Raw genomic sequence first — 144,179 nt, 5'->3', positions numbered from 1 at the left:
TCCAAGGTATAGCTACCTTTCAATTATACAACCAAGTGACATAGTTCTTACTGCTCAAAGAGAACTCCGCGAGTTCAGAGACAAGTAGGTCTGTGTAATTGGCTCATCCAACCAGATCTACATCATTCCAATCATAGCTTTAACGTAAGCATAATTATCTTTCCCTAACCCAACACTAATATCTTGGTCAACATTTCCCTAATCTACATACTCCAGATATCCTTCCACTTATACACTTTTCCGCACTTAGGACTTTTAGCTTAAACCAACTACTATGCTTTATCTAGGTAATTTAAATAAAAGACAATTGTTCACTTGATTTTCAATTCGTTAATCTATTCAAAAATACGACACTAGGTTAACTTACACATTCTACATCTTAGAAAGTAAAAGTAAATTTAGGCCCGCATAATATAAATAAACAAAACCACTGTGTGCTACCCTTATTAACTGAATCTGACGTCCTGCGGCCTAACGACACCGCATGAATAAAACCATCTGTTTAGGCCACATCATAGTAGTAACGAGTTTTTTTGGCACCGCTGCCGAGGATCGAATATTTTGATTGAGAAAGATTTTAAATAGACAAAAGTATTGTTTGGTGGTGTCTAAGAAAGACAATTATACACGGACTTGGTTGTTGGATTTTCTGAACAGTCTCCAATTATATTGGAAACAAAAGGGTCCTCCCTCTCTGTAGTTGGCCTGGCCACCTAGATACAAGTAATCTGTAAGAAATCCTACCAGTTAAGATATCCAATAAGGTTAGCGATTGAATTTCAAGAATAATTGTTTTTATTAAATTATCGATCCTTTTAGTCAATTAATATTTTCTAAAAGTTACCTTTTTAAGTCTTTTTAAACAGAAAATCTAAAAATGGAACAACAAAATGCCCTTCCTTCTATGCATAAGTCATGCTTAGAGGGAAGAGTAGGACCAATCACCTTAGGAACCGAAGGAATTACTAAAATCAGTTCACACATGATTAAACTAGTCATTATGATTTGTAAATTTCAAGGATTACCGACTGACGATCCAAATTTCACTTAAACAAATTTATCAGTCTGGTTGACTCTTTTAAGAAGGAAGAAAATGAGAAAAACATTTTGAAACTTCATCTTTTTCAATATTCGCTTTCTACACACGCTTTGGCATGGTTTGACGAACTTAACCCGAATTCAATACATTCATGGGTGGAACTAGTCACCAAATTTCTAAACAAATTTTATCCACCCTCCCTACAAACATGTTTAAGAAATGACATCACAAACTTTTCTCAAAAAGAAAACGAGTCATTGTGTCTAGCATGGAATAGAATAAAGATGATGCTTAAAAGATGTCCGAATCATTCGCTAAGTCAGGCAGACATAATCTGTACGCTTTACAATGGTTTGACCAAGGATGATAAGTCTCTCCTAGACATGGCCTCGCAACGCAATTTCATGTCCCGGACAGCAGACGAATCATGGAATCTCTTGGACACGATAGCTGCACAACAGGAAGATTGGAGCAATGAAGCTGCTGAGAAGGATGACGTCTTCATTCATACGGTAAAAATGCTGAAAACCAGGTTACAAGATCTCACCCTCACTCTTCAAAGTTTGCCAACTCCTAAAAACTCCGATGCTACTAGAACCAATCTAAGGTACCCTTACCCTAGATGGGCACATAAACAGCAAAATAGCTCGGATCATAATATAATCTTCCCAGTACACAAACCTACTCTCCACTCTAAGGAAACTTTAGTTGAATTTATGAAAAAGCAATACATGATAAACCTTCAAGTCATAGAATGTCAAAATAAGTTCGACACTTTGATAAAGACTTTTGAAGAATTAATAACCAACTTTCAGCTTACGCTCAAACGTTTAACCGCTAAAATTGATATAGAGTGTAGTGAGTTTGATGCCCTATTAATCACTAGAGGTGGAAAGAAAACAACTGTTAATATACCCATACAAGATTTTTCCGATAAGGAACCTGTGCCAATTGACCAAGTTGTTATTCCACAGGAACCTATCTCTCCTAAGGCCCCGGAGATTATTTCGCGTGCCCGCATACCTTTCCCAGGTAGGCTTAGGAATGAAAAACAAGAAGCGCAATTCGCTAAGTATTGGGATATTATCAAAAATCTGCATTTGAATGTACGACTAGTAGATGCTTTAATAGAAATGCCAAATTGCGCTAAATTTTTCAAAGAACTACTTTCAAAAAAAGAGAAATTAAGAGAGATAGTTAGCTTGCCCTTAAGTGAAGAATGCTCATTAGTGTTACAACATGGTATTCCCCCTAAGTTATGAGATACATGAAGATTTACGGTAACTTACTACCTGCAAGATGTCCAAATTAGCAATGCGTTAGCAGACTTAGGAGCTAGTGTAAATCTAATGCTCTATTCATTATTCAAAAAGCTAGGATTAAATGATTTAAGGCCTACCAGAATGACTATCCAACTCGCGGATAGATCAGTTAAGATTCTTCGAGGAATAGCTGAAGATGCCCTAGTCAGAGTAGATAAGTTCGCATTTCCCGTTGATTTTCGTCATTATGGATATTGAGGAAGACACGAAGGTTCCACTCATTCTTGGCAGACCATTCCTGAATATTGCCAAGGCCGTAATTGATGTGCACTAGAAATCATTGAAATTATGAGTTAGAGGAGAAGGAATCACATTCAATGTTGACCGTCTCATGAACCATCCTCGCGAAGAAGATGTGAATCTATCTGATTCTTTTCAAGAACTCATCAACGAATACCTGGAAGAAACCATGGCTATATGTAATCAAGATCAAATTTCTAAGGATCTGTTCTTTACACCTCCTGAAGAAAATCTCGACAACCATTCATCCAAAAACCTTAGTCAACACAAATCTCCCCTCTCTGAAAGTAATTTCCTTGGCAAGACTATCCGAATAGGACCGCTAGGACAAGGCATTCCCCTACCTCTGTTAAGGAGAAGACCGAATGAAGAGACAGATTTCATTCCAGTATTTTAGGAACTCAAGTCAAAAGAGGACTGTGTTGAAATTCCTGAATCAACCTTCAAAACTAAGGATGACGTTTCTGAAGAGGAAGCATTAAGAAGGACAATTTCCAAAAATGAAGAACAGATAGCATCAGTGACCGCTACTGAAGAATCAGAATTCCAGGAGAGATATGACTCGTTATTCGGAAAGGAGATAGCTAGGATGAAGCCATCTATCGAGGAACCTCCGAAATTAGAACTAAAGAAGTTACCCGACAATCTAGAGTATGCATTCTTAAAAGGAGAATCGCAACTCCCCGTAATCATCTCAAAAGACCTCATGCCACAAGAGAAGGCAAAATTGATTCAAGTTTTGAAATCACATAAGAAGGCAATTAATTGGAAGATCTCCGACATAAAAGGAATCAGCCCCAACTATTGCACCCACAAGATCCTCATGGAAGATGATTTCAAACCATCGGTTTATAGGCAGAGAAGGGTCAACCCTATGATTCAAGAAGTCATCAAGAAAGAAGTAATCAAACTTCTGGACGTCGGTCTGATCTATCCCATTTCTGATTCACCATGGGTCAGTCCTGTTCAAGTAGCACCCAAGAAGGGAGGGACAACCGTAATTTAAAATGAAAATAATGAGCTTATTCTAACACGGGAGGTCACTGGTTGGATGGTCTGCATAGATTATCGTAAACTAAATGATGAAACCCGAAAAGATCATTTTCCATTACCTTTTATCGATCAAATGTTGGAACCTCTATCAAGAAATGAGTACTATTGTTTCCTTGACGGTTTTTCCAGCTACTTTCAGATTCCCCTCGATCTGAAGGACCAAGAGAAGATAACCTTCACATGTCCTTATGGAACATTTGCCTATCGACGCATGCCCTTTGGGTTATACAATGCACCAGCTACATTCCAGCGATGCATGGTAGCAATATTCCACGACATGATTGAACATTGTATGGAAGTCTTCATAGAAGACTTCTCAGTCTTTGGTAGTACCTTTGATTGGTGCCTTTCTAACCTTGACAAGATGCCCACCTGGTGTGAAGATTCAAATTTTGTTCTGAATTGGGAAAAATGTCACTTCATGGTTAAAGAAGGGATAGTTTAAGGACATAAGATTTCAAAAGCAGGAATAGAAGTTGATAAGGCTAATATTGAGACCATAACTAAACTTCTAGAACCTACCAAAGTAAAAGTGGTAAGGAGTTTCCTTGGATACGCCGGTTTTTATCGACGCTTCATCAAATATTTCTCAAAGGTCACGCGACCTATCACTCATCTCCTCAGAAAGAAAGTTCCGTTTGTCTTTGATGAAGAATGTATTAAAGCATTCAACTATCTGAAGAAACAGCTAACACATGCACCCATCATGATAGCTCCTGATTGGAGTTTACCATTCGAAATCATGTGTGATGCGAGTGACTTCACAGTTGGAGCTGTACTCGGACAACGAACAGATAAGTACTTTCATCCAATCTATTACGCCAGCAAAACCTTAACCAGAGCTCAAGAGAATTACACTACCACGGAAAAGGAGCTGCTAGCTATAGTATTCGCCTTCGACAAATTCCATTTGTATCTCATCCTGTCCAAAACTACGGTTTATACAGATCATTCAGCCTTTAAATATCTATTCACTAAGCAAGATGCTAAACCATGACTCCTACGATGGATCTTACTCCTTCAAGAATTCGATATTGAAATCAAAGATAAGAAAGGGGAAGAGAACGGCGCAGCAGACCATTTTATTCGTTTAGAGAACCCAGCGATGGAACAACTTGCTGAACAAGATATCAGAGATAAATTTCTAGAAGAACAGCTTATGAGTTTAGGACAAGCTCACATAGGATCACAATTCACTGATACTCCTTGGTATGCCGGCATAGACAACTACTCGAAGTCTAATGGGAAAGAATATGTCATCGTAGTAGTAGATTACGTCTCCAGATGGGTCGAAGGCCAAGCATTTCCAACAAATGATGCCAATGTCATCACCAAGTTCCTGAAGAGACTCTTCTGCTAATTTGGACCTCCCCGCGCTATAATAAGTGATAGAGGCACACACTTCTGCAATACCCAATTTATGAAGGTGATGGAACAATACGGAGTTACCCACAAAATGTCCACTACCTATCATCCGCAGACTAACCGACAAGAAAAGGCAACCAACAAAGCACTCAAGAGAATTCTAGAACACACCGTCGGCCATCATGGAAATAAATGGGCCGAGAAACTAGACGATGCTCTGTGGGCATTCCGAACTGCTTACAAGAATCCTCTAGGAACTACACCCTACCGCATGATCTATGGAAAAGCCTGTCACCTTCCGCTAGAACTCGAATATAAAGCTCTCTGGGCACTGAAGACCTGCAACCTCGACTCCTCAGTAACCACTTAGCATCGAAAGATGCAGATGAATGAACTCACTAAATTAAGAGACCAAGCGTACAAAACAGCATATATCTACAAGGAACGGACGAAGCTGACACCTGATGCGAAATTGATTCCTACAAAGTTCGCTCCTGGAGATAAAGTTCTGCTCTTTAATTCTTGATTCAAGAAGTTCGCAGAAAAATTTAGATCAAGATGGAGTGGGCCATACAAAGTTATACATGTTTTTCCACACGGAGCCGTGGAACTAGAAGGACCTACTGGCAACTTCAAAGTCAACGGCCACCGGCTAAAAGCTTATCTAGAAGACCACGATAAGGAAGAGTGCCTCTTCTCCTTTGATCCATTCTGAAGATCTGGCAAAGAAAAGTCGATCTGTAACGACTTGATAAACAAAGCGCTCTTGGGAGGCACCCCTTGCTTATCCTTTTTTATTTTCTTTATTTTTATTATTTTCAGTCTACAAAAATATTATCTCTGTGTACTAACAATTAAGCGCCATACTTGCGCTTAGTACTTACGAGTTTGTTGAATGTGTTCAGGTAAAATGCTAAGTTCATGAGCTTCAGTTTACATCCCAGTTCGTAGGAGGAGGACTCCTAGAGTTTACCTATCGGAAAGCAGCGCTGATCAGAATAGGCCATCAACAGGGCAATTAGGCCCAAGGCGATTGATATTGGAGAGTGTTGAGGAGGATATTAGTACAACACCACCAGCTCCTCCTGTTCGACGCTCCAGACGTTTACCTAAGAGACCTGCTGAGCATACACATCCACTAGAGACACATGAGCCACAGACGATGATACACTATGGAGCCACCTTGAATGACCCAGACGTTTCATGGGCATTACTCAGAGACCAGTAGATACTTTATCGAGCTCTTAGATCATACCTTCAATGCGAGGGGATGCCACGCAGTACTCTGGGCCCGTCGTCATTCAGGCTAGCGCGCCGTGTTCAGCTGACACGACAAGCTACCCTCAGGCATTCCACATCGGTCTCAGTTCACTCAGTCGCTTCAACTGCCATCCCAGTACATGCTACTCCCGCTCCCATCACGCCACCTGTCTTAGCCGTTTCACATGCTCTAGTCATCGAGGCAGTCCCAGTCACTGAACTACCTGAGTGTTGTCAACTAGTCACGATTCCTATATCAGTTTACCCACCCACGGCCTAGGCATTTGAGATTACCGGGAACATCCCTGATGAGGATCCTTTCCCGAGCCTATCACACCTGGAGTTGCCATCAGACCTTTGTCTGGATTCACTATTAGGCCTTGAGTTAGATGTAGGGCAACCACTTGAGTATTTTCCAAGACTAGAGGATGATGATGATCCCTTTGGACTTCATGGATACTTCGCAGACACGACTCAGCACATTGACCAGGATAGTATTCCGTAGACTACTTTACTTTATTTACTTTTAGTTTTATCTTTTTGAAGCATTGTTATAAAAAGTTATATATAGTGGAAATGCTACCTTTCTCTTTTTGTTCTTCATGCAGAAATTTTATCAAAAGAGACTGGTCCTTTCCAGCAATTAGGAGACCGACCGTAGGAAGGCCCAACACTAGGAAAGTAACCTGGCCATAGGGAAGTAATCCTTCCTCAAACCTATTTCAATTATTACGCACTAAAATCTCTAAGTGTGGGGTTACCCCGCAACCAACTTAGAAATTTTAGAAGACACTGTCCTTAATTTATAAAGTATTAAAATATTCTTTTTCAAAGAACATTAGAGACAATGTTCTTCTAAATGTGGGGTATTGGGTAAAGGTTTAAAGGACAAGTAGCCATAAAACGCCAAGGTTTAAAAAATTCTTTTATCTAAAAAGTAATTAAGCAATGGATATTGGGTGATTTCGAAAAATTGTTACCTTGTTTTACCCAAAAGTTCCAATAAAATTGCTAAAAATCGGTTTTCGGAACATTCATTAGAACGGAATGATTAAGCTGAAACTTATGTTTTGTGTCAAAATATTTCTTTTAAGAAAATATGTAAAAGGCTACGCATGACCAAGCACGACCCCTACTCCCAAAAAATGAGGACTCTTGGACCCAAAGTATCTGTACGACCCATAAAATCTACAGTACTTTGTCATTTCAATTGATGAGCGTGCCGGTGTACGGTTCAAGTTAGAACTTGGTTTTGACATACATTTCAAGGCCAGTGGTTAGTAAGCGCCATACATAGTGCAGGTGCGATACTCCTTCCGAAATCATTCTGAATAGAGAAGACAAAAAGCCATCCGTTTCCGTTTCCAATCCACGCAATTTAAACCGACCAACTCACATAAAGAGTTGATGAATCAAAAATATTCACCCCAAATTCACTCCCAAAAATACACTACCCATTCACCTTCATTCCCCTTTCCACTTATCAAAAGATCCAGAGATTAATGAAGAGATAGATCGATCAAATTCGCTTCAAAAGCACTTGTTAAAAGATTCCGAACCCCTGATTGTTTTTGATAGGTCAAAGACCTATTTTCAGGAGATTATCACTACCTCTCTGGGCACCAGGAAATGAAAGACAAAAGTTATCAAGAAAGGGTATGCCATAATATATATATATATATATATATATATATATATATATATATATATATATATATATATATATATATATATATATATATATATATATATATATATATATATATATATATATATATATATATATTGATGAAAGAGCAAAGTCTCTAGAAATAAAGGCAAATAAAAACCCGAGAAGTTACCCCAAAGAAGTATACCGGAGGAGCCAAAGAAAATTCTAGACAAAGACTTAGCAAAATCCGCCTCTTCCGAAGAAACGTTTTACGAATTCCAAGCGACTCTCTATCCAAAAGTGGATACTCTGAAAAATCAAAATCTATCAACTCTTCTTTAAATGAAAAAATCTGGATAACTTTCACCATTCATAAATTTCTAACAAAACCCTAAAACCCATCTTTCTCTTGAAAGAATGCCTAGGAAGAAGATCAGTGCAGTCCTTACTTAACCGGTGGAGATATCGATGCTTTACCAAGCCTGTGATGAGAACTGTTACACGACTGGCTTCTGAGCGACAATACAATTAGATTAGGGCACCGTAAACACTTGAGTGATATGAGTGATCCGCTAGTGAGGAGCCTGGTCATGTACACTCTACATCTAAGGGTTGGAAAGTACGCCTTTTTCACTATGGACGAAATTGAAATCTAGCGACCAAATTATCGAAGCTCGAAACTTTCTCTAATACTTTCGAAAGATGTGACGACTTCTGATGAAGGCATAATAAAAAGATCCACGGGTGGGCAAGGGAGAATCTATTAAAAAGAACCTTATGTTCCCACTTTTTGCTTGAGGACAAGCAAAGCTAAGTGTGGGATATTTGATATCAGCCAAAAAGTCACATTTTTACCCACAATATTAAGCTCTAAAACCATAAAGATTCAAACTTTGTCGGCAAAATTATCGCTTTTTCAGTTGATTTTGTATATTATGTAATTACGAAGGAGATGCCAAAAGAATCAAGTAAAACAGAGCTAAAACGAAGATTCTAGAGCGAAAATGGTGAAAGACAAGAAACCAAGTTACGATCCAGTGAATTACAGCTGACCAGGCAAACCAAACGGCTTTCCAAACGGCCTCCCAAACGGCTTGCCTGGCTTGCAAATGTCCTGCCACACGCCCAGATCAAACGACCACATTAAACGGGCTGGCCTGGCAAACGGCCCCTGCAAACGGCCTGCCAAACGGCCTGCTAGCCGTTTGCAGGCAAATTTCAAGTCTATTTAAATGGCTCTCTCAATCCATTTCAACACACACTTAATTTGTAATTCACTTTATATTATCAAGCCTTTAGTTAGTTTTTAGTAGTAGTTAGCTTAGCTTTTATTTTCTGGAGGATATCCCGGTGAGTCCCTGCGATCTCGGGCAGATTTCTTTAGCCTTTTCAGATTTTTATCCGAAACGCTTGTCTTTTGTATTAAACACGTGTTCTTACTTTTTATGTTTAATAATGTGTTCCGATATTACCATGATAGCTTAATTAATCTGTATGTTGCCAAGATAGAAGTTTGGATTAGCGTAATTATGTTAATTTAGTACGACTACTGTCGAAATACTGAACTAGTAAGTTTGATAGATTTGTATGCTAGCATCTTAAGGATTAACCAACCTAGGTTGTGATCAGGACTTGTACACCTATATGAACTTAGCTACTTCATAGGATTAAGACCCCTGGTAATACTGTATCTGAAGATTCTATGAACTCAGTATGGCCGGATTTCCCGAGAGGCATTTAATGCGCTTTTAGGACACAGAACTTAGGAATTGAGACATGAATGACCTAGTTTACCTATTAACTGTTCCAAAGAGACTTCTTAGGGGCTGTTAAGATCTAGTTAGTGCCTTCACTGTATGACCCAAGCCTATTACATGTTCTTGTTTGATTGTTGCCTTAGGACTAAGTCATATCAACTGTTTAGGTATTTATTAGGTTTCTATCTGCTTTACTTTCAGTATATCAACTATAATGCTGTATAATGCTTGAACTGTTATGATCTCATTAGTATGATAAAATGGTTGTTAGTTTTCATTTAAGGTTTTGCCAACCTAAACTGACGGACTCCTTCCGTTTGTGATTAGTGTTCAATCAACACGGCACGTTGTTATTTAGTTAACCAAACTGATAACGAGGGTTAGGATTAGAGCTCAACTCACTAATAAACCTAGTACTTTACTGAGGATAACCTCCAAGGTATAGCTACCTTTCAATTATACAACCAAGTGACATACTTCTCACTGCTCAAAGAGAACTCCACGAGTTCAGAGACAAGTAGGTCTGTGTAATTGGATCATCCAACCAGATCCACATCATTCCAAGCATAGCTTTAACATAAGCATAATTACCTTTCCCTAAACCAACACTAATATCTTGGAAAATATTTCCCTGATCTGCATACTCCGGATATCCTTTCACTTATTTACTTTTCTGCACTTAGGACTTTTAGCTTAAACTAACTACTATCCTTTATCTAGGTAATTTAAATAAAAGACAATTATCCACTTGATTTTCAATTCGTTAATCTATTCAAAAATACTACACTAGGTTAACTTACACCTTCTACATCTTAGAAAGTAAAAGTAAATTTAGGCCCCGCATAATATAAATAAACAAAACTACTGTGTGCTACCTTGATCAACTGAAACTGATGTCATGCGGCCTAACGACACAGCACGAATAAAACCGTCCGTTTCGGCCACATCAAAGTTGTTTGAAGTGGTGAAGGGTTTTGAGACCATTGTCCCGAAAGGAAGTGGTTTCGATGTTAGTGATGTTATGCGAGGTGTATATAAAATAGTTATTATTTTACTAGGAAAAACTATTAAATACGATACAATTTTACACAAGATATTTATTTATTTATAGAATGGATATACTTAAACCTTGCTACAACACTTATAGGCAGTGTACCTAATCGTACAGTAGTGTAGTTTTTAGTAAGTCCGGTTCGTTCCACAGGGAAATCTTTGAACAAAGCACAACGCTATATTAGTTTACTTTTATAAAAATACAAATATATATATAAGTAATATTATTGTTATAAAGGGGGGTTTTTACCGTTTAATGACCGGTTTGTCGATTTTAAAACTTTAGTCGCAGTTAAAACCTAATGTAAAATATAAATACAAGACTAAAATTAAAGCGTAAAGTAAATAACGATAATGAAATTGCGAATAATAAACTTGCGATAATTAAAAAGTACGATAATTAAAAGTGCGATTAAATAACAATAAATAAAAGTGCGATAATTAGAAGTGCAATTAAATATAAAATAAAGGAAATTAAATATGAAATAAAAGAATTATGCTTATTTAAAATTCCGTAATCATGATGTTTGACGTGTTGATTTTAGTTTTATGCCCATGGGTTAATTGTCCTTTGTCCTGGATTATTTAATATGTCCGTCTGGTTTTTGTCCATAACAGTCCATCAGTCATAAATATAAATTGCAAGTGTCCTTGTCAAATTATTATTATACCCAAAGTTAAATATTCCAACTAATTGGGGATTCGAATTGTAACAAGGTTTTAATACTTTGTTTAATGAATACACCAGGTTATCGACTGCGTGTAAACCAAGGTTTTACTACTTTGTTAACAATTACACCAATTACCCTTGAATGTAATTTCACCCCTGTTTTAATTATTCTAGTGGCTATTAATCCATTCCCGTGTCCGGTTAAATGAACGATTATTCGTACATATAAATACCCCGCCCATCGTGTCCGATCGAGTGTATATGGTAATTTATAGGGACGCCCAATTGTAAATCTTTATATTAACATTAACAAACTTTCATTTAGTTAAACAAATATAAAGCCCATTAATAGCCCATAGTCTAGTTTCCACAAGTGTCGTTCTTTTATCCAAACCCCAATTATGGTACAAAACCCAATTACCAAATTTTAGTAATTAGCCCAACATCATGATTACTTCGTTTTAAATAAGCATAATAATAACTTAGCTACGAGACATTAATGTAAAAAGGTTGAACATAACTTACAATGATTAAAAATAGCGTAGCGTTACACGGACAGAATTTCGACTTACACCCTTACAACATTCGCTAACATACCCTTATTATTAGAATTATAATTAAAATTAAAATATAAATTATAAATATAAATATATTTACGTATGAAGAGGAAGAAAAAAGATATGATATGAAGATTTGATCAGAATTCGGTTGGCTTTATAGCCAGAGTTGAAAATTGGGGCTCCGCGACTCGCGGCAAAATGCCCTTACAACTCCGCGAGTCGCGGAGAGGTATTTACAGCTCACACCCTTGGAGTTTCTTGCTGCCGACGGTTTTTATTATATATATATAATATATATATAATTAATATAATTAATTATATATTATATTATATTTATATACATAGTTAACTTGTAATTTTTAGTCCGTTGCGTCGAGCGTTAAGAGTTGACTCTAGTCCCGGTTCCGGATTTTCGAACGTCCTCGCGTACAATTTAATATCTTGTACTTTGCGTTTTGAATCTTGTACTCTTGTGATTTCGAGACGTTTCTTATCAATAATTGGAACCTTTTTGATTGTCTTTTGTACTTTTGAGCTTTTTGGTCGTTTGCGTCTTCAATTCGTCGAATCTGTCTTTTGTCTTCACCTTTTATTATTTAAACGAATATCTCTTGTAAATAGAACAATTGCAACTAAAAGCTTGTCTTTCTTGAGGAATAATGCTATGAAATATATGTTCGTTTTTAGCATTATCAAATATTCCCACACTTGAGCGTTGCTTGTCCTCAAGCAATATTGTCTTGAAATACTAGAATCACTTCTTTATTCTTCACACTTTGTACATCAGTGATTTCTATATGGCGGTATAAACAATGGTAGTAACGATATGGTTTACAGTCCCACATGACTATAAAAATTTAGATCCATTAAGGAAATTGGATCTTTATGAAAACATTTGATCTTTTGAAATCTAGTTTTTTTTACCCTAGATAAGTTTTCCGGAATAACCCTTTACCGGTGTTTGCAAAATATTTTTGTGGGTTTGGTGGGTTACAGATTTGAAAATTTTAGCTCAAAACTTGCGGTTTTGTGTCACCCACTTGCTAACCTTGTATTTGGAAAGCAACACGTCCAGTTTACTTGTCCCGTATATTACCTTTCGGCAAACTACCGTCCGGTTGTAAAGGAAAGCGTTGAACAAGCAACTGTTTAAGGCAATGTCCCGTGACATGCTTTTGATTATGGTCTATAACGTGTCGGACGCAATTACTATCCTTTGTAGGAGCAATAGTAAAGATCACCCTATAGTTTTTCGGTCTAGGCAAAAGGTCCTGTCTTCGACCATGCTATGCAACCACCGTTCTTACGGTTGACACCCGATTTAGTTCAGGTGACCTAATGAATTCCAGGTGAATTCCTAGGATTTTACGTTCAATGGTAATGAACGCATTGAAAATAGGGTTTTCAGAAAACAAATCGGTTTATAATTTTGATCAAAATATTTTCTCGTTTAAGCTCGAGTTTAGATATCATCGAATTCCATGAGTTTGTAATTCTCAATCTTTAAGGTCAATCTCTAGGATTGAGTAATATCAGTCTTAAAAGCTGATTTTTAATCTTTAAGGAGATTATCCTTTCTGGGGATCTGATTCATTAGTCTTATCCAGCTAATTTGCATGGTGCCCCCCCATTGTACGAGATAAATCCTTCTCATGGTTAGGATAAATCTGACCACTTGGCGACCCTGTTTGATGCTGAGGTCCGTGGATTTCCTGCTGATTTTAGTTATGACTTTTCTAGATTTTTCGTCAACCTACAGCTGGTCTGGACGACAACTTCATGACCTAAATCAAGAAGCGCGTGTCTTTTTCGGAAGACTTTACTTCCTTTTAATGATGGAATTGATTCATCGTGTAGATCCATCTCTTCTTTTCTTTCATCGGGTAAAACAGTTTAGTTTAGTCCAAAGCAAAAGTATTTTTAGTTATTTGTTACAGATATATGTGACATATGTTTAAAATAACTTGGTAAATTTTCCCACACTTGGCTTTTATTTTCCTTTTTATCGTCCTCTATTCCATTTTAAATGAATTTTAACATTTTAATTTGTTTCTCAATTTATGTCCTTTCCGAGGTAACAATAATTTCGGTGTTAAAACCTAGTTTTATCGTTCATAAATATGTATAAACATGATTTTGAATTCATTTAATTGAAAATTTTGAAAAATTTTACTAGAATTGGGTAGTCAGTATATAAGACCAGGGCTGTTCTTTATTATCAGAGAGCACTAGATTCTAATACAACTACTGCTTTACTAGTATTTTTAATGGTAACCAAGTGTTTAATATAAAAATTTTAAAATCCGAAAGAATTTAATCCCTTCCCACACTTAAGATCTTGCAATGCCCTCATTTGCAAGAAATCAGTAACAATTTAAATTATTGAGGGTGATTTGTGTGAAAATGATTAAATTTTTACCAAAGTTTCCAAATATATTGGCGTTTGTTTGCTGAATGATAAATGGTGCACATCATTTGTTCATTCCGTCTTGTTGTTATTTCACATATATTTTGCATCTTGTCGTCAAAATTAGTTGCTTTTGCTGAACTTAATGCCAGTCTTTGAAAATGCGTTGTTTTACCCTGTTGTGTACATAAGATAAACTGCAAACATATATACATATTTTTGAAGTTTGGTATATTACCCCACATTCAAAAATTATTAAAATCTAAGAATAAAAGTTAGATAATTATAAAAATGATTACAATATTAACAAAAATATTAAATGTATCAATAATTACAAATTACAAAATAATAAAATATAATAAGTAAACTAAGGATGATATTGGTACCAATAGGGGTTCCACGCATAACCATAAGTGCTATAGAATGCTTCGGCAGGGTCATACGTAGGATATGGTGGCTGCATCTCTATCGACCAAGGAGGGAAGACGGGTTTCGGTGTAGGAATATAGTTTCTACCTATATGTTGGCAATGCGCTATGATCTGGTTCTGATGAACTTGCCAATCTTCAAATGCTCTCTGTCTAGCATTTTCGTATTCCTGAGAAGCTATAAACCTATGCATTTCTTGCATCTCATTCCCCCCTCCTACATTACCTTGTTCCTGGTTTCTCTCTACCTGTGGATGTCTACCATTGTATCGTACTGCGGCGTTATTTCGCCGCTTCAAAACTTTTGCACCATGGTATACATTTAAACCTATAGTGTCGCGGGGTTCCGGCTCTTCTACTAATAATCCCCCCCGACTTATATCCACACCGAGATATTCACCAATCAAAGTAATAAAAATACCACCTCCTATTATGCTATGTGGACGCATCCCCCGAACCATAGCTGATAAATAATAACCCACACAATATGGTATACTTACAGCGCTGTGTGGGTCTCGAATACACATATGGTAAAACAAATCTTGTTCATTTACCTTTTCTTTGTTTTTACCCCTTTGTGTAATCGAATTAGCTAAAAACCTATGTATTACTCTTAATTCGGCTCTATCTATATCCAAATAAGAGTAGTTTCCCCCTTTGAAACGGTGATGGCTTGTCATTTGACTCCACACACCGTGTGTATCAAAATTCTCATCTATCTTTCTACCGTTTAGTATCAATCCTCTACAATCGGCAGACGCTAACTCCTCAGGCGTATATATACGTAAAGCCTGAGCCATGTCTAGTAAAGACATGTGGCGCATCGAACCGCCTAACAAAAATCTAATAAAAGAACGATCGGTTAAACTAGCTACCCGATCATTCAACTCTATACTACATAACAACTCTTCACACCATACTTTATATACAGGTCTGCGTATGGTGAATAAACATATCCAGTCATTAAAAGAAGAATTACCATACCTCTGTACCAGTAATTCTGTAATTGGCCCGGCCAATTCTACAGCTTCCAAGGGTCCCCATTCTATGACCCTCGGTACCTCAACAACCTTGGAATGAAGAGTATGCAAACCCCGTTGATATTTTGGATAATCTATCCAAAGTCTGTCAAATCGCAGGTTCGGGTGCAACTGTTCCAAGTGCATATCTGAAAAGGTCATGACTGGATGAGGTACATCCTGCTTGTAGTAGTTATCTACCTCCTGTTGTTCCAAGTTCTCAGCAGGAGCATGGCGGGCTTGGGATGAAGATTCACCCCTTTCATTCTGCAAAACACATCAAACACAAATTTTGTGCATCCAAATATGCATTAGTGTCAGCAAAATCATCAATCAAAATAATTACAATGACATTATTAATTTATATCAAACTTAAGCTTATTTTCACATTTTTATCAAATCTACACTTTTTCAAATAAGCATATACGAAAATTTTCACCAAGTTCATAAGCATTCAACTCAAATAACATGTCAAAATAATCATTACTAGCAAATAAACAAGTCTCAAATGGCATTATCTTTCAAAAATCAAGTTCATGAATTTTAGACTTGAGAAAGTCCACTTTAATTCTCAAAATCATGTTTAGGCTCAAAGTTTGGATCATTTAACTACCTAGACATGTTACACTACTCAATTTAGCAACAATTCATGACAAAAATCGGCCATAACCTGTTTATATCAAAAAGCCCCAAATTGCTCAAGAACACAAACCCTAGATTATTCAAAATTTGAAGTTTAAGGCTTCTAATCATGTTAAACAGCATCAATCTAGGTTATACAAGCATAATACATAAACAATTTAAGTCTAATTACACTAAAAAGCATCAAAATCAAATTGGGGAAAAATAGCTCAAGAACACTAAAATTCGAATTAAATGGTGTTTAGGTGTAGAAATTTACCGTTTTTCTTGAGTAGTTCTTAGATATCATCCTTCTCAACATGATTTTAGCAAAAAATTTGGTGATTAACGGTTAAAAATTGATATTTTTGGGGGTGATTTTCGGTGATTTTCGGGTGCAGTTTCGAGTGTTTATGCAGTGTGTTTGTGTGTGGGGGAGTGACTGATCGAGCAGCTCTTTTATTTTTTTTTTCTGAGTTTTGGACCCTCCGCGAGTCGCGGAGGTTTTGCCCTGCAAACTCCGCGAGTCGCGGAGTATACCCTTTTTTTTTTTTTTTTATAATCTTTAACTTATAAAACAATTAAGAAATTAATTTTAAAATTTTGTTTCCCTTGTTATTTAGGACGAGGTCGTTTCGGATCGATGTCCTAGTCCGTCCCTCGACAAAATTTTAAAATTTGTCTTTTTGTAGCGATTGTTTTAAAAGCTAAGATTTTTGGGTTTTTTAATGTTTTTGGCATACTTTAAATCAACAAGATTAAAAATATTGATAATAAAAGTTCTCGTCCCTCCCTCGGGTAAAGCAATTTCGGTTCAAAGACCTAGTCTTCAACTTACGACGAATTTTAAAAATCATATTTTTAACTTAATGAGATAAAGTAAATTTTTGTTTTTAAATTCACACAACATAAATATAAAATTCAAAATTAATATTAAAAATTCACACCAAACTCAAAATTTAAAATGCATAAAATTAAAAATTAATATTTTAAAAATTCACACCAAACTTAATTTAAAAATTTATAAATTCATACCAAACTTATATTAATTTTTCAAATATTTACAATTTTAAATATATTGTTTTTACAAAGTTTACAATATTAATTTAAGATTTAAATATTAAGATTAAAAACATAATAAAATTAAAAATCTTTTTTTTTCTTTTTATCCCACTTTAATCAATCAAATATTATCAAAAATATGCGCCCCTCTTTTCGGTAAAGTAATTTCGGTTCCAAGACCTAATTTAACTCATGACGAATTTTTGAAATATTTTGGGTTGATTGATTAAAGATATTTATACCTTAAGAATAAACGTTAAATTTCGCAGTGATGTAATAAATTGTTGAATGATATCAATAATTTCGGTCGCCAAACCTAATTTTATTTAATATCAATTTAATACTTTTTAGCGAACAAATTAGCGTTTATTATCAAAAGGTTAAAAATAAAAATAAAAATAAAAACTGTATAGACATACCTGTGAAATAGATTTCTTAGTTATATGATCTATTATATTCATAAGATAGTCGGTTTAATTGGTTTTCCATGGCTGCATAGGCGTAACCTCGAGCATTCATTGTGTTTTCTTCTAAACATATGAACGGTCCGTCTCTGCATAAAGTAACAAATTCGGTATTTGAATAGGTTTGATTATTTGAACATTTACCTCCATGTGACCATTTTCCGCATTTGTGACATCGTTCTAGGTGTCGTGCTCTTCTTTTCGCTGCGGATTTTGATTTTCCTTTACCAAATTGTGACTTATTATCTTCGCATCTGGATCCTTTTCTAACTCCGTCCATTCTTTCTCTGATTACTGATACTAATTCACTCGGTAGTATGTCATTATTACGTTTAGTGATCAAAGCGTGTAGCATTAGACCATGGTTTAATTCACAGGCAGTCTTCATTTTGTAAAAACCTAAAAAAAATAAAAATTCAGAATGGGGGGAGAAGACTAGTTCTTTAGGGTCTGCTAGGGAAAGACCATACGTGTTCCATTTTCGAGAACTACACGAAAACAGACAATCTAACTCTAACAGAAATACATATTATCCTTTAAAGACTTGATTCTCCCCACACTTAGTTAGCTGTGGTGTCGAAATTGTGATTAACTTCGTTGTCGACTTCCATCGGACCCTGTATGTAATGTTTAACTCTGTGACCATTAACTTTAAATTCAATCCCATTTGAATTCATCAATTCTATCGTTCCGTATGGGAAAACTCTTTTGACTATGAATGGTCCAGACCATCTTGATTTCAATTTTCCAGGAAATAGCTTGAATCGTGAATTGAAAAGAAGAACTCTGTCTCCTTCTTTGAATTCTTTTGAACTTCTGATTCTTTTATCATGCCATTTCTTCGTTCTTTCTTTATAGATTAACGAATTTTCGTATGCTTCATGTCTTAATTCTTCTAATTCGTTTAGTTGACTTAATCGTAGACGTCCGGCTTCATGTAAATCAAGATTACATGTTTTCAAAGCCCAAAATGCTTTGTGTTCAATTTCTACTGGAAGATGACATGCTTTTCCATAAACAAGTCTAAAAGGTGTGGTTCCAATTGGAGTTTTGTAGGCTGTTCTAAAAGCCCAGAGTGCATCCTCCAATTTAATGGACCATTCCTTTGGATTTGATCCTACGGTTTTCTCTAGAATACGTTTTAAAGCTCGGTTGGTATTTTCAACTTGTCCACTTGTTTGTGGATGATATGCGGTGGAGATTTTATGAGTTACTCCATATCTTTTAAGAACTTTCTCAAGTTGATTATTACAGAAATGAGTACCCCGATCACTTATTAAAGCTTTCGGTGTTCCAAACCTTGCAAAAAGACGTTTTAAAAAGTTGACTACAACTCGTGCATCGTTAGTTGGGAGAGCTTGTGCTTCCGCCCATTTAGATACATAATCAATGGCTACGAGTATATATAGATTATTATGAGATTTTGGAAATGGACCCATAAAGTCAATACCCCAAATGTCAAATACTTCACATACTTGGATGACATTTTGTGGCATTTCATCACGTTGACTTATTTTTCCGGCCCTTTGACATGCATCACAGGATTTGCAAAGAAGGTGTGCGTCTTTGTAAATTGTAGGCCAATAGAATCCAGCTTCATAAACTTTTCTTGCTGTTAGTTGAGGCCCATAATGCCCTCCTGCTGGTCCTGTGTGACAATGGTTTAAAATTTTACTAGCTTCATCTCCAAATACACATCGGCGTATTATTCCATCGGGACAACTTTTAAACAGATGTGGATCTTCCCAGAAATAGTGTTTTATATCACTGAAGAATTTCTTTCGTCTTTGGTATGATAATCCTTTTTCAAGGAATCCACAAACTAAGTAGTTTGCATAGTCTGCAAACCATGGGATTTCTTTATAATCTATCTTCAATAGATATTCATCAGGAAAGTTGTCTTGTATGGCCGATTCATTCAGAACTTCTAATTCGGGATTTTCAAGACGAGAAAGATGATCAGCGGCGAGATTTTCTGCTCCCTTTTTATCTCGGATTTCAATATCAAACTCTTGTAAGAGTAAGATCCAACGGATTAATCTTGGTTTAGCATCTTGTTTTGAAAATAGGTATCTAAGAGCAGAATGGTCGGTATAGACCACCGTTTTTGCTAGAACGAGATATGATCGAAATTTGTCAAAAGCAAAGACATTAGCAAGGAGTTCTTTTTCAGTAGTTGTATAGTTCGTTTGTGCTCCTTGTAACGTCTTACTAGCATAATATATAGGTTGAAATCGTTTTTCAATCCTTTGTCCTAAAACGGCTCCCATTGCAAAATCACTTGCATCGCACATTAGTTCAAATGGTAGATTCCAATTTGGTGTTATCATGATCGGTGCATTAGTGAGTTTCTCTTTAAGAATATTAAAAGATTTTATACATGCATCTGAAAAGATGAATGGCGCATCCTTTTCTAGGAGTTTATTCATAGGAGTGGCAATTTTAGAAAAATCTTTTATGAAACGTCGGTAAAAACCGGCATGCCCTAGAAAACTCCTAACTCCTTTAACATTGGTGGGATGTGGAAGTTTAGCAATTACATCTACTTTAGCTCTATCCACTTCAATTCCTTCTTTTGAAATTTTATGTCCAAGAACGATGCCTTCTTTAACCATGAAATGGCATTTCTCCCAATTAAGTACTAGATTTGATTTTTCGCATCTAATTAGCATTCGTTCCAGATTAACTAGACATGATTTAAATGTATCACCGAAGACTGAAAAGTCATCCATGAATACTTCCATGCATTCTTCTATCATGTCGTGAAAAATCGCCATCATACACCTTTGAAAGGTTGCAGGGGCGTTACAAAGTCCAAATGGCATGCGTTTGTAAGCAAAAGTACCATAAGGGCACGTGAATGTGGTTTTCTCTTGATCTTCGGGTGCTATTGGAATTTGAAAATATCCGGAAAATCCATCTAGAAAACAATAGTAACTATTTCCGGCTAATCTTTCCAACATTTGATCTATGAAAGGTAAGGGAAAGTGATCTTTTCTGGTGGCGTCATTTAATTTTCTATAATCAATACATACACGCCATCCTGTTACAGTCCTAGTAGGAATAAGCTCATTTTTCTCATTTGTGATGACAGTCATACCACCCTTCTTAGGCACGCATTGAACTGGGCTTACCCATGGACTATCAGAGATTGGATAAATTAAACCTGCATCTAGCAGTTTAATAATCTCTTTCTTAACTACATCTTGCATATTAGGATTTAGTCTTCTTTGGCGTTGCACATACGTTTTATGACCTTCTTCCATAAGGATTTTATGTGTGCAATACGAAGGACTTATTCCTTTAATATCATGAATCTTCCATGCAATGGCTGGTTTATGAGCTTTCAACACAGAAATGAGTTGTGATTTCTCATTTTTAGTAAGAGAAGACGATATTATTACAGGTAATTCAGATTCACCATGTAAATAAGCGTATTCCAAATGGTTTGGAAGTGGCTTTAACTCTAATTTCGGAGGTTCTTCTATCGATGATTTGTATCGATATCTGTCTTCTTCTTTTAGCATTTGAATTTCTTCTGTTGTTGGTTCATATCCATTAGCTATAAGTGTAGCTAACATTTCAGCTTCATCAATTGGTTCATTACCTTCTCCTAAAGAACATTCTCCTGTTCCTTGTAATTCTGGAAATTCTTCTAATAATTCTGCATGTGCATCTATAGTTTGAATATAATAACATGTATCATCTGCAGATTGTGGTTGTTGCATTGCTCTATCAACTGAAAAGGTAACACTCTCATCCTCTATACTTAGGGTCAGTTTCTTACCGAACACGTCTATCATTGCTTTAGCCGTGTTTAAGAATGGTCTTCCTAATATGAGAGGAACTTGAGAATCTTCTTCCATGTCTAAAACAACAAAATCTACTGGAAATACTAAAGTACCAACTTTAACTAGCATGTTCTCCATTATCCCTCTAGGATATTTTATTGATCTATCGGCTAGTTGTATGCTTATTCTGGTTGGTTTCAATTCTCCAAGGTCTAGTTTAGCGTATAGTGAATACGGCATTAGATTTATACTAGCACCTAAGTCTGCCAATGCTTCTATTGAACTAAGACTACCCAGAAAACATGGAATTGTGAAACTTCCTGGATCAGATAGTTTTTCTGGTATCTTATTTAACAGCACTGCTGAACAATTAGCATTCATAGTAACAGCCGAAAGTTCTTCCATTTTCTTTCTATTCGTGATTAGATCTTTCAAGAATTTAGCATATCTAGGCATTCCTGAAATTACATCAATGAAAGGAAGATTTACATTTATCTGTTTAAACATATCCAAGAATTTGGATTGCTCGGCTTCAAGTTTTTCCTTCTTCATTTTACTCGGATAAGGAAGTGGTGGTTGGTATGGTTTAACATAAGGTTTATCCTTAACTGTGTTATTTTCATTAACCTTTTCAACTACCGGTTCTTTTTCCTTATCTTGATCAGGTTGTGGTTCTTGTGGAGTAGGAATAGTTTCATCAGAAGTTACAGGTATTTCAGGTGGTTTAAGTGTTGTACCACTTCTTGTGGTAATAGCTTTAGCTGTTTCATTCCGGGGGTTAGCATTTGTATCGCTTGGTAGACTTCCCGGTTTTCTTTCACCTATTAACCTTGCTAGGTTACTTACTTCTTGTTCCAGATTTTGAATAGAAGCTTGTTGATTTCTAAATGCTTGAGCATTTTGTTCATTTGTTTGTTTTTGAGATGTGAAAAACTGCGTTTGAGTTTCAACTAGCTTCGTCATCATATCTTCTAAATTCGGCTTTTTATCATCGGTTTGTTGTGGTGGTTTGTTTTGAAAATTAGGTCTTTGCTGATTGTAAGTATTATTGGATACTTGTTGATTGCTAGGACCTTGTTGGTTGTTGTATGGAATATTTCGGTTATAATTCTGGTTTTGATTGTAAATCGGTCTTGGCGGTTGATAATTATTCTGATAATTATTTCCAGGCCTTTGGTTTATGTATGAAATATTCTCTCTTTGTTCCATTGTTAATTCAATACTGAGACAATCTTTTGTCAAATGTGGTCCTCCACACTGCTCACAACTAATTCGTATTGAGTGAATATCCTTAGTCATCTTTTCCATTCGTCTCTCGAAAGCATCTATCTTTGCTGAAATGGAATCTAAGTCATGGCTAGAATCGGCTCTAGCTGCTTTAGATGATCTAATGATGTCTTTTTCTTGGTGCCACTCATGTGAGTGGGAAGCAGTATTATCAATAATTTTGTAAGCATCAGTTTCGGTTTTCTTCATAATAGAACCACCAGCTGCTATATCTATGTCTTTTCTTGTAGTGATGTCGCATCCTCGGTAGAATATTTGTACTATTTGACAGGTGTCTAAACCATGTTGCGGACATCCTCTTAACAACTTTCCATATCTTGTCCACGCCTCATATAGAGTTTCATTTGGCTTCTGTGTGAACGTAACAATTTCTGCTTGAAGTCTTACGGCTTTAGATGCAGGAAAGAATTGTTTAAGAAATTTGTCAACTAAAACATCCCATGTATCGATCGCCCCTTCAGGTAACGATTCCAACCAATCTTTGGCTTCTCCCTTTAAAGTCCAGGGAAATAACATGAGATATATCTGTTCATCCTCCACTTCTCGGATTTTAAATAGTGTGCAGATCCTATTAAAGGTACGTAGATGTTCATTTGGATCTTCCTTCGGCGCACCACTAAATTGGCATTGATTAGTCACCATGTGTAGAATTTGTCCTTTGATTTCATAATCTGGCGCATTAATGTCTGGATGAGTAATTGCGTGACCTTGGCCAGTGCGTTTAGCTCTCATTCGGTCTTCCATACTTAAAGGTTCCAGATTCTCCATAATTGAATTTGTTGAATCGGTATCACTAGATGCTTCTGTTTTAATAGTTCGTTCCTCAACAATCTCTGTTTGAATGATTTGTGGTTCCGGAGGAAAGTTTAATGGTTCAGGATCTACGAACCGTTCCTGAATATTCTCTGGATTCTCAATTGTGAGGTTGGGTTCAAAAAATGGATTATCGGAAATTTGAACTGAAGTACTTGGTCTACTGGATGACGATTCTAAAGAAAAATCAACGGCGGTTATATTTGTTAAACGATGTCTTGATCGAGTTACAGGTGGTGAACGTACAAAAGGTGATGAACGTCTTGCTCGGTGCATTCACTGAATATCTTATTAGTTTTTAAAAGGAAAGAAAAATTATAATAAGTTATCCAATCAATAGACTTTTCTGATTTTGCCCACGTTTCGAATAGCCAAAAGATGCAGCAGAGGGGCAGGATTCGTTTGGTCTCAATATAATTGAGGACTGTTTGGCTCCAATAACCCGGTCCACGTACAAATCCAACTATTACTACGAACCAGAAAATTTTGATGTCTATTAATTTAACCACTTAAAATAAATTTTCGTAATTTTAAGAAATTTAGATAAGAAGTAGAAAAAATTCTAAGTCCTAAAAACTAGAATGGCGAGAAATAAGAAAGACAAAGAGTTCGTCGCAAAAGGTCGAAAAAGAAAAATGGTTGAAAAATAAAAGGTGACGGAAAAATAAAAGAAACTTATAAAAACTTAAAAATACTTAACTAATTTAACCTTATTACTACAACTAACTTAAAATTATAATCGCAAATTGATATTACTAATTGGAATGATAATTGATACATAGTAAAAGGTCTAAAAATATTAAAGCTTACAGGAAAAACTAAATCCCAAATGGAAATAACTTAAAAAGAAACTAAAACTTAAAAAGGCGTCGCAAAATTCTAAAGCACCTAAATCTTAGTCTAAAGAAAAAGCACTTAAGGAATTCTACGGCAAAGCCTAAAAATCTAGGAGTAAAAATAACTATAGCAAAAACTTAAGTTTAAAATTAAATATGAGCTAAAAAATACAAATATTACGCTACAACGATTAAAAAGGTACAAAATATAAAAATATACAAAAAGTTGTAAAAAGTACAATTTTTATAAAAATATTATTTTTATATTATTATTTTAATAAAACTACTAATTTTATAATTTAATAAAACTAATTTAACTAAAATAAATAAATAAAAAGTATAAGTAAAATTAAAACTAATAATAATAATAATAATAATTATAATTAGGTTAAATAATTAATAATAATTAAAAATAACCCGTAATCAATGCTTGATTAGGGTTTTGTCCGTGTGTCAGAAGGTCTCCGCGAGTTGCGGTGATTAATGAGGAAAACCCCGCGAGTCGCGGGGTTCAGAAATTCAGCTGACAGGGTTGAGTTTTTACGCGTTTTCTTTATTTTTTTTTTTTTTATTTTTTTTTATGTTTTCTGTTTTTTTATATAAATAGAAGATTTTAAAATAAACTTATATTTTTATAAACTAAAATAAAAATAAAGAAACTTATAAAACTTAAATATTTAACAAAATCTTAAAAATACTTATATTTTTGTTTTTCTTTTTATATTTTTGAATAATTAAAACGTATTTTTTCAAAAGCGAATTTTTAATAAAAGTAACTAAAAATCTTTTTTTTTTTATATTAGCGTTGCGCTTCCGGCGTTTAAGAGTTTTTCCCCGGCAGCGGCGCCAAAAATAACTTGATGTTATGCGAGGTGTATATAAAATAGTTATTATTTTACTAGGAAAAACTATTAAATACGATACAATTTTATACAAGATATTTATTTATTTATAGAATGGATATACTTAAACCTTGCTACAACACTTATAGGCAGTGTACCTAATCGTACAGTAGTGTAGTTTTTAGTAAGTCCGGTTCGTTCCACAGGGAAATCTTTGAACAAAGCTCAACGCTATATTAGTTTACTTTTATAAAAATACAAATATATATATAAGTAATATTATTGTTATAAAGGGGGGTTTTTACCGTTTAATGACCGGTTTGTCGATTTTAAAACTTTAGTCGCAGTTAAAACCTAATGTAAAATATAAATACAAGACTAAAATTAAAGCGTAAAGTAAATAACGATAATGAAATTGCGAATAATAAACTTGCGATAATTAAAAAGTACGATAATTAAAAGTGCGATTAAATAACAATAAATAAAAGTGCGATAATTAGAAGTGCAATTAAATATAAAATAAAGGAAATTAAATATGAAATAAAAGAATTATGCTTATTTAAAATTCCGTAATCATGATGTTTGACGTGTTGATTTTAGTTTTATGCCCATGGGTTAATTGTCCTTTGTCCTGGATTATTTAATATGTCCGTCTGGTTTTTGTCCATAACAGTCCATCAGTCATAAATATAAATTGCAAGTGTCCTTGTCAAATTATTATTATACCCGAAGTTAAATATTCCAACTAATTGGGGATTCGAATTGTAACAAGGTTTTAATACTTTGTTTAATGAATACACCAGGTTATCGACTGCGTGTAAACCAAGGTTTTACTACTTTGTTAACAATTACACCAATTACCCTTGAATGTAATTTCACCCCTGTTTTAATTATTCTAGTGGCTATTAATCCATTCCCGTGTCCGGTTAAATGAACGATTATTCGTACATATAAATACCCCGCCCATCGTGTCCGATCGAGTGTATATGGTAATTTATAGGGACGCCCAATTGTAAATCTTTATATTAACATTAACAAACTTTCATTTAGTTAAACAAATATAAAGCCCATTAATAGCCCATAGTCTAGTTTCCACAAGTGTCGTTCTTTTATCCAAACCCCAATTATGGTACAAAACCCAATTACCAAATTTTAGTAATTAGCCCAACATCATGATTACTTCGTTTTAAATAAGCATAATAATAACTTAGCTACGAGACATTAATGTAAAAAGGTTGAACATAACTTACAATGATTAAAAATAGCGTAGCGTTACACGGACAGAATTTCGACTTACACCCTTACAACATTCGCTAACATACCCTTATTATTAGAATTATAATTAAAATTAAAATATAAATTATAAATATAAATATATTTACGTATGAAGAGGAAGAAAAAAGATATGATATGAAGATTTGATCAGAATTCGGTTGGCTTTATAGCCAGAGTTGAAAATTGGGGCTCCGCGACTCGCGGCAAAATGCCCTTACAACTCCGCGAGTCGCGGAGAGGTATTTACAGCTCACACCCTTGGAGTTTCTTGCTGCCGACGGTTTTTATTATATATATATAATATATATATAATTAATATAATTAATTATATATTATATTATATTTATATACATAGTTAACTTGTAATTTTTAGTCCGTTGCGTCGAGCGTTAAGAGTTGACTCTAGTCCCGGTTCCGGATTTTCGAACGTCCTCGCGTACAATTTAATATCTTGTACTTTGCGTTTTGAATCTTGTACTCTTGTGATTTCGAGACGTTTCTTATCAATAATTGGAACCTTTTTGATTGTCTTTTGTACTTTTGAGCTTTTTGGTCGTTTGCGTCTTCAATTCGTCGAATCTGTCTTTTGTCTTCACCTTTTATTATTTAAACGAATATCTCTTGTAAATAGAACAATTGCAACTAAAAGCTTGTCTTTCTTGAGGAATAATGCTATGAAATATATGTTCGTTTTTAGCATTATCAGTTAGTAAGTGGAAGTTTGAAGCTACGATGCATTGGAACAAGAAAGTTAAGAGTGCTACCGAAGGTGTCGGAAGCGTGTACATGAGCGGCACGGGTGGCTTTAGATTCACGTGTTATAATTGTGGGAAAGTGGGGCATAAGTCTCGTGAATGTCCGTCGGGTAAAGTCACATGTTTTAAGTGCCGGAAGGAGGGACACCGAAAGTCGGAGTGTCCCGAGTTTATTAGTGGCGAAGCGCGGAGGTCTAACGACTCTTGATTCAGGTACTATTCAATTTTGGTACTTGATAATGCTAAAAACGAACATATATTTCATAGCATTATTCCTCAAGAAAGACAAGCTTTTAGTTGCAACTGTTCTATTTACAAGTGATATTCGTTTAAATAATAAAAGGTGAAGACAATAGACAGATTCGACGAATTGAAGACGCAAACGACCAAAAAGCTCAAAAGTACAAAATACAATCAATGAGGTTCCAATTATTGATAAGAAACGTCTCAAAATTACAAGAGTACAAGATTCAAAACGCAAAGTACAAGATATTAAATTGTACGCAAGGATGTTCGAAAATTCGGAACCAGGACCAGAGTCAACTCTCAACGCTCGACGCAACGGACTAAAAATTACAAGTCAACTATGCACATGAATATAATATAATATATAATTAATTCTTAAAATTAATATATATATTATATTATTATAAATAAACGTCGGCAGAAGAAAACAACCAAAAGTGGCTCTCCCCAGCTGGCCATGCGATCGCATGGCCTAGAAGGCATAAATCCATGCGATCGCATGAGCCTCTTTCCCAGATCACATGCCTATAAAAATCGAGCTTTGGTGTAACACAAATCACATATTTTTCTTCTTCACTCAACGTAGTATATGTATATATAATTTATATTTTAATTTTAATTTTAATTTTAAATCCTAATAATAAGGGTGTGTTAGCGAATGTTGTAAGGGTGTAAGTCGAAATTCTGTCCGTATAACGCTATGCTATTTTTAATCATTGTAAGTTATGTTCAACCTTTTTAATTTAATGTCTCGTAGCTAAGTTATTATTATGCTTATTTAAAATGAAGTAATCATGATGTTGGGCTAATTACTAAAATTGGGTAATTGGGCTTTGTACCATAATTGGGGTTTGGACAAAAGAACAACACTTGTGAAAATTAGACTATGGGCTATTAATGGGCTTTATATTTGTTTAACTAAATGATAGTTTGTTAATGTTAATATAAAGATTTACAATTGGACGTCCCTATAAATAACCATATACACTCAATCGGACACGATGGGTGGGATATTTATATGTACAAATAATCGTTCATTTAACCGGACACGGGAATGGATTAATAGCCACTAGAATTATTAAAACAGGGGTGAAATTATGTACAAGGACACTTGGCATAATTGTTAACAAAGTATTAAAACCTTGGGTTACACTCAGTCGACATCCTGGTGTAATTATTAAACAAAGTAATAAAACCTTTTTACAGTTTAAGTCCCCAATTAGTTGGAATATTTGACTTCGGGTATAAGGATAATTTGACGATGACACTCGCACTTTATATTTATGACTGATGGACTGTTATGGACAAAAACCAGACGGACATATTAAATAATCCAGGACAAAGGACAATTAACCCATGGGTATAAAACTAAAATCAACACGTCAAACATCATGATTACGGAAGTTTAAATAAGCATAATTCTTTTATTTCATATTTAATTTCCTTTATTTTATATTTAATTGCACTTCTAATTATCGCATTTTTATTTATTGTTATTGTATTTAATTGCACTTTTAATTATCGTACTTTTTAATTATCGCAAGTTTATTTTATCGCATTTTTATTTATCGCAATTTCATTATCGTTATTTACTTTACGCTTTAAATTAAGTCTTTTATTTATTTAATATTTTACATTTTGTTTTAACTGCGACTAAAGTTTTAAAATCGACAAACCGGTCATTAAACGGTAAAAACCCCCTTTAAAATAATAATATTACTTATATATATATTCGTATTTTTATAAATTAAACTAATATAGCGTTAAGCTTTGATTAAAAGATTTTCCCCGTGGAACGAACCGGACTTACTAAAAACTACACTACTGTACGATTAGGTACACTGCCTATAAGTGTTGTAGCAAAGTTTAAGTATATCCATTCTATAAATAAATAAATATCTTGTGTAAAATTGTATCGTATTTAATAGTATTTCCTGCTAAAATTTAAGCTATTTTATATACACCTCGCTTAATATCAAGTATTTTTGGTGCCCTTGCCGGGGAACTTAAAAATTTAGCTTAAAAGCCGGAAGCGCAACGCTATATATATAAAAAAAAGATTTTTATTTTTAGTTTACTTTTATAAAAATACGTTTTTGTAAAAATACTTTTTAAAAATCCAAAAATTTATATATTTTTAAGAGTTTGTTAAATATATAAGTTTTATAAAGTTTCTTTATTTTTATTTTTAGTATTTAAAAATATAAATTTTATTTAGATATTGTGTTTTTTTATAACACATCAAAACAGCAAAACAAAAAAAAAATATAAAAGTTTACGGGCTACACTGTAGCAGCCCAACCCATCTGGCCCGATTTTCTACGTCATGCGATCACATGAATATATAGCATACACTCCATGCGATCGTATGGAGTGATTTGACTCGTCTGAAACATAAGCTGTACGAAATTAGGGTTTATAATAATAATTATTATTAATTAATAACCCTAATTAGGTTATAATTATTTTATTATTTAGTTTAGTTTATTTATAATTTGTATTTTAAGTCTAAATTAGTTTTAATAATTTATAAAATTAATAGTTTTATAAAATAAATAATTTAAAAATAATATTTTTATAAAAATTGTAATTTTTACAACTTTTTATATATTTTTATATTTTGTCCCTTTTTAATAGTTTTAGCGTAACTTTTGTATTTTTCGCTCGTATTTAGTTTTAATTCATAGTTTTTGCCATAGTTATTTTTACTTTTAGATTTTTAGGCCTTGCCGTAAAATCCCTTAAGTACTTTTTCTTTAGACTAAGATTTAGGTGCTTTAGAATTTTGCGACGCCTTTTTAAGTTTTAGTTTCTTTTTAAGTTATTGCCATTTGGGATATAGTTTTACTTGTAAGCTTTAATATTTTTAGAAGCAACTTTTAATTTTTAGTTTTTAGTGCCTTTTTAAGTTTCAACGCGCTACTTTCTTATTTTTATTTTTCGACGCCTTTTACCTATGTATCAATTATCATTCCAATTAGTAATCTCAATTTACGATTATAATTTTAAGTTAGTGATAGTAATAAGGTTGGGTTAGTCGAGTGTTTTTAAGTTCTATAAGTCACTCTTTTTCTTTCTTATTTTTATTTTTCGACCTTTTTCCGACGCGCTCTTTTTCTTTCTTATTTCTCGTCATTCTAGTTTTAGGACATAGATTTTTATTCTACTTCTTATCTAAATTTCTTAAAATTACGAAGATTTATTTTAAGTGGTTAAATTGATAGACATCAAAATTTTCTGGTTCGTAGTAATAGTTAAATTTGTACGTGGACCGGGTTATTGGAGCCAAACAGTCCTCAATTATATTGAGACCAAACGAATCCTGCCCCTCTGCTGCATCTTTTGGCTATTCGAAACGTGGGCAAAATCAGAAAAGTCTATTAATTGGATAACTTATATAATTTTTCTTTCCTTTTTAAAAAACTAATAGGATATTCAGTGAATGCACCGAGCAAGACGTTCACTACCTTTTGTACGTTCACCACCTGTAACTAGATCAAGACATTTAGCAAATATTACCGCCGTTGATTTTTCTTTAGAATCGTCATCCAGTCGACCAAGTACTCCAGTTCAAATTTCCGATAATCCATTTTTTGAACCCGACCTCACAATTGAGAATCCGGAGAATATTCAGGGACGATTCATAGATCCTGAACCACTAAACTTTCCTCCGGAACCACCAATAATTCAAACAGAGATTGTTGAGGAACGAACCATTAAATCAGAATCCTCTAGTGATTCTGATTCAACAAATTCAATTATGGAGAATCTGGAACCTTTAAGTATGGAAGACCGAATGAGAGCTAAATGCACTGGCCAAGGTCATGCAATTACTCATCCAGACATTAATGCGCCAGATTATGAAATCAAAGGACAAATTCTACACATGGTGACCAATCAATGCCAATTTAGTGGTGCGCCGAAGGAAGATCCAAATGAACATCTTCGTACCTTTAATAGGATCTGCACTCTATTTAAAATCCGAGAAGTGGAGGATGAACAGATATATCTCATGTTATTTCTCTGGACTTTAAAGGGAGAAGCCAAAGATTGGTTGGAATCATTACCTGAAGGGGCGATTGATACATGGGACGTTTTAGTTAAAAAATTTCTTAAACAATTCTTTCCTGCATCTAAAGCCGTAAGACTTCAAGGAGAAATTGTTACGTTTACACAGAAACCGAATGAAACTCTATATGAGGCGTAGACAAGATTTGGAAAGTTATTAAGAGGATGTCCGCAACATGGTTTAGATACCTGTCAAATAGTACAAATATTCTACCAAGGATGCGACATCACAACAAGGAAAGACATAGATATAGCAGCTGGTGGTTCCATTATGAAGAAAACCGAAACTGATGCTTATAAAATTATTGATAACACTGTTTCCCACTCACATGAGTGGCACCAAGAAAAAGATATCGTTAGATCATCTAAAGCAGCTAGAGCCGATTCTAACCATGACTTAGATTCCATTTCCGCAAAGATAGATGCTGTCGAGAGACGAATGGAAAAGATGACTAAAGATATACACTCAATACGAATTAGTTGTGAGCAGTGTGGAGGACCACATTTGACAAAAGATTGTCTCAGTATTGAACTAACAATGGAACAAAGAGAGAATGTTTCATATCTAAACCAAAGACCTGGAAATAATTATCAGAATAATTATGAACCGCCAAGACCTATTTACAATCAAAATCAGAACTATAACCGAAATATTCCATACAATAACCAACAAGGTCCTAGCAATCAACAAGTATCCAACAATAATTACAATCAGCAAAGACCTAATTTTCAAAACAAACCACCACAACCCGATGATAAAAAGCCGAATTTAGAAGATATGATGACGAAGCTAGTTGAAACTCAAACGCAGTTTTTCACATCTCAAAAACAAACTAATGAACAAAATGCTCAAGCATTTAGAAATCAACAAGCTTCTATTCAAAATCTAGAAGAAGAAGTAAGTAACCTAGCAAGGTTAACAGGTGAAAGAAAACAGGGAAGTTTACCTAGTGATACAAATGCTAACCTCCGGAATGAAACAACTAAAGCCATTACCACAAGAAGTGGTACAACACTTAAACCACCTGAAATACCTGTAACTTCTGATGAAGCTATTCCTACTCCACAAGAACCACAACCTGAACAAGATAAGGAAAAAGAACCGGTAGTTGAAAAGGTTAATGAAGATAACACAGTTAAGGCTAAACCTTATGTTAAACCATACCAACCACCACTTCCTTACCCGAGTAAAATGAAGAAAGAGAAACTTGAAGCCGAGCAATCCAAATTCTTGGATATGTTTAAACAGATAAATGTAAATCTTCCTTTCATTGATGTGATTTCAAGAATGCCTAGATATGCTAAATTCTTGAAAGATCTGATCACGAATAGAAAGAAAATGGAAGAACTCTCGGCTGTTACCATGAACGCTAATTGTTCAGCAGTGCTGTTGAATAAGATACTAGAAAAATTATCTGATCCAGGAAGTTTCACAATTCCATGTTTTCTGGGTAGTCTTAGTTCAATAGAAGCATTGGCAGACTTAGGTGCTAGTATAAATTTAATGCCGTTTTCACTATACACTAAACTAGACCTTGGAGAATTGAAACCAACAAGAATAAGCATACAACTAGCCGATAAATCAATAAAATATCCTAGAGGAATAATGGAGAACATGCTAGTTAAAGTTGGTACTTTAGTATTTCCAGTAGATTTTGTTGTTCTGGACATGGAAGAAGATTCTCAAGTTCCTCTCATATTAGGAAGACCATTCTTAAACACGGCTAAAGCAATGATAGACGTGTTCGGTAAGAAACTGACCCTAAGTATAGAGGACGAGAGTGTTACCTTTTCAGTTGATAGAGCAATGCAACAACCGCAATCTGCAGATGATACATGTTATTATATTCAAACTATAGATTCACATGCAGAATTATTAGAAGAATTTCCAGAATTACAAGGAACAGGAGAATGTTCTTTAGGAGAAGGAACTGAACCAATTGATGAAGCTGAAATGTTAGCTACACTTATAGCTAATGGATATGAACCAACAACAGAAGAAATTCAAATGCTAAAAGAAGAAGACAGATATCGATACAAATCATCGATAGAAGAATCTCCCAAATTAGAGTTAAAGCCACTTCTAAACCATTTGGAATACGCTTATTTACATGGTGAATCTGAATTACCTGTAATAATATCGTCTTCTCTTACTAAAAATGAGAAATCACAACTCATTTCTGTGTTGAAAGCTCATAAACCAGCCATTGCACGGAAGATTCATGATATTAAAGGAATAAGTCCTTCGTATTGCACACATAAAATCCTTATGGAAGAAGGTCATAAAACGTATGTGCAATGACAACGAAGACTAAATCCTAATATGCAAGATGTAGTTAAAAAAGAAATTATTAAACTGCTAGATGCAGGTTTAATTTATCCAATTTCTGATAGCCCATGGGTAAGCCCAGTTCAATGCGTGCCTAAGAAAGGTGGCATGAATGTCATTACAAATGAAAAAAATGAGCTTATTCCTACTAGGACTGTAACAGGATGGCGTGTGTGTATTGATTATAGAAAATTAAATGACGCCCCTGCAACCTTTCAAAGGTGTATGATGGCGATTTTTCACGACATGATAGAAGAATGCATGGAAGTTTTCATGGATGACTTTTCAGTCTTCGGTGATACATTTGAATCATGTCTAGTTAATCTGGAACGAATGCTTATTAGATGCGAACAATCAAATCTAGTACTTAATTGGGAGAAATGTCATTTCATGGTTAAAGAAGGCATCGTTCTTGGACATAAAATCTCAAAGGAAGGAATTGAAGTGGATAGAGCTAAAGTAGATTTAATTGCTAAACATCCACATCCAACCAATGTTAGAGGAGTTAGGAGTTTTCTAGGGCATGCCGGTTTTTACCGACGTTTCATAAAAGATTTTTCTAAAATTGCCACTCCTATGAATAAACTCCTAGAAAAGGATGCTCCATTCATCTTTTCAGATGAATGTATCAAATCTTTTAATATTCTTAAAGAGAAACTTACTAATGCGCCGATCATGATAACACCAAATTGGAATCTACCGTTTGAATTAATGTGCGATGCAAGTGATTTTGCAATGGGAGCCGTTTTAGGACAAAGGATTGAAAAACGATTTCAACCTATATATTATGCTAGTAAGACGTTACAAGGAGCACAAACGAATTACACAACTACTGAAAAAGAACTCCTTGCTATTGTCTTTGCTTTTGACAAATTTCGTTCATATCTCGTTCTAGCAAAAACAGTGGTCTATACCGACCATTCTGCTCTTAGATACCTATTTTCAAAACAAGATGCCAAACCAAGATTAATCCGTTGGATCTTACTCTTACAAGAGTTTGATATTGAAATCCGAGATAAAAGAGGATCAGAAAATCTCGCCGCTGATCATCTTTCTCGTCTTGAAAATCCCGAATTAGAAGTTCTAAATGAATCGGCCATACAAGACAACTTTCCTGATGAATATCTATTGAAGATAGATTATAATGAAATTCCATGGTTTGCAGACTATGCAAACTATTTAGTATGTGTTTTCCTTGAAAAAGGATTATCGTACCAAAAACGAAAGAAATTCTTCAGTGATATAAAACACTATTTCTGGGAAGATCCACATCTGTTTAAAAGTTGTCCCGATGGAATAATACGCCGATGTGTATTTGGAGATGAAGCTAGTAAAATTTTAAACCATTGTCACACAGGACCAACAGGAGGGCATTATGGGCCTCAACTAACAGCAAGAAATGTTTACGATGCTGGATTGTAACGACCCGGAAATTTCAGACCAAATTTAAACCTTAAACTTTATATGTTTCCGACACGATAAGCAAAATCTGTAATTTTGAGTCTAGAAAATTTTAAATCTATATTCGGATAATCAGTTACCCTTTGACCAAGCCTGACGATTCACGAACAATTGTTTGCAAATAAATATGTACATATATATATACGTTTATATATATATATATATACACACACACATATAAATATATATGGTTTCTATGATTTATTAGTATGAGTATATTGTAATGTATATATATATATAATTTGTAATATATTAAATATCCAATAAAGGTTATCAAATTATATATGATTATTAAATATTATATAATTAATAATATATAGTTATTATATTAGTATTAACACTTTTATTAATATTAATATTAACATCGGTATTATTAATAATACTATATGAAATTTGATATATTTAAGTTGATACACTATTATCATCATTACTTCTATAGGTATAAAAATTGGTACAATTAATATTATTATTATTTTTTTTTCAATACAAAAGATATATATATATATAAAATTTATTCTTAATACATATAAGTTATTATACTATATCTTAATAAAATATACATTCTTATAACTCAATAAGGCTGTATTATTATTTTTAATATTAGTAATTAAAATTATTATTTAGTCATAATACTAGTTATCAATTATATTTGTTAATTGATTTATTAACATATATACTTGTTAAATATTAAAAATCAAAGAACTTAATACATATATATAGATATATAATATAAAGAATTATATATGTAAAAAAATACAGTTACAGATATTGGGATGTATATAAATATAATTATGATCCTGTAGAAAAATATATACGCATCAACATTCGAATTATTCTAGCATCTTTTCTATCTAGAATTTGTCCAACATTCATATAAACACGTCAAAATTGGTTGAAAATCGAAATCAACTTTTATCTTTTTCTTATTTGGTTGTATCTGAAGGAATCAATCCTGTTAACATGCTTTGCCCGTGATTATCTGTCAATTCCTCCTTCTGTTATAAAATTTGAGCAGGGTAGGTTTAGAAGAGGAATTAGTCGACATCTTTGCTTCTAATTCTCCATAAATCAAACCCACTGTGTTTTAGAGTTTACTTGTTTCTGTTTCTACTTCCATTGAACACCCAAGAATCACCTTCATCTTTCTATATCTCTCTTCCTTTTCCTTTCTTCTTCAACCGAATGAACCACCACCATTAGCATCAAGTTCCACCAACAAAACTATCCTCTCACACACCATCGACAACCTCACCAAAGTGAACGACCCAAATATGCATTCCGGATGATAACGTACTATTACTGCAGTGTAATATTTTTCTTGTTATCCTGTCGAGTTCCACAACCCACCATCCACCATTTTTTTTTCTTGTGTTCATTCTAACCATCATGAACCACCTTACCACATCTCTCTCTCTCACTATTGTATCCTTTTGCGAACAAACCCAGAAATCATCACCAAAACCCTATATTTTTCCCTTCGATGCTACTACTACTATGGGTTTCTGTTCCTTTTTATTTTCTTTCTCGACGAACAACTCCTCAAAACCATCCCACAAAACCACCGAAACACCATCATCGAATCACCACCACGTCTTTCCCTCTCTTAATTCTATTTGTGTTCAAAACACAAACCATAAAAACCTTCTGCAAACCATCAACGTTTCTTCTGTTTTACAAACCACAAAACCGCCACTTTATCACCATATTAAACTGTTACAGACTCGTATTATTATTATTAATCAAGTTAAGAAAGAACTCGAGGGTTTTATAAGATAATTGAAACATGGCAATGTATTATTTAAGGGGTGTCGGTATAGATTTTAATAAACAAAGGCCCACCACAATACAAAAGTAAGGATGAAGTGATTGACAAATTTGGGCAATCAATTAGGAACGTGCCATGTTCTTTCTTTTAGAAAAAGTTTATCAAACCCCACGTACAGCTGTTATTCCACGAGAATTGTAACAAAACTAAAACGATTTTGGACCGATGGGGATTTAGAAATTAAAGCCAAAACAAGTGGGATAAAATTTTAGTTAATAGCCGACAATCACAAACTCAATATTCCTATTTGAGTATAATATGAAGTTAAATGTTAGTGGAGTTGGTTATGTGTGAGATGAAGGTGAGATGGACGTGTAAATCGTTTCTGATCAAAACCCCGAAGTTTAAATGGCGTAATTAATTGGAAGTTTTAACAGGCCTTTGATTCAACAAATGGGTCGAGAGTTTACTTTGTTTTTGGGCCATACAATTCGGTTTACTTACTTGGGCCATGTTTTGTTTTTAAAGTGGGCCGAGATTAATCTTATTTATTTGGGCCGAGACCCAGTTAGTGCTTGCGGTGGAAAAATGAGTGACACGATGAGAATTAGAAAAAAGAAACTGTTTAAAGCAATTAGTTCGTGTATTAACAACAGAAATGGAACTACAGAAGGGTGGTTAGGGGTGTTTATGATTAACAAGAGGTCGTGGGTTCGAGACCTGACTGAGGCATTCTTTTTATATATATATCCGAATATTTGAGGTTCGTGAATCTGAGGCCAACCTTATACGTGCTCAGTGATGTTATATGTATTTTTACTACAAAATACAGTATGGTGAGTATATAGTCCCTTTTAAACTCTATATATTTTGGGCTGAGAATACATGCGCTATTTTTTATAAATGATTTACGTTATGGACACAAGTGACTAAAATTACGTTCTACATGGGTTTGAATCAAAAATCCCCTAGCTTGGTAACTTTAACTATTGGTTTATGAACTGGTAGGCGCGAATCCTAAAGATAGATCTATCGGGTTTTACACCCCCACCCAGATGTTGTTCTAGTCACTACTAAACTAGAAGAACGGGTGTTTAGTACTTCGAGGTTAACAGAACGCACTTGATTCGGTGCACATATTATTATAACTCAGGGGTACACACTCTTGTTAAGGCTAGTTACCGGGTGCCCACTGCTTGGAATGCTTTTCATACACTTGCGAGTGTATTATATTTTTAAATATGAAATCTTGTGGTCCATAGTTATAACGTTGCTAGCATCAAACCTATATATCTCACCAACTTTATGTTGACATTTTAAAGCATGTTATTCTCAGGTACGAATTAAGTCTTCCGCTGTGCATTAGCTCAAATTAAGGATATTACTTCAAGTCGATCATCGCAATGGAACCAACTGTTGAAGATTCCGTCCGGGAGGATTAGTCTCGGATGTTTCAGTTGGTATCAGAGCGTTGGTCTTAGTGAACCAGGTCTCCTATTAGTGTGTCTAACTGGTGGTTGTTAGGATACATTAGTGAGTCTGGACTTTGACCGTGTCTGCATGTCAAAAAGTTTTGCTTATCATAACTAGTCGGAAATCATCTGCTTATCATCCTTAGGAAGATGTCTGCTTATCATTCATAAGTCTAGACACGTCTTACTGCATTTAGTGCATCGATAGTGTATAGACGAAATTCATATCTTAGCGTATCTGATAATTTCTATCTTGGCGTATCTGTAGATTTGCCTGATATATGCCGCAAATTCTTCTGTAGTCTACAAAATCTTTAGTAATATATATGTAGATATTCTAAATAGCTAGAATATCATCCGACATCCAACAATCATTTCACGTCGAAGATCTCTTCCATCCACCAAATTGCCCTTTTCAACCTGAAGTGCTTATCGGCGAACCTGTTCAGGGAAAACCATTTTCTCTCCTCTCCTTCCGAGAATCCCGTCACGGTTATATATTATTCTATATTCGAATCTTAATCATTCACTCGCTTCAACCGTCAATCATTCCGTAGTACTAGAAGAAGTTAATGAACTACATGTTCGTGTGACGACTTTGGAGAACCCGGTGCGAAGGTTACGAACGCCAGCAGCAGCACCAGCAGCATAATCAGTACCACCATCATCGACGTCGACAATACCCTTATCATCCTTAAACCATAACCGCGCCGTAACTATCAACATCACAATCTGTACCTCGAATATCAACATCACACGCCTCAATATTACCACCTGTATTTCGAGTATGATCTTCGTTCTACATATCATTCTACATCGATTAATTTCGTTCTACGTATTGTTCTACCTCATTTACTTTCGTTCGACATGGCAATTATGTAATCTCTAATGTTTAGAGATCATGTAATCAAGTGCCAACAATAAATCAAATGAGTATAATATCTTCTTGACTCATTAAATCTATAATTATATCCGATGAAAATATATATGCAAGTATATTTTCATAAAGATTGTAATTAAAAATTCTTTCGTACAAACTGTTAATGATGAAAGTATTTTAACGGGTGGGTAGTACCCGAGGAATATTTAGAATTCACATTAATAAGTTACACTGTACATTCTTCGAATCTGATTCAACGATTATTTACTATCCTACTTACAACTACCGATATACGTATCCGTTCACCACAGGATAACCATTTCTATTCAAATTTTATATTTGGATTTTGACCTATCAGAATCCAACAAGTGGCATAACGAAGAAAACATTGGACAAAAATAAAAAGTGTTAGAAACAAACGAATTAATTAATTGGAATTGTGATAGGATTTCATGCTAACTGTTCCGGCTAACTGTTCCCAGCTAACTGATTAACATTTAATTTATCGCAATTTACATTCTCGCAATTTTATTTATCGTCATTTAATTTTTGTTATTTATTTTTACGCACTTTAAATAACGGGACACGTATGCAAGGTTTCGACTTATCATATCGACCCATCTATATATATATTTCGGAACAACCGTAGACACTCTATATGTGAAGGTGTGAGTTGGCTATACAGGGTCGGAGTTGATTCCAAAATATATATATACTTTGAGTTGTGATCGACACCGAGACCGGTACACGGGTCACGATACGTATTATTTAATTCGAATATTATATATTAAATTATACATGAATCATTGAACCATCGGACTATTGGACTGCTAACTTTGGACAATTAAAATGAATTAAATTAAAATATTGATTATAACATATGAAACTAAATAATTCTTCAAGCTTGCCACTTGATTTCATCTTAAACCTCATTTGTATCTCGACAATTACAATGCGTGTTCAAATCTTTCATGATTCTTGAAAACCCCTCAATCGAGAGGATGAACCAACCGCGTTTCATCTACGGAAGAAAAGACTTATGCTCCTGTAAGACTCTCGGAGACTGAGTCAACGTTTAACACGCAGCAGTGTTAATTTCTTTAGTGTTATTATTACCCAAAATAACTTTGCAATCCCTTCTCAAAGTAGCCAATTTTGTCACAGCTCCAGCAAGTTAACTTCGACTTCTCAGTAAAACTAGTCTTATTATAACCTCGATACATATACGTTGTCCTTTCACCGTCAATACCAGGGAACCCTTTTATATTCCAAGACATTATCAGCAGATGTACCAGCAGTTCGATATCTCTTTGGCGGAATCCGCAATCAGTATTTTGAAAACCTCGCAGAACTTCTCCAAGATATATTTATAACGTATACCCCTAAGAATTTCATACTCCGAATGTGAAGTTTCTGAAAAACACCATGAACTATGAAGTAGTTCTTGAAATGTTAACGAAGCAACGAAAACTGTAAACGACTTTAACAGTCAAAAGTTTGATGATGAAGTACAGTGTGTTGGTAAACCTCAGAAAAAGAGACGGTTTGGAACTGAAAAACGGTTTGAGCAAAGTATGAAGGAAGCTGTGAATAAATCACAAGGACTGAACCTGCCTTCAAAGGATCCAAATGATTTAGTGTTTACTGAGACCGTTAGTAAGAATCTTACTCTTTATTCTAAACCTTCACAGACAGATATTCTTCATCATCATCTTAATTTTAGATATTATAAGATACTTTCATATCTTCAGTTATACATATTCTCCATATTTCTGGGAATATTTTCACAACTATTCCTATATGAGATCGTTTATCTCTCTGTGATATCTGCGTTACAACATAAAAGAAACTGTGTTAGTTTCTAAATTCTGAAAACTCCGAGTTTAAAATAGGAATGTTCTGAAGCAGTGTTGAGAACTGATACATGAATTAGTATAATATAATGAAACTTGATCAACTTAATTATATTACAGTAAGTCATGTTAAGTTTCTAATGGAATGTGATGATTCACAGTACCGTCATTATGTATCATGTTACACGGCTCTTACATTCTATCCAATCTCCAAACATATTAAGAACAAATCATCTTGATAGTTCTATCTTTTCCAGGATATTCTGGTAATTTGACAAATCAAAATTTTGCCATTACCATTTCTTTCTAAAAACATTAGCTATGTTCATTCCAAATTTCATACCTACGAATTTTGGATCATTGCTCGCTTGACTTGAGGACGGGAAGAGGAAACGAAGGAAGTGGATTTATAGTGAAATATCCGACAAAGAAATCGAAACAGATTGCCACATTAAAACAAAGAAGATCCTGATTTCTCTAATCACTAAAGAGCTAAATCTTATTACATAAGATTTTCTTTAAATCCCTTAAATTCTGGAAATCAATCCTAATCATGTCACCGGTTAAAAACAATTCTATATTCACTCATTTCATTATTTTGTGATAGCTTCACTCGTGCGTTTCACATGATCGAAACATTTTATCCATATCTTTCAATAATGATAAAACTCTATTATTACCTCATATTCGTCATAAAAACATTCCTATTGTTATTTATGACAACCTCTACCAAATTTCGGGGACGAAATTTCTTTAACGGGTGGGTACTGTAACGACCCGGAAATTTCCGACCAAATTTAAACCTTAAACTTTATATGTTTCCGACACGATAAGCAAAATCTGTAATTTTGAGTCTAGAAAATTTTAAATCTATATTCGGAAAATCAGTTACCCTTTGACCAAGCCTGACGATTCACGAACAATTATTTGCAAATAAATATGTACATATATATATATACGTTTATATATATATATATATATATATATATATATATATATACACACACATATAAATATATATGGTTTCTATGATTTATTAGTATGAGTATATTGTAATGTATATATATATATAATTTGTAATATATTAAATATCCAATAAAGGTTATCAAATTATATATGATTATTAAATATTATATAATTAATAATATATAGTTATTATATTAGTATTAACACTTTTATTAATATTAATATTAACATCGGTATTATTAATAATACTATATGAAATTTGATATATTTAAGTTGATACACTATTATCATCATTACTTCTATAGGTATAAAAATTGGTACAATTAATATTATTATTATTTTTTTTTTCAATACAAAAGATATATATATATATATATAAAATTTATTCTTAATACATATAAGTTATTATACTATATCTTAATAAAATACACATTCTTATAACTCAATAAGGCTGTATTATTATTTTTAATATTAGTAATTAAAATTATTATTTAGTCATAATACTAGTTATCAATTATGATTGTTAATTGATTTATTAACATATATACTTGTTAAATATTAAAAATCAAAGAACTTAATACATATATATAGATATATAATATAAAGAATTATATATGTAAAAAAATACAGTTACAGATATTGGGATGTATATAAATATAATTATGATCCTGTAGAAAAATATATACACATCAACATTCGAATTATTCTAGCATCTTTTCTATCTAGAATTTGTCCAACATTCATATAAACACGTCAAAATTGGTTGAAAATCGAAATCAACTTTTATCTTTTTCTTATTTGGTTGTATCTGAAGGAATCAATCCTGTTAACATGCTTTGCCCGTGATTATCTGTCAATTCCTCCTTCTGTTATAAAATTTGAGCAGGGTAGGTTTAGAAGAGGAATTAGTCGACATCTTTGCTTCTAATTCTCCATAAATCAAACCCACTGTGTTTTAGAGTTTACTTGTTTCTGTTTCTACTTCCATTGAACACCCAAGAATCACCTTCATCTTTCTATATCTCTCTTCCTTTTCCTTTCTTCTTCAACCGAATGAACCGCCACCATTAGCATCAAGTTCCACCAACAAAACTATCCTCTCACACACCATCGACAACCTCACCAAAGTGAACGACCCAAATATGCATTCCGGATGATAACGTACTATTACTGCAGTGTAATATTTTTCTTGTTATCCTGTCGAGTTCCACAACCCACCATCCACCATTTTTTTTTTCTTGTGTTCATTCTAACCATCATGAACCACCTTACCACATCTCTCTCTCTCACTATTGTATCCTTTTGCGAACAAACCCAGAAATCATCACCAAAACCCTATATTTTTCCCTTCGATGCTACTACTACTATGGGTTTCTGTTCCTTTTTATTTTCTTTCTCGACGAACAACTCCTCAAAACCATCCCACAAAACCACCGAAACACCATCATCGAATCACCACCACGTCTTTCCCTCTCTTAATTCTATTTGTGTTCAAAACACAAACCATAAAAACCTTCTGCAAACCATCAACGTTTCTTCTGTTTTACAAACCACAAAACCGCCACTTTATCACCATATTAAACTGTTACAGACTGGTATTATTATTATTAATCAAGTTAAGAAAGAACTCGAGGGTTTTATAAGATAATTGAAACATGGCAATGTATTATTTAAGGGGTGTCGGTATAGATTTTAATAAACAAAGGCCCACCACAATACAAAAGTAAGGATGAAGTGATTGACAAATTTGGGCAATCAATTAGGAACGTGCCATGTTCTTTCTTTTAGAAAAAGTTTATCAAACCCCACGTACAGCTGTTATTCCACGAGAATTGTAACAAAACTAAAACGATTTTGGACCGATGGGGATTTAGAAATTAAAGCCAAAACAAGTGGGATAAAATTTTAGTTAATAGCCGACAATCACAAACTCAATATTCCTATTTGAGTATAATATGAAGTTAAATGTTAGTGGAGTTGGTTATGTGTGAGATGAAGGTGAGATGGACGTGTAAATCGTTTCTGATCAAAACCCCGAAGTTTAAATGGCGTAATTAATTGGAAGTTTTAACAGGCCTTTGATTCAACAAATGGGTCGAGAGTTTACTTTGTTTTTGGGCCATACAATTCGGTTTACTTACTTGGGCCATGTATTGTTTTTAAAGTGGGCCGAGATTAATCTTATTTATTTGGGCCGAGACCCAGTTAGTGCTTGCGGTGGAAAAATGAGTGACACGATGAGAATTAGAAAACAGAAACTGTTTAAAGCAATTAGTTCGTGTATTAACAACAGAAATGGAACTACAGAAGGGTGGTTAGGGATGTTTATGATTAACAAGAGGTCGTGGGTTCGAGACCTGAATGAGGCATTCTTTTTATATATATATCCGAATATTTGAGGTTCGTGAATCTGAGGCCAACCTTATACGTGCTCAGTGATGTTATATGTATTTTTACTACAAAATACAGTATGGTGAGTATATAGTCCCTTTTAAACTCTATATATTTTGGGCTGAGAATACATGCGCTATTTTTTATAAATGATTTACGTTATGGACACAAGTGACTAAAATTACGTTCTACATGGGTTTGAATCAAAAATCCCCTAGCTTGGTAACTTTAACTATTGGTTTATGAACTGGTAGGCGCGAATCCTAAAGATAGATCTATCGGGTTTTACACCCCCACCCAGATGTTGTTCTAGTCACTACTAAACTAGAAGAACGGGTGTTTAGTACTTCGAGGTTAACAGAACGCACTTGATTCGGTGCACATATTATTATAACTCAGGGGTACACACTCTTGTTAAGGCTAGTTACCGGGTGCCCACTGCTTGGAATGCTTTTCATACACTTGCGAGTGTATTATATTTTTAAATATGAAATCTTGTGGTCCATAGTTATAACGTTGCTAGCATCAAACCTATATATCTCACCAACTTTATGTTGACATTTTAAAGCATGTTATTCTCAGGTACGAATTAAGTCTTCCGCTGTGCATTAGCTCAAATTAAGGATATTACTTCAAGTCGATCATCGCAATGGAACCAACTGTTGAAGATTCCGTCCGGGAGGATTAGTCTCGGATGTTTCATGGATTCTATTGGCCTACAATTTACAAAGACGCACACCTTCTTTGCAAATCCTGTGATGCTTGTCAAAGGGCCGGAAAAATAATTCAACGTGATGAAATGCCACAAAATGTTATCCAAGTATGTGAAGTATTTGACATTTGGGGTATTGACTTTATGGGTCCATTTCCAAAATCTCATAATAATCTCTATATTCTCGTTGCCATTGATTATGTATCTAAATGGGCGGAAGCACAAGCTCTCCCAACTAATGATGCACGAGTTGTAGTCAACTTTTTAAAACGTCTTTTTGCAAGGTTTGGAACACCGAAAGCTTTAATAAGTGATCGGGGTACTCATTTTTGTAATAATCAACTTGAGAAAGTTCTTAAAAGATATGGAGTAACTCATAAAATCTCCACCGCATATCATCCACAAACAAGTGGACAAGTTGAAAATACCAACCGAGCTTTAAAACATATTCTAGAGAAAACCGTAGGATCAAATCTGAAGGAATAGTCCATTAAATTGGAAGATGCACTCTGGACTTTTAGAACAGCCTACAAAACTCCAATTGGAACCACACCTTTTAGACTTGTTTATGGAAAAGCATGTCATCTTCCAGTAGAAATTGAACACAAAACATTTTGGGCTTTGAAGACATGTAATCTTAATTTACATGAAGCTGGACGTCTACGGTTAAGTCAACTAAACGAATTAGAAGAATTAAGACATGAAGCATACGAAAATTTGTTGATATATAAGGAAAGAACGAAGAAATGGCATGATAAAAGAATCAGAAGTTTAAAAGAATTTAAAGAAGGAGACAGAGTTCTTCTTTTCAATTCACGATTCAAGCTATTTCCTGGAAAATTGAAATCAAGATGGTCTGGACCATTCATAGTCAAAAGAGTTTTCCCATATGGAATGATAGAATTAATAAATTCAAATGGGATTGAATTTAAAGTTAATGGTCACAGAGTTAAACACTACATAGATAGTCCGATGGAATTCGACAATGAAGTTAATCACAATTTCGATACCACAGCTAACTAAGTGTGGGCAGAATCAAGTCTTTAAAGGATATTATGTATTTCTGTTAGAGTTAGATTTTCTATTTTCGTGTAGTTCTCGAAAATGGAACCCGAATGGTCTTTCCCTAGCAGACCCTAAAGAACTAGTCTTCTCCCCCCATTCTGAATTTTTATTTTTTTTAGGAAATGAAGACTGTCTGTGAACTAAACCATGGTCTAATGCTACACGCTTTGATCACTAAACGTAATAATGACACACTTCCGAGTGAAATAGTATCAGTAATCAGAGAAAGATTGGACGGAGTAAGAAAAGAATCCAGATGCGAAGATAATAAGTTACAATTTGGTAAAGGAAAATCAAAATCCGCAGCGAAGAGAAGAGCACGACACCTAGAAAGATGTCACAAATGCGGAAAATGGTCACATGGAGGTAAATGTTCAAATAATCAAACCTATTCAAATACCGAATTTGTTACTTTATGCAGAGACGGACCGTTCATATGTTTAGAAGAAAAAACACTGAATGCTCGAGGTTACACCTATGTAGCCATGGAAAACCAATTAAACCGACTATCTTATGAATGGGATAGATCATATAACTAAAGAATACTATCTCACAGGTAAGTCTGTACAGTTTTTATTTTTATTTTTAACCTTTTGATAATAAACGCTAATTTGTTCGCTATAAAGTATTAAATTGGTATTGAATAAAATTATGTTTGGCGACCGAAATTATGGATATCATTCAAAAATTTATTACATCACGGCGAAATTTAACGTTTATTCTTAAGGTATAAATATCTTTAATCAATCAACCCAAAATATTTCAAAAATTCGTCATGAGTTAAATCAGGTCATGGAACCGAAATTACTTTACCGAAAAGAGGGGCGCATATTTTTGATAATATTTGATTGATTAAAGTGGGATAAAAAGCCAAAAAAATTTTTAATTTTATTTTTACCATGTTTTTAAAATTAATATATAAATCTTAAATTAATATTGTAAACTTTGTAAAAACAATATATTTAAAATTGTAAATATTTGAAAAATATAATATAAGTTTGGTGTGATTTTATAATATGAATTTTTAAATTAAGTTTGGTGTGAATTTTTAATTTTTAAATAAGAATTTTTAATTTTATGCATTTCAAATTTTAAGTTTGGTGTGAATTTTTAATATTAATTTTGAATTTTATGTATTTTTATTTTAAGTTTGGTGTGAATTTAAAAACAAAAATTTACTTTATCTTATTAAGTTAAAAATATGATTTTTAAAATTCGTCGTAAGTTGAAGACTAGGTCATTGAACCGAAATAGCTTTACCCGAGGGAGGGACGAGAACTTTTATTATCATTATTTTTAATCTTATTGAATTAAAGTATGCCAAAAACATAAAAAAAAACCTAAAAATCTTAGCTTTTAAAACAATCGCTACAAAAAGACAAATTTTAAAATTTTGTCAAAGGACGGACTAGGACATCGATCCAAAACAACCTCGTTCTAAATAACAAGGGAAACAAAATTTTAAAATTAATTACTTAATTGTTTTAATTAGTATAAGATATATAAAAAAAAGCTGAAAGTACTGTAGCCGGCACCCCATGCGATCGCATGGGGTTTGCACTTGGAACCCATGCGATCGCATGGGGACCAAATGCAGGCCAGAAACAAATAGCTCAGAGAGCTGAGTTCTTCACACCACAACACACAAACATACGAAAATACTCCCAAATCACCTCTAAAATTCGCCATTTTTCACCGTAATTCGTCATTTTTCTTGCTCTAATCATGCCTAGATTCTCATTCTTCAGCAAAATGGTAAAAATTACACCCCTAAACTCTATAAATTCCTAGTTTTTGTGATAATTACCAATTGTTTACCTAATGCAATTTTGTTAATTTCTAGTGTAATTAGTGTTAAATTGTTAGTATTTTATGCATGTATAACTTAGATTGATGCTATTTAACATGATTTGAAGCCAAAAACTTCAAAAATTTTAGAAATCTAGGGTTTGTGTTCTTGAGCAATTTGGGGCTTTTTGATATAAACAGGTTATGGCCGATTTTTGTCATGAATTATTGCTAAATTGAGTAGTGTAACATGTTTAGATAGTTAAATGATCCAAACATTGATCCTAAACATGATTTTTAGAAATTAAAGTGGACTTTTTAAGTCCAAAATTCATGAACTTGATTAATTTGATATATTTGCCATTTGAGACTTGTTTAATTATTAGTAATGACTATTTTGACATGTTATTTGAGTTAAATGCTTATGAATTTTGTATACATTTTCATATGTGCTTATTTGAAAAGTGTAGAATTGTGAAAAATTGTGAAAATGTGTATAAGTTTAATTTTGATTTAACATGTTATAGTGATTGTTTTAAGTTGTTATTTTGCTAACACTAATTCATATTTGGATGCACAAATTTTGTGTTTAATGTGTTTTGCAGAAAGCCGATACTGGAGGTTCAGGAGCATCATCATCTAGACGACCAGCACCAGCACCAGCACCAGAACCAGAACCAGAAATGCAACACGAACAAGAACCACAACAGGAACAACAACAACAGCCTGATCAGCACATACCTTATTATGATCCGGTACAGTTTGTTGATGAATTCATAGTATTCCCAATGAGGCCGCCAGTAGAATTCCCAACGATTCCTGAGCACACTCTGCATCCTAATATGAGATTTGATAGGAGATGTAGAGATTACGAGACATATCAAAGGAACAAATTCAAATTGGTAACAAAAAAATGTAGAGGTGCCAAGGGTAATCGATTGGGCTCCTTTGGAAACGGTCCATCTAGCTGACCGTGTTAGACAACTTTTAGTTCAAAGGTATGGCAGTTCTTCTTTTACAGATTGGGAACGTCTTTTCACCATTCGTAGACCTGTATATAAGGAATGGTGTGTTGAGTTGATGAGTACTGTATCACTTGATATAAATATAGTTAGAATAGATGATAGAAGATTTCTTAGGTTTATCCTTGGCCGTAGGATGTACAGAATGTCCATGCTGGACATGGCCAGGGCCTTAGAGATATATACTCCTGGTGAGTTGCTATTACCCGATTGTACAAATTCGATTCATTATGGTGAAAGGGTAGATAGTAACTTTGACGCTGATGCCATTTGGAGGCGTATGTCACATTTTGATGTTTTTACACGAGCAGGAGGACACTCCTATACACATATTGACAGAGCCGAGCTTCGTATTATTCATAGATTTTTGGCTAACTCGATTACACAGAGAGGTCATAATAAAGAAAAAATTACCTTACATGATTTATTCTACCTAAAGTGTATTCGGGATCCTAGAAGCTTTGTCAATATCCCTTACTGTGTTGCTTTTTATTTATCTAAAATGGTTGAGGAAATGCAGGACAGGAGTATAATAGGAGGAGGTATTTTTGTTACTCTCATTGGAGAGTATTTAGGTGTTGATAGGAACCAAGGGGGTCCATTACAGCTTTGTAGAGAACAGGTTGAGCCCTTAGGATTGAAAGTTTATGTGGGTGCTAAGGTATTGAAAAGTAGATGTAACCAGGCAGTACCCTATGAGGGATCTCATCCTCAGGTAGAGAGAGGCTCAGACGAGGAAATGGAGGAGGCGGAAGACATTAGGGATGTCTTTCGAGATGCTATTCTTGACGTCCACGTTCGTATAGATGAGGAAGCAATGACGAACGCGGCCAGACATAGTATGTATGAGCAGTGGAACTCCGAGCGAGTATACGAGGATTATAGGCGACGCCAACACGATAGCTGGTTAGTTCATCAGCACCAAATCATGAGCCAGCTATCATATCAGGTACCAAATAACTATGTACCTACTCGACCTGCTCATTTTCCGCCACACAGCCCCGATATCCGACCACCCTTTAACTGGTACGACTATAACCAAGCCTATCAAAACACCTATAACCAACAATGGAACCCACCTGACGAGATGAACTGGAACCCATATCCAGACTGATTTAATTCCATTTGGTTATTTATATGATTTTTATGTTTTTATCTTTTTATTTATTCATGTTTAAACTTATGTTACTTGAATATACTTATGTAATCTTTATCATTTTTATTATTATTGTGTACTAATATTTCACATTTAGGATTTGAGAGTGGGATATTAAGTCCCATTTCAAATTGCCATGCATGTTTATATTTGTATGTATGTATATGGTAAATTGTGCAAAATAGGGTAAAACAGCGATTTTCAAAGACTGGCATTAAGTTCAGCAAAAGCTACTAATTTTGACGACAAGATAAATGTGATGTAACAACAGACGGAATGGACAAATGATATCTACCATTTATCATTCAGCAAACAAACGCCAATATGTTTGGAAACTTTGATAAAATTTAATCATTTCTACGCTAATCACCCTCAATAATTTAAATTGTTACTGATTTCTTGCAAATGAGGGCATTGCAAGATCTTAAGTGTGGGAAGGGGTTAAATTCTTTCGGATTTTAAAATGGTTACTTTATACACTTGGTTACCATTAGAAATACTAGTAAAGTAGTAGTTGTATTAGAATCTAGTGCTTTCTGATAATAAAGAACAGCCCTAGTCTTATATACTGACTACCCAATTCTAGTAAAAATTTTCAAAATTTTCAATTAAATGAACTCAAAATCATGTTTATACATATTTATGAACGATAAAACTAGGTGTTAACACCGAAATTATTGTTACCTCGGAAAGGACATAAATTGAGAAACAAACCAAAATGTTAAAATTCATTTAAAATGGAATAGAGGACAATAAAAAGGAAAATAAAAGCCAAGTGTGGGAAAAATTACCAAGTTATCTTAAACATATGTCACATATTTCTGTAACAAATAACTGAAAATACTTTTGCTTTGGACTAAACTAAACTATTTTACCCGATGAAAGAAAAGAAGAGATGGATCTACACGATGAATCAATTCCATCATTAAAAGGAAGTAAAGTCTTCCGAAAAAGAAACGCGCTTCTTGATTTAGGTCAGGAAGTTGTCGTCCAGACCAGCTGTAGGTTGATGAAAAATCTAGAAAAGTCATCTCTAAAATCAGCAGGAAATCCACGGACCTCAGCATAAAACAGGGTCGCCAAGTGGTCAGATTTAACCTAACCATGAGAAGGATTTATCTCGTATAATGGGGGGACACCGTGCAAATTAGCTTGATAAGACTAATGAATCAGATCCCCAGAAAGGATAATCTCCTTTAAAGATCAAAAATCAGCTTTTAAGACTGATATTACTCAATCCTAGAGATTGACCTTAAAGATTGAGAATTACAAACTCATGAAATTCAATGATATCTAAACTCGAGCTTGAACGAGAAAATATTTTGATCAAATTATAAACCGATTTGTTTTCTGAAAACCCATTTTCAATGCGTTCATTACCATTGAACGTAAAATCCTAAGAATTTACCTAGAATCCATTAGGTCACCTGAACCAAATCGGGTGTCAACCGTAAGAAGGGTGGTTGCATAGCATGGTCGAAGACAGGACCTTGTGCCAGACCGAAAAATCATAAGGGTGAGCTTTACTATTGCTCCTACAAAGGATAGTAATTGTGTCCGACACGTTATAGACCATAATTAAAAAAATGTCAGGGGACATTGCCTTAACAGTTGCTTGTTCAACGCTTTCCTTTACAACCGGACGGTAGTTTACCGAAAGGTAATATACGGAGCAAGTATACTGGATGTGTTGCTTTCCTAATACAAGATTAGCAAGTGGGTGACACAAAACCACAGTTTTGAGCTAAAATTTTCAAATCTGAAACCCACCAAACCTACAAAAATATTTTGCAAACACCGTTGAAGGGTTATTCCGGAAAACTTATCTAGGATAAAAACTAGATTTAATTTTCAAAAGATCAAATGTTTTCATAAAGATCCAATTTCCTTAATAGATCTAAATTTTATAGTCATGTGGGACTGTAAACCACATCGTTACTACCATTGTTTATACCGCCGTATTGAAATCACTGATGTACAAAGTGTGAAGAATAAAGAAGTGTTTCTAGTATTTCAAGACTATATTGCTTGAGGACAAGCAACGCTCAAGTGTGGGAATATTTGATAATGCTAAAAACGAACATATATTTCATAGCATTATTCCTCAAGAAAGACAAGCTTTTAGTTGCAACTGTTCTATTTACAAGTGATATTCATTTAAATAATAAAAGGTGAAGACAAAAGACAGATTCGACGAATTGAAGACGCAAAAGACCAAAAAGCTCAAAAGTACAAAATACAATCAATGAGGTTCCAATTATTGATAAGAAACGTCTCAAAATTACAAGAGTACAAGATTCAAAATGCAAAGTACAAGATATTAAATTTTACGCAAGGACGTTTGAAAATCCGGAACCGGGACCAGAGTCAACTCTCAACGCTCGACGCAACGGACTAAAAATTACAAGTCAACTATGCACATGAATATAATATAATATATAATTAATTCTTAAAATTAATATATATATATATATTATATTATTATAAATAAACGTCGGCAGAAGAAAACAACCAAAAGTGGCTCTCCCCAGCTGGCCATGCGATCGCATGGCCTGGAAGGCATAAATCCATGTGATCGCATGAGCCTCTTTTCCAGATCACATGCCTATAAAAATCGAACTTTGGTGTAACACAAATCACATCTTTTTCTTCTTCACTCAACGTAGTATATGTATATATAATTTATATTTTAATTTTAATTTTAATTTTAAATCCTAATAATAAGGGTGTGTTAGCGAATGTTGTAAGGGTGTAAGTCGAAATTCTGTCCGTGTAACGCTACGCTATTTTTAATCATTGTAAGTTATGTTCAACCTTTTTAATTTAATGTCTCGTAGCTAAGTTATTATTATGCTTATTTAAAATGAAGTAATCATGATGTTGGGCTAATTACTAAAATTGGGTAATTGGGCTTTGTACCATAATTGGGGTTTGGACAAAAGAACGACACTTGTGGAAATTAGACTATGGGCTATTAATGGGCTTTATATTTGTTTAACTAAATGATAGTTTGTTAATGTTAATATAAAGATTTACAATTGGACGTCCCTATAAATAACCATATACACTCAATCGGATACGATGGGCGGGATATTTATATGTACAAATAATCGTTCATTTAACCGGACACGGGAATGGATTAATAGCCACTAGAATTATTAAAACAGGGGTGAAATTATGTACAAGGACACTTGGCATAATTGTTAACAAAGTATTAAAACCTTGGGTTACACTCAGTCGACATTCTGGTGTAATTATTAAACAAAGTAATAAAAACTTGTTACAGTTTAAGTCCCCGATTAGTTGGAATATTTGACTTCGGGTATAAGGATAATTTGACGAGGACACTCGCACTTTATATTTATGACTGATGGACTGTTATGGACAAAAACCAGACGGACATATTAAATAATCCAGGACAAAGGACAATTAACCCATGGGCATAAAACTAAAATCAACACGTCAAACATCATGATTACGGAAGTTTAAATAAGCATAATTCTTTTATTTCATATTTAATTTCCTTTATTTTATATTTAATTGCACTTCTAATTATCGCATTTTTTTTATTGTTATTGTATTTAATTGCACTTTTAATTATCGTACTTTTAAATTATCGCAAGTTTATTTTATCGCAGTTTTATTTATCGCAATTTCATTATCGTTATTTACTTTACTCTTTAAATTAAGTCTTTTATTTATTTAATATTTTACATTTTGTTTTAACTGCGACTAAAGTTTTAAAATCGACAAACCGGTCATTAAACGCTAAAAACCCCCTTTAAAATAATAATATTACTTATATATATATTCGTATTTTTATAAATTAAACTAATATAGTGTTAAGCTTTGATTAAAAGATTTTCCCTGTGGAACGAACCGGACTTACTAAAAACTACACTACTGTACGATTAGGTACACTGCCTATAAGTGTTGTAGCAAGGTTTAAGTATATCCATTCTATAAATAGATAAATATCTTGTGTAAAATTGTATCGTATTTAATAGTATTTCCTGCTAAAATTTAAGCTATTTTATATACACCTCGCTTAACATCAGTACTATCTTTATGTGGGTGACTTCTTGGGTAATACGTGGGTTTATCCAAGTGATGTAGTGACTAGTTAGGTCGAGTTAGTTCTATAAGTTTTGACTAACCAAGTTGGGTTAATCAATTGTTATTAGGGGTTTAACCGAGTCGGGTTGACCAAGGGTATTTGACTAACCGAGTCGGGTTAATCAATTGTTGTTTGGGGTTAACCGAGTCGGGTTGACCAAGGATATTTGACTAACCGAATCGGGTTAATGAATTGTTGTTAGGGGTATAACCGAGTCGGGTTGACCAAGGGTATTTGACTAACCGAGTTGGGTTAAGTAATTGTTGTTAGGAGTTTGACCGAGTCGGGTTGACCGAGTGCGTTTGACTAACCGAGTCGGGTTAAGCAATTGTTGTTAGGAGTTTGACCGAGTCGGGTTGACCGAGTGCGTTTGACTAACCGAGTTGGGTTAATCATTAGATGATAGGTGTTGGTCGAGGTAGGTTGACCTGGTGTGTTTGACTAACCAAGTAGGGTTAATCATTTGGTGTTGGGGGCTTAACCCAGTTGGGTGTAACCGTGATGTGATTAGATGGTTACTTGTGTTATTTTCCATTAAGTGTTAACGTAGGAATGGTATACCGTTCGAGAGGCGTTTACATTAACCACGTATGTGTACGAGTAGAGTCACAGGAGTTGACTAGCTTCGAAGTGTATTGATAATCGTGCTAACAATTGTGATGGTGTGCGGGAGGGTGTAAGTCTTGGTGTTTCCAAGCGTCTCCTTAGTGATGAGTTGAAGGGTAAATATGCTAGTTACGTGGCCTAGGTGGATAGTGACTAGCGGGTATCGCTAGAAAGTTGTCGGCGTTGAGCCGTAAGGTTCGTTGGATTCATGTGACTTCGAGTAGTCAGGTGACGTGTGACACCGAGGGTAGACCCCGTAAGGGCCGAGCTCTTGAGACTCGATGGTAGTAATGGGAGTTATATAACACTGCGTTAGGTGCCTTCGTATACCTGCTAGTGGAATGCTTCACTCTAGTGGTGTGATTACCTCGTAATTGGGTACCGATGTGAAACCCAAAGGTATGATAATGGTTTATTATGATGATTAGCGGGCGTTAACATTTGATCGATTTGAAAGGTCGAGGTTCGAGTGCCTTGTTGTAAATCCGCGAAGAATTGTTGAGCATGACCAACGTCGAGACCGGTCATGTGTGTTGTGGAATGTCGAAATTATCATCTTGACGGTGATAGTGTGGGGCTAGAACCCTAAGTGGGGGAGTATGTACCCAGAAGGTACAGTGTTGCCTCGGTCTGGTAGGCGTGTTCGAGTGATTTGTTAGATTGGTGAGCGAACTAGGGACGTGGATTGTTGATTTTGACTGTCTCGTTTAGAGATATGTTAGTGTGGAGTGCGTTCGAGGGCGAGTTCTCTAGTATATTAAGGACTTGCATGCGCGAGAAGTCACGAGATCGTCCTTAACAGAAGATTGAAATGATGTTCACAGGGAAATGGTGGACGAGTTGCGAGTCGTGCAAGGTTGCGTGTCGGTTGGAGTTACCGAAGAGTTACGGGAAATTTCATCACCGCGTGCGTGGTGTGGATGACCCAAATTAGTTGGCAGTTGGCGAGGATACTCTAAGTGGTAAATTAGAGTGTGCCAAGGAATTATGGAGGATCCTTGTATGGGTAAAACATTACGTTCCAAGGAAGTGGGACTTATAGGATGCAATGGCGGCATCGAAGGGTCCAGAGTTGTTTGAGAACTCGAAAGTTGAGGAAGGCGTACTTTCCTTGTCCTCGATAAGGTTTAGATCGTGAGGAGGTGATCCAGTTTAAGTGGGGGAGACTTGTAACGACCCAATAATTTGGTATTTGCAATGTCGAGAGTCTGATGCCCAAAAGTCTGGTGTATGCTGCGAGGTAATGCGCACGTTCACCATTTGGGCCATAACTTCCTCATACGAACTCGGATTGAGGCGAATCAAAAGCCCAGACGACCGTAATTCAAGCCCGGACATTTTTAATTTTAGGTTATGAGCTGGAAGGGTCTAAGAGCGCCATTCCTGGGCTAGGAGCGCATCTTTTGGTCCTGATTGGGTGATGTTTGAAATTTTGAAGGGTTAAATGATGGGCAAATTGGTCCTTTCACTTGGGGACGGGTTTTAAGCCATAAAAAGGCAGATTAGAGCTCATTTCAACCTTATCCTCACCCACACAATCCTCTCATCTTTCTAGAGTGAGAAAGCTCCATTTTTAGAGAGATAAAGCTTGGATTGGAGAAGGAGGTGAAATCTCTTCAAGGTGCAAGTGTTAAAGTCCCTCATCTCGTTCCTAGCTACAATTTGGTTATTGTGGTAAGTTCTAACTCTGAATTTCATTGTTTGATTTGATATTCAAAGTTAGGGTTTGAACTTAAATTGTTGAGAAACCTATTTAAACTCATGAAGTGAGTTTAGTTATGCTAGTAATCGGGTTTCATATTGTTGTTGGTGGATTTTGGGTTGGTTGATGTTTTGGTCAAGTTTAAGACTTGCAAAATGGGTTTTATTACTAGGTTTAGTGATTATGGATGTGTTGAAACCCATTTGGGTGTGTTTGGTTGACTAATTTTGAAATGGGTCAAAATTAGGGTTTGTGTGTCAAATTGGGTAAGATAAGTGTTTAACACTTATGATTTGGTTTAATTGGTGAATTAGGGCCATTTTCACTCATGTTAGTGATTATTGGTTAGTTTGGGCGCCGGTTGTGCTTGAAAGTGCATTTAGGTCGAAATGTCACTTAGGGTCAATTTGGGTTGGTTTGTAAATCCACGCTAATTGTGTTGTTATTATGTGATAAATGGAATAGGTACATTCCATTGACAATTTGCGGGGTATTCAGTTGCATTCATCAAGAGCTAAGGTGAGTGGAATATTTATACATGTATGTATGTAGTTTATTTACTCGTACGCGATGTGGGTCTTCAGTGCCACATCGTGAGTATTGGTGTTATGTCACAAGTCAGTGACTTATTGATAGTATGTGTGATGAGAACTACGAGTCGGTAGTGTCTGGTGGGTGATTCACAAGTCGGTGACACTCTATGGTGATTCACAATTCGGTGACACCTCAAGGAGGTTCCCAAGTCGGTGACCTCGTATGTGTTGGTGGGTGACTCACAAGTTGGTGACACCCTATGGTGATTCACAAGTCAGTGACACCTCATGGTGGTTCACAAATTGGTGACCTCCTTATGTCGTGATTGGTGATTCACAAGTCAATGACACCTTATGATGATTCACAAGTCGGTGACATCATTGCGAGTTGGACTCGGCGATATTGGTCGACTACAAGTCGGTAGTACCAAAGCGGGAGAATGGTTAGCATGTTTATGCCTTGTTATGTTTAGTTTATATTCGTGGTGATTTATATACTAACGTTGTTGCTAGTTGTATTTTGGTGAATACTAGCTCGTTTATGCATTGTTTGCATGGTAATTGTAAGTGGATGCGTGTAGGTAAACTATATATGTGTAGTGACCCGAACTTTTCCATGTTTATATATATTAATTGAGATTGATATTTACATGATTAAATGTTTCCAACATGTTAAGCAATCAAACTTGTTAAGACTTGATTAATTGAAATATGTTTCATATAGACAATTGACTACCCAAGTTGACCGGCGATTCACGAACGTTAAAACTTGTAAAAACAACATGACGATATATATATGGATATACATATGGTTAACATGAGATTATGATAAGTAAGTATCTCCATAAGTATATTAACAATGAGTTATATACATATAAACAAGACTACTAACTTAAGGATTTCGAAACGAGACATATATGTAACGATTATCGTTGTAATGACATTTAAATGTATATATATCATATTAAGATATATTAATATATCATAATATCATGATAATATAATAATTTAACATCTCATTAGATATAATAAACAATGGGTTAACAACATTAATTGAGATCGTTAACTTAAAGGTTTCAAAACAACACTTACATGTAACGACTAACGATGACTTAACGACTCAGTTAAAATGTATATACATGTAGTGTATTTGGATGTATTAAAATACTTTTGGAAGACTTCAAGACATATATCAAAACACTCATACTTAACGAAAATGGTTACAGTTACTTTTCCATTCTTTTCTTTCATCAAGAATTCTAGTCGTATTCTTACCCGTATTATACACAGCTTCAAAACGTACTTACTATGAGTATATACCAATAGGAACTAGCATGGGATTCCACTCTTGATTATGTCATGTATGACTAATCAATTTTAACTTTTACCATGAGCTAGTCAACTAACTAGAACTCCTTTTAACCCAACTCACCACTCACCAATTACCACTCATCATTCACTCCATTTCACTTCCAATTCTCTTTCTAATTCTCTCTCAACACACACACACACACACACTATTATGAATGTATTTTTCAATTAGTTAATCATCATCTTCATCAAAAATCACTTCAAGAATCAAGCTATAATCATCATAGGAAGAACACTTCAAGAACACTTCAAAAATCCCTTCAAATTTACTAATTTACTTCCAAGCTTTCTAATCCATTCCAAGTAATCATCTAAGATCAATAAACCTTTGTTATATACAGTAGGTTATCTTTCTTATTCAAGGTAATATTCATATTCAAACTTTGATTCAATTTCTATAACTATAAACTATCTTAATTCGAGTAAAAATCTTACTTGAACTTGTTTTTGTGTCATGATCCTACTTCAAGAACTTTCAAGCCATCCAAGATCCTTTGAAGCTAGATCATTTCTTGTCACTTCCAGTAGGTTTACCTACTAAACTTGAGGTAGTAATGATGTTCATAACATCATTCGATTCATATATATAAAACTATCTTATTCGAAGGTTTAAACTCGTAATCACTAGAACATAGTTTAGTTAATTCTAAACTTGTTCGCAAACAAAAGTTAATCCTTCTAACTTGACTTTTAAAATTAACTAAACACGTGTTCTATATCTATATGATATGCTAACTTAATGATTTAAAACCTGGAAACACGAAAAACACCGTAAAACCGGATTTACGCCGTCGTAGTAACACCGCGGGCTGTTTTGGGTTAGTTAATTAAAAACTATGATAAACTTTGATTTAAAAGTTGTTATTCTGAGAAAATGATTTTTATTATGAACATGAAACTATATCCAAAAATTATGGTTAAACTCAAAGTGGAAGTATGTTTTCTAAAATGGTCATCTAGACGTCGTTCTTTCGACTGAAATGACTACCTTTACAAAAACGACTTGTAACTTATTTTTCCGACTATAAACCTATACTTTTCTGTTTAGATTCATAAAATAGAGTTCAATATGAAACCATAGCAATTTGATTCACTCAAAACGGATTTAAAATGAAGAAGTTATGGGTAAAACAAGATTGGATAATTTTTCTCATTTTAGCTACGTGAAAATTGGTAACAAATCTATTCCAACCATAACTTAATCAACTTGTATTGTATATTATGTAATCTTGAGATACCATAGACACGTATACAATGTTTCGACCTATCATGTCGACACATCTATATATATTTCGGAACAACCATAGACACTCTATATGTGAATGTTGGAGTTAGCTATACAGGGTTGAGGTTGATACCAAAATATATATAGTTTGAGTTGTGATCAATACTGAGATACGTATACACTGGGTCGTGGATTGATTCAAGATAATATTTATCGATTTATTTCTGTACATCTAACTGTGGACAACTAGTTGTAGGTTACTAACGAGGACAGCTGACTTAATAAACTTAAAACATCAAAATATATTAAAAGTGTTGTAAATATATTTTAAACATACTTTGATATATATGTATATATTGTTATAGGTTCGTGAATCAACCAGTGGCCAAGTCTTACTTCCCGACGAAGTAAAAATCTGTGAAAGTGAGTTATAGTCCCACTTTTAAAATCTAATATTTTTGGGATGAGAATACATGCAGGTTTTATAAATGATTTACAAAATAGACACAAGTACGTGAAACTACATTCTATGGTTGAATTATCGAAATCGAATATGCCCCTTTTTATTAAGTCTGGTAATCTAAGAATTAGGAAACAGACACCCTAATTGACGCGAATCCTAAAGATAGATCTATTGGGCCTAACAAACCCCATCCAAAGTACCGGATGCTTTAGTACTTCGAAATTTATATCATATCCGAAGGGTGTCCCGGAATGATGGGGATATTCTTATATATATGCATCTTGTTAATGTCGGTTACCAGGTGTTCACCATATGAATGATTTTTATCTCTATGTATGGGATGTGTATTGAAATATGAAATCTTGTGGTCTATTGTTACGATTTGATATATATAGGTTAAACCTATAACTCACCAACATTTTTGTTGACGTTTAAAGCATGTTTATTCTCAGGTGAATACTAAGAGCTTTCGCTGTTGCATACTAAAATAAGGACAAGATTTGGAGTCCATGTTTGTATGATATTGTGTAAAAACTGCATTCAAGAAACTGATTTCGATGTAACATATTTGTATTGTAAACCATTATGTAATGGTCGTGTGTAAACAGGATATTTTAGATTATTATTATTTGATAATCTACGTAAAGTTTTTTAAACCTTTATTTATGAAATAAAGGTTATGGTTTGTTTTAAAAATGAATGCAGTCTTTGAAAAACGTCTCATATAGAGGTCAAAACCTCGCAACGAAATCAATTAATATGGAACGTTTTTAATCAATAAGAACGGGACATTTCAATATGTATATGTATAAGTATTTCATTCATTAAGCATTAGCTTACCCTCTCATTGTTTACATTTTTAGGTTCGGAAGCGGATTTGGCAAGAGTATGCTCGGGATTTAGATGATTTCCCTTTTGGTTGCTTGCCTGGAGTACTTTTGGATATGATCTAGGATTGGGTAGCTTATTCCCAAACATCATGCTCGTCGTTTATTTGGAAATTAAACTCATTTGGGTCGAAATCGCTACTTTAATGTATTTAACGGGTCATTGGAGCCCCAAGGGTCGTTGTGCCCGCTTTAGTATTATTTTATGAGTTAAATGTATTTTGAGTCATATTGGACTTATGCTTGGGATTTTTGGGTGTAAACTTGTGTTAGAGTATTTGGGTTGGGTTGACACTTAGTCAAAATTCGAAACTGCACTTCTCAGGTACAGGAGCGCTGCTTTTGGAGTAAAAGAGCCACTCCTGGTCAGTCTTTGGTGTTGTTTTTCATCAGGCAATAGAAGGGCCGCTTTTGGCATCAAAAGCGCCGCACCTAGGTTTGGTGCGCCGCTCCTGTATGTCTATAAAAAAAAATTTTGGCCGGTTTTAATTAAACGGTTTTGAGTTGTTTCAGTTTTTGCGGTACATCTTCGTAATCTCAATTTATGCGGGCTTCCGCAGTGTCATAGCGTAAAATGCATTTGTTGTTTATTTGTGCGGTTCTGTCTGCACTTGCATTTAGATTACCTTTTGCACTTAAAATATGCATATACATGCCTATGTATATGATCAAGTCCCCCCAGTTTATTGTGTTATATTTACACAGAAAATATAACATAATAAACTCTAAAAAATGCAGTTAAAAATGTGTTTTCAAACGGTCCGCAAAAATATATATCCGTTACGCATAAATAATGCGTCTGACAAATTGTTCGCGTCCTGTCAGCATTTTCTAACGGCTCTTTTCTAGCCGTTGATACACTTCTGCAAACTTATAGTCGTTGATTGTAATCATTGCGAATAATCTTTAACGCTTCAATTAACACTATAAATAGGATCGATTACCATTCAATTTAACTTTACTCTTTCGCATTCACCTTTCTTTCGTTTAAAACGTTGTCGCTATTTAAACGTTGATTAATATTCCATCTACTTTGCTTTTGCAACTCATACACTTGATCATTTTTCTTTTAATTCATTTAATTTCAATTCTTCGTTATTCACCATGTCGTCCCCCTTTACACCTAAATCCGCAACCTCAATGATTGCACAAAAGTTCTCATCGTATATGACAGATGAGAAAATTGAGCAGTTAAAATCCAACTATCCATTACTGGATCAATTTTTCCTAATCATTCCTACTGAGGATGAAAGGGAAAACAATCCTCCAGAGGGGATAATTTCGGTTTATGAGACCGCGATGTATCAAGGAAATATCGGATTTTCGCTAACTGAATTCTTCTTGGGCGTATGCGATTCTTACAACATTGTCATTACACAATTGCACCCTTATGCAGTTGCTAAAATAATAATGTTTGAAATGTATTGCAGGGCGATTAAAAAGCAACCTTTGGTTGAGGTGTTTCGCAGTTTTAATACTATCACGCCTGTTGATAATGGGTGGTTTTCGTTCAAATCACGCCAAGGCGTCATTACAATTCCCAAGGCATCCATTGGGAATTGGCGTATATATTTCTTTTTCATTAAATCTGAAGCTGTGCGTGAGCACAAAGGCAGGCTCTCCTGGACAATGGAGCTTGGCCAAAGCACATTTGAGCGTGGAAATCTTAACGAGATTGGCCAAGAACAACTAGCAGACATAAAAAATGTGTACTTGGTAGTCCGCCAATATAGTCATGTTCTGCTATATATGAGGAAAGTTTCAGTGTACTGGCCATGGCGTAATTATGATCCATTATTGCTTAATGCAGAAAATCAAGGTATGTAGAACAACTTTTTAATTTGTTCATGAAGCATATTCATTTTTGCATAAGATATACTAACAATTAATTTATTTTGCAGAGATCGATCTTTCTGAAGTAATGCGGCTGGATGATGTTACTGGTTTTAAAGCCATCCGCCGCCCAAAAGAAGGTGGCAGCACATCTGTAGACGTCGAAGAGCCATTACTCAACTTGGCAATCATCCCAGAAGGCGCCGACAAGGGAAAACGTAAAAGCACCACCGCAAGTCAACCTGTTGAGCAGGAAAGTAGGCGCAAGCGTCCATGCATTTCACCTATCACGGAGGAAGTTTCAGGAAAAAGGCAAAGAGAAAGGTAATACATAATTCCGCTTAATAATTATGCACAATTATTTATGCAATTGCCTTGAATTTTGCTAAATTTTTATTTTTGCATTTCAGCTAACTGTTAATCTGACGGAGGATACAGAGGAGACAGAAGATGAATTCATCGACCAAGGACTCCAGCTGGATGAGTTTAGCGATCCCAATTTTCAAAACCTATTTGCATCACCGAACAATCGAATCCAGTCAAAGCTTATTGACAATTTTTCTACTATCCTTAATGTTAGCAATGCCACAGCTGAAGATCAACTCCAAAGACTGCTCAACGTGGTTCCAAAGGATGTGCGAAATGAATATCGCAAACTTGGCGATATTGCCGCAGAAAATGTAAGTATATAAAACTGCTTTAATGCAGTATGTTCAATGATAGATGGCGTTAAACGCCGCGATACACTTGAAATGTCCCGTTCTTATTGATTAAAAACGTTCCATATTAATTGATTTCGTTGCAAGGTTTTGACCTCTATATGAGACGTTTTTCAAAGACTGCATTCATTTTTAAAACAAACCATAACCTTTATTTCATAAATAAAGGTTTAAAAAACTTTACGTAGATTATCAAATAATGATAATCTAAAATATCCTGTTTACACACGACCATTACATAATGGTTTACAATACAAATATGTTACATCGAAATCAGTTTCTTGAATGCAGTTTTTACACAATATCATACAAACATGGACTCCAAATCTTGTCCTTATTTTAGTATGCAACAGTGGAAGCTCTTAGTATTCACCTGAGAATAAACATGCTTTAAACGTCAACAAAAATGTTGGTGAGTTATAGGTTTAACCTATATATATCAAATCGTAACAATAGACCACAAGATTTCATATTTCAATACACATCCCATACATAGAGATAAAAATCATTCATATGGTGAATCACCTGGTAACCGACATTAACAAGATGCATATATAAGAATATCCCCATCATTCCAGGACACCCTTCGGATATGATATAAATTTCGAAGTACTAAAGCATCCGGTACTTTGGATGGGGTTTGTTAGGCCCAATAGATCTATCTTTAGGATTCGCGTCAATTAAGGTGTCTGTTCCCTAATTCTTAGATTACCAGACTTAATAAAAAGGGGCATATTTGATTTCGATCATTCAATCATATAATGTAATTTCACGTACTTGTGTCTATTTTGTAAATCATTTATAAAACCTGCATGTATTCTCATCCCAAAAATATTAGATTTTAAAAGTGGGACTATAACTCACTTTCACAGATTTTTACTTCATCGGGAAGTAAGACTTGGCCACTGGTTGATTCACGAACCTATAACAATATATATATATATATATATATATATATATATATATATATATATATATATATATCGAAGTATGTTCAAAATATATTTACAACACTTTTAATATATTTTTATGTTTTAAGTTTATTAAGTCAGCTGTCCTCGTTAGTAACCTAAAACTAGTTGTCCACAGTAAGATGTACAGAAATAAATCGATAAATATTATCTTGAATCAATCCACGACCCAGTGTATACGTATCTCAGTATTGATCACAACTCAAACTATATATATTTTGGAATCAACCTCAACCCTGTATAGCTAACTCCAACATTCACATAAAGAGTGTCTATGGTTGTTCCAAAATATATATAGGTGTGTCGACATGATAGGTCGAAACATTGTATACGTGTCTATGGTATCTCAAGATTACATAATATACAATACAAGTTGATTAAGTTATGGTTGGAATAGATTTGTTACCAATTTTCACGTAGCTAAAATGAGAAAAATTATCCAATCTTGTTTTACCCATAACTTCTTCATTTTAAATCCGTTTTGAGTGAATCAAATTGCTATGATTTCATATTGAACTCTATTTTATGAATCTAAACAGAAAAAGTATAGGTTTATAGTCGAAAAAATAAGTTACAAGTCGTTTTTGTAAAGGTAGTCATTTCAGTCGAAAGAACGACGTCTAGATGACCATTTTAGAAAACATACTTCCACTTTGAGTTTAACCATAATTTTTGGATATAGTTTCATGTTCATAATAAAAATCATTTTCCCAGAATAACAACTTTTAAATCAAAGTTTATCATAGTTTTTAATTTACTAACCCAAAACAGCCCGCGGTGTTACTACGACGGCGTAAATCCGGTTTTACGGTGTTTTTCTTGTTTCCAGGTTTTAAATCATTAAGTTAGCATATCATATAGATATAGAACATGTGTTTAGTTGATTTTAAAAGTCAAGTTAGAAGGATTAACTTTTATTTGCGAACAAGTTTAGAATTAACTAAACTATGTTCTAGTGATTACAAGTTTAAACCTTCGAATAAGATAGCTTTATATGTATCAATCGAATGATGTTATGAACATCATTACTACCTCAAGTTCCTTGGATAAACCTACTGGAAATGAGAAAAATAGATCTAGCTTCAAAGGATCCTTGGATGGCTTGAAAGTTCTTGAAGCAGAATCATGACACGAAAATAATTTCAAGTAAGATTTCCACTCGAAATAAGATTGTTATAGTTATAGAAATTGAATTAAAGTTTGAATATGATTATTACCTTGTATTAGAAAGATAACCTACTGTAAGTAACAAAGGTTTCTTGATCTTGGATGATTACTTGGAATGGATTTAGAAAACTTGGAAGTAAACTTGCAATCTTGGAAGTATTCTTGATTTTATGAAACTAGAACTTTTGGAATTTATGAAGAACACTTAGAACTTGAAGATAGAACTTGAGAGAGATTAATTAGATGAAGAAATTGAAGAATGAAAATGTTTGTAGGTGTTTTTGGTCGTTGGTGTATGGATTAGATATAAAGGATATGTAATTTTGTTTTCATGTAAATAAGTCATGAATGATTACTCATATTTTTGTAATTTTATGAGATATTTCATGCTATTTGCCAAATGATGGTTCCCACATGTGTTAGGTGACTCACATGGGCTACTAAGAGCTAATCATTGGAGTGTATATACCAATAGTACATACATCTAAAAGCTGTGTATTGTACGAGTATGAATACGGATGCATACGAGTAGAATTATTGATGAAACTGAACGAGGATGTAATTGTAAGCATTTTTGTTAAGTAGAAGTATTTTGATAAGTTTCTTGAAGTCTTTCAAAAGTGTATGAATACATATTAAAACACTACATGTATATACATTTTAACTGAGTCGTTAAGTCATCGTTAGTCGTTACGTTTCTTGAAGTCTTCCCACATGTGTTAGGTGACTCACATGGGCTACTAAGAGCTAATCATTGGAGTGTATATACCAATAGTACATACATCTAAAAGCTGTGTATTGTACGAGTACGAATACGGGTGCATACGAGTAGAATTGTTGATGAAACTGAACGAGGATGTAATTGTAAGCATTTTTGTTAAGTAGAAGTATTTTGATAAGTTTCTTGAAGTCTTTCAAAAGTTTATGAATACATATTAAAACACTACATGTATATACATTTTAACTGAGTCGTTAAGTCATCGTTAGTCGTTACATGTAAACGTTGTTTTGAAACCTTTAGGTTAATGATCTTGTTGAATGTTGTTAACCCATTGTTTATTATAACAAATTAGATGTTAAATTGTTATATTATCATGATATTATGATATATAATATATCTTAGTATGATATATATACAGTTAAATGTCGTTACAATGATAATCGTTACATATATGTCTCGTTTCGAAATCATTAAGTTAGTAGTCTTATTTTTACATATGTATTTCATTGTTAATACACTTAATAATATATTTACTTATCATTTAACATAATTAACCAAGTGTATCAATATCTTAATATGATTCATATGTACCTAGTAATACGTTGTTATAACGATAATCGTTATATATATCGTTTTCGAGTTTCTTAAATTAATAGTCTCATTTTTATGTATATAACTCATTGTTAAAATACCTAATGAGATACATACTTATAATAAAATCATTTTAACTATATATATAACCATATATATGTCATCGTATAGTTTTTACAAGTTTTAACGTTCGTGAATCACCGGTCAACTTGGGTGGTCAATTGTCTATATGAAACCTATTTCAATTAATCAAGTTTTAACAAGTTTGATTGCTTAACATGTTGGAAACACTTAATCATGTAAATAAAAATTTCATTTAATATATATATATATAAACATGGAAAAGTTCGGGTCACTACAGTACCTACCCGTTAAATAAATTTCGTCCCTAAATTTTAAGCAGTTGGAGGTGTTGACGTATCTTCTGGAAATAAATGCGGGCATTTCTTCTTCATCTGATCATCACGCTCCTAGGTGAACTCGGGTCCTCTACGAGCATTCCATCAAACCTTAACAATCGGTATCTTGTTTTGTTTAAGTCTCTTAACCTCACGATCCATTATTTTGACGGGTTCTTCAATGAATTGAAGTTTTTCATTGATTTGGATTTCGTCCAATGGAATAGTGAGATCTTCTTTAGCAAAACATTTCTTCAAATTTGAGACGTGGAAAGTGTTATGTACAGCTGCGAGTTGTTGAGGTAGCTCCAGTTGGTAAGCTACTGGTCCGACACGATCTATAATCTTGAATGGTCCAATGTACCTTGGATTTAGTTTCCCCCGTTTACCAAATCGAACAACGCCTTTCCAAGGTGAAACCTTAAGCATGACCATTTCTCCAATTTCAAACTCTATATCTTTTCTTTTACTGTCTGCGTAGCTCTTTTGTCGACTCTGGGCGGTTTTCAATCTTTGTTGAATTTGGATGATTTTCTCAGTAGTTTCTTGTATTATCTCCGGACCCGTAATCTGTCTATCCCCCACTTCACTCCAACAAATCGGAGACCTGAACTTTCTACCATAAAGTGCTTCAAACGGCGCCATCTCAATGCTTGAATGGTAGCTATTGTTGTAGGAAAATTCTGCTAACGGTAGATGTCGATCCCAACTGCTTCCGAAATCAATAACACAAGCTCGTAGCATGTCTTCAAGCGTTTGTATCGTCCTTTCGCTCTGCCCATCAGTTTGTGTATGATATGCAGTACTCATGTCTAGACGAGTTCCCAATGCTTGCTGTAATGTCTGCCAGAATCTTGAAATAAATCTGCCATCCCTATCAGAGATAATAGAGATTGGTATTCCATGTCTGGAGACGACTTCCTTCAAATACAGTCGTGCTAACTTCTCCATCTTGTCATCTTCTCTTATTGGCAGGAAGTGTGCTGACTTGATGAGATGATCAACTATTACCCAAATAGTATCATAACCACTTGCAGTCCTTTGCAATTTAGTAATGAAATCAATGGTAATGTTTTCCCATTTCCATTCCGGGATTTCAGGTTGTTGTAGTAGACATGATGGTTTCCGATGTTCAGCTTTGACCTTAGAACACGTCAAACATTCTCCTACATATTTAGCAATATCGGCTTTCATACCTGGCCACCAAAAATGTTTCTTAAGATCCTTGTACATCTTCCCCGTTCTAGGATGTATTGAGTATCTGGTTTTATGAGCTTCTCTAAGTACCATTTCTCTCATATCTCCAAATTTTGGTACCCAAATTCTTTCAGCCCTATACCGGGTTTCGTCTTCCCGAATATTAAGATGCTTCTCCGATCCTTTGGGTATTTCATCCTTTAAATTTCCCTCTTTTAAAACTCCTTGTTGCGCCTCCTTTATTTGAGTAGTAAGGTTAGTGTGAATCATTATATTCATAGATTTTACTCGAATGGGTTCTCTGTCCTTTCTGCTCAAGGCGTCGGCTACCACATTTGCCTTCCCCGGGTGGTAACGAATCTCAAAGTCGTAATCATTCAACAATTCAATCCACCTACATTGCCTCATATTCAGTTGTTTCTGATTAAATATGTGTTGAAGACTTTTGTGGTCGGTATATATAATACTTTTGACCCCATATAAGTAGTGCCTCCAAGTCTTTAATGCAAAAACAACCGCGCCTAATTCCAAATCATGCGTCGTATAATTTTGCTCGTGAATCTTCAATTGTCTAGACGCATAAGCAATCACCTTCATCAGTTGCATTAATACACAACCAAGACCTTGCTTTGATGCGTCACAATAAATCACAAAATCATCATTCCCTTTAGACTATGACAATATAGGTGCCGCAGTTAGCTTTTTCTTCAATAATTGAAATGCCTTCTCTTGTTCATCCTTCCATTCATATTTCTTCCCTTTATGCGTAAATGCAGTCAAGGGTTTTGCTATTTTGGAGAAATCTTGGATGAATCTTCTGTAGTAACCAGCCAATCCTAAAAATTGACGTATATGCTTCGGAGTTTTTGGGGTTTCCCACTTTTCAATGGTTTCGATCTTTGCCGAGTCCACCTTGATACCTTATTTGTTCACTATGTGACCGAGGAATTGAACTTCTTCCAACCAAAATGCACACTTTGAAAACTTAGCGTACAGTTTTTCTTTCCTCAATACTTCTAGCACTTTTCTCAAATGTTCTTCGTGCTCTTGATCATTCTTTGAGTAAATAACTATGTCATCGATGAAAACAATGACAAACTTGTCAAGATATGGCCCACACACTCGGTTCATAAGGTCCATGAACACAGCTGGTGTATTAGTCAATCCAAACGGCATAACCATAAACTCGTAATGACCATAACACGTCCTAAAAGCAGTTTTTGGAATGTCATCCTCCTTTACTCGCATTTGATGATATCCAGAACGTAAATCGATCTTCGAATAAACCAACGAGCCTTGTAGTTGATCAAATAAGTCGTCAATTCTCGGCAGTGGATAACGGTTTTTGATGGTAAGTTTGTTCAACTCTCTGTAGTCAATACACACCCTAAATGTACCATCCTTCTTCTTGACAAACAAAATAGGAGCTCCCCATGGTGATGTGCTTGGTCGAATGAAACCACGTTCTAATAGTTCTTGTAGTTGGCTTTGCAGTTCTTTCATCTCGCTGGGTGCGAGTCTATAAGGAGCACGAGCTATTGGTGCAGCTCCTGGTACAAGATATATTTGAAATTCAACAGATCGATGTGGAGGTAGTCCCGGTAATTCTTTCAGAAATACATCGGGAAATTCTTTTGCGACGGGAACATCATTGATGCTCTTTTCTTCAGTTTGTACTTTCTTGACGTGTGCTAGAATAGCATAGCAACCTTTTCTTATTAGTTTTTGTTCCTTCAAATTACTAATAAGATGTAGCTTCATGTTGCCCTTTTCTCCGTACACCATTAAGGGTTCTCCTTCTTCTCGTACAATGCGAATTGCATTTTTATAACATACGATCTCTGCTTTCACCTTCTTCAGCCAGTCCATGCCAACTATTACATCAAAACTCCCTAACTCTACTGGTATCAAATCAATCTTAAATATTTCGCTACCCAGTTTAATTTCTCGATTCCGGCATATATTATCTGCTGAAATTAATTTACCGTTTGCTAATTCGAGTAAAAATTTACTATCCAACGGCGTCAATGGACAACTTAATTTAGCACAAAAATCTCTACTCATATAGCTTCTATCCACACCCGAATCAAATAAAACATAAGCAGATTTATTGTCAATAAGAAACGTACCCGTAACAAGCTCCGGGTCTTCCTGTGCCTCTGCCGCATTAATATTGAAAACTCTTCCGCGGCCTTGTCCATTCGTGTTCTCCTGGTTCGGGTAATTTCTAATAATGTGGCCCGGTTTTCCACATTTATAACAAACTACATTAGCATAACTTGCTCCGACACTACTTGCTCCGCCATTACTCGTTCCGACACCATTTGTTCCTTTCGTTCTGTTAACCCCTGGTCTGTAGACCTCACACTTCGCCGCGCTATGACCATTTCTTTTACACTTGTTGTAAAATTTGGTGGAGAACCCCGAGTGATACTTTTCACACCTTTGGCATAGCTGCTTCTGATTGTTGTTGTTGTTGCGGTTGTTATTGTTGTTGGGATGATTGTTGTAGTTGTTGTTGTTGTTGTTGTTGTTGTTGTTGTTGTTGTTGTTGGGCCGTTTGTTGTAGTTGCGATTGATGTTGTGATTGTTGGGATAATTGTTGCGATTATTATTGTAATTGCTGTTGTTGTTGTATTGGTGATTCTTATCACCGTTTTCCTCCAACTTTCTTTTGACTTGCTTCACATTGGCCTCTTCAGCCGTCTGTTCTTTAATTCTTTCCTCAATCTGGTTCACTAGTTTGTGAGCCATTCTACATGCCTGTTGTATGGAGGCGGGCTCGTGTGAACTTATGTCTTCTTGGATTCTTTCCGGTAATCCTTTCACAAACGCGTCGATCTTCTCTTCCTCATCTTCGAACGCTCCCGGACACAATAGGCACAATTCTGTGAATCGTCTTTCGTACGTGGTAATATCAAATCCTTGGGTTCGTAACCCTCTAAGTTCTTTCTTGAGCTTATTGACCTCGGTTCTGGGACGGTACTTCTCGTTCATCAAGTGCTTGAATGCTGACCACGGTAGTGCGTATGCATCATATTGTCCCACTTGCTCTAGATAGGTATTCCACCATGTTAACGCAGAACCTGTGAAGGTATGCATAGCGTACTTCACTTTGTCCTCTTCAGTACACTTACTTATGGCAAACACCGATTCGACCTTCTCGGTCCACCGTTTTAATCCGATCGGTCCTTCGGTTCCATCAAATTCCAAAGGTTTGCAGGCAGTGAATTCTTTGTAGGTGCATCCTACACGATTTCCTGTACTGCTAGATCCAAGGTTATTGTTGGTATGTAGCGCAGCCTGTACTGCGGCTATGTTTGAAGCTAGAAAAGTACGGAATTCCTCTTCATTCATATTCACGGTGTGTCGAGTAGTCGGTGCCATTTCCTTCAAAATAGTCAAATGGAACAAGTTAATCATACAGAATATTAAGCGTAGTTAATAGTATTTCGTAGCATAATATGAACTCATTTATAAAAGCTTTTTCTTCATATTAGCATTTTATAAGTTTAAATTCGGGTAGTACCGACCCGTTAAGTTCATACTTAGTAGCTAATATACAATTCAACTACTACAATTCTATATGAAAAACTGATTATAATAATATTTCGCGTTCAAGCTTTTATACAATATTTTACAAACTTACAATATCGCTTATTTTACATAAAGCATGAAATATAGCACACAATAACTTTGATACAAGATAGTTGTGAAGATAATTCTAGCTAGTACACAAGTCGTTCAGCAAAGGCAATAAGGACACGTAATTCATACGTCCATAAACAAGTCATGCATTCTGGTTTTACTAGGACTACTTCCCATCCTTGGTCTTGTGGAACATAACCGTTATGGCCGTTGATAAGACAGCGTGTTGTAACGTCGTCAAAGGGACGAGGGTTACGTAATGACCAACAGTCTCGTAAAAACCTAAAAACCACATTTCTTACCCCAATTACCGACTCCGTCACTTGTGGGAACGTTTTGTTTAATAGTTGTAGCCCGATGTTCTTTTTCTCACTTTGGTGAGAAGCGAACATTACTAACCCGTAAGCATAGCATGCTTCTTTATGTTGCATGTTAGCCGCTTTTTCTAAATCATGAAGTCCTATATTCGGATACATTGAGTCAAAATAATTTCTTAACCCGTTGCGTAAAATAGCATTTGGGTTCTCCGCAATATATGCGTCAAAGTAAACACATCGTAACTTATGGGTTTCCCAATGTGATATCCCCCATCTTTCAAACGAAAGTCTCTTATAAACCAAGACATTCTTGGAACGTTCTTCGAATGTCTTACAAACTGATTTCGCCATAAATAGTTGTGCCGAAGAATTCTGACCGACTCTAGACAAGATTTCATCAATCATGTCTCCGGGTAGGTCTCTTAAAATATTGGGTTGTCTATCCATTTTGTGTTTTTATACTGTAAAATAGACAAGAGTTAGATTCATAAAAAAAAAAACTTATTAATACAAGCAATTTTTACATATATCATAAAGCATAAGCACACTATATTACATATATTACACCACACGAATACAACTATCTTATTCCGACTCGCTCGTTTCTTCTTCTTCGGTTTTGGTTCGTTTTGCCAAGTTTCTAGGGATATATGATGTTCCCCTAATACGAGCTGTCGTTTTCCACAACGGTTTAGAAAAACCTGGTGGTTTAGAGGTTCCCGGGTCATTGTTACAACTTAAGGGCTTCGGGGGTTGACGATACATATAAAGTTCATCGGGGTTGGAATTAGATTTCTCTATTTTTATGCCCTTTCCCTTATTATTTTCTTTTGCCTTTTTAAATTCAGTTGGGGTAATTTCTATAACATCATCGAAATTCTCGTCGGAATCCGATTCATCGGAGAATTGGTAATCCTCCCAATATTTTACTTCCTTGGCGGAAACACCATTGACCATAATTAACCTTGGTCGGTTGGTTGAGGATTTTCTTTTACTTAACCGTTTTATTATTTCCCCCACCGGTTCTATTTCCTCCTCCGGTTCCTCCTCTTCCGGTTCTGATTCTTCTTCCGGTTCTTCTTCGGGAACTTGTGAATCAGTCCAATATATATTCGACTCTTCGCTATTATTAGGTGAGTCAATGGGATTTGTGTTAGAGGTAGACATCTATCACACAATATCAAACATGTTAAGAGGTTAATATATCACATAATATATACATGTTAATAATATATAGTTTCCAACAAAAATGTTAAGCAATCATTTTTAAAGAAAACACGGTCGAAGTCCAGACTCACTAATGCATCCTAACAAACTCGATAAGACACACTAATGCAAATTTTCTGGTTCTCTAAGACCAACGCTCGGATACCAACTGAAATGTCCCGTTCTTATTGATTAAAAACGTTCCATATTAATTGATTTTGTTGCGAGGTTTTGACCTCTATATAAGACGTTTTTCAAAGACTGCATTCATTTTTAAAACAAACCATAACCTTTATTTCATAAATAAAGGTTTAAAAAACTTTACGTAGATTATCAAATAATGATAATCTAAAATATCCTGTTTACACATGACCATTACATAATGGTTTACAATACAAATATGTTACATCGAAATCAGTTTCTTGAATGCAGTTTTTACACAATATCATACAAACATGGACTCCAAATCTTGTCCTTATTTTAGTATGCAACAGCGGAAGCTCTTAGTATTCACCTGAGAATAAACATGCTTTAAACGTTAACAAAAATGTTGGTGAGTTATAGGTTTAACCTATATATATCAAATCGTAACAATAGACCACAAGATTTCATATTTCAATACACATCCCATACATAGAGATAAAAATCATTCATATGGTGAATCACCTGGTAACCGACATTAACAAGATGCATATATAAAAATATCCCCATCATTCCGGGACACCCTTCGGATATGATATAAATTTCGAAGTACTAAAGCATCCGGTACTTTGGATGGGGTTTGTTAGGCCCAATAGATCTATCTTTAGGATTCGCATCAATTAGGGTGTCTGTTCCCTAATTCTTAGATTACCAGACTTAATAAAAAGGGGCATATTCAATTTCGATCATTCAACCATATAATGTAGTTTCACGTACTTGTGTCTATTTTGTAAATCATTTATAAAACCTGCATGTATTCTCATCCCAAAAATATTAGATTTTAAAAGTGGGACTATAACTCACTTTCACAGATTTTTACTTCGTCGGGAAGTAAGACTTGGCCACTGGTTGATTCACGAACCTATAACAATATATACATATATATCAAAGTATGTTCAAAATATATTTACAACACTTTTAATATATTTTTATATTTTAAGTTTATTAAGTCAGCTGTCCTCGTTAGTAACCTACAACTAGTTGTCCACAGTTAGATGTACAGAAATAAATCGATAAATATTATCTTGAATCAATCCACGACCCAGTGTATACGTATCTCAGTATTGATCACAACTCAAACTATATATATTTTGGAATCAACCTCAACCCTGTATAGCTAACTCCAACATTCACATATAAAGTGTCTATGGTTGTTCCGAAATATATATAGATGTGTCGACATGATAGGTCAAAACATTGTATACGTGTCTATGGTATCTCAAGATTACATAATATACAATACAAGTTGATTAAGTTATGGTTGGAATAGATTTGTTACCAATTTTCACGTAGCTAAAATGAGAAAAATTATCCAATCTTGTTTTACCCATAACTTCTTCATTTTAAATCCGTTTTGAGTGAATCAAATTGCTATGGTTTCATATTGAACTCTATTTTATGAATCTAAACAGAAAAAGTATAGGTTTATAGTCGAAAAAATAAGTTACAAGTCATTTTTGTAAAGGTAGTCATTTCAGTCGAAAGAACGACGTCTAGATGACCATTTTAGAAAACATACTTCCACTTTGAGTTTAACCATAATTTTTGGATATAGTTTCATGTTCATAATAAAAATTATTTTCCCAGAATAACAACTTTTAAATCAAAGTTTATCATAGTTTTTAATTAACTAACCCAAAACAGCCCGCGGTGATACTACGACGACGTAAATCCGGTTTTACGGTGTTTTTCGTGCTTCCAGGTTTTAAATCATTAAGTTAGCATATCATATAGATATAGAACATGTGTTTAGTTGATTTTAAAAGTCAAGTTAGAAGGATTAACTTTTATTTGTGAATAAGATAGCTTTATATGTATGAATCGAATGATGTTATGAACATCATTACTACCTCAAGTTCCTTGGATAAACCTACTGGAAATGAGAAAAATAGATCTAGCTTCAAAGGATCCTTGGATGGCTTGAAAGTTCTTGAAGCAGAATCATGACACGAAAACAATTTCAAGTAAGATTTCCACTCGAAATAAGATTGTTATAGTTATAGAAATTGATTTAAAGTTTGAATATGATTATTACTTTGTATTAGAAAGATAACCTACTGTAAGTAACAAAGGTTTCTTGATCTTGAATGATTACTTGGAATGGATTTAGAAAACTTGGAAGTAAACTTGCAATCTTGGAAGTATTCTTGATTTTATGAAACTAGAACTTTTGGAATTTATGAAGAACACTTAGAACTTGAAGATAGAACTTGAGAGAGATCAATTAGATGAAGAAAATTGAAGAATTAAAGTGTTTTTAGGTGTTTTTGGTCATTGGTGTATGGATTAGATATAAATGATATTTAATTTTGTTTTCATGTAAATAAGTCATGAATGATTACTCATATTTTTGTAATTTTATGAGATATTTCATGCTAGTTGCCAAATGATGGTTCCCACATGTGTTAGGTGACTCACATGGGCTGCTAAGAGCTGATCATTGGAGTGTATATACCAATAGTACATACATCTAAAAGCTGTGTATTGTACGAGTACGAATACGGGTGCATACGAGTAGAATTGTTGATGAAACTGAACGAGGATGTAATTGTAAGCATTTTTGTTAAGTAGAAGTATTTTGATAAGTGTCTTGAAGTCTTTCAAAAGTGTATGAATACATATTAAAACACTACATGTATATACATTTTAACTGAGTCGTTAAGTCGTCGTTAGTCGTTACATGTAAACGTTGTTTTGAAACCTTTAGGTTAACGATCTTGTTGAATGTTGTTAACCCATTGTTTATTATAACAAATGAGATGTTAAATTGTTATATTATCATGATATTATGATATATAATATATCTTAGTATGATATATATACAGTTAAATGTCGTTACAACGATAATCGTTACATATATGTCTCGTTTCGAAATCATTAAGTTAGTAGTCTTATTTTTACATATGTATTTCATTATTAATACACTTAATAATATATTTACTTATCATTTAACATAATTAACCAAGTGTATCAATATCTTAATATGATTCATATGTACCTAGTAATACGTTGTTATAACGATAATCGTTATATATATCGTTTTCGAGTTTCTTAAATTAATAGTCTCATTTTTATGTATATAACTCATTGTTAAAATACCTAATGAGATACATACTTATAATAAAATCATGTTAACTATATATATAACCATATATATTTCATCGTATAGTTTTTACAAGTTTTAACGTTCGTGAATCACCGGTCAACTTGGGTGCTCAATTGTCTATATGAAACCTATTTCAATTAATCAAGTCTTAACAAGTTTGATTGCTTAACATGTTGGAAACACTTAATCATTTAAATAACAATTTCATTTAATATATATATAAACATGGAAAAGTTCGGGTCACTACAACACTCGCCAGAGCAGTTGATGCTGATAGATTAGCAGCTGAAGCCCTGCAAGCAAAAGTTCGTAGATTTGAACAAGACAACCTGCATTTATTTTTGGAGCTTAAAGATGTACAGGCTACTCTCAAAGAATCTCAAAATCAAGTTGCAAAACTTTCTGCTGCTGCCCCAGAACCTAGCGAAAGGGCTGAACACGCTGAAGATCAATTTAAAAAACTTGTGAATTATTTGTCCGAGATGGGTCATAAGATCATGGATTCTACGCCTGTAAAGGATAAATTCCGCAACTTTTTACAGGCTGCCAACATTCTAACCCGGTGCGAGTTTTTAGAGCTTCTAAGCAAAGTCACCAACCTTGCCGAGCCACTGCCTGAAGTTGTTTTGCAAGAAGTATGCTCAATAGAGGATGCAATTGAGGTATATAAGGAATGCTCGGCAGAGGTTGCAAAGATTGACATTCATGCGCTATTAGAGATTAGCCGCAAGGAGAATGTGACTGCGGAAGACATCATGAAACTCAACTTGGAGTTATTTGATGTAATTGTTTTTGTACATCGTATCCATCCGCAATTATTTGTAATCTTTTGTATATATTTTGACGCATTTCTATTGCGTAATATCAATGAAGTTTCCCTTTAAATTTCAGTTGCAACTGTTTTAAATTTATATAGCACTTTGTTTATATTCATAATTTCTAGACTTGTCCTTTGCAATTTCAATATTCATTATTGTGCACATAACAAATATTTACTTTTGCGAAACAATCTTTTATTGTATAATTAATATACATTATGAATCTTCCAAGTCCGCTGAAATGATCCTTGGGCAAAAAATTGCGTTTAAATTACGCCAAGTGTGTTATCGCGATACATCTAAGTTAGGCAAGTTCACAACTTAGGCAAATAATATGTATAAGTTCCATCATTTCGCTAACACTTCAATTATAATTTGTGTTCCATTATAGCGGCCTTTTCCATCGCCTTTAAGTATTATTGCGCCTTAATACGCAAAGTTATCATTATTTGTGCGAAAAAGAAATGCTTAACAATTTGGCAAAACTTGCTTTTATTCCTTAAACTTTTGTTACAAACGTGCATTAAGCACAACATCATTACACTAACGTAAAAGTTCCATACAAATGACCTTTCATAAGGTAACAACTTTCAAAATATTCACAACTGTTTCTGCGTTACAGCAACTTTTCTGATAATGCGCCATAATTCGCAGATATTAAAATGAAGTACTTGATTTTTCTATTATTGCTCATCAAATCTGCATATCATGCATAACCATGTTAACAGATCCTTCGATTTCAACCGAGGCTTGTACGCATATTAGATCATCTGCGTGATATTTTTGAAAAAAATTGTGCAATCCATCCGCAAAAGGACGTAAGTTGCGCATAAAAGTTGTCATAAACAAACTGCTACTACCTTTCGCAGTTAGCATTTTTGCAGCAAAATAAACTGGCTTTTGCATCGTGTGCTGTATAGTTGCTAATTGATTCGCATTCTCACTTGAACTGCCATCGCTTTGCTTCTTTGTGACCTTCAACACCCACAATTTCATGTGCAGTAATTAGCGCGCAAATTGGCTCAGCTTCTGCAGATGTTACTGTCGGTATCCCTTTGCATGTTGCAAACTTAATCATACCATGAATTGTTGATGAAATAACGCCAAGCTTACATAGCGCAGTACGCTCTAATAATACAGTGAAGCGCGAAGTGGAACGCGTAACATATAAATTCAAAGATACTTTTATTGCTCTTTTTGCGTCTACTTCATCAACCAGCTCGATGTTTAGTTCCAATTGCCCTAAAGGCCATGTAGCTTCACCAGAAAATCCGAAAAGTGACACTGCTGTTGGCAGCAATTTTGCTTTGATGTGCTCTGGAAATTTGTTGAAACACTTCTCGTACATGACATCGACGCTACTGCATGTATCAATGTGCACTTTCCTGATAACAATTGTTGAATCTGCAATCTTGCAAGAAATAATTATGGGTTCATCTGAAAACCCGCAATGTTGCACCGGTGGAAACGTTATTGGCGCAAACTGCCACTTGTCCAAAACCTCTTCAGCCTTTCTTTTCTGCGCAACATTGTTGACTTGAACCTATTGATTACTTTGATTTCTTGAAAATTTTCCTTCTTTCCAACAACCTTTGTGCTCAAATTTTTTACCGCAGGATCCTTTCACCCCTGCTGCATTGTTTCCCTCACATTTGACATCTTAGGCGTGTTGGACAAATTGGGCACAATCATTGCGTCTGCTGTGCTTGCTATTTTGTCAATTAACAAATGATCCATCTTGCCTTGTGTTGTTGCCTCGGCAATCAGTTCAACCAGATCGCGACATCTATTTGTGTCATGACCATAATCATCATGAAAGACACAAAATTTAGATTTATCGCGTCGATTATTTTCTGATAGCGGTGGCAGATCTGGGAACATTTTGGCAATTCGCTCTTGCATCAAGATCTCCTTTGGCGTTTTAGACAACGCTTGGATTATGCTGAATGAGTCATTACTCCACTTTCTTGATGAGTTGCGATCACGATTATTATACCCATGGTTTCCATTATCACCATTATTCTGCTGTCGATCATTACGTTTGTAACCTCCATTGTTATTCCTTCTTTAGTACATTGATCCGCGGCTGTTATCGCGATAATTATCTTGGTTACCATCGGGGTTAGAATCATGATCATCGCACCAACTTCTCTCCATACCCCAATTGCAATTCTGGGTAATGTTGCTATCATCTCTGCAACGGATATAATCATAGGTTTACTGCATAACCTTTGCAAAGGTTTGCGGCACATCTCTACACAATCTCCGCACTAATGTGGGATGTTTTTGCGGATTGATTGCGTGGACAAAACTAGAAATCTTTTGATTCTCGTGTAGATTAGGTATTTTTTGACACTCATAAACATAGCGCGTAAGCAAACCGCCCAGTGTTTCTTTACACCCTTGCTTTATATCGTGACACTCAATACGCGTTTTCTTTTGCGGCAATAGGTTTTGAAACTGCAAGAGGAATTTTTCTCGGAGATCAATAAAACCGACAATGCTTCACGCATTCAAATTGTGAAACCACTCTCGTAAGCCCTTGCAGGACCATGGGAAAATTACGACACGCCACTGGCTCGTCCCAATTGTATGTACTCACAACTCCTTCAAACCTCTGTAAAAAATCTAGTGGATCAGTTAAGCCTGAGTACACGCTCAATGTTGCAGGTACAATTGGCGGCGTCGTTATTGGATAGTCAGAAATATGCGGAACAAACTTGTCAGACACCGAAGTAATTTCAGTTGTTGTTTTAGTGCGCGTTTCTTTTGTTTCTGCGCAATACTTCTCAATCATCTTTTGGATGACATCAGGCTGATCGAATTTATGCTGCATATCTTTTGGCACAATTTTTTAAAACATATCAGTAAGAAACAACTGCGCGTTCTCTTTTTCTACAGCATGCGATGTTTCGCCTTCTTCCATATAGCGTGGAATTGGTGTTCCAGGCCTTTTGCGTTTAACTCTTGTAACTTCCATAATTTCATGATCACTTTATAAATTATCAGAAACTTGGAGCTGAATTTTTGAATGCTTTGCTTTCTTTAAAATTAGCACAGTCGACCCAAACGCATTATGGTCACGCGTATCTTCATTTGAGTCATCGTTATTATTTATGACCAATTGTTGCGTATGCGGCAAAGTGTCATTCAACGGCCATTCATAGTTTAGCGGAATATGAAGATCGAGACCTTTCTCTTGAAGCAATTGCCTTGCCTCTAAGGGCATTATTACGCGCTTTGCAGTTTTAGCTGTTGCGTCTTTTTCTGCGTTTTTGCTACCAACATTTACAGTGCTTTCATTCACTGTATTTTTGTCTACATTCCCTTGGGGATTTGCATAAACAGTTTTCGCGGGATGTTCCTCGCGATTAATTGCGGTTTGTTGAATATTGCGTAGAGCTGCAATTGTTTTTCAGCTACATCGTTTTGCTGTGTTCCTTCATTAGAAGCAATACTTCCTGATGATTTAGCGAGCAAATCCTTCGTTTACTTGCTTATCTCCGGACTTGTTTGAAAATCGAATGTCGTTGAATTTCTAAAATCACAGACATCTGCTGTGTTATTACTCTTCTTTTTATTATGCGTCGTCATTTGAAATTAATGCCTTTAATCAAACGTAAAAACCTGCAATTCATTAAACAAGAACACGATTACAATTGAATTTCGAATTAAATCATTCGATTACGTGAAATAAATTTATCGAATTCAATTTTAATTTGTGTCCCACGGATGGCGCCAATTGATCAATCTTAAATTAGATGTTAAGTCTAATCAAGGAATTGAGTGCAATGAGGGGTGGCGATCCTGCATGAAGAGCAATGGGGTCCTATGACCCCACATGTGGGAAATTTTTTTCATTGAGTTTTAATCCTAGAATCGCCACTGTAAATTACCCAATCTCCTCTATAGTCGATCTCATCTAAATCTTTATCATCAACATCCTCATTTTCCTCATTATTTTGCTCAAATTTTTCATCTTGACCACATCAGAAAATCAACATAATCGTTCAGAATAACCAACATAATCAACATAATTTAGCATCATAATCAACAATAATTAAGGCTACCGCACTACTAAATCAATTATTTAATAGTCTTTCAATTCATATGATGTAATGACCATGTAAGCATATATTTTACTCAATGTCACTGTGTTATGGTGATAAAATAGAGGTAGCGTTATCACCATGTTAAATTTATAAATGTATATAACCTAACTGTTTAAACAATTGATAATGTTTAATAAGTAATGGTAACTTCTATTAAACAAAGACCACTAAACAGAATAACGATATTTATGTATCGTGATCCTAAAATTGTAGTCCACAATGTTCACTCTAGAATTTATAACTTTTTGGACATTTCATAGACATTTTGTTGTACAGTATCAAAGTCATTGAAGTACAAACAAGTTATTTAAAACTTACTTGTTTGACTGGTCAAAATAAATCGCCGGGAAAATTCAACCTAATAGTGAAGTAAACGTCGTACTTCTGAACGAAACTAGAATTGATTAAACGGAAAGGAAATATAATACATAAAATGTTAGAAAAGGGGGTTAGGAATTGATAATCAAGGATTGGGTCTTGAATCGTGAAACAATTTACTAATTAAGTATTTCGTCCCTCAAAAGCCTCGGGTTTACACGAAATCCTAATTGGGATAAGAAAAGAACAATTTTGTTTCCATGCAAGAAGAAATTAAAATCACGTATAGAGAATTTGTATGTTTCTGTGTATTTGTTCATTACGAAAACAAAATTATATTCCTATATTTATAGGAAGTGAAAAGGTATGAGTGAACGGACGCAACCTTTCAACCAAAAGATGTAATCTTTCAACGAAAAGACACAACTTTTTGTTCACACCTAATGGAAAATGGTGGACAATTTCCATATTAGTATCAAGTTAACTCTTACATGCATGTACTCCACACTCTCCTAACCCGACATTAAGTATAACTTGATTATCCTTGTTTTCACGTAAATTCCAATTAACTAAAATGCTTGTTGATAACACTAAAATCACCAACAATTCACCCCCCCCCCCCCCCCCCCCCCCCCCAAAACCCACAATTTTAGTGTAATCTTTGATTTACTAAAACTTAACAAACAGAACAAACCAATGCAATAAATGAAAATATTTCAAAAATTGAATTTTCACTTAGTATATTAATCGTAAGAATTCGAGAATCGGGGTGATTCAGAAATTGAACTCTTCAACCCATTTGAAAACGAACAAATAATATACACATCAGTTTCTTACATGTCTCTAATACAAACTTGGCACTATTACAAGCCATGTATCCCAACCCTTTAGTGAACATATCGGCAGCCTAAGTCCAAAGCTCCTTGAAGCGGCAAAACTTCATGTTCACATAGGTAGTTCTTTTACATCTTGCACCTGCAGTTGCAATTTTTCAAAAGAACTATTAAGAAGTTAAACTTCAAACTAACTCCACTTGCGGGTCTAAACACATACTTTGGGATCCGAATATTTCTGTGTATCAATCTCCAGAAAGTAAGCTTTCCTCGTTGAATTCAGCTCCTAGTGTTGTACTAGAAAGGAATTGGGTGTCTCACTTTGGAAGATCTGGTTGGACTTTAATCCCACATCATTAGCCCAACTTGTGTTCACTTAAGTCTCGGGTTAGTTCCTTTTGTCAAGTGATTTGCCAAATTTTGTTTGAACTTAAAAAAATCTATAGATATCACTTCATTTGTGATCAACTCACGAAACACAATATGTTTAAGACATAGTTGTCTAGACTTTCGCTTATATACATGCCTTAGTCATATCACATCCCATAACCAGGGATCACCATGAACTTTAATCTTATTCATTTTGACTTCAATCAATTTCCCTTTCCAATCCTTTTATCCAAGGATTTACCAAGTCCTTATCATTCCATAAGAAACTCGTGAGTACTCAAATTAATTGATTAATTAGTCATTGCACATATCCACATTTCACAAGTCACCAATGTAAACCTATAATTTATACACCCTTGATAATGTATTCTCATTATCCTTGTGTACACAATTATTACCATTACATTAGATGGTAAGATTAAAATTATAAACAAATCTTAGTCAATCCACTTCTAGAACCAAGAAGTAATGACAACAAGTTTATAATATTAATAATCTCAACATCAACCTTTTGATCCAAGATACCTCATTCATACCAAGTATAAAATCCAACAACTTGTAGATGTAAAATCTTCTTGAACAATAGTAAACTCAATACAATTTCAATATGCCTTAAGGATTCACATTGTGAACTAAACCATAGTCCATGTTGACTTTTACAAGTGTAAGATCCTGAATTTTGTGCATCAGAAAATATTCCTGAAAGTGTCAGTAATTGTGTGCATTAGAAACTGCCACTAAAAGTCAACCTAACACTTATGCATATTCAGAATTTACATCAGAATCAGAATCAGTCAACTTCAGTTCCTGAACTTCAGAATCAGAAAAACTGGCTGCCATCGTTTTCAGTTGTAGTGCGCGGTGCGCGTTTAAATGTGCGGTGCGCAAAAGTAGCTGGCAGCAACCTTCGTTATCTTGTAACAACCCGACTTCGTTATACCAAAAACACACTAAAAAAAATTTCTGGACTAGTACATCTGGACGGCATCCAAGATTCTGGACGGCATCCAGTAACAAAGGCTTGGACGGCATCCAACCTTTTGGGACGGCGTCCCAATGAACTACCAGGTTCTGATCTCGGGTTCCAATTTACACGAGCAGAAATCCCGCTTCCCGATACTTTTAGACGAAAACCTTTTCACAACATATTATAATAAGTAAAACTAAAGGATTTCCATCATCAAATCAAGTTTTACAACACCGGGCCCACAATGTCCCATTTTACGAATTTCGTTCAAAATACAAATTCGACCATAAGAGTTTAAATTCCAAACGACACCTAGAGCATGGTGTTTGGGGTTAAACTACCCAAATCTTGGCCAAACTTCCAAAAGCTAACCCAAAAGTATCCCCCATCAAAATAAGCGGGAGACCACTAATCCAACCGAATACCTTTGCCTTTGTCCACGCCGGAGCCTAAAAAAGTAAACAACGAGAGGGTAAGCTAAAGCTTAGTGAGTGCAATAGTTATACATATACATATATAATATACCTACTTGCATACACTTACACACACACACCGCATATTCGCTAGTATTAATAATTAGCATACAAACTCCAAGTATAAGCTAATCACCTCCAATTACCATAACTAGCATGAATCAATATCATATACTCCATGACAATATAATATGCTACTTTACAACATAAACATAAACATAAACAACTATATGGTTAACCATTCTCGCGTCATGGTGCTACCGGCTCCGTGGTTCACACCATACGCAATGCTATGACGCTACCGGCTCCGTAGTTCACGTCACTACGCATTTGAGTCATACTCTTTTATAGTGCTACCGGCTCCGTGGTTCACACTTCGGTGCTACCGGCTCCGTGGTTCACACTTCGATGCTACCGGCTCCGTGGTTCACATCTAATTTTATAGTGCTACCGGCTCCGTGGTTCACACTTCGATGCTACCGGCTCCGTGGTTCACATCTAATTTTATTGTGCTACCGGCTCCGTGGTTCACACTTCACGACTCGTGCTATAGTGCTATCGGCTCCGTGGTTCACAATACAACACACGTACCATGATGCTACCGGCTCCGTGGTTCACATCATAATACACTCAAACATACTATGGTACTACCGGCTCCGTGGTTCATACCATAGCATACAAATAAATACACTATATACATACATGCATAATTACTCCATTCACCTTAACGCCGTCGGTGAATGTTAAACCAAGCTCGCAACCTTCAACGTAACGCACCTATTACATTATGTATACAATTAATTAATCACGCAATTGAGTTGGTCAACCAACTCACTCAACATCCTAGAGTCATTTTGACCCATGGTGCAATTCTGACCCATTTGCACACTTAACCCTAATATTGGGTCAACTTCGCTAAAAACCCTATCTCTAGCCATTTATGGTCTTAATACACATATAATCACAATGTTATCGCATTTTCACACTAACAAGATGTAACAACCCAAACCAAACCACGACAATTCCCGTTAAATTTCACAACATAAAAAAAATTTTCTGGTGCAGTTCATTTGCGCGGCGCGCCAGGTGGGTGCGCGGCGCGCCAAACCACCTGGACAGCCCGCTGTCCCCGGAAGTCAATTTAACGAAAATGTTTGACTAGTTCCCGACATTTTTAGCCAAAACGCTTTTAACCATAAATTCATATATATAAAACTAGCACGTTTAATTAATAAAATTGAGTTTACGAAGCGGGTCCCACAACGACCCATTTTACCACCTTAAGTACCGAAATACAATATTTGACCAAAAGACTTTTAATTCAACAAAGCTGAGCATGGCGATTGGGAATACGCTACCCAATCCTAAATGATCCAAAAGTAAGTCACTAAAGCAACTATGCACGTCTTCTAGTCCTCGCGCTTACCCGAGCCACCAATCCGCATGCAATCTATAAAAAGAGTCAACAACGAGAGGGTAAGCTAACGCTTAGTGAATGATAATATACTACATACATATATATGCATAAAATGGACACGCCACATAAATAAACAAATACCGCATACCGGAGCGTCCAAGCCTAAAGGCAAGCTAATCTAAGTATACCATACGATCACTAAGCAACAAGCTAATAATACCATCAATAAGGTAAGTTCACCAACGCCAATGTGAACAACGCCAATAACTACCCCCGGAGGGTTAACTACATCACGACAACACAACATTAATCACGAATTAGCAATTCGACAATCATGCAACATATCTTGCATATACCAATAACCGCAAGTCCACAATAGCTAGCAATACCAAAAGCATATAGTTCATAATTAAATATGCCAATACATAACTCATACAACCATGGTTAACCATGTACACAAGAGAACGGTACATGAAAGTCCGTTGGAGTTCATAACATCCACTAGTGTTACTTACACACCGCGTAATCACTAGTCCCCCGGGTGATGTCTTAAACACCGCGACTAACTCACCCTTACAACAATGTGGCGTCTTAAACACCGCGACGAATCCACACTTCATTCAATACAATGAGTGGTGTCTTGAACACCGCGACACTTCCACTCCCATGACATTGTGGTGTCTTAAACACCGCGACAATACCACAAGTCAATTACACAATGAGTAGTGTCTTAAACACCGCGACAATACTACTCGTCAATTCCACAATGAGTAGTGTCTTAAACACCGCGACAATACTACTCGTTTCATAGAACGTGGTGTCTTAAACAACGCGACAATACCACATTCGTACAACACAATTAAATACATTACATACATACACGCATAATTATTCCACTCACAACCACGTGTGATAACGTACACCCAAAATGTGTACTTTGCCAAAGGTAGTCAACCAAAACGCACAACCGTGCCAATTGGACCTATGCACAAGTCCATCAAATCCACCTATATGTGAAGTGAGCTCTATAGCCGAGAATAACTTCACCCGACCCGCACCCATCCTACACATACATATGCATATAGGATATTAACACTCACCTTGAAGTCTTGATGAAAGCTTCCAAATAATCTGCAACTCGCCAATGGAAAATACCTATTCCATTATCATAATTACAACAATACACTTAGAATGGATTCACAAATCAACCCAAATTGACACTTAGTGCAAATTTGACCCAAATGCACTTCCAAGTACAAAACGCACCCAAAATTAACCAATAATCACTAACACAAGTGAGAATGGTCTTAATACGCCAATTAAACCCGATCATAGGTGTTAAACACCTATCTTGCCCAAAATGACACTTAAACCCTAGTTTGACCCAAAGTCAAAGTTAGTCAACCAAATAACCCTAAATAGGTTTCAATACTTCCACAATCACTAAACCTAGTGATTAAACCCAATTTCAAGTTCTAAACATAACCAATTTGTTCACCAAACCGAAATCCACCAACAATAACAATAAACCCGATTACTAGCATCACTAAAGTCACTTCATCACCTAAAAGGGTTTTACAACCAATTAACTCAAAACCCTAACTTGAATATCAATTCACTAAGATGAAATTCGGAGTTAGAACTTACCAATACCGCCAAAATGATGCCGTTGACGAGTGGAACAACTTTGATACCCGAGCTTTGGTGAGAATCCAACTCCTTCTTCTCCAAATCAAGCTCTCTCTCACTAAAAGTGGGTTTCTCTCACTAGGGTTTGAAGAGAGTGTTTGTGGTGGGTGAGAATGTGATCCAAACTAATCAAAGGATCAGTTTTGATGACCCCAAACCGTCCCCAAGTGAAAAGACCAAAGTACCCTTCATTTAAAGCCTTTAAAAAGGCTGAAAATTGCTTCTGACCCATTCGGCGCGCTGCGCCACATTGTGGAGCGCCGCTCCACTCTGCAGGTCAGATTTCAGAAACTTGTTTTGGCCATAACTTTTTGACCGTAGCTCCGTTTTCGATGAATCAAATATCGTTGGAAACGTAATAAGATTTTCTTTCCAATGGTAAGGCTTTGAAACATCAACACAAACTTTATTTGGGGTTGAAAAGGTACGTACACACCTTGTACCTCAAACAACGTCCAGTTTTCCTTCGACGGTCGAGCAAGCAACACCTACATGTTGTGCACACTCCATACACACATAGTACACCTTAAATACATTATGTACAATAAATATTTGGGTCTTACAACTCTCCCCCACTTAGAATCGATCACGTCCTTGTGATCCTCGTCACTTAACCAAACGGACCACACTCCACGGTCCTCAACATAAGTCCCAATCCGACTTTCCTAAGCAATTCTTCCCGACGAATCGCCTTCCACAACTAAATCGTCATCCACGATTTTTCTCAAATCTACAATCCGAGCACTAAAACCATACTCATTCCCTCGCATCGGAAAACTCATCCCATCTCTAACCGAGATATCACTCCTCTAGCGTACCATTACCAAGTACCGTGCTAAAGCAACCAAGTCTCAACCTAAGGTCAACAACCCGAAACGATGAAGACCGAACCAAACGAATCCTTACGGATAACACCAATCACTAAACATCCCTTGTAGCGCATAATACAACCAATACGCAACTACCGTAACATCATAAGCGAACGACTAGAACCGCTAGCGTCCAATCGACTATAACAACTTAAAACCCTAGGCGTACAAAATCGACCATTGTCACGCCCGTAACGACATGTGAGCGAAATACGGCTATCGCATCAGTAATCACACAATACGGTCCTCACGATCCCACCATAGGAGTATAAAACAACTGATAGATCACTCAACACCGGATGAAGTCAGCGGACCCGAAAGTCATGCTTCACCGATATAACAATACCTCATGATGAAGTCAGCGGACCCCGAAAGTCATGCTTCACCACTATAACAATACCTCACACAACGAGTAGTGCAACATCGCGCTCCGCTACACTATAGTGAACCCTAACGGATACCGCTAACCGTCTACACTATCGAGCAAGAACCACCTATATCAAACATAGGAACCAAACAATAATTCTCTAAAAGAGAATCCGACACACACACATCCCTTAACCGAGGGATTTCACCTTGCTCGTCAAACACATCCATTATCTCACAATGAGATTTACCACATTACCACCTCGGTGGTAATTTAAATCCAAACCAATAGTACAACTTGAACCAAAATTGTACTCCACCACAAATCGACCAAAAACTAGGTCCCAACACAAGTTTCGGATCTACCATAAGCACTATCCGAAATCTCACCCTAAAACTTCCTCGTGCGGGAGTGTAACTCCCCCACTTGGAACTACGTTCCATATCCATAACTCGTACTACCGTACAGTGCTACCAAATGTAGACTTTACCAACGATTGGGTACACACGACCCATCACCACATCTCGCTCTAACCTCGAGTTCACGAAGGATTTTAACCAATCCTTATACACTTTGAACGAAAGCGTACCGCAACACAATCGGAGTCGAACACCACGCTAGTAGGTATAAAAGAGGCACCTAATGTTGCATCATGTAGACTCCATTACCAACACACATCGAGATTAAAAACACTCGATCTCAAGGGTTCCAACCACCCGACGAACCTCATGGTTCATCACTTCAACATAAAAGCGAACACGCGCTTAACAATCGAACACCAAAACCATTTCCGTGGCTTGGTAGAAACATTTCTCAAATATCAAGGAATGCTTGGTTGCACCAAGTCTTACGCCCTTCGCCCGACAATCAAACGTCACCATAGGGTACTTCCATTAGGAACGTCACCCATAACAACAATATGCACAACACAAGGCATTAACAACTCAAACTCAAACGGCATCGAACATTCCCAAGACTTGTGACTCCTCATGCCACCATTGTAACATCTAGATGCGCTAGAATTCGATATACTCGTCCGTGTACCACCCGTGCTCACGCTCGGACCCTTAGTCCTCTTACTCGGAGCACCATAAGAAACAACCCTTATCTCCCTTGAAGGTTCACCCTTCTTCGATCGTGTATGCGACTCGAAACCCCTAGCCAAGTCGAATAATTCCGAAAACAATTTCGCTTGACCACGACTAATTTTTTACTTTTCAAGTCGTCATTCAAAGTCCAATAGAAATCCCCCATTAACAAACGATCACTTCCCAAATACTCCGGACAAAAACGAGCCTTCGCCATAAAGGTCGTCTTGAGAGTACTCAAATCCATAGATCCTTGTCGCAAGTTTCGCAACTCATTACGCAATTCCCACAAATCGGCCGAAGTCCGGAACTTCTCGAAGAATTCCTCCTTAAATTCGTCCCACGATAAGGCCATAAACGTTTCACCACCGACAAGATCAATCTTACCATCCAACCAATCCCTCGCCCTACCCCGCAACAAACTCGTAGCGAGTCTCGTCTTTCTCTCGGGAGGGCAATCAATAGTACGGAAACACCCTTCGACGTCCGAAATCCAAGTTGTGCTCACCAAAGGATCCGACTTTCCGTCATACATCGGGGATTTAGTCCTCATGAAGCTCTTAAGATAACGCTCCATTTCACTACTACCTTGAAGTTCGGAATACCTCCTTTCCATTCTTTCTTCCAACGCACCCATTTGCTCCGCAACGGCGGCCGCAACTCTAGCGTTAAACTCCGCGTCATTCGCCTCGGTCTCGTTTCGCGTCGTCATTCAAAAGAATGCAAAACGATTAGTCCACGAACGTATAAAACCGCACGCACAACACCGTCCCATCTTGCTAAACACTCGTCGTACATCACTTGTTAGACACGATTTGTACCCGTAATAAGGTTTGCAAGTTCTTATTACGCACACACGCCGCATCGACTCGTTAGTACAACGACCGCCTCGCTCGATGATAAGAACAAACACAACCAAAATTCTACGCGATACAAACACACGCGAGAATTATTACCACAACACAAAAGCATATTAATAATATCCGCATTACTAATATATACGTTAGTCGACCTATAAACAAGGCACTAACTAAACCCATTCCGACCCGAAATCCTACAAGTCCCGCAACAATTTAAGCACACACAAAAGTCTAAGTCTAGGCACCTATCTCAAGTCACCTAAATCCCTTAGACCATGCTCTGATACCACTTGTAACAACCCAAACCAAACCATGACAATTCCCGTTAAATTTCACAACATAAAAAAAAATTTCTGGTGCAGTTCATTTGCGCGGCGCGCCAGGTGGGTGCGCGGCGCGCCAAACCACCTGGACAGCCCACTGTCCCCGGAAGTCAATTTAACGAAAATGTTTGACTAGTTCCCGACATTTTTAGCCAAAACGCTTTTAACCATAAATTCATATATATAAAACTAGCACGTTTAATTAATAAAATTGAGTTTACGAAGCGGGTCCCACAACGACCCATTTTACCACCTTAAGTACCGAAATACAATATTTGACCAAAAGACTTTTAATTCAACAAAGCTGAGCATGGCGATTGGGAATACGCTACCCAATCCTAAATGATCCAAAAGTAAGTCACTAAAGCAACTATGCACGTCTTCTAGTCCTCGCGCTTACCCGAGCCACCAATCCGCATGCAATCTATAAAAAGAGTCAACAACGAGAGGGTAAGCTAACGCTTAGTGAATGATAATATACTACATACATATATATGCATAAAATGGACACGCCACATAAATAAACAAATACCGCATACCGGAGCGTCCAAGCCTAAAGGCAAGCTAATCTAAGTATACCATACGATCACTAAGCAACAAGCTAATAATACCATCAATAAGGTAAGTTCACCAACGCCAATGTGAACAACGCCAATAACTACCCCCGGAGGGTTAACTACATCACGACAACACAACATTAATCACGAATTAGCAATTCGACAATCATGCAACATATCGTGCATATACCAATAACCGCAAGTCCACAATAGCTAGCAATACCAAAAGCATATAGTTCATAATTAAATATGCCAATACATAACTCATACAACCATGGTTAACCAAGTACACAAGAGAACGGTACATGAAAGTCCGTTGGAGTTCATAACATCCACTAGTGTTACTTACACACCGCGTAATCACTAGTCCCCCGGGTGATGTCTTAAACACCGCGACTAACTCACCCTTACAACAATGTGGCGTCTTAAACACCGCGACGAATCCACACTTCATTCAATACAATGAGTGGTGTCTTGAACACCGCGACACTTCCACTCCCATGACATTGTGGTGTCTTAAACACCGCGACAATACCACAAGTCAATTACACAATGAGTAGTGTCTTAAACACCGCGACAATACTACTCGTCAATTCCACAATGAGTAGTGTCTTAAACACCGCGACAATACTACTCGTTTCATAGAACGTGGTGTCTTAAACAACGCGACAATACCACATTCGTACAACACAATTAAATACATTACATACATACACGCATAATTATTCCACTCACAACCACGTGTGATAACGTACACCCAAAATGTGTACTTTGCCAAAGGTAGTCAACCAAAACGCACAACCGTGCCAATTGGACCTATGCACAAGTCCATCAAATCCACCTATATGTGAAGTGAGCTCTATAGCCGAGAATAACTTCACCCGACCCGCACCCATCCTACACATACATATGCATATAGGATATTAACACTCACCTTGAAGTCTTGATGAAAGCTTCCAAATAATCTGCAACTCGCCAATGGAAAATACCTATTCCATTATCATAATTACAACAATACACTTAGAATGGATTCACAAATCAACCCAAATTGACACTTAGTGCAAATTTGACCCAAATGCACTTCCAAGTACAAAACGCACCCAAAATTAACCAATAATCACTAACACAAGTGAGAATGGTCTTAATACGCCAATTAAACCCGATCATAGGTGTTAAACACCTATCTTGCCCAAAATGACACTTAAACCCTAGTTTGACCCAAAGTCAAAGTTAGTCAACCAAATAACCCTAAATAGGTTTCAATACTTCCACAATCACTAAACCTAGTGATTAAACCCAATTTCAAGTTCTAAACATAACCAATTTGTTCACCAAACCGAAATCCACCAACAATAACAATAAACCCGATTACTAGCATCACTAAAGTCACTTCATCACCTAAAAGGGTTTTACAACCAATTAACTCAAAACCCTAACTTGAATATCAATTCACTAAGATGAAATTCGGAGTTAGAACTTACCAATACCGCCAAAATGATGCCGTTGACGAGTGGAACAACTTTGATACCCGAGCTTTGGTGAGAATCCAACTCCTTCTTCTCCAAATCAAGCTCTCTCTCACTAAAAGTGGGTTTCTCTCACTAGGGTTTGAAGAGAGTGTTTGTGGTGGGTGAGAATGTGATCCAAACTGATCAAAGGATCAGTTTTGATGACCCCAAACCGTCCCCAAGTGAAAAGACCAAAGTACCCTTCATTTAAAGCCTTTAAAAAGGCTGAAAATTGCTTCTGACCCATTCGGCGCGCCGCGCCACATTGTGGAGCGCCGCTCCACTCCACTCTGCAGGTCAGATTTCAGAAACTTGTTTTGGCCATAACTTTTTGACCGTAGCTCCGTTTTCGATGAATCAAATATCGTTGGAAACGTAATAAGATTTTCTTTCCAATGGTAAGGCTTTGAAACATCAACACAAACTTTATTTGAGGTTGAAAAGGTACGTACACACCTTGTACCTCAAATAACGTCCAGTTTTCCTTCGACGGTCGAGCAAGCAACACCTACATGTTGTGCACACTCCATACACACATAGTACACCTTAAATACATTATGTACAATAAATATTTGGGTCTTACACAAGACTACTTAGGTCATCAAAGACCCGTTTTACCCATTTGAGTTTTCCACACCCATTCTGGTCACCACATACCCAAATAACACCCACTTACATAACATCTAGGTGTGCTAGTAGTTAACTAACCAATTTAAGACTCATAAACACATTTAGTATTTCAAAACCCTGGGTTAGTCATGTTTGAGTCCTCATGACCCAAACTTACCCAAAAACCCCCAAATCACTAACAAATGGTTTTTATGTTCATCACTAACCCAAACCCTAACCCTTAAACAATTTAACTAAGGAAATCAAGGTTAGGACTTACCACTACAATCAAAATGTAGTTAGTGAGGAGATGAACAACTTTAATACTCGAGCTCTAACTCGAAACAAGCTTCTTCCTCTTCGATTTAAGTTTTCTCACACAAGAATCACTCTCTCTCTCTAGAATTTAAGTGGAAGAGGTTTGGTGGTTGTAAATGGAGTAAATGATGCTCCAAATCTGATCTAAGGCTTTAAATTCGGTCCCCATGTGAAATTACCAAAATACCCATTTAAATATCTAAAAACAAGACAGCTGGCCCGCCAGTTCATTTGGACGGCGTCCAAACTCCCTGGACGGCATCCAGTCCTTCACACTGGGATGGCGTCCCACCCATTTGGATGGCGTCCCAACCACCTGGGAAAACAGGATCTTACAACTCTCCCTCACTTGAACCGGATTGCGACCTCGCAATCCAAGCCGCATGACAAGTAGGAAGATATACTAGAACAAACTCTTCAGGCTCCCAAGTGAACTCGAAACCTATACTACGACGCCATTGAACTTTAAAAGTTCTCACCTCCTTATGCCTCAATCTTTTGACCTTCTCGTCGAGTATAGCAATCGGCTCCTCAATGTACTCTAACTTGTTGTTTAGCTCAATCTCATCTAAGGGCACCCATGATGAATCGTCCGCAAGCTCTTCGTGTAATTCCAAACGATATGCAACTTCGCCAACACGAGCTAAAACTTTAAATGGGCCAATAAATCGAGGAGCTAACTTTCCCCGTTTTTGAAACCGAATAATACCTTTCCATGGCTAAACCTTAAGCATTACCATGTCACCTTCTCGGAATTTGATCATTCGCCTACATTTGTCGGCATACGACTTTTGTCTATCTTGCGCCTTTTTCAAATGAGCCCGAATCATATCAATCTTGCTATTCGTCTCTAAAACTAAATTGGTACTCCTGATTTTCCTTTGACCCACTTCACCTCAACAAATCAGGGTTCGACACGTATGCTAATAAAGCATCTCATATGGTGGCATCCTGATACTAGTATGATAACTATTATTGTACGAGAAATCCACCAAAGGTAGGTGCTCATCCCAACTACCACCGAAATCAATAATACACGCCCGTAACATATCCTTCAAAGTTTTATTCGTACGTTTGGTTTGACCGTCCGTTTGAGGATGATACGTCGTGCTCAATTTCAATTGTGTACCCATATCTTCATGAAACATCTCCCAAAACCGAGATGTGAAACGGGTATCTCGATCTAAAATAATAGATATGGGAACCCCGTGTCTCGATATCACCTCCTTGATAAATAACTTAGACAAAGCCTCCGATGATATCGCTTCCCGAATGGGAAGAAACAAGGCACTTTTCGTCAATCGATCAACTATTACCCAAATTGAGTCAAATTGGGTTCTCGCCGTCTTCGGTAACTTTGTGATGAAATCCATGGTAATGTGTTCCCATTTACATTTTGGGATTTCTAAAGGTTGTAACGTACCATACGGCTTTTGGTGTTCGGCTTTAACTTGCAAACACGTGACGCATTGTTCAACATATTTAACAACATCACGTTTCATGCCCGGCCACCAATACTCTTTCCTCAAATCAAGATACATTTTCGTCGCGCCCGGGTGAATGGAATACTTTGACTTATGTGCTTCATCAAGTAGCACTCGCCGATAGTCACCCATTTTAGGCACCCACACTCGTCCTTGAAAGGATAACAAACCATGCGGACCTAAGGTAATAGACTCCGTTTGTCCCACGATTTGTTCCTCATGCTTATTGTTAACAAAAGCTTCAATTTGAGTCTCGCCAAGCTTTATAAGAAAATAGTTAGTAATAATCATGTGTAACGATCCTACTCGCATCACCGGATGTTGACTCTTCCGAATTAACGCATCTGCGACCACATTCGCCTTACCCGGATGATAAAGTATTTCACAATCATAGTCTTTCACCACATCCATCCATCTACGTTGACGATAGTTCAAATCTCTTTTATCACAAAGGTGTTTTAAGATCTTGTGATCCGAATAAATCGTACACTTGACACCATACAAGTAATGGCGCCAAATTTTCAACGCATGAACAACCGCCGCCAACTCCAGATCATGAGTCGAATATCTCGTTTCGTGTTCCTTTAATTATCGAGAGGCATAAGCGATGACTTTACCCATTTGCATTAGAACACACCCGAGCCCATTTAAAGAAGCATTACAATAGACCGTCATGTCTTCCACACCTTCCGGTAAAACTAGCACCGGAGCTTGACACAACTTCTCTTTTAACAATTGAAAAGCAATTTCTTGCTCGTTCTCTCAATTAAATCTCACGTTCTTTCTCGTCAACCTATTCAATGGAGAAGCAATCTTGGAAAAGTCTTGGATAAACCGACGATAATAACTGGCCAATCTGAGAAAACTTCAGATTTCCGTAGGCGTAGTCGGTCATCCCCAACTCTTCACCGTTTCTATCTTCCCCGGATCCACTTGAATACCATCTTTGTTCACAATATGACTAAGGAATTGAACTTTCCTTAGCCAAAATTCACATTTGGAGAATTTAGCATATAACTTCTCCTTCCGCAACGTCTTCAACACACCCTGCAAATGATGTTCCAGTTCCTTCATACTCTTCGAATAGACAAGTATGTCGTCGATGAACACAATTACCGACTTGTCCAACATAGGTTGGCACACTCTGTTCATAAGATCCATGAATGCCGCCGATGCATTCGTAAGACCAAAAGGCATTACTACGAATTCAAAATGCCCGTAACGAGTTTGAAAAGCCGTTTTCTCAATATCTTCCTCACGGACCCGCATTTGGTGATAGCCGGACCGTAGGTCGATTTTAGAGAAATACGTTACACCTTGGAGTTGGTCAAACAAATCGTCAATCCGAGGTAATGGATAACGATTCTTTATAGTCACTTTGTTCAACTCCCGATAATCGATGCACATCCGCATACTACCATCCTTCTTCTTTACGAATAAAAAACCGGAGCACCCCATGGCGAAACACTCGGTCGAATGAAACCTTTCTCAAGCAACTCTTGGGTTTGATTTAACAACTCTTGCATTTCCGTGCGCTAAACGATAAGGAGTTTTAGCAATGGGAGTAGCTCCCGGAACCAACTCAATGCGAAATTCAACTTGTCTTTCCGCCGGAACACCCGGTAACTCATCCGGAAAAACGTCTTCAAATTCATTCACCACCGGAATTTCACGAATGGGTGGTGGCTCATCATGAGTATCAATAACATGGGCAAGAAAAGCCATGCCACCACTAACAAGGAAACGACGTGCCCATGCAAAAGAGCATATCGGCACAAGTCTTCTTCGCTTATCGCCATGAATAATTAACTCTCCCCCACTTGGGGTTTTCACCCGAATAGATTTTTCATGGCATGCAATATCGCCTCTATTATGATCGAGCCAATCCATACCAACAACGATATCAAAATCACCCAAAGTCATAGGGATGAGATCAATTTTAAAGTTTTCGGCACCAAACACAACATTACAATTTTTACACACATCAACCACTAGCACCGTCTTGCCATCCGCTATTTCAACTTCTACCGGACGACTTAACTTAGCTAATGGTTTATTAAGTTTAGGCATGAATTTTGGTGACACAAATGACAAGTTAGCACCACTATCAAAAAGTACCCTTGCCGGATTAGAATTAACCATGAAAGTACCTGAGACTGCTTCGTTAGATTGCTTGGCTTCGTCATTGATCATCAAATAATTGAGACCCCTAGCCATACCCGCCACCTTCTCCAACTTCTTAACATGTTCACCCCGCAAATCGGGGCATTCCGGCCTTCGGTGCCCTTCTTTACCACAATTGTAACAAGTGAGCTTTGGTGTTGATGATGCATTTGTACAATCATGAGCCATGTGTCCTTGTCGTCCACAATTATAACATTTGGGTCCAAAGCCCCCGGACGCACCCTTCTTCACACTACCAACACTCTCACTAGCACCCTTACTCTTTTTGTTAGATTGACTAGTTGCTTCAAACTTTCTTTTGCCGAAAGTAAAGCCACTCTATCTCAACACTAGCGCCTCAAAACCTTTGGCCATATCGAACAATTCATCAAAAGTCTTCACCACGGTTACGCTAATCTTCTCTTGATAATTGTCATTCAAGATTCGATAGAAGTCCTCCTTCAACATTTTATCATTCCCGACATACTCTGGGCAAAATTGGGTCTTGGACAAAAACACGGATTTGAGAGTGTTCAAATCCATCGACCCTTGCCTCAAGTAATGCAACTCGTCCTTAAGCCTTCTAAGATCAGCCGAAGTTCGGTGTTCTTTAAAAAACTCCGTCTTGAATTCATCCCACGTGAATTCCATGCATTGCTCTTCACCATAAATTTGGATTGTTGCGTCCCACCACAACTTGGCATCACCCCTCAACATACTACACCCGTACCTTGTCTTCTTATCGAGAGGGCATTCGCAAGTACGGAAAGCCCCCTCTATATCGGAGATCCAACGGGCACTTTTAAGAGGGTCTCGTTCACCATCGAAGGTGGGAGGTTGAGAGTCCTTGAAATTCTTATAAAAGAAGTCTCGTCTCCCCACATTATCCTCTTGTAGAACAAGCTTAACTTGTTCCCTAACCACATTAACTAGTTGCTCGACGATCGTATCTAGAAACATCTTCTTAACGTCTTCGAGAAACTCGCCTTTTTGACGTTTAAAGATGGCCTCAACTTTGGTCGTGAACTCAACGTCCTCACTCGTACCTCCATTATCATTTTCGGGTCCGTTTCTCATCTTCATTCTATAAAACGGAATAGGTTAAACGACGAAATGAAAGGACATAACACAAATGTATATATGTATACGACACCACCCCATCTTGCTCGACAATCATCGTACATTGCTTGTTTGACACAATTTGAACCCGTAACAATGGTAGCTAATCATTGTTACGCGAGGATGTCGTATTAACTTGCTAGTGCAACGTCTATCTCGTTTGATGATTGCTAAATGCAACACAAAAACAATTAGCGCAAGGTTAGTTCACATAAACCTAAGCACTAACAATTCTCGATCCGAACCAAAGTCCTACATGTCCCGCATAAAGCGCACACCCAATAAAGTCTAAGTCTAGGCACCTATCTCAAGTCGCCTAAATCCCTTAGACCATGCTCTGATACCACTTGTAAAAACCCGACTTCGTTATACCAAAAACACACTAAATTTTTTTCCTGGCCTAGTACATCTGGACGGCGTCCAAGATTCTGGACGGCGTCTAGTAACAAAGGCTTGGACGGCGTCCAACCTTTTGAGACGACGTCCCAATGAACTACCGGGTTCTGATCTCAGGTTCCGATTTACACAAGCGGAAATCCCGCTTCCTGATACTTTTAGACGAAAACCTTTTCACAACATATTATAATAAGTAAAACTAAAGGATTTCCATCATCAAAACAAGTTTTACAACACCGGGCCCACAATGTCCCATTTTACAAATTTCGTTCAAAATACAAGTTTCGACCATAAGAGTTTAAATTCCAAACGACACCTAGAGCATGGTGTTTGGGGTTAAACTACCCAAATCTTGGCCGAACTTCCAAAAGATAACCCAAAAGCATCCCCCATCAAAATAAGCGGGAGACCACTAATCCAACCGAATGCCTTTGCCTTTGTCCGCGTCGGAGCCTAAAAAGGTAAACAACGAGAGGGTAAGCTAAAGCTTAGTGAGTGCAATAGTTATACATATACATATATAATATACCTACTTGCATACACTTACAAACACACCGCATATTCGCTAGTATTAACAATTAGCATACAAACTCCAAGTATAAGCTAATCACCTTCAATTACCACAACTAGCATGAATCAATATCATATACTCCATGACAATATAATATGCTACTTTACAACATAAACATAAACATAAACATAAACATAAACAACTATATGGTTAACCATTCTCGCGTCATGGTGCTACCGGCTCCATGGTTCACACCATACGCAATTGTATGATGCTACCGGCTCCATGGTTCTTATCACTACGCATTTGAGTCATACTCTTTTATAGTGCTACCGGCTCCGTGGTTCACACTTCGGTGCTACCGGCTCCGTGGTTCACACCTAATTTTATAGTGCTACCGGCTCCGTGGTTCACACTTCGATGCTACTGGCTCCGTGGTTCACATCTAATTTTATAGTGCTACCGGCTCCGTGGTTCACACTCCGATGCTACCGGCTCTATGGTTCACATCTAATTTTATAGTGTTACCGGCTCCGTGGTTCACACTTCACGACTCGTGCTATAGTGCTACCGGCTCCGTGGTTCACACTACAAAACACGTACCATAATGCTACCAGCTACGTGGTTCACATCATAATACACTCACACATACTATGGTACTACCGGCTCCGTGGTTCATACCATAGCATAAAAATAAATACACTATATACATACATGCATAATTACTCCCCTCACCTTAACGCCGTCAGTGAATGTTAAACCAAGCTCCCAACCTTCAATGTAACACACCTATTACATTATGTATACAATTAATTAATCACACAATCGAGTTGGTCAACTAACTCACTCAACATCCTAGAGTCATTTTGACCCATGGTGCAATTCCGACCCATTTGCACACTTAACCCTAATATTGGGTCAACTTCGCCAAAAACCCTAACTCCAGCCATTTATGGTCTTAATACACATATAATCACAATGTTATCACATTTTCACACTAACAAGACAACTTAGGTCATCAAAGACCCGTTTTACCCATTCGAGGTTTCCACACCCATTCGGGTCACCACATACCCAAATAACACCCACTTACATAACATCTAGGTGTGCTAGTAGTTAAATAACCAATTTAAGACTCATAAACACATTTAGCATTTCAAAACCCTAGGTTAGTCATCTTTGAGTCCTCATGACCTAAACTTACCCAAAAACCCCCAAATCACTAACAAATGGTTTTTATGTTCATCACTAACCCAAACCCTAACCCTTAAGCAATTTAACTAAGTAAATAAAGGTTAGGACTTACCACTACAATCAAAATGTAGCTAGTGAGGAGATGAATAACTTTAATACTCGAGCTCTAACCCGAAACAAGCTTCTTCCTCTTCGATTTGAGCTTTCTCACACAAGAATCACACACACTCTCTCTCTAGAATCTAAGTGGAAGAGATTTGGTGGTTGTAAATGGAGTAAATGATGCTCCAAAACTGATCTAGGGCTTTAAATTCGGCTCCCATATGAAATTACCAAAATACCCATTTAAATATCTAAAAACAAGACAGCTGGCCCGCCAGTTCATTTGGACGGCGTCCAGTCCTTTACACTGGGACGGCGTCTCACCCATCTGGACGGCGTCCCAACCACCTACGAAAACAGGATCTTACATATCTTAAGGGTTTTAAGAGGGTGTTTTTGTCTTTTCACTTTAAGGTCGGGTTTTATACCCCAAAACTGATCCAATCTCATTCTTATCCTCTTTTCCACCAACCAAACCTTAGAGAGAGAAAAGGGTTTCTAGAGACAGGAAGCTTGAGTTGGTGAGGAAGATGGTGATTCATGCCCAAATTGGAAGTGGGTTATGGTTCTCCTTGATGTTTTTAGCGACTAGCTCCGTTTTGAAGTTGAGGTAAACCCTAGATTCGATTTAATTACTTTGATTTTGATTTAAGGTTAGGGTTTGTGCTAGTTAGGGTTATAAACCCAATTTCTTGTGAGATTTGGGGGTTTTGGGTATTGTTAGTGTAAGTTAACCCGATTATTGTGGGTTTAGGATTTGATGACGAATTTGAAAGTATTTGTTATGGTTTGGGTGTTAAATCACTAGATTGTAAGTTTGTTAGTGATTTTGGTGTTCTTAAGAACATGTTGTTGGTCAAAATGGGTGTTGAATTTGATTTAGCGTCAAACTAAGTTTTGAGTCAAGATTTGGTAAATCAAGTGTGTAAATACTTGGTTTAGGTGTTAATTGGTGTTTTGGAAATATAATCACTAGCCTTTAGTGATTATGGGCATTTTTGTGACTTGTGTCAAAATGGGTAAATTGAATTGGGCCAAATTTGATGATGACACTAGTATAGGTCAAATGGATGTTTAAACACTTGTGTTAAGTATTAAATGGCGTTTTTAGAAGTAATCACACTTGAGAAGTAATTTTGAGTTAAAAGTGATGTTTTAACATAAGTCAAACGTGGTCAAACGCAATATGGGTCAATATTGCACGTGTTGTGGTTTTAGCATAGATGACGGTTTGAAATGATCACTACCTAAGTAGTAATCTAGTGTCGGGACCTAGGTTGGTCTAATTGGTGTAAAGTATAATTTGGGTTAGATTGTACTTTGTTGAATGGGTTTGAATTACCACCCGAAGTGGTAATTGGTTTGTGTCCATTAGGTGTTAAATGGGCGGGTTTTGACGAACAAGGTGTGGTCCCTTGGCTAAGGGATGTTTCTGTCGGGTTCTCTTTTAGAGAATTGTTATTTATGCGTGTATTGTGCCGATGTGTGATATAGGTGGTTACTTGCTCGGATTTGAGGATGAAGATCATGTTATACATGACTTGTGCGGGCATTTCAAGGTGAGTGGAATAACTATATTGTGATCAGAAACCGTCAAGATTGTTGACACAGCCAGAGATTCCACTATGGAAGTGGGAGAATATTACAATGAATTTTATCACGAAGTTGCCTAAAATGGTGGGAGGATATGATACGATTTGGGTTATAGTTGATCGTCTTACGAAGTCCGCTCATTTTCTACCGATTAAGGAAACGGATAAGATGGAGAGGTTGGCACAGATCTACATAAAGGAAGTATTTTCTCGACATGGAGTGTCATTATCCATTATTTCCGGCAGAGATAGTAGATTTACATCAAGATTCTGGAAAGTTTTTCAAGATGCCATGGGAACACGTTTGGATATGAGTACAGCATACCACCCACAGACTAATGGACAAAGTGAGAGAACTATTCAGACTCTAGAAGACATGTTAAGAGCATGTTTTATTGACTTTGGAATTGGATGGGATAGACATTTACCGTTAGTAGAGTTTTCTTACAACAATAGTTATCACGCAAGTATAAAGGCAGCGCCTTTTGAAGCACTGTATGGCAGAAAGTGCAGATTACCTATATGTTGGACTGAGTTAGGAGATAGTCGGTTAATTGGTCCTGAGATTGTACACGAAATGACTGAGAAGATCGCGCAGATACGAGAGAGAATGAAAATAGCGCGAGATCGTCAAAAGATTTATGCCGATATTAGAAGAAAAGATTTGAAATTTCAGGTTGGAGACAAAGTTATGCTTAAAGTATCACCTTGGAAGGGTGTAGTATGTTTTGGTAAAAGAGGAAAGTTAAGTCCGACGTATATTGGACCGTTTGAGATTACCGAAAGAATTGGTCCAGTAGCGTATAGACTGAAGTTGCCGCAAGAACTCAGTGAGATTCACGATATGTTTCATGTTTCCAATTTGAAGAAATGTTTATCAGACGAAAGTTTGATAATTTCGTTAGATGGAGTGCAAGTTGATCCTAAGCTTAATTTCATTGAATAACCTGCTGAGAATATGGATCGCAAGGTCAAGCAACTAAAGCAAAATAGAATTCCGCTTGTTAAGGTTAGATGGAACGCGCGTAGAGGACCAGAATTCACGTGGGAACGTGAAGACCAGATGATACTTAAGTATCCGCAACTGTTTCCCGAGGAGACAACTACGGCGGATGAGCACTAAAATTTCGGGACGAAATTTTTCATAACAGGTGGGTAATGTAACAACCCGACTTTTTCCGTTTACTATCGTTACTTGTCCGTTAAGTGCTTAACGGTGGTTACTTAGACTTGTATGTTTAATAGAATTAAATACATGCATATTAAAGAGATTGTTGAATTAATAGGTTATATTAATTTATGAACTTATTTCAGAAAGTGAAATAACTAGAAAATGTTACGATTAAGTTAATCGCCTAGAATGCTTTTCAGTTTACGGAACTCAGAAAACGACGAAATAATTATTTTTAATAATTATTTACTTTAGGAAAACTAATTTAATTTATTATTTATTTAATAAATTAAATCTGGTGATTTTGTTTCAACGACTAGTTAACGTTACGAAGATCCGGTACGGTTAACGGCAACGTAACGGGCCACGCGCATATGAGTTAATTAGCAAAACCGAGCCCAGGACACCCCTTAGAGGGCCATTCGGCCGAAACCCCCCAAGGCACCCCTTAATGGACTTGATTTGTGTAGTGGGTCATTAGTTTGGTAAGTTTAGGCCCTAACCCGAAGTATTTAAGGCAAGGGAATCCCATAAACCCTCATTCTTATTTTTTTTTTTTTGGCCGATTTCTTCCCCCTCCCCTCTCCTTGTCGTCGATCACCAACCATACCACAACCACCATCAAAACTCAAAATTAGAAGAAAGCTGGTACACGAACGTTGTTTCAATCGTCGTTCTCTACGCGTACGTACTAGCAATTCGTGTTTTTAAGGTATAACTAGTAACCCTAATTTTATTAAATCTGAATTTTGTTCAATTACATAGTGTAATCAAGTCTAGTGCTCAATTAATGGTGTCTAGTGTCGTTATTTATCGTTTGATTGCGTAATTAACGTAGTATGTACGAAAAACGTATTTGTTTATTGATGATATGATTTAATTGGTATGATATCTGACTTTGTAATATGTTTAAATAGAAATATATTGAAAAGTTATTAATTTTAGACTCCGATTTTGTGTGATTTCGTTATCGTATGCTTAAGTTATGCTTAATCGAAGATTTGACTAGGTTTTGTGTGTAATCCGAATTTTCTGAGTTACATGCTTTGTGTTTTAGCTCATATAAGGTATACTACTGCATTCCTTGTGAAAATTTATGCAATTTAGACTTAAGATTTGTGTCAAAAGGTTATGTAATGCTTCCGATATGTCAAAACGAAGTTTCGTGTTGTTAAGTGAGCTGAATCTGTTTTCAAAGTTACATAAAAATTTCTAGAGTGAACTAGGAATTGATTTAGACTTTGATATTATGTAATATGTTAGTTTATATGTTACTTGACATGTTTCATTTGTATGCAAACTTGCAAGAACGTGATTTTCCATGAGATATATGCTCGTCCAAATGATATGTCTATTTGATGACCAAAACTGGAAGGTCTGTAAAGGTTTGCAAAATAGTACAAATTGGCTAAAGAAATGTTTTTGATTATTTCATCACTAAAATTTTGTGATGTTTTGAGATGAATTCAATTGGCCGTTCATCAAAATATATTTTCTATATTTTCTGAGAAATATTTCAAAACTGACGCGCGAGCAGAAATTGCTGTAATGAACAATGATTAGACCCCTTCTGAATTCTGACTTTTATTTATCGTATGAGGCTTTGGCCAGACTTTTTGAAATCTATTTTAAGATTAGTTAAGATCTGGAGTTGCTCATGATTTAATGGTTTATGTGCTATGAGCTATAGTTGGATCTTTCTACGACGTACGAATTTCTAAGATGTGCTTTAAAGTGCGAAAGTGCAATATGCTTAACTATGACTTGTAAAGTGATACTTGATCTATGTTTGACTTGTTGACCATGTTTTTATGACCTACTGATATTTTTGACTTTAGTTGACCACTTTAACCGAGTTGACTTTAGGGTTGACTTTGGTTGACTTTTGTTGACTTGCTTGGATTAGTTGACTTTTATTTGTTCGTTGAGTCAGTCTGAGCACTATGACTTTGCATACACTATGGGTTGAAATGGTTTGACCTATAAGTGTATACTTAAGATAATTTACTTATTTAAGTTGCGTTGTTCAGTCGAGATTGTTCGATAACCGTACGTTTTGCTAAGAAAGTACAAGTGCTTTTGCTAAGGTGAGTCTACAGTCCCTACTACATTTTTACAGGGATGAGATGCATGCTTTTTACAAATATTTTACATATTAGGCACAAGTAACTTAAATGACTATACATATGAGTTCAGACCAAAAATTCCTTAGCTTGATTATATTAGTTACTTTGTAAGCTCGACTTATAGGGACGGTACCGTTAGGTTTGACAGACTTCGCCTAAACTTAACAGGCGTCTATTTTATTGTTACTCGTACACTTAATCGGTGTATGCAATGATAGGGTAAACTGAAGATGTGGGCTCGGCCTACACAAAGGTTAAAGCTTTATAATCAAGTGCTCATGATAATGTATATTTTTCCCATGATATTTTTTTCTAAGAAAATCTTGTGGCCTAACTTATGAAATGATTTACTAAACCTGTAGTTTCACTCAATGTTTTCGTTGACGTTTTGCATGTTTCATCTCAGGTACTTAGAGGTAGTGCTTCTGCTTATCTGAAGTTATTATGCTGTTTGCTGCTAGAACTGGAAGGCGTCCAGCATATTTATCGTTTTTTTTTTAATTCAAGAATAAACATTCGCATTTAAACTACTTTATTTCAAGATGTTTTGGGTTTATAGACCATAGTCTGAGACGACCCATCCTAATCCATAAGGACGAATACAATACAATAACATATGATTACATTGCGAATTATTTGACCTCTATATGATACATTTTACAAACATTGCATTCATTTTAAAAGACAAACTTTCATTACATCGAAAGTTGACAGGCGTGCATACCATTTCATAATATCTAACTATAAATGATCTAATCTTTATTGAACTCAACGACTTGAATGCAACGTCTTTTGAAATATGCCATGAATGACTCCAAGTAATATCTTTAAAATGATCCAATGTACAGTGAAAGATTTCTTTCAATCCTGAGAATAAACATGCTTTAAAGTGTCAACCAAAAGGTTGGCGAGTTCATTAGTTTATCATCAATATTCATTTCCATCATTTTTAATAGACCACAAGATTTTCATTTCTATTTCTCATAAATATACATCCCATACATAGAGATAAAAATCATTCATATGGTGAACACCTGATAATCGAAATTAACAAGATGCATATAGAATATCCCCATCATTCCAGGACTCCCTTCGGACATGATAAAATTGAAGTACTAAAGCAGTTCAAATTCTCTGACTGGGCTTGTTAGTGCCCATAGATCTATATTTAGGATTCGCGTCACTTAGGGGGCCAGTTCTCTAATTCTTAGGCTACCAAGCTAAAAGTGGCATATTCGATTTCGATAATTCAACCATAGAATGTAGTTTCAATTACTTGTGTATATTTCGTCAAACATTTATAAAAGCTCATGTATTCTCAGTCCCAAAAATATATATTGCAAAAGCATTTAAAAAGGGAGCAAATGAAACTCACAATACTGTATTTCGTAGTAAAAATACATATGACGGCATTGAACAAATGCAAGGTTGGCCTCGGATTCACGAACTTATATTAAATATATATATATATATATATATATATATATATATATATATATATATATATATATATATATATATATATATATATATATATATATATATATATATATATATATATATATATATATATATATATATATATATATATATTGTTCAATATCTGTCTAGCAATTTAGGTCAGGTCGTAGTGTATCACAATCCTAATGCTCGAGACTGATATGCAAAAGTTGACAAAAGTCAATTTGACCCAAAATAACTTTCAAAAACTATACATGTTTACTATATAATTTAAATATAGTCGTATATATATATATATATATATATATATATATATATATATATATATATATATATATATATATATATATATATATATATATCATATTTTATTATAGTAAATAATACTAACCATTTATTAATAAATAAAAATTTATATTAAAGTTTATATACGATAAAAATATACTTTTATATATCTCAAGTAATAACATTTATTAAGTTCACTTAATATCATAAAAATATAATGGTAGGTATTATTAATGTAATTATATTACGTGTCGTAAAAATTTCTTTGTATCACATAATTATTTGGTAAAATAATATTGATAATAATAATGAGTAAAAGTTGTATTATTTTGTGATAATAATAATATTAATTATAATAATAATATTTATATTTACTAATGATAGTAATAATTTTTATAATTAATAATAATAATCTTTTATAATAATACCAATGTCATAATAATAATATTACTAATAATGATAAAAATATTATAATCATGTTAATGATAATAACAATGTTAATAATATTGTTGTTATTAATAATACTAATAATAATAAAATTGATAATTTAAATGAAAATATAAGTTTTAAGATTTATAATGATATTTTTTAACAACCATGATAATTATAATAATAACGATACTTTTTAATATTAATTGTAGTAATAATAATATTTTATATAAGAATAATAATCCTATTCAAAATGATAATTTTTAATAATAATACTAAAATGTTTATAATAATGATATTTTATAATAACAATAATATTTCTATTAAAAATGATAATTTTAATAAAAATAAATGATGGTTTTAAAATTTAATGATACTTTTAATAATAATAATGACGATAAAAATAATAAAATGATAGTTTTGATAAAAATATTAATTATTTTAATAATAATAATAATAATAATAATAATAATAATAATAATAATAATAATAATAATAATAATAATAATAATATTGATTATTATATAATAATAATAACGATAATAACGACGATAACGATAATGATAACGATAACGGTAACGGTAACGATAACGATAACGATAATAATAATCACTTTAACAATAATACTTAAAATTATAGATAATTTAATTGACGATATCTTTTAATCCGTTCATCGAAATCGTACGCTTTCTAAATGAAAAGTTATTAACTTTTCGACAGCTTTCCAACGACATGCATATCATATACCTTATATCAGTAATATATGTATTAAATTCGTGATTCATCCTAAAATATCTAACAACGGAGCTAAGCATACAAGCATGCATAATCATATATACTCGAGCACTAGTCAGGGATACACTATTAATATATAAAAGATAAGATATGAATGCTCACGTATCAATATTGTGATTCAATATTGCAGGAAAGTACGTAGACGCAACGGAGATGATAAACACTAGTTTGATCTCACTATCATACCCCCAAATATTACCCATAACCTCCATAGCTATAACCCATAAATTCCTTAGCTCTATCCCGCTCGAAAAACTTGTTTTAAAATAACTCGCTCATTACCTCGTATTAGTATTTTATGTATATTCTAATAATAATAATAATAATAATAATAATAATAATAATAATAATACTAATAATAATACTAATACTAATATTAATATAACTAGATTAATAATAATAATTCTTAATAATAATAATAAATTAAATAAATATTACAGAGTATGTTAAGATAGAGAGATTGATAGTTTGTGAAAAGAAACCAGAACGCGTTCGAGCTTTATAGAAAATTTCTGGGATCCACTGCTCCGCAATCGTAGAGCCTTTGTGGGTAACTGCGCCGCAATCGTGGAGCCACCTTTTACAGCTCACCAATTTTTGTTTAATCTGCCGACGGTTTATTTATAATATATATATATATATATATATATATATATATATATATATATATATATATATATATATATATATATATATTAATCTATATAATTAATTATATATTATATTATATTCACGTGCATAGTTGACCTGTAAAATTAGTTCCAATGACTTTTACGTTGACGCTCGACTTACGTCCCAGATCGGATTTCTTGAACGCATTATCGTACGCTTACAAAACTAGTACTTTACGTTTCACGGCACGTACCCTTAACAATAATTAGACTTATATCCCAATAATCTATATTATAAGAAATGTAATATATACCTTTGAGTATTATGGTCATTTGCTTCTATAAATCGACGCCTTGTTATATATACATATGATAATATAATTTTAAATCAAAACGTTTTGTATCTAATTTATATTATATTAAATCACTTTGTAAAGTATATATATATATACTTATATTAAAAATATAAATTCGTACATATCGTATGTAATTGAAATATCTATTTAATAATATAATATTTGGTTTTTCAAAACTATTTATATTTCAAAGTTCATTTTAGAATCGATTAAATAATAGATATTATTATATCATATAACATTTATATTTTAAATCATATAATTTATTCATGCATCAAATTCTCATAAGTTAACTTATCTAAATACCAATTGATTCAATAATCGAATACTAAGATCGTTTATTAAATAATTCAAAATATATATAAACACGTTTTTAATTACACATTGGAAGTTATATATATATATATATATATATATATATATATATATATATATATATATATATATTCAATTAAATCACGGACCGTTATCATTTATAACTTGTCAAAAGGTTTCTAGAAAGATTCTAATTTTTAAGATAACGTTAAAACCTTTATCCTTATTAAAATGACTCGGTAACAATTTGTCAAAAGTGGTTCCAGACATTTATAAAGTTATATTCCTTTTTAAAGAAAACGTGACACTCAAATCATTGTATATAATTTCTAAAATTTATAATAGTAAAAGATAATGATAATAACTTTAATAATTTACTTCTTGACATATTGTAAAATGTACAAATCTTTCGAAACATATCATAGTATGTTTTATATTTATTAATTGTATTCAAACCCACCTATATATAAGCTCAATATACTTGTCTATATATATACACGTTTCACATAACACTTTTTATTACGTAGACATTTATCTATAACGAATAAGTATAACGTTATACGTTTAATATTTTGCTAACGTTTACAAGTCATAAAATAGATTTTCTGATATATTTATGAAAGGACCCGTCCTAATCCACCTGGACGAAGTCATCATCATTTGGTCCCATTGCGATGATCGGCTCCAAGTAATGTCCTTATATTGAGCAAATGCACAGCGGAAGACTTAATTCGTACCTGAGAATAAACATGCTTTAAAGTGTCAACCAAAAGGTTGGTGAGTTCATAGGTTTATCATAACAATCATTTCGATATGTTAATAGACCACAAGATTTCATAAACATAAACATAATACACTCGCAAGTGTATGTAAAGCATTCTAAGTGGTTGAGCACTTGGTAACCATACTTAACATTTAATCAACGTCGCATATTCCCTTTATTATGAAATCTCACTACACCGTACCAAGTGTAGTCACCAAAACGAAGTACTGTGCAACCGTTGAATACTGGTCGTCCAGTCCGGTTGGGGTTGTCAGGCCCGATAGATCTATCAACAGGATTCGCGTTTACAATACCCATGTAAATAGTAGTTACCAAGCTGCAGGGAAATATGCCAGTGGTACAACTCAACGTAGAATATATTTTTAAGTACTTGTGTCTATTTTGTAAACATTTATAAAAGCAGCGCATGTATTCTCAGCCCAAAAATATATATTGCAAAAGCAATTAAAAAGAGAGCAAATGAAACTCACTTTTGCCTTGAAGGTATTTAATTCAACTTGGTCTCCGATAGATATCACGAACCTAACCATATATATAATATATCAACATATTTTCTTTTTAAGTAATCGTTACATATATATATACTTTTAATATTTTCTTAGTCCGTAGTTAGCAGTCCGATGTTAGTGGTTCACAATTAGTTGCTTAAATAAAATAAATAAAGACCCCATCGTATTCGTATTGATCAGAATTAAACTTAACCCATGGTACCATGTTGTCAAATGACGTGTTGCGTACATAAAGTACCGTGTTGTCAAATGACGTGTTGCGTACAATCATGAGGTCTTATGATTAATCTTCTCGTGTTGTTTACGGGTGGTCCTGAAATATATAAAATCAAATCATAAGTAATTATATATAAAATATCATATTAATTAGAAAAGATATGATTAATTTACTTTTTCTCCAAATATTTTCGTAGCTAAACTAGCTTCGGATACCCAATCTTGTTTTAGTCGTAGTTTCTTCATTACAACTCCGTTTTTATTGGTTCAACTTGCTACTTCCTTGGATCGAGTCAAATTTTAAGAATATGAACTGAAAATACCTTAATTTCTAATCGAAATCATAGGTTATAGGTCAAACTTTGGTGAAACTTATGAAAGTGATCATTTTCCATCATAAAAACAACATTTAATGATCATTTTTCTAAAAATACTTACACTTTGAGTTAAACCATGAAATTTTTATGTTTTAACATATTCATAAGAAATATCATTTTTTCAGAACATGAACTTCCAATTCAAAGTTCAAGATGGTTTTTAATTATCCAACCCAAAACAGCCCCCGGTTGCACTCCGACGACGTAGATTCAGTTTTTAAGATGTTCTTTGTAAAACCAAGTTATATCTTGTTAGGTTAGCATATTATTATGATATATTACAGGTCTTGAAGTGTTTTAAAAGTCAAGTTAGAAGGATCTATTTAGTTTGCGAACAAGTTTGAAATCATTCAAACTATGTTCTTGTTGTTAAAATTTTATACCACAAAATAAGATAGCTATATGAATATGAATTGAATAAGATTATGAACAAGGTTACTACCTCAAGTTACTTGGACAAAGTTACTGCAAAATATAAGAAATAATCTTGGAATCAAAGAGTGGTGGAGTTAGATCAAAAGGTTGGAAGTAAACTTCTTCAAATGGGTGGTTATTTTGATATGTTCTTGAAAGAGTTTTCTTATGGTGTTTAAGGCTTGTAATTGAAGCTAAATGATGGGTAAAATGCTTGGAGATGATCAAGTATGAAGTTAGGAGTATTTTGAGAGAGAAATGAGGGTGTAGGTATGAGAAAATGGAGTGAAGAAATGGTGTTCATTTATAAAAACGTTTTTAGTTTATAAAGAAAGAAAAGGATTCCTAATTTTGTTTTCTTAATAATAATTCATACTACTTGACAAATCCTAGTTACCTCATATCTAGGGCAGTAATAATGTTGATTAGGATGTTGATTTGATGTGTATATACCAATAGTAAATACGTATAGAAGCTGGGTATGCTACGGGTACATATACCCTAGATATACGTATAGAAATCTTGAGGAAACGGAACTAGAATTCAAATATAGCTATATTTTGTGAATATACTTATATTGTTTTATGTATTTAAGTCCTTAAAAGTGATTAAATACATTATATATATGATACATGTATAAGCATTATAAATTATAAGTATATATATAAAAGAATGTTACGTATAGTTATCGTTTTGAAAACTTAAGTTAGTAGTTTCAAAATATACTTATAACTCATTGTCATTAGTACACAATGAAATGTTAAACCATCCTTAGATCATGTTAAATATATATAAATACATATATATACACAAACGTATAATTATCATATGTTATATAGTTCGTGATATCATTGGTCATATTGGACGGTCAAACGTTGTGTAAAACTCTTTTCAAAAACACAAGTCTCAACAATCTGGATTGCTTATCATTTTGGTATGGTTTAATTTATGTAAATATTAATCTCATAAGTATAATTTGGTCGGAAAATTCCGGGTCATTACAGTACCTACCCGTTAAAGAAATTTTGTCCCCGAAATTTGATAGAGGTTGTTATGGATAACAATAAGAAGGTTTTCATGACAAATATAAGGTGATAATGGAGTTTTATCATCATTGAGTAATGTAGATAAAACAATTCGATTATGCGAAGAATATAAATGAGACTATCGTAAAAGAGTGAGATGAGTAAAATATATTCGTCTTAACCGATGACGTAGTTATGATTGATTTCCGGGATTTAAGGGATTTAAAGAGAATCTTACGTAATAAGATTTGGTTCTTTGGTGATTAAGGAAATCAGGATCTTCTTTGATTATATGCAATAATCTGTTTCGATTGCTCTGTCGGATATTTCACTATAAATTCACCCCTTCGTTTCCTTATTTTCCACGACTCACACCTTCTATTCTTTCTCCCTTGATTCTTACTTTAAAGCATTCATCAATATGCTCCATCCAGTCCTGATACTTGATATACTCCTAACTTTTATATCTGTCATTCTTCTTTTTCATCTACCACCAGAAGAATCTATTTACTTCTACTATACTCTTGTGTTTATAGCGTTTCTAATTCTACCGTGTCTCTATATTGCTATCTGTATCGATATACACGGTTTGTAATTTCGGGGTTATTATCGAAGTTTATATTCTTCATTATTTTTCGGAGCTTCATGCTTTCGTTTTCTCTTCCCGACTTTGAGTCAAGCGAGTAATGGTCCGGAATTCGTAGATATGAAATTCAGAATGAACATAACTAATGCTCTAAGAAGAAAATGGTAATAGAACGATTTTGATTTGTTAATTTACCAGAATACCCTGGAGAAGACCGAGTCCTCCAGGAAAATATTCTCTTGATATGTTTAGAGATTAGATAGAATGTAAGAGTCGTGTAAATGGCACATGATGATGGTACTGTGAATCATCATGCTTCATTAGAAACTCAGCATGACTTACTGTAATATAATGACATTGATCAAGTGTCATTATATTATACTAATCCATGCTTCAGTTCCCAACACTACTTCAAAACATTCATATTTTAAACTCGAAGGTTTCAGAATTTAGAAACTAACACAGTTTCTTTTATGTTACAGATATTACGGGGAGATAAATGATCTCAGATAAGAATAGTTGTGAAAATATCGCCAGAAATATGGAGGATATTTATAATAGAACATACGAGAATATCTTAGAATTTCTAATATCAATGGATGATGAAGAAGATTTATCTGTGAAGGTTTAGAATGAGAAATAAGATGTTTGCTAATGATTTCAGCAGGCACAGAATCATTTGGATTCTTTGAAGGCAAACTTATTCTTTGTGATTTATCCACGGCTTTCTTCATAGTTTCACATAATCCGCTTTTCGGTACTAAATTTTCTATCGAGCATTCCTAACACTCCTTTCTTTATCATCAAACTTTTGGCCATTAAGATCATCTACAACATGCTGCTTCGTCAGCATTTTCAAAGTTAACTGATCTGGGTCATCGGTTATCAAACCGAGATAGTTTTAGGAGAATTGTGTTTTTAGAATGATTAATCGCTGATGGTAATATTGTGGAATATAAAAGGTTCCCCAGTAACAATAAAGAGTACGCATATATATCGCGGTTATAATAAAGTTGTTTCGGATGAAAAGTCGGAGTTGACTTGCTGGAGCTGTGACAAAATTAGCTACTTTGGAAAGGGATTGCAAAATGATCTTCGGTAATAACAATGTCAAAGGAACTAGAACAGATACGTGTCAAACGTTTACTCAGTTTCCGAGGGTTTTTCAGGTGCATAACTATATGCATCAATCTTTTCTTCCGTAGATGAAGTGCGGTTGGTTTATCCTCTCGATTGAGGTGTTTTTAAGAATCATGATAGATTTGAACGCTGATTATAATCGTCGAGATACAATGAGGTTTAAGATGAAATCAAGTGGCAATCTTGAAGAAATGTTTAGTTTCATATGTTATAATCAATATTTTTAATTCATTTTAATTGTCCAATGTCATTAGTCCACAGTCGATAGTCTACAGTAACAGTCCAATAATTCATATATAGTTTAATATATAATATACGAATTAATTAATACGTGTCGTGACCCGTATACCTCTCAGACTCGATCACAACTCAAACTATATATATTATTGTAGAATCAACCTCAACCCTGTATAGAGAACTCGATCATTACTGCATATAGAGTGTCTATGGTAATTCCAAATAATATATATAGATGCGTCGATATGATATGTCAAAACATTGTGTACGTGTACCGATATTTAAAGTGCGTAAAATAATTACAGAAATTAAATGACGATAAATAAAAGTGCGATAATTAAATTGCGATAAATAAACTGCGATAAATAAAATATAATCAGTTAGCTAGGAACAGTTAGCTGGAACAGTTAGCGTGGATTCTTTACAAAAATTTTCATAGTTAATTTGTTTGTTTCTAACAGATTTTATTTTGTCATATATTTTCTTCATATGCCACTTATTAGATTCTGGGAAGTCAAAATCCAAATATGAAATTGAATGAAAATGGTTATTCTGCGGTGAACGGATACGTATATCGGTGGTTGTAAGTAGGATAGTAAATGACTGTTGAATCAGCTTCGACGAATGTACAATGTAACTTATTAAGATGAAATCTAATTATTCCTCGGGTATTACCTACCCGTTAAAAAAAATTTCACCATTAATATTTTGTACAAAAGAACTTTTAATTACAATCTTTATGAAAACATATATACATATATATTTTTTTCAGATGAAATCATGAATTTAATGAGTTAATATGATATTAATCTCATTTGCTTTTCGGTTTGAGCTAGAATACGAAATCTCTATAACTTTTTGAAACCACATATTCTTCGCAGAATATCAATGAACTTATGGATCAATACTTCATCGTTCATTATTGTTGGTACTCCTTGGTATCTATGGTGCGCATGATGTTGATGTTTGTGGGACAGATTATGATGTCGAGACGTGTGATGCAGTTGTTGTTTGTTAGTGGTGATGATGGTATTGTTGATGTTATTGATGGTGGTGCTGATTATGATGTTGGTGCTGCTGCTGGTGTTTGCAACCTTCGCACCATGTTCTCCAAAGCCGTCACGCGAGCGCGAAGTTCGTTAACTTCTGCTAGTACACCGGGATGATTGGCGGTTGGAGCGAGCGAATGAACAAGATTTGTAATATGGGATAGTATATAATCGTAACGAGATACTCTAGAAATGAGAGAGAAAATGGTGTTTCGAATAGGTTCGCCGGTAAGTGCTTCAGGTTCATCGCCAAGAGGGCAATTTGGTGGATGGAATGGATCACTTTCTTCTTGTCTCCAGTGATTTAGTATATTACGAACCCATCCCCAATTCATCCAGAATAGATGATGGGAAATTGGTTGATCCATTCCGGTGATGCTGCTTTCGGAGCCCGAATGGAAATCCATATCGGCATAACTGTCGGAATCTGAAGAATTCGAACTAGATGCGGAATCCATCTTGTATAATGGGGAAAATGAATTTTTGGTATGGGATAGATTATAGGAGTTAGATTTGGTACTCTTCAATACATAATTTACATATGTATATATAATACCAAAATTCCGTAAATTACGGAGAATCTTTGAAAAGATATCAGTCAAAGTTTGCAATAACAGATATGCTAAGATAAGAATTCGTCTATACATTATCAATGCAGTAAATGCAGTAAAACGTGTCTAGAATTATGAATGATAAGCAGGTAATTTCCTAAGGATGATAAGCAGATGATTTCTGACTAGAAATGATAAGCAAAACATTTGACATGTAGACACGGTCGAAGTCCAGACTCATTAATGCATCCTAACAACTACTAGTTAGACACACTAATGCAAGACCTGGTTCGCTACGACCACCGCTCTGATACCAACTGAAAGGACCCGTCCTAATCCACCTGGACGAAGTCATCATCATTTGGTCCCATTGCGATGATCGGCTCCAAGTAATGTCCTTATATTGAGCAAATGCACAGCGGAAGACTTAATTCGTACCTGAGAATAAACATGCTTTAAAGTGTTAACCAAAAGGTTGGTGAGTTCATAGGTTTATCATAACAATCATTTCGATATGTTAATAGACCACAAGATTTCATAATCATAAACATAATACACTCGCAAGTGTATGTAAAGCATTCTAAGTGGTTGAGCACTTGGTAACCATACTTAACATTTAATCAACGTCGCATATTCCCTTTATTATGAAATCTCACTACACCATACCAAGTGTAGTCACCAAAACGAAGTACTGTGCAACCGTTGAATACTGGTCGTCCAGTCCGGTTGGGGTTGTCAGGCCCGATAGATCTATCAACAGGATTCGCGTTTACAATACCCATGTAAATAATAGTTACCAAGCTGCAGGGAAATATGCCAGTGGTACAACTCAACGTAGAATATATTTTTAAGTACTTGTGTCTATTTTGTAAACATTTATAAAAGCAGCGCATGTATTCTCAGCCCAAAAATATATATTGCAAAAGCAATTAAAAAGGGAGCAAATGAAACTCACTTTTGCCTTGAAGGTATTTAATTCAACTTGGTCTCCGATAGATATCACGAACCTAACCATATATATAATATATCAACATATTTTCTTTTTAAGTAATCGTTACATATATATATACTTTTAATATTTTCTTAGTCCGTAGTTAGCAGTCCGATGTTAGTGGTCCACAATTAGTTTCTTAAATAAAATAAATAAAGACCCCATCGTATTCGTATTGATCAGAATTAAACTTGACCCATGGTACCATGTTGTCAAATGACGTGTTGCGTACATAAAGTACCGTGTTGTCAAATGACGTGTTGCGTACAATCATGAGGTCTTATGATTAATCTTCTCGTGTTGTTTACGGGTGGTCCTGAAATATATAAAATCAAATCATAAGTAATTATATATAAAATATCATATTAATTAGAAAAGATATGATTAATTTACTTTTTCTCCAAATATTTTCGTAGCTAAACTAGCTTCGGATACCCAATCTTGTTTTAGTCGTAGTTTCTTCATTACAACTCCGTTTTTGTTGGTTCAACTTGACACTTCCTTGGATCGAGTCAAATTTTAAGAATATGAACTGAAAATACCTAATTTGTAATCAAAATCATAGGTTATAGGTCAAACTTTGGTGAAACTTATGAAAGTGATCATTTTCCATCATAAAAACAACATTTAATGATCATTTTTCTAAAAATACTTACACTTTGAGTTAAACCATGAAATTTTTATGTTTTAACATATTCATAAGAAATATCATTTTTCCAGAACATGAACTTCCAATTCAAAGTTCAAGATGGTTTTTAATTATCCAACCCAAAACAGCCCCCGGTTGCACTCCGACGACGTAGATTCAGTTTTTAAGATGTTCTTTGTAAAACCAAGTTATATCTTGTTAGGTTAGCATATTATTATGATATATTACAGGTCTTGAAGTGTTTTAATAGTCAAGTTAGAAGGATCTATTTAGTTTGCGAACAAGTTTGAAATCATTCAAACTATGTTCTTGTTGTTAAAATTTTATACCACAAAATAAGATAGCTATATGAATATGAATTGAATAAGATTATGAACAAGGTTACTACCTCAAGTTACTTGGACAAAGTTACTGCAAAAGATAAGAAATAATATTGGAATCAAAGAGTGGTGGAGTTAGATCAAAAGGTTGGAAGTAAACTTCTTCAAATGGATGGTTATTTTGATATGTTCTTGAAAGAGTTTTCTTATGGTGTTTAAGGCTTGTAATTGAAGCTAAATGATGGGGAAAATGCTTGGAGATGATCAAGTATGAAGTTAGGAGTATTTTGAGAGAGAAATGAGGGTGTAGGTATGAGAAAATGGAGTGAAGAAATGGTGTTCATTTATAAAAACGTTTTTAGTTTATAAAGAAAGAAAAGGATTCCTAATTTTGTTTTCTTACTAATAATTCATACTACTTGACAAATCCTAGTTACCTCATATCTAGGGCAGTAATAATGTTGATTAGGATGTTGATTTGATGTGTATATACCAATAGTAAATACGTATAGAAGCTGGGTATGCTACGGGTACATATACCCTAGATATACGTATAGAAATCTTGAGGAAACGGAACTAGAATTCAAATATAGCTATATTTTGTGAATATACTTATATTGTTTTATGTATTTAAGTCCTTAAAAGTGATTAAATACATTATATATATGATACATGTATAAGCATTATAAATTATAAGTATATATATCAAAGAATGTTACGTATAGTTATCGTTTTGAAAACTTAAGTTAGTAGTTTCAAAATATACTTATAACTCATTGTCATTAGTACACAATGAAATGTTAAACCATCCTTAGATCATGTTAAATATATATAAATACATATATATACACAAACGTATAATTATCGTATGTTATATAGTTCGTGATATCATCAGTCATATTGGACGGTCAAACGTTGTGTAAAACTCTTTTCAAAAACACAAGTCTTAACAATCTGGATTGCTTATCATGTTGGTATGGTTTAATTTATGTAAATATTAATCTCATAAGTATAATTTGGTCAGAAAATTCCGGGTCATTACAATTTACATGTCAATCAAACCATTTAATATTTTGTTAATATTTCTTTGGTTATAATATATATACACACACACACACACACACACACACACACATATATATATATATATATATATATATATATATATATATATATATATATATATATATATATATATATATATATATATATATATATATATATATATATATATATATATATATATATATATAATCATATCTATTTATATAATGGTTCGTGAATCGTCAGAATTTGGTAGAGGTTAAATGAATGTATGAACACAGTTTAAAATTCTTGAGATTTAACTTAACAAATTTTGCTTATCGTGTCGGAATAATATAAAGATAAAGTTTAAATTTGGTCGGAAATTTCCGGGTTGTCACAGTACCTACCCGTTAAAGAAATTTCGTCACCGAAATTTGATCGAGGTTGTCATGGCTAATAATAAGAATGTTATTATATCGAATATAAGTTGATAAATATATTTTTATCATCAATGAGTAATATAGATAAAACAATTTGATTAAGTAAAGAGTACGAATGAAGCTATCACAAAAGAGTGAAATAAATAAATGCAGGTTTGTCTTAACCGGTGATGTAGTCACGGTTGGTTTCCGGAAATCAAAGAATTTAGAGAAAATCTTCGTAATAAGATTTGGTTCTTTGGTAATTAAGGAAATTAGGATCCACTTTGATGAAATGCGATAACCTGTCACGATTGCTCTGTCGGATTTTTCGCTATAAATCCACTCCCTTCGTTTTCTTATTTCCACAGCTCACATCTTCTATTCTTTCTCCCTCAATTCATATTTTTAAAGCATTTGTCAATATGCTCCATCCAGTTCTGCTTCTTGATATAATCCTAACTTTCATATATGTCATTCTTCTTTTTCATCTGCCACCGGAAGAATCTATCTACTTCTACTATACTCTTGGTTTTATAGTGTTTTTAGTTTTTCCGTGTCTTTATATTGTTATATGCATTGATATATATGGTTTGTAATTTTTGTGTTGTTGTTGGGCTTTATATCTTCCCTTATTTTTCAAAGTCCCTGCTTCTATCTTCTATAATCACTGTCGTCCACAGTTAATATTCTCTCCTATTTGCTGCGATTTATACTCCAATTTCTATTTTAGAGCTTCATTCTTTTGTTTTCTCTTCTTGCCATTAGGCACCGCATGTAATGGTCCAGAATTCATAGATATAAATTTCGGAATGAACATAATTAATGTTCTAAGAAAGAAATTGTAACAGCACGGTCTTGATTTGTCAAATTACCGGAATATCCGAAAAAGACTGAATCATCAAGAAAAATATTTTCTTGATATGTTTAGAGGTTAAGTAGAATACAAGAGTCGTGTGACATGGCACATAATGATGTTATGATATGTGAATCATCACGTTCCATTTAGAAACTCAGCATGACTTACTGTAATATAATCACGTTGATCAAGTGTCATTATATTATACTAACTCATGCTTCAGTTCCCAACACTACTTCAATAACATTCATATTTTAAGTTTGAATTTTTCAGAATTTAGAAACTTAAAATAGTTTCCTTTCTGATATAATACAGATAGCGCGAAGAGATGATTGATTTCAGATAAGAATAGTTATGAAAATATCTCCAGAAATACCCAAGATGTTTATAATGAAAGTTATGATGATATCTTATAATATCTAAGATCAGAGGATGATGAAGAATATTGTCCGCAAGGGTTTAGAGTCAGGAGCAAGGTATTCATTAATGACTTCAGCAGACACTGAATCATTTGGATTCTTTGAAGGCAGATTTAGTCGTTGTGATTTATCCACAGCCTCCTTCATAGTTTGTTCAATCCATTTTCCAGTTCCAAACCATCTCTTTTTTCTGAGCTTTGCCAATACACTATTCTTTATCATCAAATTTTTAACATTTACGGTTGTCTACAGTTTCTGCTGCTTCATTCAATTTTTTTAAAAATTCAGAGAACTAATTCGTAAATTGGGGTGTTTTTCAGAAACTTCACATTCGAAGTATGTAAGTCTTGGAGATAGACGTTATATGTATATATATAACTGTTGGCGTAAAATTGCTGCGAAATTCGAGAATAATGATGCAAGCTTTTTGGTATGGTAACTACTATTACAAGATGCATATGAATACATGATAGGGTTTCAATGAATAAGTATCGTGATTTTTCGGAGAGGCTTAAAGATCCATGAAGTTGTTGGTAAGTTTACTGCTAATGTCGCGAGATATAACAAGTTTACCGGTAATAATGATGAAGGGGTAATCGTTATAATAAGGCTTATTCGAATGAACAATTTAAGTTGATTTGCTGGATCTGTGACAAAACTGTCTACTTTTAGGTGCAAGACTGTGGATAATATGTGGTCGGATCATCATCTCGATTGTTCATCATTTGAAGTGTCTTCAGGAAATTCGAAGGGTTTGAACACAGATCGTAATCGTTAATATACATATGATGTTCTAGAATTTTGAATGATACGAATATTTTTCTGGGTAGAAGTGATGTTCTAGCACAATTTTTGAAGTCAAAGTATAGCTTTGAAAGATGTATAGATTTAAGAGTGATGTCTCTTGTTGAGTCTTGACTTGGATTCTGATCTTGTCAGAATATGTAATCGAATTTGTATGAAAATGGTTGTTATGATTTCTATGAAAGAATATATATCGTTGTGAAAGTAATGAGTATAGATGTTGATTTGTTGAATCAAAATCGAAGAATGTAACATATTAATTGTGAATTTATATATCTCTCGGGTTTTACCTACCCGTTAAAAGTTTCACAAGTAATATTTTGTACCAGGAAATTTTATTACAGTCTTTATGAAAATATATGTATATTCTCTTCAGATGTAATATAGATTTAATGAATTAATATCATATTAAGCTCATTTGATTTTTGGCTGGAACTAGAAATGAATAATCTCTAACATTAGAGATTACATAACCTTCACAGAGTATTTCACTACTGTGATCAATACTCCATTATTTATTCTTATTGATTTTTCCTCAGTGAATTAGGTTGATGCTCATAGAACTCTTGCTAACTTCTCAAAATACGAATGATGTTTTCTTAGAAAGTTTTGAGTATATCGAAAGTGTAAAATCAAACATGTAATTGAATAATACACTTAGTTTATTATAAAATGGAATTCATTGAGTTGAAACAGAGATCGTAGTTAACGATGGTTAAGTTGTCAACGAAGGATGTACATCATTGCATATTAGTAATATGAATTAACTGAGTAGTATCTACCCTTCTTCAATTCATATATAATACCTTGGTACGAAAAGATCTATTGTGGATTCAATACTCATATATATATATATATATATATATATATATATATATATATATATATATATATATATATATATATATATATATATATATATAATATACATATAAATTCTTCTGAGGAAATGAGTTATTACTTCATAACTCGTTGATACAATATACGCGTTGTTGATTAGTGATGATGTTTGCAGTGATTATGGATCTGGCGGAGCTTGTGTTGTTGTAGGTGCTGCTGATGCTGACGATGTTGACGACACTGACGGTGCTGGTGATGCTGACGGTACTGTTGATGCTAACGGTAAAACAAGTATAGCTTGTAAATCATGCACCATTCTTATCAGTGTTTGCGCTCTTCCTTCTATCATTTTGTTTCGCTCATCTGATTTATGGTTAAGGCTAGAACATATAATCTCTCAGACTTTGGAGATTACATAATTGCCGCGAAAAGTTTCTCCAATGAATCAATAATTCATCGGTTATTGTTTTTGGTACTCCTTGTTATCTACGGTGCGTATGACGTGATGTTCGAGGTACAGATTGTGATGTTGAGGTGTGGGATGCGGATGTTGTTGTTGGTGGTGGTGATGGTACTGTTGGTGTTGCTGATGGTGGTACTATTGATGCCGGTGATGTTGTTAGTGCTTGTAACCTTTGCACCATATTCTCCAAAGCCAATACTCGAGCGCGAAGCTCGTTGACTTCTTCTATTACACCGGGATGATTGGTGGTTCGGACGAGTGGGTGAATAAGATCTAAAATGTGAGATAGTATAATCATGACGAGATACTCTGGAAATGAGAGAGAAAATGGTGTCTCGAATATGTTCGCCGGTAAGTGCTTCAGGTTCATTGCCAAGAGGGCAATGTGGTGGATGGAAGTGATCACCTTCTTCTTGTCTCCAATGATTGAGGAGGCTACATACCCATCCCCAATTCATCCAGAATAGATGATGGCTGATTGGTTGATCCATTCCGGTCACACTGCTATTGGAGCTCGAGTGAAACTCCATATCAGAATTTGAGGGACTTGAACTAGTGAAGAGTTCCATTTTGTACGATTGAATAAAGGATTTTTCGATATGAAATGATTTCCGGCTATCGGATGATATTCTAATTACCTAGAATATCGATTTATATCAAAAGATTTCGTAGATTACGGAGTAATTTACGGAATATGTCTGTCAAAGTTTACAGTAATAGATACGCTAAGATATGAATTAGCAGATACGCTAAGATATGAATTTTTGTCTATACACTATTCATGCAATCAATGCAGTAAGATGTGTCTAGACTAAGAATGATAAGCATGTAATTTCCGACAAGAATTGATAAGCAAAACTTTTTGACTTGCAGACACGGTCGAAGTCCAGACTCACTAATGCATCCTAACAACTATCAGTTAGTCACACTAATGCAAGACCTGGTTCGCTAAGACCACCGCTCTGATACCACATGAGACGCCCCGTCCTAATCCATAAAGACGAATACAATAACATATGATTACATTGAGATGTATTTGACCTCTATACGATACATTTTACAAACATTGCATTCATTTTAAAAGACAAACTTTCATTACATCGAAAGTTGACAGACATGCATACCATTTCATAATATCCAACTATAAATGATCTAATCTTTATTGAACTCAACGACTTGAATGCAACGTCTTTTGAAATATGTCATGAATGAATCCAAGTAATATATTTAAAATGAGCAAATGCATAGCGGAAGATTTCTTTCAATCCTGATTATAAACATGCTTTAAAGTGTCAACCAAAAGGTTGGTGAGTTCATTAGTTTATCATCAATATTCATTTCCATCATTTTTAATAGACCACAAGATTTTCATTTCCATTTCTCATAAATATACATCCCATACATAGAGATAAAAATCATTCATATGGTGAAAACCTGGTAACCGACATTAACAAGATGCATATAGAATATCCCCATCATTCCGGGACTCCCTTCGGACATGATAAAATCGAAGTACTAAAGCAGTTCAAATTCTCTGACTGGGGCTTGTTAGTGCCCATAGATCTACCTTTAGGATTCGCGTCAATTAGGGGCCAGTTCCCTAATTCTTAGGCTACCAAGCTAAAAGGGGCATATTCGATTTCGATAATTCAACCATAGAATGTAGTTTCAATTACTTGTGTCTATTTCGTCAAACATTTATAAAAGCGCATGTATTCTCAGTCCCAAAAATATATATTACAAAAGCATTTAAAAAGGGAGCAAATGAAACTCACAATACTGTATTTCGTAGTAAAAATACATATGACGGCATTGAACAAATGCAAGGTTGGCCTCGGATTTACGAACCTATATTAAGTATATATATATATATATATGTATATATATACATATATATATATATATATATATATATATATATATATATATATATATATATATATATATATATATATATATATATATATATATATATATATATATATATATATATATATATATATATATATATATATATATATATTGGTCAATATCTGTCTAGCAGTTTAGGTCAGGTCGTAGTGTATCACAATCCTAATGCTCGAGACTGATATGCAAAAGTTGACAAACGTCAATTTGACCCAAAATGACTTTCAAAAACTATACATGTTTACTATACAATTTAAATATAGTCGTTTATATATATATAAATATATTTATCAGATTTTATTATAGTAAATAATACTAACCATTTATTAATAAATAAAATTTATATTAAAGTTTATATACGATAAAAATATACTTTTATATATCTCAAGTAATAACATTTATTAAGTTCACTTAATATCATAAAAATATAGTGGTATGTATTATTAATGTAATTATATTACGTGTGGTAAAAATATCTTTGTATCACATAATTATTTGGTAAAATAATATTGATAATAATAATGAGTAAAAGTTGTATTATTTTGTGATAATAATAATAATATTAATTATAATAACAATATTTATATTTACTAATGATAGTAATAATTTTTATAATTAATAATAATCTTTTATAATAATACCAATGTCATAATAATAATATTACTAATAATGATAAAAATATTATAATCATGTTAATGATAATAACAATGTTAATAATACTGTTGTTATTAATAATACTAATAATAATAAAAATGATAATTTAAATGAAAATATAAGTTTTAAGATTTATAATGATATTTTCTAACAACCATGATAATTATAATAATAACGATATTTTTTAATATTAACTATAGTAATAATAATATTTTATATAAGAATAATAATCCTATTCAAAATGATAATTTTTAATAATAATACTAAAATGTTTATAATAATGATATTCTATAATAACAATAATATTTCTATTAAAAATGATAATTTTAATAAAAAAATGATGGTTTTAATATTTAATGATACTTTTAATAATAATAATGACGATAAAAATAATAAAATGATAGTTTTGATAAAAATATTAATTATTTTAATAATAATAATAATAATAGTAATAGTAATAATAATAATAATAATAATAATAATAATAATAATAATAATAATAATAATAATAATAATAATAATAATATTGATTATTATATAATAATAATAACGATAATAACGACGATAACGATAACGATAACGATAACGATAACGATAACGGTAACGGTAACGGTAACGATAACAATAATAATCACCACTTTAACAATAATACTTAAAATTATAGATAATTCAATTGACGATATATTTTAATCCGTTCATCGAAATCATACGCTTTCTAAATGAAAAGTTATTAATTTTTCGACAGCTTTCCAACGACATGCATATCATATACCTTATATCAGTAATATATGTATTAAATTCGTGATTCATCATAAACTATCTAACAACGGAGCGAAGCATACAAGCATGCATAATCATATATACTCCAGCACTAGTCGGGGATACACTATTAATATATAAAAGATAAGATATGAATGCTCACGTATCAATATTGTGATTCAATATTGCAGGAAAGTACGTAGACGCAACGGAGATGATAAACACTAGTTTGATCTCACGAGCATACCCCCGAATATTACCCATAACCTCCATAGCTATAACCCATAATTTCCTTAGCTCTATCCCACTCGAAAAACTTGTTTTGAAATAACTCGCTCATTACCTCCTCGTAGTATTTTATGTATATTCTAATAATAATAATAATACTAATATTAATATAACTAGATTAATAATAATAATCTTTAATAATAATAATAATAATAATAATAATAATAATAATAATAATAATAATAATAATAATAATAATAATAAATTAAATAAATATTACGGAGTATGTTAAGATAGAGAGATTGATAGTTTGTGAAAAGAAACCAGAACACGTTCGAGCTTTATAGAAACTTTCTGGGATCCACTGCTCCGAAATCGTGGAGCTTTTGTGGGTAACTGCTCCGCAATCATGGAGCCACCTTTTACAGCTCACCAATTTTTGTTTTAATCTGCCGACGGTTTATTTGTATATATATATATATATATATATATATATATATATATATATATATATATATATATATATATATATATATATTTATGTATATATATGTATATATATATATGTACATATATATATGTATATATATATATATACATATATATATACATAAATATATATATATATATATATATATATATATATATATATATATTCTATATAATTAATTATATATTATATTATATTCACGTGCATAGTTGACCTGTAAAATTAGTTCCAATGACTTGTACGTTGACGCTCGACTTACGTCCCAGTTCCGGTTTCTTGAACCCATTATCGTACGCTTAGAAAACTAGTACTTTACGTTTCACGGCACGTACCCTTAACAATAATTAGACTTATATCCCAATAATCTATATTATAAGAAATGTAATCTATACCTTTGAATATTATGGTCATTTGCTTCTATAAATCGACGTCTCGTTATATATACATATGATAATATAATTTTAAATCAAAACAATTTGTATCTAATTAATATTATATTAAATCACTTTGTAAACTATATATATATATATATATATATATATATATATATATATATATATATATATATATATATATATATATATATATATATATATATATATATAAATATATAATATATTTAATCTTTAGAATATATAATATATTTAATCTTTAGAATATATTATATTAAATCACTTTGTAAACTATATATATATATATATATATATATATATATATATATATATATATATATATATATATATATATAAAATATATAATATATTTAATCTTTAAAATATATATATACTTATATTAAAAATATAAATTCATACATATCGTATGTAATTGAAATATCTATTTAATAATATAATATTTGGTTTTTCAAAACTATTTATATTTCAAAGTTCATTTTAGAATCGATTAAATAATAGAAATTATTATATCATATAACATTTATATTTTAAATCATATAATTTATTCATGCATCAAATTCTCATAAGTTAACTTATCTAAATATCAATTGATTCAATAATCGAATACTAATATCGTTTATTAAATAATTCAAAATATATATAAACACGTTTTTAATTACACATTAGAAGTTATATATATATATATATATATATATATATCACGGACCGTTATCATTTATAACTTGTCAAAATGTTTCTAGAAAGATTCTAATTTTTAAGATAACGTTAAAACCTTTATCCTTATTAAAATGACTCGGTAACAATTTGTCAAAAGTGGTTCCAGACATTTATAAAATTATATTCCTTTTTAAAGAAGACGTGACACTCAAATCATTGTATATAATTTCTAAAATTTATAACAGTAAAAGATAATGATAATAACTTTAATAATTTACTTCTTGACATATTGTAAAATGTACAAATCTTTCGAAGCATATCGTAGTATGTTTTATATTTATTAATTGTATTCGAAACCACCTATATATAAGCTCAATATATTTGTCTATATATATATATATACACGTTTCACATAACACTTTTTATTACGTAGACGTTTATCTATAACGAATAAGTATAACGTTATACATTTAATATTTTGCTAATGTTTACAAGTCATAAAATAGATTTCCTAATATATTTACATGTCAATCAAACCGTTTAATATTTTGTTAATATTTCTTAGGTTATAATATATATACACACATATATATAATCATATCTATTTATATAATGGTTCGTGAATCGTCAAAATTTGGTCGAGGTTAAATGAATGTATGAACACAGTTTAAAATTCTTGAGATTTAACTTAACAAATTTTTCTTATTGTGTCGGAATAATATAAAGATAAAGTTTAAATTTGGTCGGAAATTTCCGGGTTGTCACATAGTCTTTATGTCAAACGTTTTCCAGTTACATTTTCTTTAATAAATGACTTTGATTTGATAATTAATGTGAATACTTTTCGGAAATGTCTCATATAGAGGGCTTGACCGCTAAACTGTGGGACCAGGAGTTAATATTCCGTTAGTGGATTCTGACGGGGTATTACATTTTCTGTAACACCCCAGCTTAACATGATCACAATATTGTCCGCTTTGCCGGTAGGCGCACGGCTTTTTCTTGGCGACCACACACGAGGAACACTTTCCCAGGAGGTCACCCATCCTGGTAGTGCTCTCGCCCGATCACGCTTAACCACAACGTACTCGCATACCCACTTTTCCTTAACTTTAGCACAAGTCAAGCACTTACCAACATAAGTAGCGATATCAGCCTTCATATTAGGCCACCAATATAGTGCCTTAAGATCTTGGTACATCTTGTCGAATCCAGGGTGAATAGAATACCTTGTCTTGTGTGCCTCTTCTAACACTAGTTCCCTTAATCCGCCAAACTTCGGCACCCAAATTCTGTCGATGAAATATCGGGTTCCATCATCTCGAGTAACGAACTTCTTATCAATTCCTCGAAGCAATTCGTTAGTAACGTTCTCTTCCTTCAACGCCTCTAACTGTGCGTCACGTATCTGAGAAGTAAGGTTCCTTCGAATATTCAAGTTCAATGCTCTAACTTGAATAGGCTTAACTCTCTCCTTCCTACTCAAAGCATCTGCCACTACATTAGCCTTACCGGGGTTATCGCTAATGTCGCATTCGTAGTCTTTCAACAGTTCAATCCAATGCCTCTGTCTCATATTAAGCTGTTTCTGATCGAAAATATGTTGCAAACTCTTGTGATCCGTGAAAATAGTAAACTTAGTACCATACAAATAGTGTCTCCACATCTTCAACGCAAATACTACAGCTCCAAGTTCTAAATCGTGAGTCGTATAGTTCAACTCATGTACCTTCAACTGTCGTGCTCCATACGCAATCACCTTCTTACGTTGCATCAACACGCAACCAAAACCCTGTCGTGAAGCGTCACAGTAAACTACGAAATCCTCGGTTCCTACGGGTAAAGACAAAATCGGTGCAGTTGTTAACTTCTCTTTTAACAACTAAAATGCAGCTTCATGCAACTCTGTCCATTCATATTTCTTAACCTTGTGAGTCAATGCTGTTAACGGTCGGGTAATAGTAGAAAATCCCTAGATGAATCTTCTATAATAACCGGCGAGACCTAGGAATTGTCGTATCTGTGTTGGCGACTTAGGAGTCTCCCATTTCTTAACTATCTCTATCTTCGCAGGATCAACTTGGATACCATTGACACCTTCAGTATGACCCAAGAATTGCACTTCCTGCAGCCAAAAGTCACACTTCGAAAATTTTGCGTACAACTGCTCCTTCCTAAGCATCTCTAGTAACAAACGGAGAAGTTGTTCATGTTCCTTCTCATTCTTAGAATATACCACAATATCATCGATGAACACAATAACAAACTTGTCTAAATATGGCTTACACACACAGTTCATGAGATCCATGAACACAGCCGGTGCGTTCGTCAATCCAAACAGCATAACAGTAAATTCATGATGACTCTAGCGTGTCCTAAACGCTGTCTTCGGTATATCTGTCTCCTTCACTCTCATCTGATGATAACCTGATCTCAGATCGATCTTAGAGTAACATGCTGATCCTTGCAATTGATCAAATAAATCATCAATCCTCGGCAACGAGTATCTATTCTTGATAGTTAACTTATTTAACTCCCTGTAATCAATACAGAGTCTCATAGATCCATCCTTCTTCTTCACAAATAGTACTGGAGCTCCATCTCTGAAGTCCTTGGCCATGTAGCACGCCTTCTTGCACCTGACCCAAATCGAAGCATCGCGGCCCTGATGCTCTTCACCATGGGGAGCACTTCGACGCAGAATAGCATAACGTGCTAGTTCCAATATTAAACAAGGCTATAATCAAATATACTAGCAACGAGTAGTGATGCATAGTAGATAATATTAAATCATAGTGATTCTAGTAGCTCTAATGATAAGTAATAGCGATGCATAGCATTTAGTAGTAGCAGTAGTAAGGACAATGTAGACTAGTAGCATTATCACTAATTAACAATAGCAGTAGCAACACTAAGCATGATCATTCATTAATAAATCCAACACTTAATGTAATAAAATCTCGTTCATACATCATGCATAACAAACAAAAGTAACATAACTTCTCATGTCATAAGCAAAACCACATAAGTAAAACCACATCTAGCAATGTATGTGCGAATATCAATTAATAAACAGTAATATTCAAATAGTATTCAATAGCGTGGAACAAGTCTAAACGAGCGATCTCTATTTGCATTTTTGAAGCTCCTTCAACAGATACTCGACCATCTTCTCCAAGTTTTCGACTCGCAATGTGAGGTCACTAGGGTTGTTGTCATTAGCAGTAGCTGTGGAGGTACTAGGTTTAGAAGTAGAAGCATCATAGGGATGGTAACGTTGACACATCTTTAGCGACTAACGGTCATAGCGAAAACTCTTTACAAAATGGGTTGTTGCCTCGAGCAGGTCCTTTCGGTATACTACGGTGGCCTCTCGGTCCGTAGAGGTTAACATAGTCGGGTTTAACAAAAGGTGACTGGGGCGAATCAGGTACGTCAGGTTCGGATTCAGATTCGGGTTCCGAGTCTTCCTCGGGATCCTCTTCCGGTTCTTTTCCCTTGGGCTCATCCTCGTGCTCGGTTTCCATCTCGGGTTTCGATTCGGTATCATCTACAAACTCGAGTATCGTATTTCCTTGCACTTGTACGGTTTCCTCGGATTCCATGTCAGAATCGGTAAGAATAATAGGATTGGAAGAAGTCATCTAGCACTCAAATAAATCACAGAGTTAGTTCATCTAGTAATCATGTCATTATAGAAATCAAGTAATAATAACTAACGTAACTAGGGTTCATGTAACTTAACGAGTCTAAGGTTACAGTCTAGACTCAATAGTAGTCCTATCGTTCGAATCTCTAATGCACCCTAGTCCTAGGTAACCGATCTGCTCTGATATCATTCTGTAACACCCCAGCTTAACATGATCACAATATTGTCCGCTTTGCCCGCAGGCGCACAGATTTTTCTTGGCGACCACACACGAGGAACACTTTCCAAGGTGGTCATCCATCCTGGTAGTGCTCTCGCCCGAGTACGCTTAACCACAACGTACTCGCACACCCACTCTGCCTGTGGTCCCAAAACGCGTTGTGTCATTTAAGCGTGAGTATTACCTTATAATCCCATGATCACTCATGTCTTTGGGCGATGTGGGATTTGCCTAGAGTGTTACATTTACCCCCTCAGGGACTCATCGTCCTCGATGAGGTTTGCCCCACTACCCCCAACGGTACATGAGTGGCTCTGATACCATTCTATAACACCCCAGCTAAACATGATCACAATATTGTCCGCTTTGCCCGCAGGCGCACTAATTTTTCTTGGCGACCACACACGAGGAACACTTTCCCAGGAGGTCACTCATCCTGGTAGTGCTCTCGCCCGAGCACGATTAACCACAACGTACTCGCACACCCACTCTGTCTTAACTTTAGCACAAGTCAAGCACTTACCAACATAAGTAGAGATATCAGCCTTCATATTAGGCCACCAATATAGTGCCTTAAGATCTTGGTACATCTTGTCGGATCCAGGGTGAATAGAATACCTTATCTTGTGTGCCTCTTCTAACACTAGTTCCCTTAATCCGCCAAACTTCGGCACCTAAATTCTGTCCACGAAATATCGGGTTCCATCATCTCGAGTAATGAACTTCTTATCAATTCCCTGAAGCGATTCATTAGTAACGTTCTCTTCCTTCAATGCCTCTAACTATGCATCACGTATCTGAGAAGTAAGATTCCTTCGAATAGTCAAGTTCAATGCTCTAACTCTAATAGGCTTAACTCTCTCCTTCCTACTCAAAGCATCTGCCACTACATTAGCCTTACCAGGGTGATAGCTAATGTCGCAGTCGTAGTTGTTCAACAGTTCAATCCAACGCCTATGCCTCATATTAAGCTGTTTCTGATCGAAAACATGTTGCAAACTCTTGTGATCCATGAAAACAGTAAACTTAGTACCATACAAATAGTGTCTCCACATCTTCAACGCAAATACTATAGCTCCAAGTTCTAAATCATGAGTCGTATAGTTCAACTCATGTACCTTCAACTGTCGTGATCCATACGCAATCACCTTCTTACGTTACATCAACACGCAACCAAAACCCTGTCGTGAAGCGTCACAGTAAACTACGAAATCCTCGGTTCCTTCAGGTAAAGACAAAATCGGTGCAGTTGTTAACTTCTCTTTTAACAACTGAAATGCAGCTTCATGCAACTCTGTCCATTCATATTTCTTACCCTTATGAGTCAATGCTGTTAACGGTCGGGCAATAGTAGAAAATCCCTCGATGAATCTTCTATAATAACCGGCGAGACCTAGGAATTGTCGTATCTGTGTTGGCGACTTAGGAGTCTCCCATTTCTTAACTATCTCTATCTTCGCAGGATCAACTTGGATACCATTGACACCTATGATATGACCCAAGAATTGCACTTCCTGCAGCCAAAAGTCACACTTCAAAAATTTCACGTACAACTGCTCCTTCCTATGCATCTCTAGTAACAAACAGAGATGTTGTTCATGTTCCTTCTCATTCTTAGAATATACCAGAATATCATCGATGAACACAATAACAAACTTTTCTAGATATGGTATACACACACAGTTCATGAGATCCATGAACACAGCCGGTGCGTTCGCCAATCCAAACGGTATAACAGTAAATTCATGATGACCATAGCGTGTCCTAAACGCTGTCTTTGGTATATCTGTCTCTTTCACACTCATCTGATGATAACCTAATCTCAGATCTATCTTAGAGTAACACGCTGATCCTTGCAATTGATCAAACAAATCATCAATCCTCAGCAACGGGTATCTATTCTTGATAGTTAACTTATTTAACTCCCTGTAATCAATGCAGAGTCTCATAGATCCATCCTTCTTCTTCACAAATAGTACTGGAGCTCTATCTCTGAAGTCCTTGGCCATGTAGCACGCCTTCTTGCACCTGACTCAAATCGGAGCATCGCGGCCCTGATGCTCTTCACCATGGGGAGCAGTTCAACGCAGAATAGCATAACATGCTAGTTGCAATATTAAACAAGGCTATAATCAAATATACTAGCAATGAGTAGTGATTCATCGTAGATAATATTAAATCATAGTGATTTTAGTAGGTCTAATGATAAGTTATAGCGATACATATCATTTAGTAGTAGCAGTAGTAAGGACAATGTACACTAGTAACATTATCACTAATTAACAATAGCAGTAGCAACACTAAGCATGATTAATCATTAATAAATCCAACACTTAATGTAATAAAATCTCGTTCATACATCATGCATAACCAACAAAAGTAAAATGGGCGGGTTTTGGCGAACAAGGTGTGATCCCTCAGCTAAGGGATGTTTGTATCGGGTTCTCTTTTAGAGAATTGTTATTTATGCGTGTATTGTGCCGATGTGTGATATAGGTGGTTACTTGCTCGGATTTGAGGACGGAGATCATGTTATACATGACTTGTGTGGGCATTCCAAGGTGAGTGGAATATCTATACGTGTATGTATATGGTGTATTTATTTGTGTGCTATTCATAGCATGTGTGAGTGTGCTATGACATGAATCACGGAGCCGGTAGCATCATGGTACGTGTGTTGTAGTGTGAACCACGGAGCCTGTAGCATCATGGTACTGGTGTTGTAGTGTGAACCACGAAGTGGGAAGTACTATAGCATGAGTTGTTAAGGTGTGAACCACGGAGCCACTAGCGCCTTAGCGTGAGTATGACTCAAGTTGTGATGTAAACCACGGAGCTGGTAGCATCATGAAAAATCCGCATGGTGTGAACCACGGAGCCGGTAGCATCATGATGCGAGTATGGTCAACCATATGGTGTGCATGTTATTTATTAGCATTTTATATTGGCGATGAACATATACTATTGGTGATGCTAGCTTATTGAGAATTGTGGATATTTAGTTTATGCATTGTGATTGCATGGTTGTTGTATTGCTAGCTCGTATGCGGTATTTGTGTAAGTGTTTGCAAGTAAGTAGATTATATATGTATATGTATAATTATTGCATTCACTAAGCTTTATGCTTACCCCTCTCATTGTTTACCTTTTTATAGGCATTGTGATTATGAAGCTAGCTAGTTGTTAGACTAGATTCGTAGGAGCACTTGGGCTCGATGGGGTAGCCTTTGGATATTTGGAGGTGGATTGGGGATTTGGTAGTCCCCGGGATTATGCTCTTGGTATCGGGTTGGGTTATAGAGTCCTAACTCGTCTAAATGCTCATTTGGTCAAAATTACACTGTTTGGTTGTATGAGTTATTAAAACCGATTCTTAAACTTATATACTTTTGTTGTACATCGTTAAATAGGTATTGGTATAATGGAATTTACTTTGTTGGAAAATTTGGTGTTTACCTTAAAATGTGGTTGATCCTGTTTTGTGTTATAAGGAGCACCGCGCGGTTATATGCGCCATATATGTCTGGTCCCAAACTGGCTGTTTAAAAAAGAAAAAAAAAAGAAACATGTGTTTTCTCGTATTATGATTTGGGGGTCGTTATAAGTGGTATCAAAGCATAGTCTAAGGGAATTAGGTGACCTTGGAATAGTGTCTAGTCTTAGACTTATTGACAGTGGTGCGTTATTTGCGGGACTTGTAGGAATAAGGGTCGGATTGAGATTTGTTAGTGCCTTAGAGTAGGTGACTAACTAGGACTTGTGTTTATCCAAAGTGTGATTATATGGGGCCTAATTTCGTGTGTAAATTAGTGCTTAGATAGCTAGTGCCTAATAAAGTAGGCGAACTTGGACGTTGTTTTAGTGATAGTCACCTAGGTTGTAGGTTGACTTGTTGTTGCGGTGCACATATATATATATTATTAAACTATATATAGTGTACGATGTCTTAGTGATGAGTCCAGTGGTGGGGCTCTTGTTCGAAGGTACTAGTATTATTGTGTTTTGTATTATGTGAATGTTTCGTCAGTCCGAGTAAAGTACTTTGCGTGACCATGTGGAAATGGTAAGGTACGCAATTGTAATAGTGACTGATCACCATTATTACGAAAGTGTATCTTGACACCAAGCATGACATGACGAGTACCGAACGGAGGAAATGTGACATGGTTAGGATAGATTCGGGTTGAATTAGGAATCTTTTATTCGTTCCTATATATAGTTGTCTCAGGTGATGTGCTTGTGTCACATCGGGTTCATTGTGATTCGGAGGTGTTACGGTGGATTGGGTTATTTAAGGTGAGTGGGTGGACTCACGAGTTTGGTACGTGCTTAGTCACCCTAAGTAGTGGGTGCACTGTTGAGATTGTCATTGGTTGTAGTTACCCATCGTAACTTGGATGACTGATTAATGTTTGCGTTGGGGACTTGAATTCCATAATGGGATGCAACAAGTCTAATGATGGTGGTATTGGGTTACACTCGGTAGAGTGTGTGGTTAGAGAATCGTGTAGGAATTCTAGTTGAGAGTCGCCTTGGAATTGGCGAGTCAAGGAGTCTTTGGGTCGTTAAACTCATTTGAGTGAGACCCGTATGGCGATGATTGTGTTGGTGAGTTGTGGATTATAGGGTAACATTCCTAACGGAATATCCCATATAGTTGTCGTTGTATCGATGTGTCGAAGGGAGTAAGACTTGGTGTTCCTGAGCATCTCCTTAGTGTTAAATGAAGGGCTTCATTAGGCTATATCGTTTGGCCTTGTGGAAATCGCGAGTAGTTTGTGATCGCTAGGAACTTTTGATAAGACAATAAACTGTAAGGATTGTCGAGTTGGTATGACTTCAGGTCATTATTGTGGAGAGATGGGCGGCAGCGTGTGTATGGAACCTAAAGATTGAGTTTCTAAATCTCGGTAGAATGTGGTGGGAGTCTGCATGACACTGTGTCAGGTGCCTTCTAATACCTGCTAGTGTAATGTTCAACTCCGGTAATGGTGTGATCACTTTGTGCTTAGGGTTCCCGTGAGATACCCTTGGAAGCATCAGAGATTATAATAGTGTTCTACAAGCGATAGTAGTTTGACGGTCGTGCAAGTCGAAGTTTAAGAATATTGTGGTAAATACTTCTTATGAAGTGACGGATGAGCTAATCTTGTTAGTCTTAAGTGATAGACCGGTAAAGATGACCGGTGAGCAGGGGATGGACTTAATGTTCGGTTAGACCGAAGGTTACGATGAAGTGTTGATATTGTGTTCGACATAATTATTGTGCCAGATTGGTCACTCTTCTCCATGAGAGTGAGCAATTGTTGATAAAGGTTCGTGGAGTGGAAGGTCGAGTGATCTCGACTGAGATGCACGACTGATTAACCCGAGTGGCATATGCCTAGGCTTAGAGGCTTATGTAGGACTTTGGTGGAAGTTCGTTTTGCTAACGATGAAGGGCTATCAGTTGTGATTTGTGGTACGAAGGTGTGATGTCGTCGCGTGTACGACATCTCAAGTGATTGTGTATGACGGCTCTGAGAGCCTGAAGTGAATTTGCGACGATTTAGTGATTATGACCAACGATGAGAATGGTCATGTGTGATATGGAATGATAGTGCTGCAGGATGTAATCATCTTGGCGATGAGAATGTGGAACTGAATCCTAAGTGGGGGAGTTTTTACTTCCGCCCGAGGAAGCTCCAGTGAGGTTATGTGTAGAGAAGTGTCGGAGTGACTTTGGATTCCCTGACAAGTTAGAGTGATGGGTTGTTGATGTTAACCCGAGATCGTGTGTTACGATTATGAATTACGATTCAGAAATATTATGTGTAGAGTTGTGATGATGCGATGGAATGAAGTGTAAGTCTTCTTATGTAAGGTGGTCGTGTAGTACCAATGTGTGGTATGAGAAGAAATGTGAAGTTTAAGATTCCGGAGTGAGAGAATGAAGATGTCGTTGCGAGTGTTCTCGCAGTGAAAATCTGGGTTGTCATGAAACTCGGATAGTAGTATTGAATGGGTACGAGTTCGATATCGCGAAGGATACTGTATTTTCCCCTGTCGGGAAACGTGATCGTGGAAATTATCAGTGGATTATTCCACTTTATGGACGATTTTGAGGCAGAGAACGCCGGTTCTGATTGTCTCACATCGAGATACGCGGATGTTGTTTGTTTGCGAGAGTGTGTTCCTTAGTGATGTGACCCGTTGGTTGCATTGAAATGTCAAGGCCATCCTTAATGAACGGTCGGGGCAAGAGGATTCACCAGGCATTTGTGGATATTTTGTGGGTCGCTTTACGAATTGTGAATTGTGGTAATGATAATTCGCTGAGGAAGGGATTCTAGTACACGAATAGTTTCCATGCTAGTACTAGGAAGCCGTATTGTATGGATGTGTTGGAGGGTTTTGGGGAGAAACCCTGTGTCGAGTGTTGATGTTTTGTCTAGCTCGTGGTGTATTATTGTCATCCTGGATTAATCCAGAGACTGGTGGTCATGTACGGATCGATTGATAGGAAAGTTTGTGTTCCTAGTGTGATTATTTGGCGATACCGAAATTTCTTCGTTGAAGGAATAACCCGGTTGTGGTGACTGTAAGAAGTGCTCACCAGAAAGTGTGTCGATTGCCCCGTTGGCATCGACTTGTAAAATTGAGAATCACGGATTTTATGGGGTGGAAAACAAATGTATGCGCATAAGCGGATGTGCGACCGTTGAGTGGTACATTTATGGACTGTTGAAGTACAGAGTTTAACGCGGCATGGATCCTTCTCGATTTGGATTAATGCAAGACTTGGTTCACGACGTAGTGGATTTATTAGATCGCGTTGGGTTATATAGTTATGGATGTAGCTTGTTGCGAGTTGTAGCTGGGAAAACTTGAAGGATTATATGGTGTTTTCCATATTTCCTAAGTGGGCATTTTAGACGTTGAGCGTATGAGATACCGCAAGTTGCGGTAATGCACGCTAGTGACTATTAGCGTGTTGTGAGATATTCGGGTTAATGGAAATTGTTATGGACATCGAGTTTGAATGTGTGTCGGAGGACCATAGAGTGTGGGCCCAGTTGGTTAAGTGACGGAGATCACGGGGACGTGATTCAGTTTAAATGGGGGAGAGTTGTAAGATCTTGAATATTGTGCATCAGAAAATGTTCCTGAAAGTGTCAGTAAATGTGTGCATCAGAAACTGCCACTAAAAGTTAACCTAACACATGCATTTTCAGAATTTACATCAGAATCAGAATCAGTCAACTTTAGTTCCTGAACTTTAGAATCAGAAAAACTGGCTGCCTTCGTTTTCACTTGTAGTGTGCGGCGCGCGTTTAAATGCGCGGCGCGCAAAAGTAGCTGACAACAACCTTCGTTATCTTAAGGGTTTTAAGAGGATGTTTTGGTCTTTTCACTTTAAGGTCGGGTTTTATACCCTAAAACTGATCCCAATCTCATTCTTATCCTCTTTTTCACCAACCAAACCTTAGAGAGAGAAGGGTTTCTAGAGAGAGGAAGCTTGAGTTGGTGATAAAAATGGTGATTCTTGCCCAAATTGGAAGCGGGTTTTGGTTCTCCTTGATGTTTTTAGCTACTAGCTCGGTTTTGAAGTTGAGGTAAACCCTAGATTCGATTTAATTACTTTGATTTTGATTTGGGGTTAGGGTTTGTGCTAGTTAGGGTTATAAACCCGATTTCTTGTGAAATTTGGGGGTTTTGGGTATTGTTAGTGTAAGTGAACCCGATTATTGTGGGTTTAGGGTTTGATGACAAATTTGGAAGTATTTGTCATGGTTTGGGTGTTAAATCACTAGATTGTAAGTTTGTTAGTGATTTTGGTGTTCTTAAGAACATGTTGTTGGTCAAAATGGGTGTTGACTTTGATTTAGCATCAAACTAAGTTTTGAGTCAAGATTTGGTGAATCAAGTGTGTGAATACTTGGTTTCGGTGTTAATTGGTGTTTTGGAAATATAATCACTAGCCTTTAGTGATTCTGGGCATTTTTGTGACTTGTGTCAAAATGGGTAAATTGAATTGAGTCAAATTTGATGATGACACTAGTTTAGCTCAAATGGATGTTTAAACACTTGTGTTAAGTGTTAAATGGCTTTTTTGGAAGAATCACACTTGAGAAGTGATTTTGAGTCAAAAGTGATCTTTTAATATAAGTCAAACGTGGTCAAACGCAATATGGGTCAATATTGCACGTGTTGTGGTTTTAGTGTAGATGACGGTTTGAAATAATCACTACCTAAGTAGTAATCTAGTGTCGAGACCTAGGTTGGTCTAATTAGTGCAAAGTATAATTTGGGTTAGATTGTACTTTGTTGAGTGGGTTTGAATTATCAGCCGAAGTGGTAATTAGTCTGTGTCCATTAGGTGTTAAATGGGCGGGTTTTGGCGACCAAGGTGTGATCCCTCGGCTAAGGGATGTTTGTGTCTTGTTATTTATGCGTGTATTGTGCCTATGTGTGATATAGGTGGTTACTTGCTCGGATTTGAGGACGGAGATCATGTTATACATGACTTGTGCGGGCATTACAAGGTGAGTGGAATAATTATACGTGTATGTATATGGTGTATTTATTTGTATGCTATGGTATGAACCACGGAGCCGGTAGTGCCATAACATGTGTGAGTGTGCTATGATGTGAACCACACAGCCGGTAGCATCATGGTACGTGTGTTGTAGTGTTAACCACGGAGCCGGTAGCACTATAGCACGAGTTGTTAAGGTGTGAACCACGGAGCCGGTAGCGCATTAGCGTGAGAATGACTCAAGTTGTGATGTGAACCGCGGAGCCAGTAGCATCATGACAAATGCGTATGGTGTGAACCACGGAGCCGGTAGCACCATGACGCGAGTATGGTTAACCATATGGTGTGTATGTTATTTATTTAGCATTTAATATTGGTGATGAATATATGCTATTGGTGATGCTAGCTTATTGAGAATTGCGGATATTTAGTTTATGCATTGTGATTGCATGGTTGTTGTATTGCTAGCTCGTATGCGGTATTTGTGTAAGTGTTTGCAAGTAAGTAGATTATATATGTATATGTATAATTATTGCATTCACTAAGCTTTATGCTTACCCCTCTCGTTGTTTACCTTTTTACAGGTATTGTGATTGTGAAGCTAGCTAGTTGTTAGACTAGATGCGTAGGATCACTTGGGCTCGATGGGGTAGCTTTTGGATATTTAGACGCAGATTGGGGATTTTGTAGTCGCCGGGATTATGCTATTGGTATCGGGTTGGGTTATAGAGTCCTAACTCGTTTAAATGCTCATTTGGGTCGAAATTACATTGTTTGGTTGTATGAGTTGTTAAAACCGATTTATAAACTTACATACTTTTGTTGTACGTCGTTAAATAGGTATTGGTAAAATGGAATTTACTTTGTTGGAAAATTTGCCGTTTACCTTAAAATGTGGATGATCCTGCTTTGTGTTATAAGGCGCGCCGCGCGGTTATATGCGCGCCGCGCATATGTGTCTGGTCCCAAACTGGCTGTTTTAAAAAAAGAAACGTATGTTTTCTCGTGTTACGATTTGGGGGTCGTTACAAGTGGTATCAGAGCATAGTCTAAGGGAATTAGGTGACCTTTAAATAGGTGCCTAGTCTTAGACTTATTGAAAGTGGTGCATTATTTGCAGGACTTGTAGGAATACGGGTCGGATTGAGATTTGTTAGTGCCTTAGAGTAGGTGACTAACTAGGACTTGTGTTTCTCCAAAGTGTGATTATATGAGGCCTTATTTCGTGTGTAAATTTGTGCCTTAGATAGCTAGTGCCTAATAAAGTAGGCGAACTTGGACGTTGTTTTAGTGATAGTCACCTAGGTTGTAGGTTGACTTGTTGTTGCGGTGCACATGTATATATATATTATTAAACTATATATAGTGTACGATGTCTTAGTGATGAGTCCGTTGGTGGGGCTCGGGTTGTTCGAAGGTACTAGTAGTATTATGTTTTGTATTGTGTGAATGTTTCGTCAGTCCGAGTAACGTACTTTGCGTGACCATGTGAAAATGGTAAGGTACGCAATTGTAATAGTGACTTATCACCATTATTACGAAAGTGTATCTTGACACCAAGAATGACATGATGAGTACCGAATGGAGGAAACGTGACATGGCTAGGGTAGATTCGGGTTGAATTAGGAATCTTTTATTGGTTCCTAGATATAGTTG

This window comes from Rutidosis leptorrhynchoides, chromosome 3, assembly GCF_046630445.1.
Source record: "Rutidosis leptorrhynchoides isolate AG116_Rl617_1_P2 chromosome 3, CSIRO_AGI_Rlap_v1, whole genome shotgun sequence".
NCBI classification, from domain to species: domain Eukaryota; kingdom Viridiplantae; phylum Streptophyta; class Magnoliopsida; order Asterales; family Asteraceae; genus Rutidosis; species Rutidosis leptorrhynchoides.
The sequence above is the reverse complement of the archived record's forward strand: the minus strand, read 5'-3'. Positions refer to the sequence as shown.